At 39.1% G+C, this 111,985-nt stretch overlaps 2 protein-coding genes across 3 annotated transcripts; one reads left to right on the top strand and one right to left on the bottom strand.

The window, feature by feature from the left end:
• Positions 1–286: 286 nt before the first annotated feature.
• RMDN1 (regulator of microtubule dynamics 1) lies at positions 287–32,447 on the bottom strand. The gene is made up of 10 exons (XM_016185660.2): positions 32,238–32,447; positions 28,335–28,452; positions 16,374–16,470; positions 14,124–14,283; positions 11,776–11,865; positions 7,300–7,355; positions 5,312–5,399; positions 3,424–3,454; positions 866–999; positions 287–414 (listed from the first exon to the last, which is right to left on the bottom strand). Exons 1-10 carry the CDS (start codon positions 32,364–32,366, stop codon positions 364–366), a joined length of 954 nt encoding a protein of 317 aa, XP_016041146.1. The 5' UTR covers positions 32,367–32,447; the 3' UTR covers positions 287–363.
• A 10,571-nt stretch (positions 32,448–43,018) lies between these two features.
• Positions 43,019–111,568, top strand: CPNE3 (copine 3). Of its 2 annotated transcripts, none has more exons than XM_016185662.2 (16): positions 43,019–43,118; positions 69,701–69,840; positions 70,062–70,241; positions 72,362–72,436; positions 74,084–74,155; positions 81,442–81,525; positions 81,767–81,856; positions 89,279–89,377; positions 93,526–93,612; positions 95,046–95,105; positions 95,946–96,079; positions 98,788–98,842; positions 99,582–99,633; positions 101,227–101,360; positions 104,947–105,183; positions 108,286–111,568. In XM_016185662.2, exons 2-16 carry the CDS (start codon positions 69,709–69,711, stop codon positions 108,394–108,396), a joined length of 1,602 nt encoding a protein of 533 aa, XP_016041148.1. In that variant the 5' UTR covers positions 43,019–43,118; positions 69,701–69,708; the 3' UTR covers positions 108,397–111,568. The 2 variants fall into 2 exon arrangements, with proteins under 2 accessions (XP_016041148.1, XP_007517412.1); XM_007517350.3 differs by lacking the exon at positions 43,019–43,118 and adding an exon at positions 60,604–60,742.
• Positions 111,569–111,985: the final 417 nt, after the last annotated feature.

The following is a 111,985-nucleotide window of genomic DNA, read 5'->3' as shown; positions in this document are numbered from 1 at the left end:
GTAGAACTTGGACTGGCAGTTTATCGCACCAAAGCAAAGAACTCTGGGGAAGGAGTGCAAAAACGGGGCCGGGGGCCGGGGACCAGGGGCTTTCAGGATGATGGAGCTAATTTGGGACTCACAGCATTTTGCAGCTATCTTAGTGAGATATAAAACTGTACTGATGTGCCAGTAACTGTACTGTAAAACCATTATTAACCTCCCAATAAGAAACTTAGAATTTTGTATATTTAGTTTGGTAAATGGTCACAACATTTCAAGTACTGAGAAAACAGACATAAAACAGTTGTGGTTTGTATATAATCTTTATAATTTGATTATAAGATAGTAGTAGGTATTTCATGTGCTTCGTGTCAGAAATTCTCAATTCTTGTTACTGAAACCTGTCAGTAACTGAGCAGCTTCTGTCTGTATCTAAAATGGAAAAACACGTGTTATAAATAAACAGGATAGCATAAGAGGTCAGCTTCTGAAATTTAAGTTCAAAAAGTAGATTGTGATCTCAAAGAAATTCCAAATATCAGGATTGCAATCAGAGTAAAATTTCTTAAAACTGGTAACAGTCAGAGAACTCTGCCATATTTGCACATATCCTTTTGCTTTACTGATCTAGAAACATTTGACTTGCTCTACATAGCTAACAGTAATAATTCAGTATTACAACATTTACAGTATTCAGAACATCTACTTGATGGTCATTAGACATCTGCTATACAGAAAGTAATACTAATAATTCAATGAGTTCACATTTGAAAAGAATACTATTTCCAACAATGTACATTTAGACAATTATATTTTTAAAGTTCTTACTTTGCTATTATTTAATAGTGCCTTCAGGAAACCTACTTGACTAACAGTTTTTTACCTGTTTATCCTCCTCTGTGTGTGCTGGGTAGTCCTTAGCTTTCATTAACCAGAAAGCAGCAAGTTTTTTGTTATTTAACTTCAAATACGTTTTTCCTAAGAGAAGTAAGTTTTTGCTGTAGAAGTTTGGATCCACTGTACATAAGAAACAAAAACAAAGTTATCTCATGAAATAAATCTCTCATTTTTTTTAAGGTTTAATTTTTTTTGGTCTTCAATAATAAATCTGTGTGGTTGATAAACGATTTAGGCAACAAAAATTCTCTTGTTCACCTAAAAAAAAAATGGTGGTGGCCGTGGGGGAATGAATCTGAAGTATGTCTATGTCCACTCAAAAGCTTGCGTATTAATTTATTTAAAAGGATACATTTAGGAGAGTTTGGGGCCACTCCTATAAGCTGCTTCTTGAAAAAACGAATGCCATGAAATTCTTCTTCACAAACGACAGTAATTACCATATAATAAAAACTGGTCTGGTTCGAAAACTAGAGTTTACATTTAATGTTTCTAATCCTGAATAGCCAATGGCCAATGTGTCAAAGCCTCTTTTCAAAATGATGTAATCATGTCAAATAAAGAATCATGCTAGGGGCCAGGCGGTGGCTCACCTGGTTAAGTGCGCACATTACAGTGCACAAGGACCCAGGTTCAAGGCCCTGGTCCCTACCTGCAGGGGGAAAGCTTCACAATTGGTGAAGCAGGGCTGCTCTCCCTATCTCCCCCTCCTCTCTCGATTTCTGGCTGTCTCTATCCAATAAAAAAAAAAAAAAAAGAATCATGCTAGAATTGCTTTATATTCAGTAGTGATCAAAGCCTGGAAAGTGACACAATGGATAACATGCTGGCCTTAAAAGCACAAGTCCTCAGTTTGATCTCTGGTTCTTGCTTTCCCAACAATAAATCATAAAAAATATATAAATTCAAGGGGAGCTTGGTGGTAGCACAGCGGGTTAAGTGCACATGGCGCAAAGCGCAAGGGCCAGCAAAATGATCCCAGTTCAAGCCCCCAGCTCCCCACCTGCAGGGGGTCACTTCATGAGCAGTGAAGCAGGTCTGCAGGTGTCTTTCTTTCCCCTTTGTCTTCCCCTCCTCTCTCGATTTCTCTCTGTCCTATCCAACAACAACAGCTATGACAACAATAACAGCAATAACTACAACAAATGCAACAAAGGCAACAAAAATGGAAAAAATGGCCTCCAGGAGCAGTGGATTCATAGTGCGGGCACCGAGCCCCGGCGATACATACATACATACATACATACATACATACATACATATATTCAGAAGGGGAAACACAAAGTAGAACTTGGACTGGGTTTGGTGCATTTCACCAAAGTAAAGGACTCAGAGGGGTATGGGGAGTGTGCTTCAAGGTGCTGGTGCATGATGGTGGAGGAGGACCTAGACTAGGGGTTGAGTGTTTTGCAGAAAACTGAGAAATTTTTACATAGGCAATAACAGCTGGATTTACTGCAAACCAATAACCCCCCAAATAAAATTTTATTTAAATTCAGAACTATCCTCTTTGTTACTCAAATGATCTTTGCCCAAATTTTATTTATTGAAGAAACCTTAGGAATAGGCCTACCCTACAGCCAAGCAGTTCCTCTCCTAGGGATTTACCCACATGAGACAGAAACACCTATCAGAAGAGATCTGTGTATACCTATGTTCATAGCAGCAGTTTATAAATGACAGAAACTGGAAGCAACCCAGGTGTCCAACATCAGATGAGTGGTTAAAAACATTGTGATATATTTAAAAGTATACGAATGAAAATTGTGATATATATATTACTCAGCTGTTTAAAATGATGAGGTTGGGAGTCAGGCGGTAGCACTGGGGTTAAGCGCACGTGGCATGAAGCAAAATGCAAGGACCAGCATAAGGATCCCAGTTCGAGCTCCCAGCTCCCCACCTGCAGGGGAGTAGCTTCACAGGCAGTGAAGCAGGTCTGCAGGTGTCTATTTTTTCTCCCCATCTCTGTCTTCCCCTCTTCTATTTCTCTCTGTCCTAACAAAGTTGATATCAATAACAACAATAACTACAACAACAATAAAACAACAAGGGCAACGAAAGGGAAAATAAATACATATAAAATTTTTTTTTTTAAATCAAAAACAAAAAATGATGAGGTTGTCTCCTTTGCATCCTATTGGATAAAACTCGAGAACATCACATTGAGTGAGATAAGCCACAAAGAGAAGGACAAATACCAAATGATCTCACTCATTAGCAGGACTTAATGAAGTAGGGACAGGGAGGGAAGAGCACAAAGTGAAACATGGACTGAACATGGTGTATTGCACCAAAGCAAAGGATTCTGAGGGAGGGGGAGAAAGGATCAGAAGAAAACTCTGGGGAACCTATCATATAGTGAAACTGTATACCTATGTCAATGATTGCACTGTAAAGCATTAACCCCCTCAAAAAAATTGTTTCTGAATGTCTAGTGCAAACTGGGTGAAGTACACTAGAGAAACTAGTGTTTTAATAATTGTTATTATAAAATGCATTCACATTTTTAGTATGTGGTATGTAAAATTAAAAATGTATTACCTTGTTCTGCCTTGTAAAAGTAGCCTAAGGCCTGTTTAAAAAAAAAATCAAGACATAATGAAAATTGTTAAAAACAATCACTATTTTTTATTTATTTTAAATATTTTGTTTATTAATTAATTAATTTATGAGAAACATAGGAGGAGAGAGAAAGAGCCAGAGATCACTCTGGTACATGTGCTGCCGGGGACTGAACTCAGGACCTCGTGCTTGAGAGTCCGATGCTTTATCCACTGCGCCACCTCCCGGACCACAAAACAATCAGTATTTAAAAAAAAAAAATTTTTTTTCCTCAGAATTTAAATCAAGAAATTTAAACAATTTAATGATGAATTTCAGCAGTGGGTTAGCCTAGCTAAAATGGACATAAATACTACCAAATAATCACAGAACAAGACCGCTTCTGGTAAAAACATGTTTGTTATATTTACAACTTGTACCAAACTGGTATCCTATACTGAGAAATAAAAACTATATCATGTGGAACTCAACTATTTTGCTTTTTCACATCATAATATCAATGATTATGCCTAGGAAAAATGGGATAAAATTAAAAGCTGAATTTACATTTTGAACATAGGTTATACCAGTAAATTTGTAAAAGTTTTTTACTATTGAACTTTCTGCATAAAATGTTATTGTGAGTCTGAAACTCTAATTCTTTGTCCCACTTAGTGTTCTCCTAATGCAATGATACTTGATTTCTTAAAAATATTAATATTCTTTGTTTTTTTAATATTTTGTATTTATTATTGGATAGAGACAGAGAGAAATTGAGAGGAGAGAGGAGAGAGGAGATAGGGAGAGAGACACCTGCAGCCCTGCTTCACCACTGGTGAAGCTTTCCCCCTGGGTGAGGACCAGGGGTTTGAACCTGCGTCCTTGGACACTGTAATGTGATCACTTAACCAGGTGCATCACCGCCTGGCCCCAAAATAGTAGTGTGTTTTATCTTTGTTCTTAGAATGTACTGTTTTTAGTAGCAATAAGTATTTTACAACTGTGAAAAACCAAAACCCAGAAACCCCTATCAAATTTTATTTTCAGTGGGAAAAGCAAAAGACCTTGAACATATAGGGACTCTGAGGTGGCATACAGATTAACATGTATAAGGACCCAGGTTCAAGTCCTTGGTCCCCACCCGCCGAGGGGAACCTTGATGAGTAGTGGAATAATGCTGTCCATGTCTCCCTCCTCCCCTGTCTCTTCTTCATTCTCCTCTTCCTTCTCTCTCTTCCTCCTTACCCTCCCACATTTCAGTCCCTAGAAAGATGGGGGTGGGGAGGAGGGTGAATGAATGGCTACTGGGGGTGGCAGAGTCATTCAAGCACCAAGTCCTAAGTCCCAGAGATAATTTTGGGGTGGAAGGAAACCAGTGTTATAAAACAATGTTAAGTCAATAAGAACTTAATAAATTTAAATTAAGAAGACGTTGATCAAAAGGGGAAAAAAAAGTAAAAAATATGAGAGAAGAAACACGATTTTTCCAAACTCACTAAGAGCATAACAATTACTGTTCTTTCACAGATGTGAATATTTATTTTCCAGGTAAATGAGTACTACTGTGCAGAATGTATGCTTCAAATATCCTAACTGGTGCTGTATTTCTTGTTCTATATTCTAACATTTATATAGCATAGATTTCAAACAGAAAAGCATAGTAGATTTTTAGCCTTTTGGACTACTTTAGTTGACACTTACCTCGAGAAAAAAAAATCCCTCACCAGTCATGGATAATAAATATTATACCTTGTGAAAAAGACAATTGCACTGGATCATTAGAAAACTGCTGAAATCCCTCACTGTTCAGAACTGCAGATGGGTGGACAATGTAGGTGGCACTGCAGTTTAGAAATCAGTACTACCTTAACAAAGGACATCATACTACCTCCTCATAGGTGGAACTAGGAGGAGTTGCAAACAGCACTTTAGCAATTCTTCTTTGATACCAAGGCATTTCAGCAAACGTGTAACACCTATAGAGAAATAAAACAGCATTTATGCATTCAAACTGGGCCTTTTTTTCTCAAGCTAAACCTCTTAGCAGATATAAAGCAGATACAAATGAGGTCTTCAACCTTTACATGTGTCAGCTATTTGTATTTAATTAGGTAATATCAAATAGGTTTGCTCAATTATATGCTCAAATAATATGCTCAATTATCTAAACTGACATCAGGTCGAGTCATCAAGCAGGGTGTATTTTGTGATTAAATATAAATAGCAAAAGCAATTACAATACAGTATTTAACATTATGTATTATATGTACTAGCAAAATTATGCAAATCGGGTTTTATAAAAATGGAAAGGCGGTAACAGTCAAGATTATACTGTTACATTTTACATACTATGAAGATGCGAGGATCTTAAGAGTATCCTAGAGTAATCCAATCTTATATGGCCTAATAAATAAAGTCGCTCTTGACAAAGGGAATCTAAGGTCTAGCAAAACATTTTAAGAGCCCTGAGACAGTTGACCTGGGAGAGCACCTGTTTTCCTGTGCACACAACCCACATCCCTAGTACAGCTCATGGGAGGGTTATGCCATTGACGGCTCTCTGAACAAGTCTGGCCTAGTCCAAAAAGAGAAAGCAAACCAAAAAAATTAGGGGGGTGGGGCAGAGGGGAGGGGATGAAGGGAGAGTGGCGGGGCCTTGCCAGGACTTCACCACTCTACATTGACTTTTTCAGGTAAGAAAGAGCACCAAAGTCTCTCCCAGTCTGGTGGAGGCCAGGCTCATACCCAAGTCATATGCATGGACAGGCCAGCATCTTCCCAGATGAGCTATAATGCCAGTACCCAAAAGAGTCTTAATGTCACTTTAGTCTTAGTACATGTTTCTCAATCACATGAATAAAAATGTTTAACGGGAGGCCTTGGTAGCGCAGCGGGTTAAGCGCACATGACGCAAAGCTCAAGGACCGGCTTAAGGATCCCGGTTTGAGCCCCCAGCTCCACACCTGCAGGGAGTCACTTCACAGGTGGTGATGCAGGTCTGCAGGTGTGTATCTTTCTCTCCCCCACTCTGTCTTCCCCATCTCTCTCCATTTCTCTCTGTCCTATCCAACGACGACATCAATAACAACAACAATAATAATAAACAACGATAAAGCAACAAGGACAATAAAAGGGAATAAACAAATGTTTAATGTTGGTCACAAGTTTAGTCTTTTCTAATTACACATGCATAACTGATAATTTAATGGATTAAATACTCTTGATTCTGAGAAATAACATTTTAATTTTACATTTGAATTTTTAAAAAATATGTATTACCTTGTTTTATTGTTGTAGTTATTATTGTTGTTGGTATTGATGTCATCATTGTTGGATAGGACAGAGAAAAAATGGAGAGAGGAGGGGAAGACAGAGAGGGGGAGAGAAAGATAGACACCTGCAGACCTGCTTCACCGCTTGTGAAGTGACTCCCCTGCAGGTGGGGAGCCGGGGGCTCGAACCAGGATCCTTACATTGGTCCTTGCACTTTGACATCTGAATTTTATTCTCTTCTTTCTTCAGTTGCTACCAGAGTTATCACTGGGGCTCAGCTCCTGCATGACAAATCCACCACTCCTGGTGGCCAATTTTCCTATTTTTACCCCCTTTCTATTAGGGTAGAGAGAAATTGAGAGGGGAGGAGGAGACAGAGAATGAGACAGATACTTGCTGACCCCTCATGAAGTTTCCCCCCTGCACATGAGGAACGGAAGTTCAAACCTGTTCTTCGAGTATGGTACTATGTATGGTCAAACAGGTGTATCTCCACCTAGCCTCTGTACCTAACTTCTTTATGTAATAAAGGTTTTTATGCACACTGCAATTTAAGTTCATATTAAATACCACTGAAATATTTATTTAAAATTTTTTTCTTACCAAATACCCATAAGGTGAATTGAGGTAGCATCTTTTGGATTCAGTTCAATTGCTTTCTAACAAGAAATAAGAACAATCATGTTTATTTCACAAACACCTGTAATTACTATGTTTGTTAAAAGCCTATTTTAAAAATTACAACATTTCATTTTTTTCACTGCAAGTCTTTTACGATAACATCAGTTTCGTTTCCCTTTTAAAAATGTGGTTAATTTCAGCATACTAAAAGTAATTTGTACTAAGTTTACTATAAGTATTCTATAAGGTTTAGAAACTAAAAAACAAGATTAATCAAGATGAGGAAAACCTTAAAATGTGTAAATTAATTTTTAAAAGTATTAATCTATAGTTTTCAATGCTTCTTTAAAGGAAAAACGTATGGTTCAGGTTACATTACTGATTAAGGACCTGAGTTCAAGCCTCAATCCCCACCTGCAGGGGGAAGGTTTCATGAGCAGTGACGCACTGCAGTATGTATCTCTCTGTCTCTTACTCTCTTTTCTCTTTAAGTTTATTTATTTGATAGAGAGAGAGAGGAAATGAGAAGAGAGGTGGAGATAGAGAGAGGGAATCTGTCTTACTCTCTATCAAAAAGAAAAAATATGGGGTAGGGGTAGATAGCATAGTGGTTATGCAAAGAGACTCTCACAACTGAGGCTCCAAAGTCCCAGGTTCAGTCCCCTGCACCACCATAAACCAGAGTTGAGCAGTGCTCTGGAGAACAGTGGGGAAAAAAATATATATGGCCCACCAGGAACAATGGAGTTGGCGTGCACTGAGCCTCACTGATAAACATGTACGCAGAAAAAAAAAAGGAGGAGGGGAGGGAGAATGAATAGTTTACTATTTACTCACAGGCAAAATTGGAAAACAAGATCAGAAGAGAAAACACAAGTAGAACCTGAACTGGAATTGGCATGTTGCACCAAAGTAAAAGACTCTGGGGTAGGTGTGTGTGTGTTTGGGGGGTGGGGGGTAATACAGATCCAAAAAGGATGACAGAGGACTGAGTGGGGGTTGTATTGTTATATAGAAAACTGGGAAGTGTTATACATGTACAAACTATTGAATTTACTGTCAAATGTAAAACATTAATTCCCCAATAAAGAAATTAAAAAAATAAAATAAATGTCTTCTGTATGCACATTTGGTTAATATACTTCATATGCAATTACTACTATAAGAAAAAAAAACCCTGGTGAGGCAGTGGCACACAGTTATACACAACATTTTAGAGCAAAAGGACCCAGGTTCAAGCTCCTGGCCCCACCTGCAGGGGGAACCTTCATAAAAGGGTGAAACACTGCTGCAAGTGCCTCTCTCTCTCTCTCTCTCCATATATATATATCCCCCTTCCCTCTCAATTTCTGTCTTTATCCAAAATAAATAAATAAAATGTAAAAAAGAAAAAACTAGCCCAGGATACACTAGTAAATTATGAGTGATATAAAATATGTTGGTGGTCTCCCTAATTTCTATTCACCATGTAAATTAATGTGAAGCATGAATCACAGGTTAACTTTAAAGCAACTACCCCTCATTTTATTATCTATTATTTTGTTGTAAATTAACACTATTTTGTTGTAAACCTCACAGATAAATGCTAATCCTGTTAAGTTTTTTTAGATGTGTTCATTTTCAGAAGAGGCAGACCAGATAGCACTGTTCAGCTCTGGCATATGTTATTGTCAGGAACTGAACCTGGGACCTCTGGGCCTCAGGCATGCAAGTCTGGTGTACCAATGTTTCATTATCCCAGGCCCTTTTTTTTTTTTTTTTAATTGAGGCTTCAATTTCCAGGGTAAGGAGAGTACATGCTTCATCATGCACAAGGCCCCAGGTTCAAGCTCCCCAAGTCACCACATGGGAGCACTTAAACAAAGGAGGGGGCTTCACAAGAGGCAGAGCAGCATTAGTGTCTCTCCTCTCAGTCCTCTCTAGATAGAAAAAAAAAAAAGAGGAAGAAAAAGTTTACTGGGAACAGTAATCACACATGTGTGATGCCTCAACAAAGCCCTGTGAGCAAGAAAAAAAGGAGAAATTTTCTGGTACAGAGCTAGTAGCATTTTACATCACTATACAGATGAGAAAGAAAATAACTGATCACATACAGTGGATGCTTTGCGATATTAACATTTTCTTATGGGACAGGTTGAGAGGACTATCATATGGAAACTTTTTTTTTATTTTTGGTGTAATCCTTCCAGCCAGTGATTTGCGTTCAAAAACAATTCAAAGAGGGGAGCTGGGCGGTAGCATAGCGGCTTAAGCGCACATGGCGTAAAGCACAAGGGCCAGCTTAAGGATCCCAGTTGAGCCCCCAGCTTCCCACCTACAGCTGTGAAGCAGGTCTGCAGGTGTCGTTCTCCCCACCTCTCGATTTCTCTGTCCTATCCAACAACAACAGCTATGACAATAACAACTACAACAAGGGGGCAACAAAATGGGAAAAATGACCTGCAGGAACAGTGGATTTGTAGCCCACAGGCACTGAGCCCCAACGATAACCCTGGAGGCAAAAAAAAAAAAAAAAAATTCAAAGAGAACAACTGCTTATGACTTCAAGAATAGTAATGGAATTTGAAATGATAGCACAATCCTTTAAATTATATAAAAACTAAGGTTTTTTTGTTTTTTTTTTGTTTTGTTTTGTTTTGTTTTTGCCTACAGGGTTATCACTAGGGCTCGGTATCAGCACTACAAATCCACTGGTCCTGGATGCCATTTTTCCCATTTTGTTGCCCTTGTTGCGGTTGTTGTTATGGCTGTTGTTACTGCTACATAGGACAGACAGAAATCAAGAGAGGAGGGGAAGGCAGAGAGGGGGAGAGAAAGACACCTACAGGCCTGCTTCACCACTTGCGAAGCGACCCCCTGCAGGTGGGGAACTGGGGGCTCCAACAGATCCTTACATAGGTCCTTGTGCTTTGCGCCATGTGTGCTTAACCCACTATGCTACCGCCCAGCCCCTAAGTATTGTTTTTAATATACAGATTTGAAAACTTACACAATACATTGAGTTTTAAGATACAAAAATCCATAACCTTCCCTTTAAGTATGCATTAGTGTAGTGCAGGTGATTTTTTTCACATTGGAAGTCATTTGTCATGTATTTCTAAATGTTGAGTCACAGAATAAATAGGCAGTTTTCTAATACCACAAAGAAATTGTTGTACTTCATTTTAATGGAAGATACCATAAATGTTATATTTTATGTATCATTACTGTAGGGGAAAAAATGAGAAATATATCACTGACTAATACAAGTTGCCTTAACAGGAATTTAGAAAAGATAATTTTTGCACAGAAAAACAAGTCATAACTTTTCTGACAACCTAATACTCACCTGGCTATTATGCTGCTTTTCTCTGTGCACATGCCAGTTTTGAGCTAGCCCTTACTGCACTGAAGAAAGGAAGCTTCCGTGCTGAGCTCTCTTTCACACACACTCTCTCTCTCTGCCTTCTCTATCTCTATCTAAAATAACAATAATAATAAATTTAGAAAAAGGATGAGGGAGCCAAAGTCATGGAAATCCTCTCTACCTGTTGAACTATTTCCCCAACCACCCAAAGATGTTAAAATGAGGAAAATGTATAAAACTGAAATATCTGTATACACAAATACAAAAACACATAAATATTACTGGTGACTGAAGAAGTCAAATTTCTTTTTTATTATTATTATTTTTATATTTATTTATTCCCTTTTGTTGCCCTTGTTTTATTGTTGTAGTTTATTGTTATTGATGTCACTGTTGTTGGATAGGACAAAGAGAAATGGAGAGAGGAGGGGAAGACAGAGAGGGGGAGAGAAAGATAGACACCTGCAGACCTGCTTCACCGCTTGTGAAGCGACTCCCCTGCAGGTGGAGAGCCGGGGGCTCGAACCAGGATCTTTATTCAGGTTCCTGAGCTTTGCGCCAGTGCGCTTAACCTGCTGCGCTACCACCCGGCTCCCAGATGTCTTTTTTTTTTTTAATATTTATTTATTTATTTTCCCTTTTGTTACCCCTGTTGTTTAATATTGTTGTGGCTACTGATGTGATTGTTGTTGGATAGGACAGAGAGAAATGGAGAGAGGAGGGGAAGACAGAGAGGGGGAGAGAAAGATAGACACCTGCAGACCTGCTTCACCGCTTGTGAAGCGACTCCCCTGAGGTGGGGAGCAGGGGCTCGAACCAGGATCCTTATGCTGGTCCTTGCACTTTGAGCCACGTGGGCTTAACCCGCTGCCCGCCCGACTCCCTGAAGTTAGATTTCTTAGCCCCTAGAGTTCAATGTTTGTTTTCAATACTTAATGTTATAAATTGGGGAAATGCAGTCATCTGGAAGTCCATGGCCACTCCAAGCAGAATACAAACACCACTGCACTAAGTCAATCAACAGAATTTTGAGAAATAAAATGTCACTGATTTAAGCACTTAGCTTTAGGTATTTTGCTATTTAGAAAAATGTTTTTAAAATTCATCAGTACCTCAAAATGTTCCTTGATCACGTAGGCATTTGCAATTTTAGCCTTGATGCCTTCATAATCTCCAATGTCACTAATACAGATTGCATACCACTAGGAAAAAAAAAGGTATAGGAATATTATCCTGAATTCTATAGTCCACTGAATAATACAGGTAAGCTGAGTCGTCGTCGTCTTCTTTTTTAATTTCTACCAGTTATTGCTGGGGCTCAGTGCCTGCACTAACAATGTACTTCCCCCCCCCCCTTTCTATTTTATTTGATAACACAAAGAGAAATTGAGAAGGAAGGGGGATATAGAGAGGCAGAGAAAATGATACACTTGCAGACCCACTGCACCGATTGTGAATCAGCTCCCAAGCAGGTGGGGAGTGGAGGCTAAAACCCAGTCCCTTGTGCCATAGTCCTCCCCCCCTTTTTAAAGATTTATTTATTTTGCAAGGGAAAGGGGGGAAGAGGGAGAACACAAACCAGAGTAAAATGTGATGCTGGAGATCAAACTTGGGACCTCAAGCTTTTAAGTTCAAAACTCTACGACTATACCACCTTCCTGATTCCTGACTACATAACTACTATTCTTTTTTATTTATTTATTTTTTTGCTTCCAGGGTTATTGCTGGGACTCGGTGCCTGCACTATGAATCCACTGCTCCTGGAGGCCATTTTTCCCATTTTGTTGATCTTTTTGTTACCCTTGTTGTTGTCATTATTATTGTTGTCACTGCTGTTATTGTTGTTGGATAGGACAGAGAGAAATCAAGAGAGGACAAGAGACATAGAGGGGGAAAGAAAGACAGAAACCTGTAGACCTGCTTCACCACTGAAGCGAGCCCCCTGCAGGTGGGAAGCCAGGGGCTCAAACCAGAATTTTTCTGCTGGTCCTTGCGTTTCACGCCTTGTGCACTTAATCTGTTGCGCTACTGCTGGACCAACCATAACTGCTATTCTATGTCACTGCCAATCAATAAAAATATCAGACAAAGAAACAGTTAATAAATGTACTGGAAAATATACAGAAAAATTGACAGTCATCAATGAACTCAAGGTATTACAGGTCATGGGGAACTACTATACACAATCGAGTAGTGAGTCTCTATGAAAAGTTATTAATACAATGGAAAGAATGATTATGCTGATGGTATGAGCAAGAATTCAGAAAAATTTGCAGTAAACATCAGTTTATCTTCTCTTCTAAGAGCAACTTCTCTCCTACCACATCTACATTACTATAGTAGAAAAGGCTATACTTTTCAACTTTAGCCTTAACCATAAGTGAGTAAGTTATCCCATAACCATAAGTGAATAGACATAAGCTGACATAATCTGATTTTCTTCCCTAAGAACTGAATCCAAAATATCCAGGTGTTCTGAAAAGTTAACAAATGAAGATAAGGAGGAAATAAAAGTCTACAGTGACAAAGATTTTAAAGTAACATCCAAAAGGATGGTAAAGTCTCAGAAGAATTGAGTTTGTTTTATCTGAGGCCTTAAATGGGTCTTGCTCCTTTGGGTTCTGCTTAATACACCAGTTTCTTTAATAAGCTCCCTATTTTTCTATGAGTTTATTTCTGTGGGGTTTTAATAATTATAAGAAAAAATGTTAGCAGAACATGTATCTAAATCTTCAACAAAAACTTCAGTATTTTGCTTGCTCTCAAAGTAAAGTATTGACTTTGACACACACACACACACACACACACACACACACACACACACACACACACACACACCCCTCTATACACTATATTTATTTAACTCCACTGACAGTTACCCAGTTGACCAAATCCAGTAAACTACTAGCAGAGTCTGGCAAGTTTGTTATCTTAGCACTCTATCTTTCTCCCACACTATTAGGGCTCCGGCAGGGGAGGGAAGCCACAACATTTAAAGTAAACATCTTTGGAGACAAAATCTGGTTGTCTCAATAACTATTGAGAATAATCCAACATGATAAAGGGATATCATAATCCAAAATACTAACACTAAATCCAAAATACCAATATGGGGCCAGTCTCCCCATATTGTCCACTGAACCACATGGAAAATTCACAAATGGGTTGAATACCATGTGAAAAACTCTAGTAGGTCTCAGTTTTCAAGTACTATATTCCTAGCTCCAAACAAAACAGAAATTATGTGAAAAACAAAGCAAAAAGCAAGTGCTTATACTACTTGGAGTAAAAATGCAGTTAACTAATGAAACTACTAACAGTAAATGTTCAAAAACTGCAAAGAAAAAACTTCTTTTGAAATAATGACATAAAAATAAATTGCTTCCTTATTTTAAATATAGGTAAGTCTAGATCCATGCACTTCTCAGTACATAGTATCAACTTACTTTCAACACCTCACCTTATGAGCGGCAAAACTTGATTCATTTTTTTCTAGTGCTCTTTTTGCATACTCTAGGGCTTCATATACCAATAGCTTTTTCTGTTCTTCTGAGGTTCCAAACAGTTGAGCTTTATCACGTGAAGCCCGTGCCAAACGCCAGAGTAACTCTGCATCTTCACTAATTTAAAATAAATATAGAACAACCTGTTTACATCACACTTTAAAATTGTTAACGGTCATACCACTAATGAATGCATACGGTCTTTTGTGGCAGGTAGTACACAGCAAGTTACATGACAGCAGAAGCCATTACTCATAGTTGAATTTTTTTTTTACATTAGATCTTTATTAAAATTTCCCACAAAATACTCAATATTGACTTACCTATAATAAGTATCTAAAATACTTGCCTTACAAAATTTACCACATAACTAAGGTTCGACCTCATCAGCACTGTGCCTCAAAAAATTTACTAACTGATCCACATGGTACCATAAAATAAACTTTACAAGACTCATGCTCTGCATACCTAGATCCCAAAATCATTCATTGCATAAAGAGGTATATAAACCTGCTAGAAAAATAAGTAATTAAATATAATCTCAAAATAAATCCTATGTCTGAATGTGTCCTAAAACTGACCACATAGTGTATTTCAAGCAAGGTCATTAAACTCTTTGAAGAGCTGCCGCTGAAACAGTAACATGCAAAATAAGAAATGGCTAATAAAACAGTAACAAATTAATTAGAAATAGTTGCTGTCTTTGTATCTACTGTATCTATTTATTAGTGAGAGAGAAGGAACAAGAAAGCAGTGTCACTGTGCCAGAGACTGAACTTAGAACCTCAAGCTTGAGAGCCCAATGCTTTATTGGCTGTGCCACTTCCCTGGATGCAACTTTAAATTTTGCTTATTAATATTTCCCTTTATGCTTACTATTGTAAATATTTAATAACAAAGAGTATTCAAGTAAAATTTCCAAACTGAAGATAGCAATAGTATATTTGCAATTCAATGGCTATAGAGTCCTTTTTTTATAGTATGGTATAGATTTTGTATTTTTTAAAATTTATTTATTGGGGGATGTTTTACATTTGACAGTAAATACAAAAGTTTGTACATGCATAACATTTCTCAGCTTTTCACATAACAATACAACCCCCACTAGGCCCTCTGTCATCCTTTTTGGACGTGTACCCCACCTACCCCAGAGTCTTTTACTTTGGTGCAATACACCAACTCCAATTCAGGTTCTACTTGTGTTTTCTCTTCTGATTTTGTTTTTCAACTTCTAGAGTACTTTTCTTATGGGTTTAGTTTTTGAGTTATTATTGAGATTACTGCAAAAATACCAAAGCAAGCTACTTCAAGCTACTGAGGGAAGAACCCAAAAAAAAAAAAAAAGCTTTTTTTTTTTTTTTCTCCAGATGAATCTTACAGATATTTGGTCTTTGAGTGAAAACTAGTCCTAAGGATTCAAGAGTGATACCTTAAACTGTCTGAATATTTTTAAGTTTAGGAAATGAGGTTGATTAGTAATCCAGAAATTGGTTTATACCCTTAGCTTTTTTTTTTTTTTTTTCTATCATCTCCATGCTTTCACCACTCCAGGCAAATTTTTTTAGACAGAGACACAGAGAAAGGGGAAAAGCTACCAAAGCACCAAAAGTTCCTCCAATATGATGGAAGCCAGGTTCGAATCTGGGTTGAGTTTTACCAGCCATTATCTGATTTATTTGATAGGCTGACTCTCCCTTTACGAATTTCATCCTCCCAACAAATGAATGCACACTGATAATCTAGTACTACAAATAATTTTATAAGAGAAATATTTTTAACTTCTCCTTAAAAATTGAGTTCCTACAATGATACACAGATAAGCACTTGGCATCATACAATCATCCTAACTCACTTAAATATTATGCCAAAAAAGATTTACTTACAAAAGGAATGAGAATTATGGGCTGTACATGAGATAAAGATATGTTCCACAACTAGCTTACAGCTGATCCAAAGCAAAATAATAAAATGGAAAAATTATTTCAATGTTCCACTAAAATTAGAATCATCCTTTCTAAATTAATGAGACACATATAGCACTTTTCAAGTCATTTACAATTTAAAAGTGTAATAAAACTTAAAACTCTAAAAACACATTAAAGTAAAATCTAAAACACAAACCTGAAAATATTTTACACATCAAAAAATTACTTAAATAATATAATTTGGAGAATCCCACAAATTCAGGTCCATTATATTCTGCCCACCTTTCCTTATACTGGGTTAGCAATTGATAAAGCTTTTCTGTTTCTCCACTTTCATATAAGTAGTCAGCTTGTTCAAGGATTTCTTCAACTCGTAAGACTAAAAAAGAAAAAAGACACAATAAAGGAGGTCTTTCCAAGCCAGAAGACAATCCTAATTAATATAAATACTTAATGACATGAGAAAAATGAATCAGGTTCAGAAATTACCTCTACAGAAAGATTAGAAATTAAAAAAAAAAACTTATCTATAACAGAAAACTGTCATAGAAAGGGACTTATTTACGGAAACCATAGTAAAATACAAAAACCGGAAAACTGAGAGTCTGGCAGTAGTGCAGTGGGTTAAGTGCACATGGCCAAAGCACAAGAACTGGCATAAGGATCCCGGTTCGAGCCCCCAGCTCCCCACCTCAGGGGAGTCACTTCACAAGCGGTGAAGCAGGTCCACAGGTGTCTGTCTTCCCTTCTCTGTCTTCCCCTGCTCTCTCCTTTTCCTATCCAACAATGACAACATCAATAACAACAGGGCAACAAAAGGGAAAATAAATAAATAAATGGGAGTAGGGCTGCAGTGCAGCGGGCTAAGCGCAGGTGGCGCAAAGCACAAGGACCGGCATAAGGATCCCGGTTCGAACCCCGGCTCCCCACCTGCAGGGGACTCGCTTCACAGGCGGTGAAGCAGGTCTGCAGGTGTCTTCCTCTCTGTCTTCCCCTCCCTCTCTCCATTTCTCTCTGTCCTATCCAACAACGACAACAACTTAAAAACTACAACAATAAAACAACAAGGGCAACAAAAGGGAATAAATAAATAAAATAAATATATAAAAATAAATAAATATAAAAAGTATTTTTTAAAAAAACCTTAGTTCTGGTACTGACTAAATATGACACATCTTTAAAAAAAAAAAACTCTAGAGGAGGGAAAACGAATGTCCTGGTATATATATGATGATGAGAAAGGACATAAATTGGGGGTAAGAGTATTTTGCAGTTACACCTCCTATGGGAAGATAAAAAAATTATACTCATGTGTCAATAACTGCACTGTAATCAAGCATTAACCCCCCCAATAAAATCAAATTAAAAAATTAAAAAAGAAATTTCCTTGCGGAATCCATAGTATACATGCCTTCCTTACATAGCTGTTGTTGTAATCATCCATTAACATCCCGAATAAAGTAAATAAAGTTAAATTAAAAAGTCATTTACTTGAGGAATGCATAGTACACACACCCTCCATACATAGTTGTCCCTGCTGTCTAGTTATTACAGATAATGATATATCTACCTACCACAATAAAATTATTAATTGGTATAGATGGAACTATATTGTTCTCTTTATACCAGATTCTTTTTACAATCTAACTCATATAGACACAGAAAAGAAAACTTGTACGAAACTTACCTACACTGAGAGTTTGAAACTTAACTTCTCGGTGCTATACTCCAACCTACTTGCTAACTAGTTTAGACATCACTACAAAATACACAAACCTTACATGTAATGCTCTAATAAAAGCTGTCACTTGGAAAAAAAAATAAGTATGAACTTCAGTAAATAAGGGTATTGTATTACTTTGCCCTACATATAAGCCAACAATTCAATAGGTTATAGTCAGCATTATTTATCTTGGTATACTCTAATTAACCAGTGTATTTGAAGTGTTTTTTTTTTCTTTTTTTAGTTAGAAAAATTATCTAGCAAAAATATCAAAGATGAGACATACATTTGTGACATACCATATGCAGCAAAATGTTTTCTATGTTCACACTGTTAATGACTCTAGCAATGAAATTGTAAAATTAAAAAATCCTACTGCAATCTGGTTAGATATTAACAATTTAGTAATATTTACATGGCTGATTAATTTTCATAAGTTGTCTTCCACTTTATTCTATTTTATAGTTTTCATTGGTGATATATTCTCCAAATCTATTATTAACAAATCAAATTAACAACCTAAACATTCTTAATAAGTAGCATTCACAGTATTTTATTTATTTAGAGATAGAGTGAAGTTGAGAGGAAAAGGGGACTGAGAGAGAGAGACCTGCAGTACTGCTTCATTGCTCCTAAAGCTTTCCATCCCTAGGTGGAGGCTGTGGACTTAAAACCTGGTCCTTGCGCTTTGCAAGCCGTGTGCTCAAATGGGTGCAACACTACCCACCCCTCATTCTCAGAATCCTAGGCCAACATTTGTGGTAGGAAATAAAATGGCCACAAACATTCACATTTTACTCCCAGGATCATGAGAAAATGTTTGGTTACATGACAGTGAGGAATTAGGCTAGTAGGTGGAATTAGGGTTTCTAACCAGCTAAGCTTAAGAAGGTAACTTAGGTAGCTGTGTCCAATATAACCTTAAATGCCCTTAACAGAGGAAGAAGAAATCAAAAGAAAGAAGTCATGTTAAGTGAAGTGAAGTCAGAAACAGAAGGATGAATATGGGATGATCTCACTCACAAAATCAGAAGAGCAAACACAAGTAGAACCTGAACTGGAATTGGCATATCACACCAAAGTAAAATACTCTGGGGTGGGTGAGAGGGAAAATACAGGTCCAAAAAGGATGACAGAGGACCTAGTGGCGGTTGTATTATTATGTGGAAAACTTAGAAATCTTTTGCATGTACACACTATTATATTTACTGTCAAATGTAAAACATTAATCCCCCAATAAAGAAATTTAAAGAAAAAATAGAAAGAAAAAAAAAAGGTCAAGAGGAGGTATGGTAATGGAAACAAGAACCAAGCGAAATTACTGCTGGCTTTGAACTTAGAGGAAATGGATCTTCCTCCAAAAAATGAGAAGTCTCTAGAAGATGGGGAAGGGGATACAAAAAGGAAAATGACCCAACCTGGAGCTTCCCAAAAGGAGCCAACTCCTTCATTTTAGCCCCAAAGGACCTACCTCAGATTTTTTAACTACAGCACTGTTAGATAATAAATTATTGTCTTAAGTCATTAAGTATGTGAAGATTTATTACAGCAGTGAAAAAAATGAATAAAAAGTTAAATGTAGTTTGTTCTGGTACATTTTAATGTGCACATGGTAAGTATAAGCAACAAAAGTTAAACTTCAATCAATTCATTAATTATTCCCCAACTCTTAGAGAAGGAGGACTAAGAAAGGTTTCCATTCTTAACATTATCTAGGAATTCTACATATTATCATGCTAATCAGTAAAATTTACTGAATAAAAACTTGGTATTCTTTTTAACTTCTCAAATCACTTTTCTCCAATTTATTATACAATACAGTACCATGAGCTATAATATTCAAGCTTCAAATGTGTATTTTTATCCTAAATAGAAATTTCTAAGATCCTATCGCGTGCAATTTATATAAAAAAGATGCACTTACTCTGATACTACAGACTCACATAGGCACTAGGATAGGAGCATGCAGAGCACTCTTACATCAGTTAATCAGTTGTGTGTTTTAACTTGTTTACTGTTCTGTACTTTTCCTGAAAACATTTAAAAATAAGCTATGTTACTGACATAGACTATGGCTTATAAAATGGACTAAATATTTAAAGCAAATGGTTTCTCAAGTTAAATAATGAATAATTATCCCAAGATGATCTGAGATACTCACTTATCTATAATTGTGCCATAAAATAGTGAATTTAACTATATCTAAAAAATATAGCTGTAAGATAACAATTCTTAGAATTTGTCTCCCAAAATGTCAATGACACACTGCACATTTAAGTTAGTAAACTGATTTTATTTTTCTTGCTCAGTATACACTTAGCTATGTGAGTGATAGTTGGATAAGAAATATTCTACTTCAGTAATAAAATAGATCCATTTTTGAGGTTTCTCAAAAAAAAATAAAATAAAATAACAACAAGGGCAACAAAAGGGAAAATAAATAAAATATTTAAAAATAAATAAAAAATAAAAGTGAAAATTAGCATCAAGATTGTCTAGATAGCATTAAGAATTTTTTAGATGCTAAAAGGCCCTAAATAACAGCTACCTCATCAAAACTGGTCAATGCTTTCACATCAGTAATATTGTGACCTAGCAATACTACTAATCTATAAAATGCTCTGAAAGGAATATACATCTATTGCAGTGTAAATCTCAGTTCCTTAGATTCATCAATAAAAGCACATAAACAAACAGCTGAATATATGAATAGCCTCTGCTTATTTTTAGAAGATTTTTAAAATAGTAAATAATCAGTTCTGGTGGTGTAAGGGATTGAACCTGGGAGCTATGGGGTTACGGGTATGAAAGTTTGATTGGCTACCACTGCATTCTTTCTTTGGCCCTATGAAGAATGTACCTTGAGCCCTTAGAATTACATTTCTTTTAAGCATTTTACAGTAAACTTGCACACAACAGTAGGATACACAGACTGGCATTACCTTACAGTGCTTTAAGCTTTGGCCTATTTAAGGAGATATAAACACTTAGAGCTAGAATGGTTCAACTACTGAGAGATGTGTATTGAGCACTACCGCCTAAGAAATAGACATCACGAGACTTTCATGCTTGAGTTACTGGATTCGATTTCTAATATTGCACATATCAAAGTGGTTGTTGTCTCTTTCACTCTGTCTCATGGAATTTTCTCATATGTAACACATAAATTGAAACTTAAAAAATATATATATTGCTTAATACTGGAGCTAGGTGGTGGCACACCCAATAGAGCACACACATTACAGTGTGCAAGGACTCAGATTAGTCTCTGGTCCCCACCTGCAGGGGGAAGCTTCATGAGCAGTGAAATGGTGTTGCAGGTGTCTCTCTCTCCCTCCTTCCCTCTTTATCTCATCCTTCCCTCTCAACTTCTCTGTCTTGATTCTAAATAAATTTTAAAAATACTTTTTAAAAAAAGTCTCACAGGAGCCAGGCAGTGGTGCACTGCATTAAGCAAACATGGTATGAAATTTAAAGATAGGCGCAGGAATCAGGATTTGAGTTCCTGGCTCACTGCCTATGGGGGGGGGGGGGTCACTTCACAGGTGGTAAAGCAGGTCTGCAGGTGTCTTTCTCTCCCCCTCTCCATCTTCCCCTCCTCTCTCAGTTTCTCTCTGTCCTATCCAACAACAACAGCAGCAGTAACAACAATGGAAATAGATGGCCGCCAGAGCAGTGAATTCGTGGTGCAGGCACTGAGCCCCAGTGATAATTCTGGAGGCAAAAAAAAAAGAAAGAAAAAAAATTCTTACTATTCTATCTAAATGAAATCTCAGAGTATTTCCTAGACACTATTAGACAACTCACCTCACACTTTACCATGTGTGAGGACCTGGATTTAAACCTCTGGCCCAACATGGGAGAATCACACAGACGGGAAAGCTTCACAAGTGGTGCACCAGTGATGTCATCTCTCCTTGCCTTCTCTCTCTTCCTCTCCCCACTGTTCTCTGCCTCCGTTCCTATCTGGTTGAAGGGGGAAAGGAAAAGCCTCATTTTGGGGATCAATAGGAATCACAGAGGCACACCCCAGCAAATAACTAAATATATTCTTATTTTCTATAAGTGTCTTCAGAGTATGACTTAATCCCACAAATGGAAGAGGAATACAAAAATTAAATGAGTTCAATGAGTATAAAGCAAATGTAAAGAGAATCAAGCAGAAATTCTGACAGATGGAATTATTTGAAGAATAATCCCAAGGAAATGTGAACAATAGAAACAAAAAGTAAGCATAGCAAAAGGGGCATATGGCGATATAAAACTCGTAAGGACTAAGAAAATCTTGTTTTTATAGAAACATGGATCCTTGTCATATAGCTTCTATTTTATTAATAGTCCTTTAGCCAATGACTGTAGCCTACAACCTCACAAACATTATGTATACAGGTTAAATAATGACATCCTGTTCTCTAACTTAAATTTTTTTTATCTCCTTTTTAATATTTATTTATCTGACAGGACAGAGAAATATTGAGGGGGAAAGGAGAGAGATGGAGAGAAAGAAACATCTGCTACATTGTTCCCCTGCTCCTGAACCTTACCTCCTATAGGCTGGGACTGGGGGCTTGAACCTGGGTACCACTCAACCAGGTACACCACTGGCACCCAGCCCTCATTAACTTTTAAAGAGCTCAAATTGTGGTTGACAATACTTATTCTAAAAAATAAGAATTTTCATTAAAATCTATAATGAAACAATTAGGTTTTTTTTATTTATACCTGGGAATATTAAAATGTTCTTTTCAAGGTCGAATCAATGTTTTATTCAATGTTAGGACTAAAATTTAACATTCATGATTATTTTAAGTACATGGTTTTATTGTTCTGTTTTTCCACTATAGAAGATTGTAACTTTTTTTAATTTTTTTTTATTTAAGAAAGGAGACATTAACAAAACCATAGAATAAGAGGGGTACAATTCCGCACAATTCCCATAACCCGATCTCCATATCCCATCCCCTCCCCTGATAGCCTTCCCATTCTCTCTCTCTCTGGGAGTATGGATCCAGGGTCGTTGTGGGTTGAGATTATAACTTTTTAGACCTGTAGCTGTTTGATTTTATGTTGGATATCAGGGATCAAACTAAAGGCCACATGTAATGTATGTGCTCTACCACTTAGTAACATCCCTGATACCTATCATCACATAAACACAGGCAGGAAGAGACCTGATAAAATGGAACACTTAACATAAAGTTGTTTTAAAGAATTTCTGTGGCATACCTTCTTTCAGACCAAATGGCTATCATACACACAAATACACACACACACACACACACACACAATCATACACACAAAAACTTGGGCTCAAAGCAACTACTGATACAAAGAAAGTATCAAAAAGATTTCCCATGCAGTCACTTGGGAATTGTAAAATATAGCAGCCAGCATCTGAATGTTATAATGGATTTAAAAGCTAAAAGTCTGAAAAGAGTTTTTATCATTCCTTTACCTTTTTCCAACTTTTATAAATTCAAAAAAGTTTACTCAAAAGTTTGACATAAACAATTCTCTAACTACCACCTCTCTTCTTCATTAGTTTCAGAATGGTAGCACTCCACAACTTAAGTTTGAGCCTACTTCTGAATTTCCCAGTGTTTCTCCGCACTTTCTTCAAGTGAGCATTCTCAAGGGTCAGTTTTAGTTTTATAAAGCCTGAAATAATATTGTTTTCTCCCAAGCTAGAAGGAACACTTAGAAATGCTTTATTATATGGATGCTCTTATGCTAGAATTTGAACGCACTCTCCAAAGATCATTCAAAATGCTTCCCATTAAATCAGATAGACCAGTGGCCCATTAAAGTATAACCTTGCATTTCTAACTATCGATTAGCCATGTGAAATTACTTCTTTGTAGAAGTTTCCTTTACTCAGAATCTTTATCTTTACTATACATAGCAAATTCAGGCCCTTGAGAGGACACCAGCAACATGAACTCCATTCAACATAAGTATACTTGAATCCCACACTATCTAAGATATATATCCATGGCAACTCTCTGAGTGGATGCCAGGTCTTTGTCCAATATAATTACATCAGTATAAGGCTATATTCCTTCCTGTGGGTCTCAAAGGCCTAGCACTTAAAAATATTTGCAGGAAATATATACCTGAAAGCAGGATTACACTAGAGTTTGCAGTGAGTATCTCCCTAACACTTCCTCTCCACTATTCCAATCTTGGGATCCATGATTGCTCAACAAATTGTTTGGCTTTGTATGTTAACTCTCTTTTCAATCACCAGGTTCCAGATGCCACCAGGATGCTGGCTAGGCTTCCCTGGATTGAAGACCCCACCAATGTGTCCTGGAGCTCAGCTTCCCCAGAGACACACCTTACTAGGGAAAGAGAGAGGCAGACTGGGAGTATGGACCGACCAGTCAACGCCCATGTTCAGCGGGGAAGCAATTACAGAAGCCAGACCCTCTACCTTCTGCAACCCTCAACGACCCTGGGTCCATGCTCCCAGAGGGCTAGAGAATGGGAAGGCTATCATGGGAGAGGGTGGGTTATGGGGATTGGGTGGTGGGAATTGTGTGGAGTTGTACCCCTCCTACCTTATGCTTTTGTTCACTAATCCTTTCTTAAATTAAAAATTTAAATAAAAAAAAAAATATATATTTGCAGGGAGGAAGTCCAGCGGTAGCACAGCGAGTTAAGCGCATGTGGCGCAAAGCACAAGGACCATCATAAGGATCCCAGTTCGAGCCCAGAGCTTCCCACCTGCAGGGGAGTCACTTCACAGGCGGTGAAGCAGGTCTGCAGGTGTCTTTTTCTCCCGTCTTCCCCTCCTCTCTCCATTTCTCTCTGTCCTATCCAACAACAGCGACATCAAAAACAATAATAACAACTACAACAACAATAAAAACAAGGGCAACAAAAAGGAAATAAATATTTTTAAAAATCTTTTAAATATATATATTTGCAGGGAATTGAGTGGCGGGCACATCCAGTTGAGCATACATATTACAATGCATAGGGACAAAGTTTCAAAGGTGGTAAAGCAATGCTGCAGATGTCTCTCCTTCTCCCTATTTCTCTTGATTTCTCTGTCTCTATCAAATAAATAAATAATAAAAAACATGTAGTGAATATGCAATGACTTTGTATGATATCAAAACACTTATGGGGGGGGCCACGTGGTGGCACACCTGGTTGAGCACACATGTTACAGTGCACAAGGACACAGGTTCGAGCCCCTGGCCCCCACCTGCAGGCAGAAAGCTACACAAGTGGTGAAGCAGTGCTGCAGGTGTCTCTCTGTCTCTCTCCCTCTCTATTACCCCCTTCCCTCTCAATTTCTGACTATCTCTATCCAGCAAATAAAGATTAAAATATATATATTAAAAAACACTTATGGGAAGAATAGACTATGCTCATTAAAACTAAAAAGTGCCATAATTCACTACTCTGGGAAGCATTACATCTTTGCGAATATTTCTCTCTCTCTTTTTTTTTTTTAATATTTATTTATTCCCTTTTGTTGCCCTTGTTTCTTTATTGTTGCAGTTACTGTTGTCGTTGTTGTTGGACAGGACAGAGAGAAATGGAGAAGAGGAGGAGACAGAGAGGGAGAGAGAAAGACAGTTGCAGACCTGCTTCACTGCTTGTGAAGCAACTGCCCTGCAGGTGGGGAGCCGGGGACTTGAACCGGGATCCTTATGCCTGTCCTTGCGCTTTGAGCCACCTGCACTTAACCCACTGTGCTACTGACCCGACTCCCTTTGCGAACATTTCTATTATGATCTAAGTATGATTTTTAAAAGAGATTAAGATTGTCTGGAACAAAGAACAGCTTATCAGGTAGGGTGCCCACCCTTTCATCGAAGTATCATAGCACCACATGGCAGTGCTGTTGTATAGGAGACAGTTCTAGTGCTGTAGGTGTCTTTTTCTCCTTACCTCTCTATTTTTCTCTGGAGGCAAGGAAGGAAGGAATGCAGGCAGAATGGGAGGAAGTCAGGGATAGAGGAAAGGAGGGAGGAAGGGAAGAAGGCAAGAACAAAGAACTTCTTTTTAAAAATTAACTTAAGGCTGAGGAAAAAGCACAGATTTTCATCCCTGAAGCGCACGTGGTCCCAGGTTCAATCTCAGAGACTATACCACAAGCCAGAGGTGAGCAGTGCTATAGTATTTATAACATCAATTAAAAATAGAAAGAACAGGGAGTCAGGCGGTAGCACCAAGGGTTAAGCGCACGGGGCACAAAGCTGAAGGACCCGCAGAAGGATCCAGGTCTGAGCCTCCAGCTCCCCACCAGCAAGGGAGCCGATTCACAGGCGGTGAAGCAGGTCTGCAGGTGTCTCTCTTTCTCTCCCCTCTCTGTCTTCCCCTCCTCTCTCCATTTCTCTCAGTCCTACCCAGCAACGACTACATCAATAACAACAACTACTACAACAAGAAAACAAGAGCAACAAAAGGGAATAAATAAATATTTTTTTAAATAGAAATAACTTGGACAGGAGTTGGTGTTCTGCACGAAAGTAAAAGATAAAAGACTCTAGGGTTGGGGTTCGGGTTCTGGAACATGACAGTGGAAGAGGCCCTAGATGGAGGGTTACAGTGTTCATGGAAAACTGGGAGATGTTACACATGTACAGACTACTATATTTTACTATTGATTGTAAACCGTTAATCCCCCAATAAATAAAAAATTTAAAAAACAGAAATAAATAGAATTTAATATAAAGTATTTACATACCCTTAGTTACTTTACAGGGTTTCCTTGAGAATTAGAGTTAGGCTGAGTCTAGGGTTTTTGTTGGTTTTTATTCTATGCAGGGCACTGCTCAGCTCTGGCTTAGGTAGTGTTGGGGATTGAACCTGAGACACAAAGGTTTGAAAGCCTTTTTTTGCATAAGCATTATGCTAGTGGTTTGTTGTGAAATTCATGATATATTTTTCTATGTTTTACTATGTAAAAATTCATCATGACTCCCTATAACTCAGTATCTTCCCAGTTCTGGTTTTTTCCCTCTCTAAATTTAGGGGTTTTACAAAGCTCAACAGGCCAAGTACTTGCCAAAACGTCACTGAATCAGTGATAAAACCAAGTCTACCCTGTCTTTAGCAAAACTGGTATTTTATAGTAAAAAGAAAAAACAGCAATTCTCAGATATCTACTTTAATTCTAAAAATAAGAACAGTCAAGGATAAACCAATGAATAGTTTTTATCTCACACTTTTAATTCTGCATAAACCTGAACTTAAATAAAAAAAATCTACTCAATATCTTCGCCTTCTTTTCCTCTAAGAAGTGGGGGTTATGAAAGATTTTTTTAAAAAAAAATCTAGCCTATAAATCCAAGAGTTAATTCTCTAATTCGCTTTCCATCTGCATATACAAGTGATTTAACTTAATTTGTTTTTTAAAATGTCAAATTTCATTTGAAAAAAAATGTCAAATTTCACTTCGGTTTACTAATCTGTATTATGCCAATAAGACAATGGATGGATTTTTTTTTTCTACATTTCAAGTGGCTACTTGATATTTAACACTAGATTGTATTCTGTTTGTAAATAAAATATTACTATGTCAAAGTACTTGACCTTTCTAATTACATCAAGGAGAACAGAATGCCTTGGTATTAAGAAAACAAAAGAATCACTGTTATTATTATAAAGCGATAACTAGCAATTTGTTTTCCTACAAAAATCCAGAGTGGTCAGGGAGGTGGCTTAATAGAGTACACACTTTGTGTGCATGAGGCCCCTGAGCCCATACCCTGCATTGCCTATGACTGAATAGTGCTTTCATGTCTCTGTTTCTAGCTGGGGTGGGGGTTGGGGGTACAGAGAATAACTAGATTTTTGTAGGACCTAAATATGATCTCTATGGTGTGTGTGTGTGTGTGTGTGTGTGTGTGTGTGTGTGTGTGTGTGTGTGTGTTTCAACTACACAATCCCTTCACCCTTTAAAAATGGGTGGTGGGGGAGTCGGGCGGTAGCACAGTGGGTTAAGCGCAGGTGGCGCAAAGTGCCAAGGACCGGCGTAAGGATCCAGTTCGAGCCCCCGGCTCCCCACCTGTAGGGGAGTCGCTTCACAGGTGGTGAAGCAGGTTTGCAGGTGTCTTTCTCTCTCCCTCTCTGTCTTCCCCTCCTCTCTCCATTTCTCTCTGTCTTATCCAACAATGACATCAACAACAACAACAATAAGAACTACAATAGCAATGAAAAACAAGGGCAACAAAAAGGGAAAATAAATAAATATTAAAAAAAAATTAAAAAAAAAAAGGGTGGTGGAGGGACGCAAAAATTTTTTGGTCATGAATCTATAAAATAGTAGGTATTAATAAACAGAGTTTTTCTTAAAGGGGTATTGGGTGCAAGGGATTGCTAGATCTACATATAAGACAAGTAAAGGAAAGCAGGAAAAATATATTTATATATATTTATATGTGTATAAATATATATATATTTATATATAGTGGTGTTATCAACGTTTCATTATCTATTTAAAGGAACTAAGTTAATAACCAAAAAATGAGAAGTACTCTGGAAGCTTAGTTTCCGCTTACCTTTGGCAGCAGCATGAACTACGGCTGCTTGAGAAATGACTTGGTAAGTTTCAAAACCCAAATAAGACAAGGCTGAGAATAAAAGGCTTCTTTTGAAAGCACTTTGGTTTCCCATCACCTATAAAAACAATTATCATCATTTGCAAATGTAGAAAATTTGAAGAAACTGCAACCCCAAACAAACATTTTATCAATTTTCTCTCACTACAAAGCAGTCACTTATAAGACTATTGAAAAGCTTAAATTTACTTTACCAAAACCATTTCATATATTATGGAAAACATATGTTATTGGAGAGGACATCCTGTTAAGAGTACTTTTACTGTGGCTCAGAAGGTGATGGGGGTAGGGGCAGGAGGTGGTGCACCTGGTTAAGAGCACACATTACAATGCAGAAGGACCTAGGTTCAAGCCCTCTGGTCTCCACCTGCAGGGAGAAAGCTTCATGAGTGGTGAAGCAGGGCTGCAGGTTTCTCTCTGTCTCCCTCTTTATCTCCCACTTCCCTCTCAATTTCTCTCTGTCTCTGTCAAATAATAAATAAATGGTTTAAAAAAAAAAGTGATGCAGTATATAAAGCACTTCTTATAGTAAATTAATAAAGTGATTGTTTACAAGTTGGTTTTTTTTTTTTTTTTACCAGTTTGGTTAATGTGATGCAGTTCTCTGCTCATCTCTGGTAAATAAAAATCAGATTTTCGAACTCAAAAACTATCAGCTGAACCAAGAAGTCATTGACACCTTCAACACAATAGCAACTAGTGAGACTGAGACTGAATGGTGTCTCACCACTATGGAGTCTCCCCTTGTATCTTTAATACCAAGAACAATTACCTTCAAGTAATCAAAAAAAAAAAAAAAGAAGAAGCTCTTCAAATAGAACTTTTCTTCAACATTAATTACACAACATCAGGGCTAGAAGTAATTAAAAAACACAAGTGCATCACTAACTGGAAAGGAATGTTGTCACCAGTAAATCCCGGTTTGCCTCTGCATGCCATATCTACCTCTTAAATGTTACATTTCCACAGTCCAAGAAGTGGCGCAGCAATGTCTCAAGCTCCATTTGACATAATTTGGCTCTCTCTGTCGTTAAATATTCTTTAAAAATGGTATACTTCCGGGGCCGGGTGATGGTGCACCTGGTTCAGTGCACGTTACAATGCACAGAACTTGGGTTCAAGTCCCTGGTCCCCGTGTGCAAAGGGAAAGCTTTGCAAGTGGTAAAGTAGTGCTGCAGGTGTTTACCTTTTTTAAAATTTTTTTCTTTATTTCCTTTTGTTGCCCTTGCTGTTTTTATTGTTGTAGTTATTATTGATGGTGTTGTTGTTGTTGGACAGGACAGAGAGAAATGGAGAGAGGAGAGGAAGACAGAGAGGGGGAGAGAAAGACAGACACCTGCAGACCTGCTTCACCGCTGTGAAGCTACTCCCCTGCAGGTGGGGAGCCGGGGGGCTTGAACCCGGATCCTTACGCTTAGCGCCACTTGCGCTTAACCCGCTGCGCTACCGCCCGACTCCCAGGTCTTTCTCTTTCTCTTTCTCTCTGTCTCCCCCAGCTCTCTCAATTTCTGGTTGTCTCTATCCAATAAATAAAGATAATAAAAAAATTTTATTTTAAGAATTTAAAATGATATACTTCCATAATAATATACCTTCTTTTTTAATATAAATATATCTTCTTTTTTTAATATTTATTTATTTACTTATTCCCTTGCGTTGCCCTTGTTATTTTATTATTGTAGTTATAACTGTTGTTGTTGCTGTTGGATAGGACAGAGAAAAACTGAGAGAGGAGGGGAAGACAGAGGGGGAGAGAAAGACACCTGCAGAACTGCTTCACCATTTGTGAAGCGACTCCCCTGCAGGTGGGGAGCCGGGGGATCGAACGGAATCCTTACACCGGTCCTTGCGCTTTGCACCACCTGCGCTTAACCCGCTGCACAACCGCCCGATTCCCGATAGTATACCTTCTTACTTACTAAATGCTTTCAACTACCGTGGCAAAATTTACAACTGTATGCTACAAGGCTCCTGAGTCAGTAACTCTAGCCCAAACCTGAGAAGGTAAACAGCAGATCTGTCAAAGAATGTGTCTTTGCCACATGCCAACTTGGCTTTCTCTCATCACACATACCTTATTTAGTCCAGAGTATGATTTATTTCCCCCTTTAACCTCCAAATATCATTTTATAACCCCAGCCTGGGTTACGAAATAACATTACCATATATACTGCTGTTCTAGCCAGAAATCTGAGAATCCTTCACAACTCCTTCAATTCTCAATGCAAGACTATTCTTTAGGCCTACTACCTTTACATCCATAAGGCCCTTTCAATGAGGTGCTTAGAGATCCTAGGTCCTGGCACTATCATACACCAGAACTGAGCAGGTGCTCCTTAAAAAAAAAAAAAAAAAAAAGCCTTTGGATACATTCATTTATTTTCATTTTCATGACCATTACTAAAATTCAAACTGTATTTCTCACCTGTGCTACAGAAATAATCTCTTATCTGCTCTCTAGCATTCACTCTAGTGTATCCATTCTTGACACTGACTATTTTAGTGCAAACTGATTAAATAACTTCCCCATTTAAAATTATGTTGTTGCTTTCCAGTGCCTTTAAGAATAAAGCCACCATCCAGGCTCCAAACATTTTATTTATTTTAATGAGAGATACACAGAGAGAGACCAGAGCATTGCTCAGGTCTGGCTTATAGAGGTATTGGAGTTTGAACCTGGGACCTCAGAGTTTAAGCGTCTTGCATAACCATTAAGCTGTTTCCCCAGCCACAAACTATTTTTAAATATGAAATGTTGACATCTATAGCAGCTTGGATGGACTTGGAGGCAATTATGTAAAAAGAAATAAATCAGAAGATTTATCAAATTATTTCACTCATGGGGGATATAAAGAAACAAAGGGAGCCAGGCGGTGGCGCACCTGGTTAAGTGTACACATTAGAAGTGCTCAAGGATCGGGGTTCAAGGCCCTGGTCCCCACCTGCAGGGAAAGCTTCATGAGTGGTGAAGCTGCAGGTGTCTCTCTTGTCTCTCTCTACCTCCCCCTCACATCTCGATTTCTCTCTATCTAATAAATAAATAAATCTTAACTTTTTTATTATCTTTATTTACTTACTGGATAGAGACAGCCAGAAATCAAGAGGGAAGGGGGGAACAGAGAGGAAGAGAGACAAACACCCTTAGCACTGCTTCACCACCTGTGAAAATAAATAAATCTTTAAAGATTCTACAAGGTCACCAAAAGGTGGGGGCAAAGGGTGGAGGGAGTCAATGGGCAGATTAACCTCCCCACCCTGCAAATAGTGTTGTAAACCCTTACCTCTCTACTTAAAGAGTGTATTACAGAGATAAAAACACCTCGTTCAGATGCACCAATACCCACCCACACCCCATAAGCTTCCCTACAAAGAGAAAAGAGGATGCATTGAAAAAACGAGTAGAAATGCCAGCGCTAGGACTAGAGTCCAGCATCCTGACACCCTTCCTTCAAATCATGCAAATAACACAATCTCAGGAGGAGACGAAGGAACAATCACAAATCATACAAAATCCCCGCGTCCGAGTCGTGGGAATTTTAAACACACACACCACTGACAAAGCAACCATCTCCGGCAAAGCCCAGACTAAAATAAATGTTTGACATTGGTCATAAAAGTTTTCACTCAAGAAGGACAAGCGGGAGACCGTCCTTTTGGGTAAGGGCGATCCCCCTTCTGACCCCGGTTTGCAGAAAGAAAAGGATTCTTGAGGAAAGGAAAGCACCCATCCTGGAACCCCGGGACCCGAGTTCCTTCCTCCCTCGAAAGATGCCCTAAAGGAAGCGGAGAGCGCACACACGCCGCCAAGTAGAAGGGGAAGGAGAACCAGGAGGGCCACAGTACCTGACAGCCGCCGCGTAGCCGGGGATAGCACTGCCAGCTGCTGTTAGTCGACCGTCGAGGAATCCCACACGCTCGCGCCGCGCTTAGTCCCCAAAAGGGAAAGCGCCCGAGACGCGCGGGAAGCGCCATGACAGTCCACTAATTCGGGCTCTGACCTCTCACCCCATGGGGCGCCAAAGGCAAGGGCGCACTACTACTTCCGGTCCCACGCACTTACCTCCTCCAAGTCTTCCGGTTCCACTGGTTCCCGGAACCGTAAATACCGGGATGGCTTAGCATTCAACTTCCGGTCCACGTCTGCTCTGGGAAAACTAATTCCCTAAAGTGTTGTTTCTTGGTTCCTGGTCTTGTCTTATCTTGTCTGGGGCGTTGTTTGAGTTTTGCAGAAGGATCTATCACCAGAAAAGAATATGATATAGTGGTCTGAGAGGTAGGACAGTGGTTAACACAAGACTTTCATATCTGTGTCTTCTAGATCCCAGGTTCAATCCCTATAAACCAGAACTGAGCAGTGCTCTGGTTAAAAACGAAAGATATGGGGGTCCGGCGCTAGCGCAGCTGGTTAAGCGCATATGGCGCGAAGCGCAAGGACCGACTTAAGGATCCGGGTTCGAGCCCCCGGCTCTCCACCTGCAGTGGAGTCGCTTCACAGGCGGTGAAGCAGGTCTGCAGGTGTCTTTCTCTCCCCATCTCTGTCTTCCCCTCCTCTCTCCACTTTCTCTCTTTCCTATCTAACAACGACCACATCAGTAACAACAAAAGGGAAAAACAAAACAAAAGAAAAGAAAAAAAACGAAGGATAATAGAACATAGACCCACCAAAAAGACAACAGACCCACAGGTTTATGTTTGTGCTCAGGGGAAAACAAAAAACAAAAAACTTTTTGTTGCATATAATTCTTGTTGCCTTCACAGGGAGAATCTTATGTTGTTCCTTTTTGGAAGTACATGTTTGAAAAAGTTAAATTCTTCCACAAAAGAAAAGGACGAAGGTGGAAGAAGTGACTGGGAATTGGAAGAAGTATTTTCTAGGGGAAGAATATAAACCAGAGATGAACAAAAGGCCAAGCTGGTCTAAGTAAGAAAGACTATGGAGTGCAACACCAGGTGAAATAATTCAGTTGGTGGACCACAGGGATACTCTTCAAGCCCCAGCTGAAGTGGTACTCTTGTTTCTCTCATACATATAAAATAAATAAATAAATAAATAAATAAATAGGTAGGCACAGGATGTCTTGGCAGGAAGTTGATGCTGTTCAGAAAGAAAAAAATCTAGTTTCTCCTCAAAATATTCATTAATTAGTAGTTCTCCTTGGATGGAAGTATTTTAGAGGGAATGTTTATGCTACTAGATGCCATGAAATGGAGTTTCTAATGTCAGCCAGTGTGAAATTTTAAATATATATAGATATATACATATATATTTTTTAATTAGATCCTGGCGGGGAGGTGGCTCAGGGTAGAGCACAGGTTTTACATGCATGAAGTTTCAATTTCCATCCCTTGGACAGCGCATGCCCAGAGCTAGGTAGTGCTCTGGTTTGTCTCTTTATCATTAAATAAATGAATAAACCCTTTTTGTTGTTATCATGGAGACTTAACCATTCTGAATGTACTTTTTCAGATAGAGACAGATAGTGGTGCGGGTGGTGTGGAATTATACTTCTATTATCTTGTTCTTCTTCTTCTAGCGTTTGCCCTTCTTCCGTAGCCAGTCAACAGCGTCAGGTTGAGCCTGATGTAAAGTTACCTTGTAAGTCAACAATATAAATAAATATAAAAAGCAAAACAAAAACGAGAGACACAGAGATAGAATAAGAGGGGCAGATACCACAGCACTGAACCCCCTCCAGTGCACCAGGGACAGAGCTCAGATATGAGTTCTACACACAACCTGGGCAAAATTAATTTTTAATATTTTTTTAAAAACTCAAGATCATGAGACCAGGTGTGGTGTACCTGTTAGAATACACAATTTCATGGACAAGACCCAGGGTTCAAACCTCCAGTCCTCACCTAGGGTAAGGCTTCATGAGCTGTAGATGTCTCTCTTTGTCTCTCTCCCCCTCTATTTCTGTCTCTTTCAGGGGGAAATAAAAAAAAAGAAAAGAAAGGGGACAGGTGACGGTGCAACTGGTTGAGTGCACATGTTACAATGCACAAGGTCCCCACCTGCAGGGGGAAAGCTTCATGAGCGGTGAAGTAGGGCTGCAGGTGTTTCTCTGTCTCTTCCTCGCTATCCTATAGAAAAAAGAAAAAAAGAAACAAGTTACAGAGCTAAAGAGACTAAGGAAACATGAAGATAATATGACACATTAAAATGATTTAATCTTGATTTGAGAAAAATAGTTCCTACAAAGGATAGCACTGGGGAAAGAAGCAAAATTTGTATTAATGTAGTAATGTTTTGTAAACCCCAATTTCCTGAACTTGATACTTATACTCGGAATAAATAAGAGAATATTTTTGTTCAAGAGGTGTGGAGTTATGACATCAGTAATTCAATCTAAAACAGTCTACCAAAGAGTATACTAGGAACATAATATGCTTATTATATGTAACATGAAAAAAATACTAGAACACATGTGACAAAAAGTTAACAATGATTGAATCTGGATGAAACACACATGGGAATTCCTATAACTTTGTTAAGGATTTCATTTTTTTTTAATTATTTGTCATTTATATATTTGTTGATTTTGCTATCAAGGTTATCATTGGGGCTAGGTGCCTACATGATGACTCTACAATATCCAGTGGCCATTTTATTTTCCTTTAAATTTTTTTATTATCTTTATTTATTATTATTATTGCATAGAGACAGCCAGAAATTGAGAGGGGGAGGGGAGAGAGATAAAAAGACACCAGCAGGGGCCAGGCAGTGGTGCACTTGGTTAAGCGCTCACATCATAGTGTTCAAGGACCCAGGTTCAAGCCCCTGCTCCCTACCTACAGAGAGAAAGCTTCACAAGTGGTGGAGCAGGGCTATAGGTGTCTGTCTCTCTATCTCCCTATCTTCATCTCCCCTCTTAATTTCTCTCTGTCTCTATGCAGTAATAAATAAAAACATTAAGAAAAAGATATCAGCAGCACTGCTTCACAGCTTGTGAAGTGTCCTCCCCTGTAGGTGAGGACCAGGGCTTGAACTCTCCAGGGTCCTAGAACACTGTAACCTGTGAGCTCAAGCAGCTGAGCCACTGCCCAACCCCAAGTCTGTAATCGCTCTCGCTCTTGCTCGCCTCCAGTCACTGGGGCTCACTGCCTGCACTATGATTCCACTGCATCTAGTGCAGACCTGCAGACCTGCTTCACCTCTTGTGAAGCGTTTCTGCTGCAGGTAGCAAGCTGGGGCTCGAGCCTGGAACCCTGCGAGTATCTGCGCATAGTACTGAGTATATTTAACATAGTACTATGTGTGCCACCGTCTGCCCCCCTAATATTTTTCTCTCTACTCTAGGCATATTATCTCTTTAATATACATATATGCCAATGAATCCAAAACCTCTGTTGGAATTCCTTCCCATTTTACTATTTTGACATCATTTCCCAATTCTTGCCCAACACCACTACTATTTCTGCATGTCTCTGTCAAATAAATCAATAAATAAAATAAAAAGAACAGAAAAAAGAGCTTGTATTTGTTTCTTTATGTAACTGGTTGTGCTAAAGGATATTGTATGATTTAGCCTTCTTCTGAGGTTAAATCATAAAAATCATTGATTTTCTTTTTTTTATTATTTTTTATTTATAAAAAGAAAACATTGACAAAACCATAGGATAAGAGAGGCACAACTTCACACAATTCCTACCACCAGAACTCTGTATCCCATTCCCTTCCCCTGATAACTTTCCTATTCTTTACCCCTCTGGGAGTATAGACCCAAGGTCATTGTGGGATGCAGAAGGTTGAAGGTTTGGCTTCTGTAATTGCTTCCCTGCTGAACATGGGTGTTGACAGGTCGATCCATACTCCCAGCTTGTCTCTCTCTTTCCCTAGTGGGGAAGGGCTCTGGGAAAGCAGAGCTCCAAGGCACATTGGTGGGGTTGTCTGTCCAGGGAAGGCTGGTTGGCATCCTGCTAGCATCTGGAACCTGGTGGTTGACAATAGAGTTTTAATATACAAAGCCAAACAAATTGTTGAACAATCATGGACCTAAATGCTGGAATAGTGCAGATGAAGAGTTGGGGGGGTCCACCATTTTGTAGATAGCTAGTAGGTATATTTTTGTTACATTCCAAAAGGCCTGTGGCTATACTAGTGTTTTTTTTTTTGTTTGTTTGTTTTTTTTTTTTTTGCCTGAGCCTGAAATCTGATATGCAGGTAGATCCTAATTATTGTCTGGGGAGATGATGTCATGGTTGGCAGAAGGACCTGAAAGCTGGATCAGGGAAGAGAGTAGCTCCCAAATATGGGATAGGTGTATAAATATGATTAATTGTAAGCATTGATTTTTCTTTCTCAGGTATTTTGTTTTGTTTTTTACCAGAGTGGCTCAGCTCTAGCTTATGGTGGTGAAGGGTATTGAACCTGAGACTTTGGAGTCTCAGGCATGAGTCTCTTTGCATAACCATTATGCTATCTACCTCTGCCCCTGTCTCAATTTCTTGAATTGTTCACCATGTGAGAAAGTCACAAATCATGCCATAGGATACTCAAGCAACTTTATAAAGAGAGCCACATGCAGAGACACTAAGGTCCCCCAACAACAGAGTGCCACTGTGAGAGGTAACTAAATCATCTTGAAAGTGGGTCCTCCAGCCCTGTAAGACCGCTGTACTCCTACTTAGTACCTGACCGGAACATCTTGAGACATGATGAGCCAGGACATTCCAAATAAGTCACTCCTAAATTCTTGAACAACAGAAGTCATGAGAAATAACAATTGACATTTTCTGTTTTCAGATACTAAATTTGGTATAATCTCATACAGAATAGTAAATCATTAATGAAGTACCCAAACACAGAGTAGGGAATTGGAATGCAGAGTTTCAGTGTTCGAATTTTGGTGTATTTCAGAATATAAATGAGTTTCAAAGCTGGGAGGCTAAATGAAACAAAAATTTCTAAGTGGTCTTTAAGTCCAGGAACTTAATCCTAAAGTGCTGCAATATTTTAAAACTGGAAATGTGGGAGTCGGGTGGTAGCACAGTGGGTTAAGCACAGGTGGCACAAAGTGCAAGGACTGGTGGAAGGATCCTGGTTTGAGACACCAGCTCCCCACCTGCATGGAAGTCGATTCACAGGCGGTGAAGCAGGTCTGCAGGTGTCTACCTTTCTCTCTCCCGCTCTGTCTTCCCCTCCTGTCTCCATTTCTCTCTGTCCTGTCCACAAGGACGACATCAATAACAACAATAACTACAACAACAATGAAAAACAACAGGGGCAACAAAAGGGAAAATAAATAAATGAATAAGTATAACAAAAAACTGGTAATGTGTGAATTAATAAGCAAAAGAAATAAGAAAAAATCCAGTGAGGTGGAAGTACACCTTGAAGAATATTTTTGAAACATTTAAATCCATTTAAATTTGTACCAAGTGTTAAGTCCCATTCCTATTTCATTTTTATTTCTAGCATGTTTTATGCCTAGTATATAAATTTAAATACATGTTGAATAAGTGGAATAAGAACAAAACTAGAATAGAATTTAGATTCTAAGGGAGAGTAAATTAAGTACACTGAATAGCTGTGGCGCTATGTACAGCAGATCCTAGAATAATGAAATTCCCTTCCACAAAGTTCAATTACAGTGTTGATGAGGGAGAAAAAAGGATTACTGGCAGGGGCCACTGTGTCTGCAGGGTGACCTCACACCAATTCGTTATATATGCCTCTAGGCTCCTAGCTAAATTGTTAACTGTAATCAAATGTAATAAAGACATCTGGCCCTCCCTCTAAACATTTATTTTCATGTCCCCATGTTCCAACACTCCTTTTTAAATATTTATTTTATTTATTTATTATAGAGACAGACATTTAGAGGAGAGGAGGAGATAAAGAGTGAAGGAGGGGCGGGGTCGAGCAGTAGTATACTGGGTTAAGCACACATAGTACCAGCACTAGGACCCACACAAGGATCCAGGTTGAGCTCCCTACAGTTGGGTAGCTTCACAAGTGGTGAAGCAGGTGTCTGTCTTTCTCTTCCCCTCTTCTCTCAATTTCTCTCTGTCCTAACTAATAAAAAATGAAAGAAAAAAAATGGCCTCCAGGAGCAGTGGATTCATTGTGCAGGCACCAAGCCCCAGCAATATCCCAGGTGGCAAGAAAAGAGAAGAAGAGAGAGAGAGAAGGAGGAAGAGAGAGAAGGAGGAAGAGAGAGAAAGAGAGAGAGAGAGAGAGAGACCTTTAAATCTGCTTCATCAGGTGACGCTTTCTCCCTGCATGTAGGGACTAGGGACTGGAACCTGGGTCCTTGCTCAAATCTAGTGTGTGTGTTTAAGCACAGATGCCACTGCCTGCACCCTCCGATACTCTTTTCATTTTTTAATGCCTAGCCTTTTGCTGTCAGGAGACTGTTTTTAGAAGTGCTAATTTCACCATTCTTCTACAATAAGTTTTTCCCTTTCAGAAATTTCAATCACTGTTGTCTCACCCCTCAAATAAATGAGTAATATGACTGGGTTACTGGCTAACAGTTCTCCCCATGTCAGTATCCTTGTGCTCTGGTTTACTTCCCTGACCCAAAGATACACACATAGGTTTAAGTCATTCCACTTTAGTGTGGACATGGGTGTGAGTGTGTCACATGGAATGGCACTTCATTTATGGCTGAGCTTTGTCTTGCCCCTTAAGCAGCTGAGATAGTCTCCAGCCACCTGAGACCCTGAACTGGAAAAGCAGATTGGGAGAATGACTGAATTAATGCAAATTATTGTTTAATACTAAACAGTGCTATTTAGACGTTTGCTGTTTTGTGATTAGAAATATTTATAGTGGGGCCAGGTGGCTCATATTACTGGCAAGGATGCAAGTTCGAGCCCCTGGTCCCCACCTGCAGTGGGAAATCTTCATGTATGGTGAAGCAGGGTTACAAGTGCCTCCCTGTCTCTTTCCTTCTCTATTTCCCACCCCCTCTCAATTTCTCTCTGTCTCTATTCAATAACAAAAAACCAATTAAAAAAAGAAATGGGGGTGGGAATGGGAGTGGGGCGGTAGTGCAGCAGATTAAGTACACATGGTGCAAAGCACAAAGACTGGCTTAAGGATCCCTGTTTGAGCCCTTGGCTCTCTACCTGCGGGTGGGGGGGGGGTCGAGTTACAAGCAGTGGAACAGGACTGCAGGTGTCTATCTTTCTCTCCCCCTCTCTGTTTCCCTTTCTCTCTCCATTTCTCTCTGTACTATCCAACATCAATGGCAACAATTACAAGGGCAACAAAATGGGAAAAAAATGGCCTCCAGGAGGAGTGGATTCGTTGTGCAGGCACTGAGCCCCAACAATAACCCTGAAGGCTATATATATATATATATATATATATACCTACTTTTGTTTACATCAATTATTCTATGACATAATTGGATTAATTATATCTTGTTTCTCTTAACTTTCCACTTTCCAAGAATGTACTGAAGATATTGAATGAAGAGTTCCTGTATTTAAATGAGAGCTTACTTATTAAGTACTGAAAGTATAAAACATTCTCTTGGCCCCTTTCACTCTATTTTAGTAGAAATGAAAGTCATGAAAGTTAGTTATGAATACTTAGTTTTTGGTAAATACAAAACTCATAATTAGTGGTGCCTGAACAATTCACGTGGATGAACAGACCTAATTTTTTAAAATTTCTTTATTGGAGGATTAATGTTTTACGGTTGACAGTAAATACAATAGTTTGTACATGCATAACATTTCTCAGTTTTCCACAAACAATACAAGCCTCACTAGGTCCTCTGTCATTCTGTTCCAGGACCTGAACCCTTTCCCCACACCCCAGAGAATTTTACTTTGGTGCAATATACCAACTCCAGTCCAAGTTCTGTTTAGTGTTTTCTCTTCTGATCTTGCTTTTCAACTTCTGTCTGTGAGCAAGATCATCCCATATTCATCCTTCTGTTTCTGACTTATTTTATTTAACATGATTTCTTCAAGCTCCATCCAAGATGGACTGAAAACGGTGAAATCACCATTTTGTAATATTTACTTATTTTCCCTTTTGTTGCCCTTGTTTTATTGTTGTAGTTATTATTGTTGTTCTTGATATTGTCATTGTTGGATAGGACAGAGAGAAGGGGGGAAAGGAGGGGAAAACAGAGAGGGAGAGAGAATGACAAGATACCTGCAGACCTGCTTCACCACTTGTGAAGCAACTTCCCTGCAGGTGGGGATCCAGGGATTGGAACCGGGATCCTTAGGAGGGTCCTTTAGCTTTGTGCCACCTGCGTTTAACTCGCTGTGCTACTGCCCGACTCCCAAAATCACCATTTATTTTAAAGATTTTATTTATTAATGAGTAAGATAGGAGGAGAGAGAACCAGACATCACTCTGGCACATGTGCTTCCGGGGATTGAACTCAGGACCTTATGCTTGAGAGTCCAAAGCCTTATCACTGTGCCACCTCCTGGACCACCCCAAATCACCATTTTAAATAGCTGAGTAGTATTCCACTGTGTATTCCACAACTTGTGTATTCCACAACTTGCGGGAGTCGGGCTGTAGTGCAGCGGGTTAAGCGCAGGTGGCGCAAGGCACAAGGACCGGCATAAGGATCCCGGTTTGAACCCCGGCTCCCCACCTGCAGGGGAGTCGCTTCACAGGCGGTGAAGCAGGTCTGTAGGTGTCTATGTTTCTCTCCTCCTCTCTGTCTTCCCCTCTTCTCTCCATTTCTCTCTGTCCTATCCAACAACGACAACAACAATAATAGCTACAACAACAACAACAACAAAAAAAAACAAGGGCAACAAAAGGGAATAAATAAATAAAATAAATATTAAAAAAAATTTTTTTTAAATATACCACAACTTGCTCAGCTACTCATCTGTTGTTGGACACTTGGATTGTTTCCAGGTTTTGGCTATTATGAATTGTGTTGCTATGAACATAGGTGTACATATATCTTTTTGGATGGGTATGTTTGACTCCTTAAAATATATCCCTAGGGGAGAGTCGGGAGGTAGCGCAGTGGGTTAAGTGCAGGTGGCGCGAAGCAGAAGGGCCGGCTTGGCTTAAGAATTTCTGTTTGAGCCCTTGGCTCCCCACCTGCAGGGAAGTTGCTTCACAGGCAGTGAAGCAGGTCTGCAGGTGTCTTTCTCCCCCTCTTTGTCTTCCCCTTCTCTTGACATTTCTCTCTGTCCTATCTAACAATGACAACATCAATAGCTACAACAATAATAACTGCAACAATAAAAAACAAGGGCAACAGAAGGGAGAACAAATAAATAAATATAAAAAATTTAAAAAATATATATCCCTAAGAGAGGAATTACTGGGTTATAAGGAAGGTCTATTTCTAGCCGTATGAGAGTTCTCCAGACTGCTCTTCATAGGGGTTGGACTAATTTACGTTTGGTAGCCTTCACTCTTTCTGCCTCCCTGTCTTAAAAATAAGTAAAAGAGGATAGAAGATAGCTGGTAGCAAGGAAAGAAAAGAAAAAATGATTTTGATTTTACTTGATTGTAAACATGACAACACGAGCCATCACTATTTTATTCCTCCAGAGCCTGAAGTAACCAAAGCAGCCTATATAGTGCCAAATATACTCTAGGTGTTTAATAATATTAGGATAGAGAGATGGATGGTGGGTAGATGGATGTATGACTAGACACATGACCCTGGGAATTTTCATTTTGAAAGTAAGCGAAATTGGGCTAGGCGATGGTATACCTGGTGGAGTGCACACATTATCATGCATAAGGACCTGTGTTTGAGCCCCTGGCCCCCATCTGCAGGGAGGAAATTTTGCTAGTGGTGAAGCAGTGCTGCAGGTGTCTCTCTCTCTATCTTTCCTTATTTTTCAATTTTTTTTCTGTTTCTATTCAAATAAACAAAACATTAATTAAAAGAAAGCATGCTAATTAAGAGAGGCTAGAAGTTAGTTGTTTCACTACTTTCATGCTCAGTCCAGAGAGTCATAGGAATTTTTTCACACATTTTAATTCATTTCCATTTAGTCATTTTTTTAAAAATATATTTTTATTTATTATTAGATAGGGGCAGAGAAATCGAGAAGGAGGAGATAGAGAGAGACAGACACCTGCAGCCCTGCTTCATTCACCACTCCTGAAGCTTTCCCCCGAAGGTGGGGGGGGGGGGAAGGGGGGCTTGATCCCAGGTCCTTGGGCACTGTAGTGTGTGCTTAACCAGGTGCGCCAGCGCCTGATCCCTAATTTTTACTTATTTTAGCGCATGGGGCTTTCGAAAGACAAATGATCCCATGAGCAGCATTGTAGTATCAACCAACAGCCAGGGAACAGAAATCATATTAAACGAGATAAGCCAGAAAGAGAAGAATGAATATGGGATGATCACACTCACAAACAGAAGTAGAAAAATAACTACAGAAGGGAAAACACAAAGCAGAACTTGGACTGGAGCTGGTGTATTGCACCAAAGTAAAAGATCTTGGGATGGGAGGGAGTGTTCAGGTCCTGGAACATGATGGCAGAGGAGGACCTGGAGGAGGTGGTGGTGATGGTGGTGGTGGGCGATTAGACTGTTAAGTGGGGAGAAAAAAGAAGAAGGAGAAGGAGAAAGGTGTGGGAGTCCCAGACAGGCTGTGGCCATGGTGGGCGGAGCCTCTCCATAGCCCCATCCCTCCAGTACCCGCCCCGCCCCGCCCCGCCCCTCCCAGAACAGCCCCAGGTCCTAGTGAGTCTTTGGCTGTTCCAGCGAGTCCTGCGGACACTGTCCCCCTTTGCCCGACTTCTACCTGCGACAGCAAGATGTGAGTGACTCTCTCCCGGCTTTGGGGCAGGTGTAGTGGAGACCCCGAAAGCCACCGATCTTTTGGAGAGGACAGAGCAGGGCGTGGGGGTGGGGGTAAGGGGTGGTATCCGGGCCCGCAGGCTCTGCGGAGTGGGACCCGCTCGGCCCGCGCGGGAAGGGCTCCCTGTTCCCGCGCAGCCCCAAATCTCTAGGGCCGCGAAGGCTCGCCAGCTTCTCCCAGCGCTGTCCGTGCCCTGGCAAGCCCGGGGGTTAGCCAGCACCTCCGGGAAGAGCAGCAGTTCGGGGCTCAGAGCTGGGCCTCCAGCGCCTGCTAGGCCTGGCACTGGTGCACCTGGGCGGGCAGTGCCCAGGACTCAGCAGCGTCAGGGGCGAAGCTTGGTGAGATGGGGAGGGTTGGGGATGGGCCTGCAGACCCCAGGGGACTTGCCCCGAAATCGCTTAGCAGTGGGGTCTCCGCACCACGCTGTGGGGTGAAGCAACTGTCCAGAGGAAAGGGGCGCACTGCAGAACATCCAAGGGCTCCAGGAAAAGTTGCTAGGTGGGATGGGTAAAGGTAGTTTCCAGAAGGAAGTTGTAAAAAAAAGGTATATCCTGGCAACATCAGAGTTGACTTCTTAGTGGTTTGGGCTTACTGCAGGGCGTGGAAGGAAGTGCAACTACACTTGTTTTGCAGTGCAGGAACTTCTGGGAAACCTAGCAGACAGACTGAATTTGATGATCTTGATGATGACCTACAGTTTTCGCTGGTCCTTAGTGTTTGCTGTCTTTTCATTGCTGCCTCAGTAACAGATAATCAAGTAGAAGGAAGATCTGAATTGGGTATTTGATCACACTGTTCTGGTACTTTGGTTTAATACAACTACAAACTTAAGTGGTATTGCTACACCGTTTCATACTTGTTTCAAACTCAGTTTGAGCAATGTGCCAAATTATACAAGTGGTAAGTGGTAACATTAGAATTGAAACTCAGTTCTGAGTAATTTCAGAGCCCAGGCTTTAATAGTTTAATGTTAAAAACTGATAACTCTTTGGGATAAGACTTGGGTCCAAGTCTGTGCTTTGAGGTTTGCTAGCTGGGTGACTGTGGGCAACTTACTTTACCTCTTAGGTCCTGTTTCTGCACTTGTAAAATGAAAAAAAAAATTATCTAAGTCATAGCATTTTCAACTGAGATTGATTAGTACAATATTTGTAAGATGCTTAGCAGTATGCCTGGCGCTTATTGGTAAGCTATGTTTAGCTACCTCTATCTTGCTGTTGTCATTAATTGAAGTTAGCAAACTCTTAACTTTGAGCACTACCAGCTAGTCACATAAACCTTGTGAAGGCCTGAAGTATAGCTATAAGAAAGTAGGAAAGGATAAGGAAATGGAGAATTAAGAACAGATAACATATATGATAGTAATTGCAGTGACATATTGAATAGATTAATTTCTAGTACTCAAAACCACAATTCTACTTTTGTGAGACTCTTCTTTTTCCGGTTTACTTTACTCAAGGTCAGGAGGACAGAGCTGACCTTTGAGGCCTTGCCCTTACAAGGATTCCTCCACATCTTACTCCCAACCCCCAGGGTATCCCTGGATATTCCAGACCTACCAGATTCTGCCACTCACTGGGGACTTTCTTCTTCACCTTCTCCTTCTCCTTCCCCTTCTCCTTCCCCTTCTCCTTCCCCTTCTCCTTCTTCTTCCTTCTCCACCTCCTGCTTCTCTTCCTCTTTCTACTTTCTTTTTCACTTGTGTTTAGATAGAGGTTTAGAGATATCAAGGAGAGAGAGGAGAGACAAGATTGTTGGTACCTTTTTATGGGGGAAGGGTCTAGAGCCCTGGGGGGTCACATGTGACAGAACATGCACACTACCAAGTAAGCCATCTCTTGGTGCCCTGCAAAAAATTTTAAAAAGTGATTATTTTTGCCTGATCAATTGAAAAAAAAAAGTATCTCATGTTGACTTGAAGGAAAAAAAAAATCACAGGTGTTTTTGGAACTGCACCATATTTGAGGTTCTTTGGATATGAGAGGTGGAGCAGACACCTAGCATTTAGCATTTCACATACTAAAAGGCTCATAACACAAACCTCACAATAAGATGTGAAAGGAATAAAAATTTCCTTTAGGATTTCTTTTAGCTACTAAGAAATAGAGGCAGAGGAGATTACATGTAGGAATGGGAAAAACAAGAAGATTCTTATTTGGTTATTTTTCTTTTTTAAAGATTACTTGATGAATATTCTTTTTTTTTTCCCTCCAGGGTTATTGCTGGGCTCGGTGCCTGCACCATGAATCCACCGCTCCTGGAGGCCATTTTTCCCCCTTTTGTTGCCCTAGTTGCGGTTATCATTGCCATTGTTGACGTTGCTTTGTTGTTGGATAGGACAGAGAGAAATGGAGAGAGGAGGGGAAGACAGAGAGAGAGGGGAGAGAAAGATAGACACCTGCAGACCCGCTTCACCGCCCGTGAGGCGACTCCCCTGCAGGTGGGGAGCCGGGGGCTCGAACCGGGATTCTTACGCCGGTCCCTGCGCTTTGCGCCACGTGCGCTTAAGCCACTGCGCCACCGCCCGACCCCCGAATATTCTAATTTTATCTGTAAAACATAAACATTTTATAGACAGTGACCTTCATTTCCACATACATAGCAGGAAAACTAATTACCACAAGTTTTTAAATATTAAAAATGTTATTGTCATTGTTTAAACCAAAGTACTGCTTAGCTCTGCTTTAGGTAGTGCCAGAAATTGAGTCTAGGGCCTCTCAGCCTTAGGCAAGAAAGTTGTTTTTTCTTTAAAACATTTTTTTATTATCTTTATTTATTTGTTGAACAGAGACAGTCAAATAGAGAAGGATGAGGTGATAGAGAGGGAGAGAGACAGAGACACCTGTTGCACTGCTTCAGCAAGGTGAGGACAAGGGGCTTGAACCCGGCTCTTTGCACATAGTAACGTGCACTCAATCAGGTACACCACCACCCAGCCCCCCAAAAGTTTTTTTTTCCATAGTCGTTATGCTATCTCCCGGGCCCTAAATATTTGTTTAATATGTTCTTTACAATGTTTTTTCTACTGCTCTGAATATTTCTTTTACAGCATATATTCAGATGCTATGTCCCAGCTACTTTCAATTCTTGTATAGATGTAGCCATAGTTTTCCTTTCAATTTCTTTCTTATTTATTTCCCTTTTGTGGTCCTTGTTGTTTTATTGTTGTTGTAGTTATTGTTGTTGGCTTTGTTAGATAGGACAGAGAGAAATAGAGGAGGGGAAGACAGAGAGGGTGAGAGAAAGATAGACACCTGCAGACCTGCTTCACTGCCTGTGAAGTGACTCCCCTGCAGGTGCGCTACCGCCTGACTCCCCTCTTTCTTTTTTCTTTTTTTTTTTTTAGAAATGACACTTTTTAAAGTTTTTTTTTAAATTAATTTTTTAATATTTTATTTTTGAGAGAGATGCAGAGAGAGAGAAATACACACAGAGAGAAACATCAGAACACTACTCAGCTCTGGCTTATGGTGCTGTAGGGGATTGAACATGGGACTTTGGAGCCTCAGGCATGAGAGTCTGTTTGCATAACCATTATGCTATCTCCCCCACCCCTTAAATTAATTTTTTATTATCATCATTATTTATTTATTGGATAGACAGCCAGAAATCCAGAGGGAAGGGGGAGATAGAGAACAAGAGAGACAGACACACCTGTAGACCGGCTTCACCACTGGAATCTTTTCCCCTGCAGGTGGGGACTAGGGGATTAAACCCCATCCTTAATGCATTATAACATGTGCACTCAACTAGGTGTGCCAACCACCCAGCCCCTCCTTTCAATTTCTTTTTGGTACTACTGTTTTTTTTTCCCCCCTACTTTTGCTAGAGTTCATTTTCTAACACTTTGTTTAGTCATTAATTTATTATGCTGGAAGTATGCCTGTCAGCCAAAGTTGGAAGAAAGTTAGTATTAAATATGAAATGTGGCACATGGTGCGAAGCGCAAGGACCGGCATAAGGACCCCAGTTGGAGCGGTGAAGCAGGTCTGCAGGTGTCTGTCTTTCTCTCCCCCTTTGTCTTTCCTTCCTCTCTCCATTTCTCTCTCATATCTAACAACGACTACAACAATAAAACAACAAGGGCAACAAAAGGGAATAAATAAATTAAATAAATATTAAAAAAATGAAATGTGATTAAATAACATTTTGCCCTTCATAGCTTAACAATGAACCTTCAATCACTTCAAAAACATGATCTTTCAGGTGCCTCTTTTAGCAAGAATCAATGCTGATTGAATTGATGTTAGTGGGTTTACAAGGTTTGTGGAGCTTGAATTTAGGCTTTCCTTTGATGTGTCTACTGCCTTCCCCCACAGGCTTCTTCCCGCCCATTACTCTTTGTCCTGTAGGCTTTTATTTATCAAAGAAGAGATTGCAAGTTAGGTTAAAGTCCAAACAGAATATTTAGTGGATAATTCTTTTTTTTTTTTTTTTTTTTTTTGACTCACAACAACCTTTATTCACTCTTGTACAATACCCAGGCCCCGGTCTAACGCGGCGTGCCGCAGGGCACGGCCAGGCGGACGTCCCACCATCTGCACACACTCCCGGGGCAGCTGCTAGTGATGGCCATGGCCCGTAGTCTGCTTAGAGGCTTTCAAAGCTTTACTTTTCTTATCTGCACTCCTGATCTTATAAACAATGAAGCCCATCAAGCCCATTCCTACCCAGATCTCCTGGTAAACCTGGGTGTAGTAGGGCCGCAGGGGGCTCCAAACATTTTTCATAAAGCTTTGCAGCATCTCGACGCCGGACCCGGGCTCAGGCCGCCGTTGCCGCACAGCCGACGACTCGGAAAGGTCACAGTGGATAATTCTTAAAAGTCTGACTGAGGGGGAAGGGAAGACAGCATAATGGTTATGCAAAAACTCTCATGCTTGAGGCTCCCAAGTCCCAGGTTCAGTCCCTGACCCACCATCAACCAGGGTTGAGCAGTGCTCTTGTCTCTCTCTTTCTCTTTGAAATAAAATAATCTTTTTAAAGGTTGCTTGAGAAGAGGATCTAAATTACTACTTAAATATTTTAAGTGGTTGACTTAACAGGTAGAAAACGGCCACCCAGGGTTAGAGGCCACCGAGGGTTTGAGTCCCTGCACTGCGTAGTCTGGAGCAGTGTTCAGGTAACTCTCTGTCTGTGTGTCTTTCTCTATATAAGTAAAACACTTTAGAAGGCAAATGAAGTGACTGGGGAGATACCTCAACTGGCAGAGCATCAGACTTTGATTCCTGAGGTTCTCACTTCTATCCTGAACACCACATGCATCTGAGCTTGTCTCTCTCCTCTCTGCCTTATGTGAACCTCTCATATGTAATTGATAAAATAAATCTTAAAAAAATTGAATAAGATAGTAATTAAAAGTAAGGGATCTGAGGCAGGATATTGTTCAGAAGGGAACACAGGACTTGCATGTTTTAGGCTCCCAGTTTGATCCCCAGCTTCACATATGCTATAGTGGTGCTCTCTGCCTTCTTTCTCTTCTCTCTTTTAATTTCTTTATTGGGGAATTAATGGTTTACAGTCGACAGTAAAATAAAATACAATAGTTTGTACATATGTAACATTTCTCAGTTTTCCACATTACAGCTGAAACCCCACTAAGGTCTTCCTTTGTCTTCCAGGACATGAGCCCTCTCTCTCCCTCACCCCAGAGTCTTTTACTTTACTGCATTACACCATTTCTCTCTCCCTTCTCCCTCTCTCTCTCTCTCTCTCTCTCTCTCGCTCTCTCTCTCTCTCACTCTCTCTCTCTCTCCCTCTCTCCCTCTCTCTCTCTCTGCTTTCATCTCTCTGTCTCTCTCTCTCGCTACTTAAATAAAAGCCCCCAGTTCCCAACTGCAGTGGGAAGCATCATCATCAATGGAGCTGTGCTGCAGATGTCTCTCCTTTATGTCTCTATCTATTTCTCAACCTCAAAAATAAAAAAAAGTTAACAGTGATAGTGGAGTCATGCAGACAGCAAGCTTCAATAATAACTGGTGGGAAAAAAAGGTAAAATATCATTTATGTACATTATTCAAATTCCTAATAAGACAAGCTGATATTCTATATACATTTTGATAAGATTGTAGTAACTATATCTAAGCCAAATATGCTAACTTAAGTGTATTTGAAGTAGCTGGAAGGTTTAGTATTCTTTTGTCAAGGTTGCTTATTTTAATATTTAACAGTTTATCAGAATAAGTCATCATTTTTAAAGACTTAAAAATTAATGTACTGACCAAATTCACAACTCAAAACTAAATGGATAGTATATATAAAAAGTTTTCCTCCCAAAATAAAAAGAAATATTCTAGTGGGGCCAAGTGGTGGCATACCTGGATAAGTGTACCCAGTATAGTGTTCAAGGACCCAGATTCAGACCCCTGGTCCCCACCTGCAGCATGGAAGCTTCTAGAGTGGTGAAGCAGGGCTGGAGGTGTATCTCTGTCTTCCCCCCTTCTCCATTTCTCTCTGTCTTTATCTAATAAATAAAAAAAGAGTTTAAAAAGAAAGACATGTTCTGTATTCATTTTATTAAATCATTGTGCAGTATCCTCTTACGGAGTGAGTGTATTATGTCTTCTTCCTATAAAAGCTGCTAAAGCACTAGTTTGGTTGGAACAGGTCTGTCATTAGGCTACTTGGTTTTCTTTTTTTAAATTTTTTTATATTTATTTATTTATTTCCCCTTTTGTTACTGTTGTTTTTTTATTGTTGTGGTTATGATTGTTGTTGTTATTGATGTACTCCTTGTTGGATAGGACAGAGAGAAATGGAGAGAGGAGGGGAAGACGGAGAGGGGGAGAGAAAGGTAGACACCTGCAGACCTGCTTCACCGCCTGTGAAGTGACTCTGCTGTATACAGGGGGGGATCCTCACAGCCGGTCCTTGCGCTTTGTGCCACGTGTGCTTAACCCACTGCGCTACCGCTGGACTTCCTTATGTTTGTTTTTGTCTTTATCCCTGAAATGTAACTTTGTGAGGGCTGGGATATTTGTTTTGTTCAACATTTTTTAACACCTTAGAATAATGCTTAATTCACAGTAGGTGATCTGTAAATATTTATTGAACAAGTGTTGAGTGAAGTGAATAATACTATTAAATTGTTCTTATATGGGGTATATAAAGAAATTTGTCAGTTAAATAAGCAAACCACCGCAGCTGAAATGTATGTGCTAGCAAGTCGCCCCTAAAGTGATTATTCTTTAAATCAGGAAATCACAAGTATAAACATCTCAACAAATAATCCTTACTCAACAGGCAGACTTTTTAAGTTGAGAGAAAAACAGAAAATAGTGGTGCTTATATTACAGCTTGAGGCTGAAAGAATTTATCACTATTCACCATCAACCAGAGAGGGTCACATAGTGATGGAAAGTGAAATGCCAGTTCTGCCCAGCCAAAAAGAGAAGGACCATATTTTATTTAGAAAGCGTATACTTAAGACTTGGATAATAAGGGCAGTCAGATGGGTGGATTGCTTTGGAGATTCTGGAGGGTGTGAAGTTCTTAAAGTGCTCTCAGTGCTATGAGAACCCCAAGGAACTTTGGTCCCTGGATTGAGATGCTTTCATACCATATTCAGCTTGCCTGTAGCGTAGTTGGCCAACAGCTTTATTGAGTCCTTATAATTTAAAATGTTTTTGTTGAGCATCCTGGAATTTTCTGATTTTTTTTTTTTACTTTATTATTATTATTATTTCCTCCAGGGTTATTGCTGGTGCTCGGTGCCTGCACTACCAATCCACTTCTCCTGGAGGCTATTTTTTCCCTTTTTGTTGCCCTTGTTGTTTATCATTATTGTTGTTGTTGTTGTTGTTATTGCTGTCATTATATTGTTGGATAGGACAGAGAAATGGAGAAAGGAGGGGAAGAAAGAGGGGGAAATAGACACTTGCAGATCTGCTTCACTGCTTGTGAAGCGACCCCCCTGCAGGTGGGGAGCTGGGGGTTCAAACCCGGATCCTTAGGACGTCCTTGCTCTTTGCACCAAGTGTGCTTAACCCACTGTGCTACTGCCCGGCCCCCAATTTTCTGATTTTTATCAATGTAATTTTTGGTAAAAGCTTATTCACTTTGTAGAATACATTTTAGCTAACTTTGTTAAGATCTATGTGTCATAAAGTGAAGCAATACTGACATGTCACTGCTCTTTTATTTATTTTTTTTGGGGGGGAATTAATGGTTTACAATCAACAGTAAAATATAGTCGTTTATACATGTGTAATGTTTCTCAGTTTTCCACATAACAATTCAGCCCCCTCTAGGTTCTCCTCTGCCATCTTGTTCCAGGACCTGAACCCTCCCCACTACCTCAGAGTCTTTTACTTTGGTGCAATATATTTATTTATTTTACCAGAGCACTGCTCAGCTATAGTTTATGGTGGTGCTTGGGATTGAACCTGAGACTTTGGAGCCTCAGTCATGAGAGTCTTTTTGCATAATCATTATGCTATCTACCACCACCCACTCTTTAATTTTGTACCTCACACAGTATACCTATGTTGAGCTATTTATTTGGTAAGCTTACTTTACAATGCATGTAAGTAGCCAAAAGGTTAGAAATGTAATATAACCTGAAATACATGTTTAGTAGACACTTGATCCTGCTATGAATCAGAAAAGATCAATGCAGTGTATTTAATGGTTTCATAGAGAAATTAAAGAGGGAACTAGTAGATTGCTTACTTTGGAGTAATAAAGGCAGATAAAAACTGTACTTTATTTTTAAGGGGTGATGTGTCAACTGTTTAATACTAACACCCACTTCTTCCTTTAATAACATGTCTTGCTTTAAATACAGTTTTTAAATTTATTTTAAATATTTTGTGTATTTTGATAAAGATAAAGAGAAATCAATAGGGAAGGAGAAGGTAGGGAAAAAGAGAGACACCTGCAGCACTGCTTCACCACTAAAGAAGCCTTTTCCCCTATCGGTAGGAACAGGGGCTTTAAACCTGGGTCCTTGTGCGCTATAACATGCACTCAACCAGGTGACCCACTGCCTGACTCCTAATAACACTTTTTAAACAATCCCCATATTCAGTACAATTAAATAAGAAACATAGAACTCTACCTGGAATAAGCCTGAGAAATTATTTAAATTGAGGGTCTACAAAATAGCTCACATGGATAATGTTCCTGTTTTGTTATGAACAACCCAGTTTCAAACCCACACCCACACCCTACCTATGGTGCTGTGGTGTCTTTTCCTTACTTTCTCTCTCTCTCTGTCTCTCTATCTGGGAAATAAAAAAGAAAGAAATTATTTAAATTGATAGACTCAACTTTTAGATTTGACAATTGAAAAAACTGAGGCAGGGGTTGGGCGGTAGCATAGTAGGTTAAGTGCACATGGCGTGAAGTGCAAGAACCGGCTTAAGGATCCGGGCTCAAGCCCCCGGCACTCCTGCGGGGGGGGGGGGGGGGGGCAGGTTTACAGGTGTCTTTCTCTCCCCCTCCCTGTCTTCCTGTCCTTTTGATTTCTTTCTGTCTTATCCAACAACAAAGACAGCAATAACAACAACAATAGTAATCACAACAAGATAAAACAACAAGGGCAACAGAAGGGAAAAAAATAGCCTAGAGGAGCAGTTGATTCGTGGTGCAGGCACCAAGCCCCAGCAATTACCCTGGAGACAAAAGAAAAAAAAGAAAAAAGAAAAAAACTGAGGCACAGAGAAGTTAGACAAGAGGGTTGGGCAGGGGCGCACCAGGTTAAGCACACATAGCTCAGCGCAAGGACCCGCGAAAGGATCCAGGTGCAAGCCCTGGGCTTTCCACCTACAGGGGCGCGCTTCACAAGCGGTGAAGCAGTTCTGCGGGTGTCTTATCTTTCTCCCTCTCTCTACTTCCCCCTCCACCCTCTCTGTTTCTTTCAGTCCTTTCCAATAAAATAAAATAAAATAAAATAAAATAAAATAAAATAAAATAAAGCCACCAGGAGCAGTGGATTTGTAGTGCTGGCACCAAGCCCCAGCCATAACCATGAAGGCAAAAAAAAAAAAAAAAAAAAAAAGGCAATATGCTCACACAACGATATCTGGAACATAAAACTATATGCATGGCTTGTTTTGCTTTCTTGTGATGCAATGACACTGCCTTTAAAAAATTTTTTTTTATTTATTCCTTTTGTTGCCCTTGTTGTTTTATTGTTGTAGTTATTGTTGTTATTGATGTCATCGTTGTTGGATAGGACAGAGAGAAATGGAGAGAAGAGGGGAAGGCAGAGAGGGGGAGAGAAAGACACACTTGCAGACCTGCTTCACCGCCTGTGAAGCGACTCCTTTGCAGGTGGGGAGCCAGGGACTCGAACCATGATCCTTAGGCCCGTCCTCGCGCTTTGCGCCACCTGTGCTTAATCCGCTGTGTTACCTGCTGACTCTGACACTGCCTTTTTCCCCTCCACATTGAAAGGTAAACGAACTTTTCTTTCTTTTTTTTTATTGTATAGAGACAGTCAGAAATTGAGAGGAAGGGGCAGATAGAGAGGGGGAGAGTCAGAGAGATACCAGCAGCACTGCTTCACCACTTGTGAAACTTTTCCCCTGCGGGTGGGGACTGAGGGCTCAAACCTGGGTCCTTGCACATTGTAGCATGTGTGCTCAACTAGGTGTGCCACCACCTCTACCACCCAACCCTGACCTTTTCTTTGTACAGATTCTCTTACGATTCACCTAATTTTTCTATCCCCATTTCTAGCATTCCAGAGTAGGATTAAAAACAAGAAACTTGTGGGCATCACTTTCATACTAAAAACAGGACTACAGGACTGTTTCGGTATAAATTCCTTTAGTGTAAGTATTCTACATTCTACTCCCAGAATCTAGATGTTAAGTCTGGTATATTCTTGAGAATAAATTATGTGGCTGCCCTACAAAATTTCAGCAGTGCCCTCAAGAAGTTCAGAGATGCTGTGACTGTATGTGTGTGTGGAGACTGACTGGAAGAAAATGCTCTTAGCCTTCAGTAATTTGCAATCGAATGTACTATCCTGAAGGGAAACTGCTATGATGTAGGTTCAACTTTCATAAGGGGTCATGATTTTAACTCGTCACATTTTAAGTTAATTTGCTGTGACAGTAACTTCATCATTCAGACTTTTTCATTCAAATTGAGAGACAGTATCAGACATCACAATATCAGAGGAAGTCCCCCATAATCCCCACCTCCTCATGCTAGAGTGGTGCATTGGCTTTCATGGGTGAGAAAGAGCTTCCTCTGGTGCTGTGGTCTGCCTATAGATCTCGGCTGTGCATGTGCCATGTCCTGTGCCCTACTCAGTGTGCTTTTTCTGAAGTCACTTTCTTTATTTCTAAAAGTTTTCTTACTTTTATATGTATGTGCATGTGTGAAAGTGAGAGAAATTGTATCACTGCTCAGTGCTGGCTTATTGGGATACTGGACCTCTGACCTCTAGGGTCTCGGTTATGCTGGCCTTGTGCTCTTCATGTTGAACTATATTTTTAGCCCATCAAGTTACATCTGTAAAAACCCTATTTATGCTTTAGTTACAATTATATTTATAAGTATACCTACATTACTAATAGAAAGATCTTGATAATTCTAGTCTAAATATTCACCATGTTTTTTTTTTCTTTTTTTCTTTCTTTATTGGGAGATTAATAGTTTACAGTCGACAGTAAAATACAATGGTCTGTACACATGTAACATTTCCACATAACAATACAGCCCCCACTAGGTCCTTCTCCACCATCATGTTTCAGGACCTGAACCCTTCCCCCCACCCGAGACTTTTTTTTTTTAATTTCTTTATTGGGGAATTAATGTTTTACGTTCAATAGTAAATACAATAGTTTGTACATGCATAACATTCCTCAGTTTCCCGTATAACAATACAACCCCCATTAGGTCCTCTGTCATCCTTCTTGGACCTGTATTCTCCCCACCCACACACCCCAGAGTCTTTTACTTTGGTGTGATACGCCAGTTCCATTTCAGGTTCTACTTCTGTTTTCTTTTCTGATCTTGTTTTTCAACTTCTGCCTGAGAGTGAGATCATCCCATATTCATCCTTCTGTTTCTGACTTATTTCTTTTTTTTTTTTTTTAAATAATTTATTTCTTTATTGGGGAATTAATGTTTTACATTCAACAGTAAATACAATAGTTTGTACATGCATAACATTCCCCAGATTTCCATTTAACAATACAACCCCCACTATGTCATTCATCATCTTTCATGGACCTGTATTCTCCCCACCCACCCACCCCAGAGTCTTTTACTTTGGTGTAATACTCCAATTCCATTTCAGGTTCGACTTGTGTTTTCTTTTCTAATCTTGTTTTTCAACTTCAGCCTGAGAGTGAGATCATCCCATATTCATCCTTCTGTCTCTGACTTATTTCACATAACATGATGTCTTCAAGCTCCATCCAAGATCGGCTGAAAACGGTGAAGTCACCATTTTTTATAGCTGAGTAGTATTCCATTGTGTATATATACCACAACTTGCTCAGCCACTCATCTGTTGTTGGACACCTGGGTTGCTTCCAGGTTTTGGCTATTACAAATTGTGCTGCCAAGAACATATGTGTACACAGATTTTTTTGGATGGATGTGTTGGGTTCCTTAGGATATATCCCCAGGAGAGGAATTGCAGGATCATAGGGTAGGTCCATTTCTAGCCTTCTGAGAGTTCTCCAGACTGTTCTCCACAGAGGCTGGACCAATTTACATTCCCACCAGCAGTGTAGGAGGGTTCCTTTGACCCCACAACCTCTCCAGCATTTGCTGCTGTTACCTTTTCTGATGTGTGACAGCCTCACAGGAGTGAAGTGGTATCTCATTGTTATCTTTATTTGCATTTCTCTGACAATCAGAGACTTGGAGCATTTTTTCATGTGTTTCTCGGCATTCTGGATCTCTTCTGTGGTGAATATTCTGTCCATGTCCTTTCCCCATTTTTGGATGGGGTTATTTGTTGTCTTGTTGTTGAGTTTGGCAAGCTCTTTATATATGTTGGTTATTAAACTCTTGTCTGATATATGGCATGTAAAGATCTTCTCCCATTCTGTGAGGGGTCTCTTGGTTTGGGTAGTGGTTTCTTTTGCTGTGAAGAAGCTTTTTAATTTGATGTAGTCCCATAGGTTTATATTTGCCTTAGTCTTCTTTGTAATTGAATTCGTTTCATTGAAATGTCTTTAAAATTTATGTGGAAAAGAGTTCTGCCAATATTTTCCTCTAAGTATCTGATAGTTTCTGGTCTAACATCCAAGTCCTTGATCCACTTGGGATTTACTTTTGTATTTGGTGAAATACAGTGCTTCAGTTTCATTCTTCTGCATGTTTCAACCCATTGTTTCCAACACCATTTGTTGAAGAGACTCTGCTTTCCCCATTTAATAGTCTGGGCCCCTTTGTCAAAGATTAGATATCCACAGGTGTGGGGGACCATGTTATTTTTAAATTTTAATTTATTATTATTATTTTCACTTGAACACAGCTCATCTCTGGGTTATGGTGGTACTGAAGTTAGGCATGAAAATCTTTTTGCATAACCAATATGCTATCTCCCCATGCTTCTGACATTATTTTTAAATATCCTATTAATTTATGTCAGGCAGAAATTTATATTTGATAGCCATCAAAAAGACCATAAGGGGATTAATGAAAGAATATTGAGGTTCTACTAACTTAATTGTTGTAGGTGTCAGTGCTCTTTTTAAAAAGTATTTATTTATTCCCTTTTGTTGCCCTTGTTTTATTGTTTTAGTATTATTGATGAAGTTGTTTTTGGATAGGACAGAGAGAAATGGAGAAAGGAGGGGGAGATAGAGAGGGGGAAGAAAGATAGACACCTGCAGACCTGCTTCACTGCTTGTGAAGCCACTCCCCTGCAGGTGGGGAGCCGGGGGCTGGAACCGGGATCCTTACTCGGGTTCTTGTACTTTGCGCCACCTGTACTTAACCCGCTGCGTTACTGCCGGACTCCTTTTTTTTTTTTTTTTTTATTTGTTTTAAAGAGGACATAGTACTATTTTGAACAACATAGTTTGAGAAACACTGCATATGGTGTATACTGCCAAATTGCTAAACCCCATTCCAGCTGTCCTAAGGCTTGATTTCAGTGGAGGTCATGCAGAATGCACTATGGGATCATCGTGAATCATGGTGTTAGAATAAGTTGGAACTTTTGAAAACTTTTAATATTAGCCAGCTTCCTTTTTTTGTAAAGACTTGAAGGATTTGGAGCTATGGGAGTGACTCAGCTGGTAGAAATCTGGGCTTGTTTGTGTGAGGTACTGAGGTCAATCCTTGTTACTACAGGTGCCAGAGTGATGTTTTGATGTATGTATGTAATATACCTATCTTTGTCTTCATCATGCTCCAGGTGGGCTTTTTCAGATGGAGTCAGTTAGACAGAGACATACACAGAGAGGGAAAAAGACCACAGTACCAAAGTCTCCTCCAGTGTAATGGGAGCCGGGTTCAAAGCCAGGTTGTATGCATGGCAGACCAGGTGTGGTATCCAGGTGAATTATTTTGCTGACTCTAAATAAATAAAGGATTTTTAAAAAAGAAACACTAAAGATATTGGTGTGTGGGTACTGATTTCTCCCTCCTAGTCTTTTAAGTTAATTAACTAATTAATTAATTTACTTATTGTGGGAGAGAGAGAAGCAGAGCATTGCTTAGCTCTACCTTTGAGGCTTCAGACGTGCACATTGGTACTCTAACAGGCTAAGCTATCTCCCCAGTTCCCAAATATGAAGTTCTCCTACATAGTTTAGGATTTTTTTTTTTTTTTAAGTTGTCATTGGGTCTTCACTTCCCCAGGGCTTGCTTTTTCAGAAAGAAAGACTGAAAGACACAGAGTGAAAAAGAAAGATAATACAGCACCAAAGGCTCCCCTTCCAGGTGAGCCATCCATCCTGGTAGCTGTTAGGGGATATTTTGTGTTGTTGGTGGTGGCTTTGAGCTGCACCCCCCCCCCCCCAAACCATCAACTACATTCTGCTGGAACTTAAATAAACCCTTCTGAGAGGATTTAGGGAAATTAGAAATTATCTATAGTCATGGATGACTACTTTAGCAATTAATTTTGAATCTATTTCAGAGTTTCTTTTAGTAGCCCAAGAAGCTTTTTATAAACATGGATAAGAAGGATCCTTCATGTCTTAATATTTAATAATAAGCTACTAATACTGAGATAATTGATTAAAATAGTTGAATTGTTAATAAAATAGTTGCTATAATTCATAGAACATCTAATATGTGCTGAGAATACTACAAACCTACAATTGAGAGTTTAATTTTTAAAGTATATATGTATATATTTAAATTTTTTTGTCCTTTTAAATTGTTTTTGTAGTTATTATTGTTGTTGTTGGGTAGGACAGAGAGAAATGGAGAGAGGAGGGGAAGACAGAGAGGGGGAGAGAATGATAGGCACCTGCAGATCTGCTTCATCACCTGTGAGGCGACTTTCCTGCAGGTGGGGAGCCGGGGGCTCGAACCGGTATCCTTACCTGGGTTCTTGCACTTTGCGCCACATGCACTTAACCTGCTGCGCTACCGCCCAACCCCCCTAATTTTTTTTTTTTTTTTGTATTCTCTTATTTATTTGATAGAGACAACCAGACACCCAGAGGGAATGGGGTGATAGGGAGAGAGACAGAGCCCTGCTTCCCCCTGCTTTTCCCCTGGTTGCGATGTTTAATATTTCTAGGGGTTATTATCATTTCAGAGACGAAATAGTTAAAGTAAGAAATTTTCTAGTAAGGGGCCTGGGGAGATAGCATAATGGTTATGCAAAGAGACTTTCATGCCTAAGGCACCAAGGGTCCCAGGTTCAATCCCCAGCATCATCAGAAATCAAAGGTGAACAAGTTCTCAGATGTCTCTCTCTCTTTTAAAAAAAATATTATCTTTTATTTATTTGATAGAGACAGCCAGAAATTGAGAGGAAGGGGAGATAGAGAGGGAGAGAAACAGAGACACTGGCAGCACTGCTACACCACTTGTGAAGCAACCCCTCCTCCCCACAGGTGGGGACCAGGGGCTTGAACCCAGGTCCTTGTGCATTGTAACATGTGTGCTCAACCAGGTGTGCCAACACCCAGCGTCTGTCTCTCTCTTTCTCTTTTTACATTTTTTTGAAATTAATTATTCACTATCTTTATAATTTACTTATTGGATAGAGACCACCAGTAATCAAGAGGGAAGGGGGTGATAGAGAAGGAGAGAGACAGAGAGACACCTGCAACACTGCTTCACCACTTGCCAAGCTTTCTTCCTGCAGGTGGGTACAGGGGGCTTGCACATTGTAACATGTGCACTCAACCAGGTGTGCCACTACCCAGCCCCTGTCTCTCTTTCTCTATCTGTACCTTTCACTCTGTATCTCTCTTATATATCTTAAAATATATAAATAAAATTTAAAAAAGAAAATAAATTTCTAAAATAAAAGAGAGAGAGAAAATTTCTAGTAAGTAAAGTTTTCTATCCTCCTTCTCATTGGAGTGTAAAATACCAGCAATCATTCTGGTTTGTTTTTGCCTCCAGACTCTTGCTGGGGCTTGGTGCTGGCACTCTGAAGCCACTGCTTTTGGAGGCCATTTTTTTCCATTTTATTGGATAGGACAGAGAGAAATTGAAAAGGGAAATGTTCCCCACTTGTGAAATGTTCCTCCTGCAGGTGGGGATCCAGGGGGCTCAATACCTGGGTCCTTGTGCAGGTCCTTGCTACTTAGTACTATGTGTACTTAACTGGGTGTGCCACCGCCGGTGCTCAAGAATAATTCTGTATTTGCACGTGCATTTCTCCGCCGGGCCGTTTATCCTAGCTATATCTCCAATTTTCTATATCCAAGGGACACAAAACATTTATTTCTCATATCACAAAAGATAGCCTATTAGTCTTTCAGAAACTGTATATCCTGTTGTAGATGACTGCATAGAAATGAAATGAAGGGGTGGGGGTAGATAGTATAATGGTTAGGCAAAGAGACTTTCATGCCTGAGGCTCCAGAGTCCTGGGTTCAATCCCCTCCCCCCACCATAAGTCAGAACTGAGCAGTGCACTGGTTAAAAAAAAAAAAAAGAAATGAAAAGAGCATCTTCATGAATGTTGCTATTATAAAAATTCCAGACCTTTATATTTATTAGATTTCCTCCATTTACTATGCAATCACAATGTATTTAAAGTTATTTTCAGGGAAGAGTGCTGCTGCTAAAAGAGGAAATTTGTTTCCTGGTAGCTATGCGGTAATGTGACTGTCAGCAATTCATTAAATAACTGGCATGTTACAGGGGAAAATACTCTTCTGATGTGCTGTGCTCCTTTGCTATAAAACCAGCTTGTTACACATCTATTATCTACATTCCCTGTTCTATTATTCTTACTCTTGGAAATTTGATGACCTTTAAAGTGCTGGTAGTATTTTTATGGAACCTTAGAAATCCTTGCTCATTCTAAATTTACCCACTGGGTAGACCTGGATACTACCAACAAACAATGTACAAGTGTCTGAATGGCCTTCTACAAAAGAAAAAGAAAAAAAAAAAACCAACATGTTCTCTATAAATTCCATGTTGGATATGAAAAACAAGACTTACAGCAATTTCCAGATTTACAGGTTTACATACATTTGTTTTTATTAATGAGGAAATGTATACTCAGAGTGGAAATAACTTATATGTAATCATGCAGATGTAGTATTCACCCCCTGTACACATTATTCCAAATTTGGTATTCTCTCTATATTATAGTAACCTGTTAATATTAATTCAATAGAAATTAAAACAAGGGGTTTAGTGTGGGGTGGACAATATATGAGAAATAATGGAGTGGCATAATAGAAATACATGAAATATGGGATAGAAGCTTCTACCAAACCTTGGAGACAGGTAGTACTAAATTTAAAAAGAAAAAAGCTTTTGAACTTTATTTCCATAAGGCATTATTTAAAAGTATGGATTCATTTACTCATCACAACAACTATGGGGTAGCAACAGCTCTTATTTTATAGATGAGGAAATCAAAAAGAAACAGAGGTAAGGGCTGTTGGCAAAGGTCACTCATGAAATGAGGACTAGGATCTGCATGAGAACTGACTGAGGCAGTCTAATTCCATAGCCTGTGATACGGGGCATTGAAGATGTGACAACACAAGGAAGTTTGCTTCAGGCTAGACATTGTTCATGTAAAATTGGAAAAAGGTAATTGTGTTTTTTTTTTTTTTTGTAACTTTTAAAAAATTTACTTATATCATGGAAATATTGACAATATCATAGGATAAGAGGGGTACAGTTCCACACAATTCCCACCACCAGAACTCTGTTCATTATCCCATCCCTTCCCTTGAAAGCTTTCCTATTCTTCATTGCTCTGGGAGGATGGACCCAGGATCATTATGGGATACAGAAGGTGGAAGGTCTGGCTTCTGTAATTGCTTCTCCACTGAACATGGGCATTGGCAGGTCGATCCATTCTCCCAGCCTGTCTCTCTTTCCCTAGTGGGGCAGGGCTCTGGGGAAGCAGGGCTCCAGGACACATGACACCTGCCCAGGGAAGTCCGGTTGGCATCATTGTAGCATCTGGAACCTGGTGGCTGAAAAAGAGTTAACATATGAAGCAGAATAAATTGTTGACTAATTATGAACCTAAAGCCAAGAATATTGCAGATGAAGATTTGGAGTCTCCATTTTGGAAAAATCTAGTAGGTCTATTTTAGGTATATCCTAAGAAGCCCATGACTTTACAAGTTTTTGCCTGAGTCTGACATCTAGTATGCAGGTGGACTCATGTTATTGTCTGGGGAGATGGTGTCATAGTTGGAAAAAAGACTAGAAAGCTGCATCAGGGAAGAGAGTAGCTCCCAAATATAGGAAAAGTATATGAATAGTGTTAACTGTATGTCCCATCGGTTTGATCTGGGGCCCATATTCAGCACAAGAGCATATGTAACCTCTGCATCCCTGTAGGTCTGAGCTGGCATTCTGTGGTCATGGCTAGGAATATTCCAGGCTGTATTAATTTCAGGATTCATCTTCTTTGGGTAATAGGTAGAGTATGTTGTCCAACCTCCCTTTGGGGAATGGAACATGCCCTACTATTGTTGATCCAAATTGAGAGCAAGGTCCCATGGGGCCCCACAAAGGGGTCCATTATGTTGTTCCTAATGTAGATGACTAGTGACAGTAGAGATAGGGATCTGTTAGAGGTCTAGGCCCATTACATCTGTGTGGGATCCCAGGACTCCCTGAATAGGACCCCAGGTAATGGGGTGGACTGATAGTGACTAAAGAGTCATCATTAAAGTGTGCCAGTCTCTTTCTCTTATTCATCTATTGTAGTCCTTACTTTGTCTGACAAGGTTAGCTTTGGAGTGATTGAGGGATATATAATAGGAGGTATCTAGGTCTATTTTTTTAGGTACTTTATGGTGTTGTTTTGGGTCTTTCTACTTGCTTGCTACATTTATTGACTCACTGCAAACTATTGCGCACCTTTGATTTAAGGTACATGTTTTCCCCTAACTTATGGATACGTATACATATGCCCTATCTCATGGGTCCTTTTTTTGTTTGTTTGTTTGTTTTTATTTTCCCTTTTGTTGCCCTTGTTTTATTGTTGTTGTAGTTATTGTTGTTGGCTTTGTTAGATAGGACAGAGAGAAACAGAGGAGGGGAAGACAGAGAGGGGGAGAGAAAGACACCTGCAGACCTGCTTCACCGCCTGTGAAGTGACTCCCCTACAGGTGGGGAGCCAGGGCTTGAACCAGGATTCTTGCTGGTCCTTGCGCTTTGTGCCATGTGCGCTTAACCTGCTGCACTACCGCCAGACACCCCCTATATCTAGGTTTTGAGTTTTGTTAAGGGGTGTACCATCTGAACTGGATTTAAGGAGTTCTATGAGCTAGAAAAGGTCTCACCAGAGTAATGAAGCTGAAGGGCTGACAATCCACGCCTGAAGTCTGTGGACACAGTCTGAAGTGAAACATGCCAAGGTGGTACTGGTTGCATTGATTGGGTTAGGATAAGCAGATGCTGTATTTGTTGGTATGAACTGAGAGAAACTTTCAGGAAAGTGAGCCCCACTCAAGAGGTTCCAGGACTGTGAGGGATAATGGGCTTTATAGAAAAAGGGGAAGGTTCTTGCTGTCCTAGGGTTTAAGAAGACAATATATAGTTATTGCAATAACAAAATTATTTGTCAATTGAGTTTTAATTTTGAAAATCCCATTGTTAGGATTTGCTGTATCAGACTAGACCTCACCATAATTTATGTCCTTTTAAAAATATTTATTTATTTTTCTTTTTGCTGCCCTTGTTGTTTAACATTGTTGTGGTTATTGATGTTGTCATTGTTGGATAAGACAGGGAAAAATGGAGAGAGGAGGGGAAGATGGAGAAGGGGAGAGAAAAACAGACACCTGCAGACCTGCTTCACCGCCTGTGAAGCGATTCCCCTGCAGGTGGGGAGCCAGGGGCTCGAACCGGGATCCTTAGGCCGGTCCTTGCACTTTGCACCACATGCGCTTAACCCGCTGTGCCACCGCCCAACTCTCAATTCATGTCCTTTTTTAAAAATATTTATTTATTCCTTTTTGTTTCCCTTGTTTTATTGTTGTAGTTATTGATGTAGTTATTGTTGGATAAGACAGAGAGAAATGGAGAGAGATGGGGAAGACAGAGAGGAAGAGAAAGATAGACACCTGCAGACTGGCTTCACCGCCTGTGAAGCGTCTCCCCTGCAGGTGGGGAGCTGGGGGATGGAACCGAGATCCTTACGCTGGTCCTTGTGCTTTGTGCCACCTGCGTTTACCTCACTGCGCTACCGCCCAACTCCCAATTTATGTCCTTTTATGCTATTTACATATAGCTGTATCTTATAAAGTAACACCACCAGTTGTTTCTGTTCTCCCGGGTCTAGCTTTTAGGAGATTTAATATTTCAAAGAACAAGTCATTATTAGAAATGTATTAACAATTTGCGCCCACTGTTAAAATTCAATCTGATTACCAATTTGAAGTTTTAAGTGCTTAGACTGAAGTAGCATATACTCAGAGCTATGGTCTATTCATCAAATAGTTTGAGATATCCGATCCATTTTTCCCCCTCTCATATTAATTAAATAGTGATTTATGAGACTATAAGTTAGTAGGAGTGTATATTAACACCATTCCCACCACCAAAGGTCTTTGTCCCTCCCCCTTCCCCTTCCCACCTTTCCCCCCCAGTGAAGCTGAACACCTACCCTTACCCTCCACCCAGAGATTTTTACTTTGGTGCTGTGCTCCAAACTCAGTCAGATTCTGCTTTGAGTTTCCCTTTCTGTTCTTCTTTCTCAATTTCTGTTGATGAGTGGGATCATCTCATACTCTTCTTTGTCTTTTTGACTTAGCTCACTTAACATAATTCCTTCTAGCTCCATCCAAGATGGATCAGAGAAGGTGGGTTCATTGTTCTTAATAGCTGAGTAGTATTCCATTATGTATACATACCACAGCTTTCTCAGCCATTCAGCTGTTATTGGGCACCTGGTTTGCTTCCAGGTTTTAGCTATTATGAATTGTGCTATGAATATAGGTGTACACATATCTTTTTTGGTTGGGTGTTATGGAGTCCTTAGGATATATCCCTTGGAGAGAAATTACTGGGTCATATGGGAGGTCTATTTCTAACCTTGTGAGAATTCTTCAGACTGCTCTTCATAGAGGTTGGACCAGTTTACATTCCCTCCAGCTGTGTAGGAGGGTTCCTTTGTCCCCACAATTTCTCCAGCATTTTTTTTGTCTTTTTAACCAGAGCACTGTTCAACTCTAGCTTCTGGTGGTGTGGGGGATTGAACCTGAGACTTTGAAGCCTTAGGTGTAAGAATTTTTTTGCATAACCATTATGCTATCCACCCCCACCCAAAGGTAACTGGGTATAAGGATGGGGATAAGAAGTGTAGGTGGGGGAATACTGGATGCTAAGAAGTAAATTAATTCCATGGTCAAGAGGTTACAGAGCCTGAAGGGATGCTCATTGTTCACCAGTGGAAAAAGAGGTGGAAAAGAGATCAGGAATGGAAAAAAAATCTCTGGAAAAGATAGTGAGGATGAGACCTCCTCATGAACTTTGTGGATGTGAATAACTTTAGCCTAATTGGCCCATTGCTTCTGTATTTTGTGGTATCTATTCTCTCCTACTAGTTTCTTTCCTTCTTATATTTTTAACACATTTTCTTTTTCATATATCAAAGTAGAAAGAAATGGTGATTGTACTCACACCATTGTAGTAATTTCTAACACTTCAAAAAAAGAAATAGCCAATCTGTGTTGGATGGTGTGAAGGCTTGATCATTTTGATGCTCAAGTCTGTGTCCTGTGCACTAGACAGTGAAGAGACATTATCATGTTAGAGTGCTATGAGTTCAAGACAACTGTAATTTGAAGAAGTTTGACACAAGTGACTTTTTCAAGTCAGTCATTGTGTCTAGTGAAACTCAGTTTGAGAATTTACAGAATTCCCTTTATCAGTCACTCACTAAGACTTCCAGCCTGGCCCTCTGACATTCTAAACTTGTCCCCTACTTATCCAGTTTGTGTCTTCACTTGCATCTTAACTTCTTTTTTTTTTTTTAAATTTTTTATTTAAGAAAGGATTAGTGAACAAAAACATAAGGTAGGAGGGGTACAACTCCACACAATTCCCACCACCCAATCCCCATAACCCACCCCCTCCCATGGTAGCTTTCCTATTCTCTATCCCTCTGGGAGCATGGACCCAGGGTCGTTGAGGGTTGCAGAAGGTAGAAGGTCTGGCTTCTGTAATTGCTTCCCCGCTGAACATGGGCATTGACTGGTGGGTCCATACCCCCAGTCTGCCTCTCTCTTTCCCTAGTAAGGTGGGTCTCTGGGGAAGCTGAGCTCCAGGACACATTGGTGGGGTCTTCAATCCAGGGAAGCCTAGCCAGCATCCTGGTGGCATCTGGAACCTGGTGATTGAAAAGAGAGTTAACATATGAAGCCAAACAATTTGTTGAGCAATCATGGATCCCAAGCTTGGAATAGTGGAGAGGAAGTGTTAGGGAGGTACTCACTGCAAACTCTAGTGTACTTCTGCTTTCAGGTATATATTTTGTAGCAAACCATAACAAAGGGACTTTTCAAAGTTAACCCAATTAACAAATAATGTGATGATAATATTAACTGTCGATTGTCTTTTTGAACCCTAAGACAGCAGGAACCTCACATCTTCACTATAGAGCCCCTACTTCCCCCAGTACTGGAACCCTTGGATAGAGCCCACTTTCCCGTATGCATCTTAACTTCTTTCCTGCTTCTGTGCTTTCTTCCTGCTTCATTTGTTTAAGTGGAAACTTTAAAATCTCACGCCCAACACTCACCTACATGGTTCTTTGTCTGCTTAAGCATATAAAATGACAAAAAAAAATTTCTGATTTCATAGATAGCTTTACAAAAACCTTGGGTAAAGGATTTAGCAGGCAAACTAGGGATCTGTGAATTGTGTTGCTTATTAAGGAATAATCTGCCCAGGTGGGAAGCAGTATTGTTTTTAAAAAACAATTTCTAGTTTCTACAAAGACTAGCAAACCTACCTCATAATTTTCAGTGTCCTTTACTTTAAGGTATCTTAAATGCTAGTATTGATTTTGAGACACATTGAGAATTGCAAGAATCTGTTAGAATCATTAAAGGGTTTTTGTAAGATCTGAATTGTTTTTTGATCTTGCCGAAGGGTTTTTTAATAGTACTTGTTATTTCATAAATGATTAGGCATTTTGTACTGCACAGAAGTCCTCCATAAATATAATAGGGTGGGGAGAAGACAAGATTTAGTTCACCCAGGAAGCGATTACCGTATACCATACATGAGGCACTGAGTTTGGGTGCTGAAACCCCAGGGGAAGACCACAGCATCAGAGGACGCTCAGTGGAGGGTGGAGCCTTATTGTTATGCCTCTCCTTTTCTCTCTCTCCCTTCTCTCTCTCTTTTCCTTTATGTAAAAGTGTAAAGGTTGCCCATGGAGAAATAGAATCATGCATGCACGAGGGCTTATAATGTGCACACGCAGAAAAAGGAAGTAAATATAACAAAATGATAAATGGATTTGTTACTGTTGTGCTGGAATTCTCAGTGGAGGGCAAAAGAAATTAAATATTCTATATACAAAGGATGTTGCCAGCACTTCTGGGAGAGAAGATTCATTCTTTCCTGATTGATTTCTTTGCCCTGATACTGTGAACTTCCACTTTACTTTAAACCTTGGAGTGTCTTCCAGCTGGGGAGTGCAGCTTCTGTTTCCTCTTCGTTGTAACACTGCAGTATCTTTCTTGTTTTGGGTATAAGGAGAAAACAACTTATCCTCAAGGGTACATGACCTCTGCAGGCCAGCCCCTACATACTCCACTCTGTCTCCAGTCCTTTTATATGTTGTTTGGAGGTTGAGGCAAGGAGGGGTGAACAGAAGTAGAGCTAACTCCAGGATTTCTTTGCAAGTCGTGAGGAAAAATGAGACATGCTTTTTTGCTACATATTTTCTGGGTTTGCTAATCTTGTCTGTACATTAGAATCATCCAACTAGGAGATAGCCTGGTTGTACCCTAAACCAAACAGATTAAATCTGTGTGTGGGGATTTTGGCATCAGTAAACTCCCCATTTGATTGGAATAGGTGGATTGAGAGTCACGGATTGTCAGATGTCTGGCCTCGAGGTGATGGAAGGAGTATCTGAGGTCTTTTATTGCTTTCAAAGGACTCTTTACTGAAATTCTTTGAAAACTGCAAACATTTTCTATTTTAATTTTATTCATGATTTAATATTGATTGACAAAATTACATGTCAACAGGCAGGCGTATAATTCCATACCTTTCTCAGCACCAGAGTTCTGAATCCCCTGTCCCTCCTTTGCAAGCCACAGCAGTTCTGCTAAGGTTGCAGACATGGGTTAACTATCATCTCTACAACTATCTGTCTACATTTGTACATACTTGCCCCCCTTTTCTTCCAGGTCCAGTTCTCTCTTCCCTTCCAAACCACACATAACCCTACTACTACATCTAAATGTCACTCACCATTTCTTCTTCTCTCTGTGGGTCCTTGATGGAGTTAGAGTCAGAGCCCTCTTATCCACTTCCTCCTATCACTTCTCCCCCTCTGGGAGTATGGATCAAAATTGTTTTGGGGGTGCAGAAGATAGGAGCTCTGGCTTCTGTAATTGATTTTCTGGACATGGGCATTGGTAGATGGATCCATACACCCCCAGCCTGTTTCTATCTTTCCTGAATGGGCTAGAGCTCTGGGGAGGATACAATGGTGAGGTTGTCTGCTCAAAGAAGTCAGAATGGAGTCATGGTAATATCTGCAACTTGGTGTCTGGAGGGTGGCAGGACATAAAGTGAGACAAAATGGTTAACGAACAGGAACCAAAAAGTAGGAACAGAAAACTGCCGACATTTTACTCAGGATCTTGTTACATAAATAGTGTTGAACCTTGACTAGCACAGGCTTTATGTGGGGATCTACTTATACTCAAGTTCTTAAAATTTTTCCTTTCTAGTTCCACATTTTTGGGTTTATTCCATCATGATTGTTATTTAACCAAATCTACAGATGTCTATGAAATGGTATATAAAGAAGGTAAACAAAGAGTGATTGTCAATTTCCACTGTCAGGAGGTATTTGCTTTCTGCCCCATAAAGTTGTTTGAGAGTCAACTATACAAATAGAATGGTGCGGGAGTTGGGCGGTAGTGCAGCGGGTTAAGTGCAGGTGGCACAAAGCACAGCGTCTGGCGTAAGGATTCCGGTTCGAGCCCCCAGCTCCCCACCTTCAGGAGAGTCGCTTCACAAGCCATGAAGCAGGTCTGCAGGTGTCTTTCTCTTCTCCTCTCTGTCTTCCCTTCCTCTCTCCATTTCTCTCTCTCCTATCCAACAACGACAACAATAATAACTACAATAAACCAACAGGGGCAACAAAAGGGAATAAATAAATAAATAAATATTAAAAAACAAAATGGAGCTTATAACTCTATTTTGTAGCAGAATGCCATTCTTATCTTGATTGAAGGATGAAGATTGTACTTGGATTTTTCTGAATGGCAAACTTCATGTAAAGAGAAGAAAAAAAATTAATGTCTTATTCATCTTCTGAAAGTTACATTTTATTTGTCCTCATATAGTAAATGTACTTTATCCTGTCAAGAAAAAAGTTGATTGAATAAATATCTGGATACACATAAAAAAAAGTCTGATGCTACTAATTTCAGTCTGTTATCCTATCCTGACAATTTGTCTTAAATATTGCACTATTTTATTGGGAATGCCTATTCTTCTTTTTAAAAATTTACTTATTGGATAGAGACAGAGAAATCAACAGGAAGAGGGAAGTAGAGAGGGAGAAAGAGAGACATTGGCAACACTGCTTCATGGGGTAGGGAGTGGGGAGACCCGGGCCTTGAACCCAAGGCCTTGTGATTACAACACGTGCTATCTACCAGCTGTGCCACTGCACTGTCGGTGGAATGTATGCTATTCTTAGAGGCAACATTTTATTGACTTTCTCCTTTTCTTGATTTTCTCAGCTCAAGAGATGGCTGCCCAGTGTGTCACAAAGGTGGAGCTGAATATTTCCTGTGACAATCTTTTGGATAAGGATGTAGGGTCAAAGTCAGACCCTTTATGTGTGCTGTTTTTGAATACCAGCGGTCAGCAGTGGTACGAGGTAATGTTAAATACTACAGATATAAAAGCAATTACTTTTTTTATTCTGTAAAGAGTTTTCTAATTGTTAAAAATAATAAAACCATTTAATTTGCAAGTGCACTTTTGAGGACAGGTGTGCTCTTTATTGTGAAAATTTTCATACTCATGTAGAAACTTAATATGAAAAGCTCAGTACACCTTTGATCTGAAAAAAAACTTTTGTTTTGGGTGTGGGTATAGGTTGAACGCACAGAAAGGATTAAGAATTGCTTGAGTCCCAAATTTTCGAAGAGATTTATTATTGACTACTATTTTGAAGTGGTTCAGAAATTGAAATTTGGCATTTATGACATCGACAACAAGACTATTGATCTGAGTGATGATGACTTCTTAGGAGAATGTGAATGTACCCTTGGACAAGTAAGTATAAACTGTTCTGCTATATTTTTCCTAAGTGTTAACCAAAGACTGGGTATTTTTTTGGTAAATGAGTAGGTATACTTTTAAAGTTGAAAAGTAGGTAATCACTTTAATGTCCATATATGTATGGTATCTGAACATTATAGAATGTATCTTATTTGTCTTAAGGGAAGGAACTATGCATCTGATCTAAGCCTGTTTGTTGTTGTGTTTGAGTTAGGTATGTTTTACTAAACATTTCTAATTTCTAAGGAGAGATCAAGGTCATATCTGTATAGATTGTAGAAGATTTCAGGAGGAGGAATCATTTTGTTTTCAGTGGGTGACATTTATTGCCCAGCTTTGTTTTCTATGGGTTGATTTTTCCATGTTGACTTGTTTGATGGGTATAGCATTACCTACATCTCAAAGAAAATACAGAACTTTCTTTCTAAAACTTTGATAAATAATATTAAGGAGAAGGGCTGGGTAGTGGTGCTCCTGCTTGAATGCATGTACTACAATGTACAAGGACCCAGGTTCAAGTCACCGGTCCCCACCTGCACGGGGAAAGCTTTGCAAGTGGTTAAGCAGTGCTACAGGTGTCTCTTTGTCTCTCTTCCTCTTATCTCCCCTTTCCTTCTCGATTGCTGGCTGTCTCAAGCCAATAACTAAAGATAATAATAAAAAAAAAAGAAATAAAAATTAATATTAAGGAGAAAAAATATAAATATTTTTTCATGGAAAAATTCGTAGTGTAGCTAACATTGAAGTGAATTTATTAAGTATATTTAAGAATATGTATGACTACTTAACTTGTATTTTACTATTTTAATAAAAATGATATTTTATAGGGGTATTTATTGAAATTACGTGCCAGTTGCAAACATTGAACAGCTTTTTAAAAAAGATTTATTTATATTTATTTATTTTGAATAGAAACAAGAAGTTGAGAAGGAAGGGAAGACAGAGACACCTGCAGCACTGCTTCACTGCTTGTGAAGTTTCCCCCTTGCAGATGTTGGATTAGGGGCTTGAACTTGGGTCCTTGTGCACTATAATGTGTGCATACAACTAGGTGTGCCACCGCCCAGCCCCTAAAGATTTATTTTAATTTATTTATATTTTTTAAATCTTTATTTGTTGGATAGACACAGTCAGAAATTGAGAGTGATAGAGAGGGAGAGAGATAGAGAGACACCTGCAGCCCTGCTTCACCAGTCATGAAGCTTCCCCCTGTAGGTAAGGACCAGGGACTTGAACCTGGCTCCTTGCATACTGTAACATGTATGCTCAATGAGGTTCACCACCACCCAGTCCCTAAGATTTATTTATTTGCACCTATGACAGAATTTCACATGAGATAGGGAGAAAGAGAGAAAAGCCAGAACATCACTCCACTACATGCAGTGCTGATTGGAATCAAATCAGTAGTTTCAGGCATATGAGTCGAATGCCATTTCCACAGCTGCAGTGTTGAACAGTCTTTATTCAGTGTTATGAGGCTCCACCTTTTAGTTATTGACTCAGAGGTTAGTGTGTGTTTTGGGAATCTGACCCTTTTTTACTCTTCAAGGAAGAGGTTACTTTGAAATAGTTGATTAAAAAAAAAAGGCAGGGAGATTTTATCTGCCAGGATTGGCTCCATAGAAATCCTTTCCAGGGAGTGGGGTGGTAGCACAGCAGGTTAAGCACATGTGGCTCAAATTTCAAGGACCAGCATAAGGATCCTGGTTCAAGCCCCCAGCTCCCCACCTGCAGGGGCGTCACTTCACAAGTGGTGAAGTAGGTCTGCAGGTGTATGTCTTTCTCTCTCCCTCTCTGTCTTCCCCTCCTCTCTCCATTTCTCTCTGTCCTATCCAACAATGATGACATCAATAACAACAATAATAACTACAACAATAAAACAACAGGGGCAACAAAAGGGATTAAATAAATAATAAGAAATTATTTTAAAAAAAAGAAATCCTTTCCAGTGGGTTTTATGTATGTAAATTAAAAAAAAAAACTTTAAATCTTTAAAGAGTAGATTTAATTTTTCCATTTCTTAATGACTAAATAAACTTTATAGTAAACTTCTTTTGGAAACATTCAATTAAAAAATTGTAATAGTTCTTTGTATCACTTTCCAATTTTAATAGATTGTTTCCAGTAAGAAGCTAACTCGACCACTGGTGTTTAAAAATGGCAGACCTGCTGGGAAAGGAAGCATTACGGTAACAATTAGACTTTCATCTTTTGCTTCAAAAGAACTTGTGGTCCGGGAGGTGGCACGGTGGTAAAACATTGAATTCTCAAGCATGAGGTCCCAAGTTCAGTCCCCGGCAGCACATGTATCAGAGTGACGTCTGGCTCTTTCTCCTCCTGTTTTTCTCATTAATAAAGAAATAAATTCTGAAAAAAAAAATAAAAAAGAACTTGTCTCAAAGGACATATAGTCTAATAGAGCATACTGACACTGTTTATTATCAGCCATAACAGTTTTTTCAAGTGGATCCTAAATGTTGTCCTCCAGTCATTCTTAATTTATAGTAAACATACATTTATTATGCCAAAGGAAGGGAAATATGTAGTGTTGGGAATCACTTTGAATTTTCAAATTACCCAAAGAGCCTGGAGTATCTTGGTCATTGATTCTATCCAAGGAGAGGTAAATTCCCAATTAGACACTATTTTATAAACTGAATGGATCAGTTTGACTGACTTCACACTAAGCATAGTCCCAAGTCCCTCATTATGACAGAAGCTTTGCATGAGGAATTTTATTCCAGATGGATTTTATAATAGGATGTGGTCTTTGAACCCCTCAACTCTTAACCTTATCTTTCTTGTGGTGGCACTCTGCTGCCCTTCTTCCCACTCAGATTTTCCATCACTGATTACCGGCCCTATGACTTTATCCTATTTGAATACAATGTCTCCATAAAATACCCTATCTTGGGAGTCGGGCGGTAATGCAGCATGTGGTGCAAAGCCCAAAGACCGGAGTAAGGGTTTTGGTTCGAGCCCCTGGCTCCCCACCTGCAGGGGAGTCGCCTCACAAGTGGTGAAGCAGGTGTCTGCAGGTGTCTATCTCTCCCCCTCTCTATCTTCCCCTCCTTTCTCGATTTCTCTCTGTCCTATCCAACAACAATGACATCACTAACAACAACAATAAAACAACAAGTACAACAAAAGAGAATAAATAAATATTTTTTAAAAATCTTATCTTTTTAGTGTTTCTATTTAGGTAGTCATTTCCTAGAACAACGATTTTCTAACTTTAGTTCTTCTTGAGAGTGAAAGTTCACCTAGAGAGCCTTGTCTGAAGGTTGTTGTGATTTTTCAAACACATTTAGAGCACCTGTCTTGCTTCATTTTAAGTTGCCTGAGCACAAGAATATTTTATTTATTGAGAATTTGATTTCTGTGGGGGCAAGGAACAGTGTCAGTTGGGACCATGCTAGTCTCTAATGTATTTTTAAGTAGAGTAAGTTGTCCATCTTATAGGATAAACGATATTGATCTGATATTTCAGTTCCAAATGTTTTCTTGGTGTGGTCTATACATACTTCTGTGTATTTGGAGATTTTAACTAGTGCTATGAAGTCTTCCAGGAATTTCAGCTTTTTATTACAGTAGAGAAGATCCGTATGGGTAACAATTAAGGCATAATGCAGACAACATATTTTGTGAAAATTTTTGCCTATTACTCTCAAAGTGAGTAACTAAAGATCTTTCATTATGGTAACATATAATTAAACATGTAATAATTCATTTATATTAATATATATTTTATGTAATATTATATATTAAATAATTTGTATGCTTTCAAGTATATCAGAATCCCTATATCTTTTAACATTGACCATATCAACTTACAGATTTCAGCTGAAGAAATAAAGGATAACAGAGTGGTCTTGTTTGAAATGGAAGCAAGAAAATTAGATAATAAGGTAGGTTGGTAATTCAGATTTCAACAAGGATGTCATGCTTACCTCACATTGGTTACTTCTGGAGAAAATAATAATAAGTTAATTTTCTGAACTCCATCATTTGAATACTAATTACTTCCAAATTCTGCTTCTCTCTTTTTCTCCATGTGTTTGATTGAATTACCAGATTAAGGAAAAAGGCAAGGAAGTCCATGCTTCATTAATTGCAAATTTTCCTCTTTGCTTCAAACTTCATTATGTTTAATGAAGACTGAATGTCAGGATATAACAAAAAAACAGAAATCTTCAATCAATTTAGTATATAGTGTGCATAAACTAATGTAATCCTTTGAGTAATTTTTGTACTTAGCTCTACAATCTAATATTTGTCAACATTTGCATTTATGTTACCATTTAGTTTGCAAGAACATTAAACTAATGATGGACTTTATTTTGAAAAAATATATATAAGCATATACAACAATAGAATATTATTTTTTAAAAATTCTGTGGCATTTTAGAGGTGGCACAATGAATAAAGTGTTAGACTCTTGGAAATAGAATCCCCAGTTTTATCCCTGGCATGCATGTGCCAGAGATGACCTTTGCTTCTCTCTCTATCCCACCCCCAGTAAATAGGGACAGGGAGGGAGGACACAAAGTGAAATGTGGACTGGGCATGGTGTATTGTATCAAAACAAAAGATTCTGGTGAAGGAGAGGGGGAAGGGTGGGAGAGAATTATGGTGTCCTGGCCCATGAATGTGAAATTGTACTCATATGTCAGTGACTACATTGTAAAGCATTAACCCTGTCAAAAAAAAAAAAACATAAAAAATAAATAAAATGTTTTAAAAAATCTTTTAAAAAAAATGCTATCCCAAATACCTATTTTCAACAATTACAACTCAAGACCAATTTTATTTTGCCTTTGTTTCTCTGCTATCTCTACTTATAGACAGTGTATCATGTCATGAAAATATTTGTCAATATTTAGTGCATCTCTAAAGATGATTTAAAAATATAATAGGTTAATGTGTCTTTTCATTTATTGTCATCTCTTCACTGCTTCAGGTTACATTTTCAGGATAGAGGCAGAGAGACATAGAGAGAGGAGGGGAAAGAGAAAGAGACTATAGTATGGAATCTTTCTTCAAGGTAATGGCAAAACAGCTATCCAAGTGAGCTATTTTGCCGGCCCTTATATGACAAGTCTTTTTCATGTTTATTTTTTTTAATTTTGGATAGAGACAGAGGAGTTGAGAAGGAAGTGGGAGACAGAGATAGAGAGAGAGGGAGAAAGAGAAAGATGGAAGGAAATAAAGTGATCAAGAGACCTAGAGCACTCTCTCACCATTCATAAAGCTTCTCACCTATAGGTAGGGATCGGGGGCTTGAACCCAAGTCCTTGTGCACTGTAATGTGTGCACTCTACTAGGTGAACCATCTAGTCCCCTCTTAAGTCTCCTTTAATCACCGGTTGCTTCTGTTCTTCCTGGTCTAAGCTTTTAGAAGAATCAACATTTCAAAGAACAAGTCATTACTTAAAATGTATTAACAATTTGAGAACATTGTTAAAATTCAGTCTGATTACACGTCTGAAGTCCTTAGTGCTTAGACTGAAGGAACACACACACACACACACACACACACACACACACACACACTCAGCCTATGGTCTGTGTATTAAAAGGTTTGAGACATTCAATCAGTTTTCCCCCTCATATTAATTAAATAGTGATTTATGAGACTACAAGTTAATAGAAATGTACATCAACACTATTGCTACCACCGAAGGACTGTCCACCCCCCTCTCCCCACACACACACAGAAGCTGAACATCTGCTCTCACCCTCCACCCAGAGATTTTTACTTTGGTGCTCTATGGATTTCTTTAAATGTATTCCTTAGCACAGTCCCAAAACTTCTTTTTTTTTTTTTAAATCCCTTTTTTGACTAAGTGTTGATTTATAGAGAAAGGGGAGACTCCCTAGACTTCAAGATTTTCTTTCCTTGTTTTTTAAAGTTATTTTAAAAATATTTATTTATTTTCCCTTTTGTTACCCTTGTTTTATTATTGTAGTTATTATTGTTGTTGTTATTGATGTCGTCGTTGTTAGGTAGAAGAGAGAGAAATAGAGAGAGGAGGGGAAGACAGAGAAGGGGAGAGAAAGATAGACACCTGCAGCCCTGCTCACCTGTGAAGAGATTCCCCTGCAGGTGGGGAGCCGGGGGATTGAACCTGCCTCCTTACGCCTGTCCGCTTAACCCGCTGTGCTACTGCCCTACTTCCTTTTTAAAGTTATTTATCTGTTATGTTAGTGAGAGAGAGATTAGAGAGAGAGAGAGAGAATGCTGGAGTAGTGGTCGGCTCTGCTTTATGGTAGTGTCAGGGACTAAACCTGCACCTGTGAACCTCATACATGAAAGTTTTGCTGCTATTCTCTGTTGGCTACCTCTCACTCCAGGAGTCTTTGGGTGACTTCAGCTATACATCATGACTAATTTTAGTTCTTCTTCCCTACCTACTTTCTCTCTTCCTAAACTACTTATCATGTCTGTGGTATGACGTGTTCCAGACTTAATTTGGCTAATTTCTGTCCCCAACTGGCAGAATAGAGGAAAGTTGAGGCTCTTGTTCGTTGCTGACCACCACTGCTCATTATTTCTAGGTTTGTTCGGTAGACGGGTACAGAAAAGAACTTTTTTTTATAAAGTAAACTATTGTAAATTTGTATAAATATTTGCAATTCAAAGGAGAGTTGTAGGGCTTGGCTTTATTTCTTCCTCTTTTTAGATAGAGACAAAGAAGCAGAGAGAGTGAAAATGACCACAGCACCAAAGCTACCTTCAGTGCTGCTGGGGCCTAAGCTTGAACCTGCGTCACTCATGCTGCAAGGCAGCACACTGATCAAGTGAGCTATTTTTCTGGCCCTGATTTTACTGTTTCAATTCTGAATTTTTACCTCTCTCTCTCTTTCTCACCCCTCCCTTTCTCTCTCTCTCTCTGCCTTCCCTCCCTCTCTCTCTCTTTTGTTATTTATTTTTTTATTTTGTATATATTTCACTAATTGTGACTTCCAAGATTGGAAGATTACAGGGTATAGCTCCACAGCTCACCCACCACCAAAGTTCTATGTCTGCATCCTCCCAAAGATAACCACCATAGTTCTCACAGAGTCTTAGAAACAGTTTGTTGTTTCTTTTTTTCTTTTCTTTTCTTTTTTTTTAATTTTATGAGATTCAGTGCTCTAGATTCCACATATGAGTGAAACCATCTGGTAGTGGATTTTTATTTCTTATTTTGCTAAGCACAATCACCTCCAGTTCCAATCATTTAAAAATATGTTATTTATTTATTTATTATTGGATAGAGACAGAGAAATTGAGAGGGGAGGAGAGATAGAAAGGGAGAGAGGCAGAGAGACACCTGCAGCTATGCTTCACCACTTGTGAAGATTTCTCCCTGTAGGTAGGGACCAGGGGCTTGAACCTGGGTCCTTGCGCACTGTAATGTGAGCTCTTCAGCAAGTGCACCACCTCCTGGCTCCTTATTTTGTCCCACGCAAGGACACAATATTGTCTTTTTTGATGGCAGAGTAGTATTGCATGGAACATACGCAACATAACTTCTTTTATATTTATTTATTTATTTTATTTTATTTTCCTTTTTTTTTTTTTTTTTTTTGCCTCTAGAGTTATCACTGGGGCTCGGTGCCTGCACCACAATTTCACTGTTCCTGCAGGCCATTTTTTCCCACATTTTTGTTGTCCTTGTTGTTGGTATTGTTATTATTGCCATTGATGTTATTGTTGGATAGGACAGAGAGAAATTGAGAGAGGAAGGGAGATGGGGGGGAGAGAAAGATAGACACCTACAGACCTGCTTCACCGCTTGTGAGGTGACCACCCCTCACCCCTGCACGTGGGGAGCCAGGGCTCAAGGCGGTATCCTTACGCCTGTCCTTGCGCTTAGTGCCATGTGCATTTAACCCACTGTGCTACCGTCCAACCCCCATAACATAACTTCTTTAGCCAGTCATCTGTTGATGGGCATTTAGGCTGGTTCCACTATTTGGCTATTGTGAATAATGCAGCTATGAACACAGGGGTGCATTATGTCCCTCAAACTAGTGCCTAAGAGTGGTGTTGCTATATCATTTGGTAGTTCATTTTTATTTGTTGAAGGACTCTCCAGACAATCTTCCAAAGGGGTACCACCAGTTTGTATTCCTACCAGCAGTGTAACAGAGCTCCTTTTTCTTTGCATCTTCACTAATACCTGTAATTTCCTATTTTGTTGATGTAGCTTATTCACACAGGTATAATATAACACTATTTTCTTATACAAAAAGAAACTTTGTTCCTAAAGGATTACGATTATTACTTATCTCTGTTGCCTTACATAAAGTAGCATGCTATAAAATATTTTTACTGAAGGCAGTTTGAACTTTCTCTAATTGTTTTTTATTTTTTATTTTTCTTTTCTCTTTTTTCATTATCTTTATTTATTGGATAGAAACAGCCAGAATTTGAGAGGGAAGGAGGAGATAGAGAGACACCTACAGCCCTGCTTCACCACTTGCAAAGCTTTCCCCCCCTGCAAGTGGGGGTCAGGGGCTTGAACCCAGGTCCTGTCACACTGTAACATGTCACTCAACCAGGTGCGCCACCACCTGGCCCCGTTTTTTATTTTTTCTTTAGGATCATATATTCCACTTGAGTTGGACAGTCAAATTCTTCTGTTTTAAAGAAATAATTCTCATTCAAATTATATTAATATATAGTTTAATTTTGCTCTGGATATTTAAAATAAATTTTAGTTTTTAAAATTTTTCTTATTATTATCTTTATTGGCTAGAGAGAGCCAGAAATTGAGAGGAAATGGGGAGAGAGACAGAGAGACACCTACCTCCCTGCTTCACCACTTGTGAAGCTTTTTCCCTCCAGGTAGGTACTTGGGGCTTGAACCCAGGTCCTTGCACACTGTAATGTGTGCACTTAACCAGGTGCACCACCACCTGGCACTACTTACTTTGTTTTGTAATCATGCAAAAGAGCTACATGATCCCAAATTTAAATATACAAGACAGGATATATTTAAGAAATTTAGCTGTTTTCTGTGCCTCTCCAAGGTCCTCCCCCATGGTGGTTGTTTTTCTTTATCTGTCTGAAGGTGGTATTTTTTTTTTTCATTTGTACTTTGTGGATTCATCTTTGAATTTCTTTAAAAAAAACCTAAAATTTTCTTATGTGTATATATGTATATACTTGTGTACGTATGCATGCATAGAAATATGCGTGTACCTATATATGCTTATATGTAGTATATATAGGTTTATATTCTCCACCTTGAGTCCTTGTGTAAGTGTAATGTATGAACACATTTTTCACTTTCCTCTATGTAGGATTTTTTTACTGAACATATTGGAGGTTTAAGTTAGGGACTTTTAATTCTTATTTTAGTTCTGCTTCTAACAGCTTAATGGACTTGCAAGGTAGATTAGTATTTTGACTTTTAAAGTAGTAGTAATGATATTTTCCCTTTCTCATAGGATTATTTTTCAGGTAAATCAGACAGGGCATGCTAAAATGAATATGGAAAGGCAACTTCTCTGTGCATAATGCTACTGTTAGTTTGTAAAATAAGGCACAGAAAGATCTATTACATTTATTCAGGATTCTTCTTAGAGATTAAAGGTCAAATTTTAATAGTTCTGCACCATATATATATATATATATATATATATATATATATATATATATATATATATATATATATATTAATGAGGAAGATAGGAGGAGAGAAAGAACCAGACATCACTCTGGTACATGTGCTGCCGGGGATTGAACTCAGGACCTCATGCATTAGAATCCAGTGCCGTATCCACTGCATCACCTCCTGGACCACTGTAGTCTATTATTTTGTATTGTACTAAATATGTTACCTGATTAACATTAGACTGTGCTTAGGAGGGAAATAATATTACCCTAGTTGGACATTTAATACGAAGTGGGACTTCAGAACTCAAAGAATCATCAGTTCATGAGTCAGCAAGACAGCTCACCTGGGAGAATTCCTGCTTTGCTATCTGTGAGACTTAGGGTAGAGTCCTGGTCCCCACTATACTGGGGGCACTTTGGTGCTAGAGTGTCTTTATATGTCTCTGTCTCTCTTTTTCTACCTGGAAAATGGGTCCATGGGACTGAGTGGTGGCACACTTGGTTGAGTTCATATGTTACTATATGCAAGTACCTGGATTCAAGCCCCTGGTCTCCACCTGCAGTGTGGAAGCTTCATGAGCAGTGAAGTAGCACTGCAGGTGTCTGTCTTTTTATCTTTCTCTATCCTCCTTTCATCTCAGTTTCTCTGTCTCTATCCAGTAAATGAATAAAGAGATAAATAAAATATTGAAAAATTGGGTCCAGGCCCTGGTGATGACAAAAGCAAAAAGAAAAAAAATATCAATTTAATAATATCTGCATATGTTACTGTTAAATTAACAGGTGTCTTATTTTGACCAGATGATGATGATGATGCTACTAGTAATAATACTACAGGGGCCGGGTGGTGTCGCACAGGGTTAAGTGTACTTAGTACGAAGTGCAAGGACCCATGCAAGGATCCTGGTTCAAGCCCCCTGGCTCTCTCACGTAAAGGGGAGTCATCTCAGAAGTGGTGAAGCAGGTCTGCAGGTGTTTGTCTCTCTCACTCTCTATCTCCCCCTTCCCTCTCAATTTTTTTCTGTCCTATCCCATAAAAATGAAAAATTGCCACCAGGAGCAGTGAATTCGTAGTACTAGCACTGAGCCCCAGTGATAACCCTGGAGGCTAAAATAAATAAATAAAATAATTATAATAATACATGCTATGGAAATGGAAATTTCAAAATGAAGATAAAAAATGAAAAAAAAATCATCTATGAATTTAGTGCCAGAGGTTTTTTTTGTTTGTTTGTTTTTTAATGAAAGAAAGGAGAAGGAGAGAGAACCAGAACATTATTCAGGCTCATGTGGGGATGGAGACTGACCTCATACTTAAGAGTCCAGCACCCCATCCACTGTGCCAACTTCTTGGTTATGATCATTATATTTTAAAACCATCATAAATTTTGAAAAGTGTGAGATATATGATTATCAGTATTTGTCTCAATGTCTTAATAGCTCTTGCTAGACCTAAATAAGTTTGTAATTTTGTGAGGAAGTTGATGGACTTTGTACTTAACTGCTATCAAAAATATGTACCTGTACTATGTATAAATGTGGTTACAAATGGTAATAATCAAATTTTCATCTTTTGAAACATAGGATCTATTTGGAAAGTCAGATCCGTACCTGGAGTTCCACAAACAGACATCTGATGGGAACTGGTTGATGGTTCATCGTACAGAGGTGAATAACTAAATTTGAAAAGTAGGATTGAGGTCTACTTGGGAATAGAGGTCACCTCTTACTGCACCTTGATTTCAGTAATATGCTTCTAGTTATACCATTATTTAGAATAGTATCTGTGAATGAGTGAAGATATGAAGGATGAATAATGAAGAGTATCGCAAGAATCTAGGAAAGGCAAGAGCAAAGTCTTAATAGAGTGATTTTTTTAACTGTCCTTTTTGAATATTCATTTCTATAGGTCGTTAAAAAAAATTTGAATCCTGTTTGGAGGCCATTCAGAATCTCTCTGAACTCTTTGTGCTATGGAGATATGGACAAAACTATTAAGGTAATTTGAAATTATATTTGTGTACATATTATATATATGTGCAAACATAGTCATATCTTTTATGAGATTAATTAGATAGTATTTTCAGAGAGTAAATGACATAGTGGATACTTTTAGGGTTGATTTTTATTTCTGGTTCGTGATACTAAAATTGAGGTGTTGCTGGAAAATAGTCAATTTGAAAGAATGCACATTTTTGATCTGTTGACTTATTGATTAATCAAACACTGAATTTTCTTTTTTAAAATTTTTATTTTTATTTATTTATTTATTTATTTATTTATTATTGGATATGGACAAGGAGAAATTGAGGGGAGGGGAAGATAAAGATGGAGAGAGACAGAGGTACCTACAGCTCTGCTTCACCACTTGTGAAGCTTTCTCCCTGCAATTGAAGACCAGGGCCTTGAACCTGGGTCATTGCACACTGTAGTGTGAGTGCTTAACCAGGTGCACCACCACCTGGCCCCTATTTTCCATTTTTTAAACAGTGTCCAACTGAAACAAACAAAAAAATATTCCTTAGTTCCATAGAAACTTTATACACATTCTTTGCCTTTGATATGCCTTTGAATATAAAAAGAGATATTACTCTTAAAAGCTATGGCTCCTCCTATGTTAGCAGCAGAACAAAGTAGTGAGAGCATTATTTTTTGCTTGACATCAGAACAGGACACAATTTATTGAAAACATCTAAAGGGATTTAATTTTAGAGTGGAGATAAGGAACAGCAGAAACTGTCCAATAGTTTTTTTTAAATGCTTTTCCATATAGTCCTTTATCAAAATCTGTAGTATTTTAAAGACACTCATATTATAGTTACTTTTTTAAAAAAAATTTATTTATAAAAAGGAAATATTGACTAAACTATAGGATAAGAGAGGTACAGCTCCACACAATTCCCACCACCAGAACTCTGTATCTCATACCCTTCCCTGATAGCTTTCCTATTTTTAACCCTCTGGGAATATGGACCCAAGGCCATTGTGGGGTGCAGAAGGTTGAAGGTCTGTCTTCTGTAATTGCTTCCCTGCTGAACATGGTTGTTGACAGGTCGATCCATCCTCCCAGCCTGTCTTTCTCTTTCCCTAGTGTGGAAGGGCTCTGGGGAAGTTGAGCTCCAGGTGGGGTCGTCTGTCCAGGGAAGTTTGGTCGGCTTCATGCTAGCATCTGGAACCTGGTGGTTGACAAGAGAGTTTTAACATACAAAGCCAAACAAATTGTGGACCAATCATGAACCTAAAGACTGGAATAGTGCAGATGAAGAGTTGGGAGGGGGAGGGTCTCTTTTGTAGATAGCTAGTAGGCATATTTTAGTAGCCAAAGGGCCTGTAGCTATACTAGTGTTTTTTTTTCCCCTGAGCCTGAAATCTGATATGCAGGTGGATCCAAGTTATTATCTGGGGAGATGATATCATGGCTGGAAAAGGAACAGAAAGCTAGATAAGGGAAGAGAGTAGCTCCCAAATATGGGAAAAGTGTACAAATATTGTTGATTGTAAATCCCGTCAATTTGATGTGATCTGGGGCCTATATTCATCTTAGGAGCCTATGTGACCTCTGTATCCCTGTAGATCTGAGCTCACATTCTGTAGTCATAAGTAGGAATGTTCCAAGCTGCCCCAATATCAGGACCCATCTTCCTCAGGTGTAGCATAGAGTATATTGTCCATCCTCCCTTGGGAGAATGGAACATTCTCTACCATTGTTGATCCAAGTTGAGGGCAAGGTCCTATGAGGGCAAACAAAGGGGTCAGTTGTGTTGCTTCTGATAGAAATGACTGGTAACAATGGAGAGAGGGATTTGTTCAATATCTAGGTCCATCATGTCTGTTTGGGAATCTCAGGACTCCCCAAATAGGGCCCCAACTGATGGGGTGGCCTAATAGTGACTAAAGAGTCATCATTAAAGTATGCCAGTCTTTTGCCCTTATTCAGCTTTTGTAGTCCTTGCTTTGATGAGGTTAGCTTTGGAGTGAGTGAGTGAGAGAACTGTAATAGGAAGTGGGTGAGGAGGGTATCTAAGTCTAAGTAGACACTATTTCATTATGAAATTTATACTGAATCACTACAGACTATTGTGTATTTTTGCTTTCAGGTATATATTTTGTCCTAATTTATGGATACATGTGAACATATGCTCTATCTTATGGGACCTGGTCTATATCTAGGTTTTGTGACTTTGTTAGGAAGTGAACCTCCTGGAATAGAATTAGAGAATACTATGAAAGGAAAGGTCTCACCCAAGTAATGAGGGTGAAGGGTTGGCATTCCATGCCTGACATTTCTGGACACAGTCTGAAGTGAAGCGTACTGAGGTGGTACTCGTTGCATTGATTAGGTTGAGATCGGTGGATGCAATATCCTTTGGTATGAATTGATGAGCCACACTTTAGAGGTTCCAGGACTGGGGGAAATATAGGCTCTATAGAGGAAGCGGGAGGTTCCTGCTGTCTTAGGGCTTAAGAAGACAATAGATAGTTATTGCTATAGTCACATTATTTGGCAATTGGGTTAATTTTGAAATATCCCTTTGTTAGGATTTGCTTTATCTATAGTTACTTTTTTAAATAAATGTTTCCAGATACTAACATTTTCTTATGTTCAGATGTCCATATATTGAGGGAAGTTGTTTGTTGTGAGGTAGTGTTTGTGTTCATTTTCTCCTGGTAACTACTATGGTAAAAGCACAGGCATAGGATTTAGTCCAGCACAGTTGATAGCTTGACTTAGACTCTTAACCAGTGAAAGAATTTTGAGAAGCTCCTCGAAAGTCTCTATTTACAAAGTAGAGGAAATAATGTCTACATTGTGGGGTGTGTGGGGGGGAACTAAAGTTCAAATTAATGAAACTGGAAATCTTGTAAACTGCTACATAAAGTATAGATTATGTTATTATTGAAAACTGCTTCATTTCTTCAATCCCCCTAAAAGAATTGTTCTCAGTTTGTGGAGATCTTTAAGTCTTGTTAGTAGAGGGTCGTTCAAAAGTCATGATGCATTTTTGCATAGAAAAATGTAGAAACAGATGTCATGACTTTTCAGACAACCTACTATCTATCACATGTGTAATACCCAAGAGTGACTACCTAGGTACAGTGGAAAAGTAGGTTTAAAAATTATTTTATTATTGTATTAAATCTAGAATGCTTGTTTTTTTTTTTATTTTTAATAGTAATTTGAAGGTTCATTAGATTTGAGAAGCAAGGGAAACTAGAAAAAAAGTACTTAAGCATAACTCTTTGATTGTAACATGTTAACAATGAAACAATGTTTTTTAAACCTTTTTTTGCACACATTGGCATGCATAGAAGGTTATCTTACTATAGTAAGTAAACGATTTTCTGAGATTTTTCTGATGTCTTCCATTCTCAAAAGTTTTTAGTTTGTTGTAACTACACATAATTTGACTTGCCTTATCCTCACTGTCTTTATTTCTGTATTTCTTTGCAGTATCTGAAAGTCATATGTCTATGAATCTTGGCATTTGAGAGTTGCTTAGAGGTGTAGTCAAGAGTTACAGAGTAGAGATTAGTCCTGATCATAAATAATGTTTTTTGCTTCAGTGTGATGTGCTATTGTTAATGCTCTAGTATTTGTTGTTATTTTTATACCAAAGGAATCAGAGAAACAATCATGCATGCTGCCACCTTACTTAACATGGGAATGTCTTTGTGAATGTATTGTGTGGTGTGCATTCTTTCATGTATACACACATGTGCATATACATACATATGACATATGTATTTACATATATATGATATATGTATATAGCTACTATGTGTGCATATGTATATATGCATATATTTCATTGTCATAAGTGTTGCTGATACTGTTGTTTAAAACAATATCGTTCATAGTACTTGTTTTTGAAGTTTTTAGGAAACTAAATAACTTTATTATTGTATCTGCACTTATGCCAACTTTACAAATGTCACACCATTTTTTAGCACCAACCGTTTGCTTTTGGGTGGTGGGTGGGAGGGGCAACAGTGGGCTTTTCCTGTATGTGGGTGTATGTTTGAAATATGTGCATATATGTATGTAAGTTTCCAGAAGTTATATTCAAAAATAGTCATGCATTCCCTATTACTTTAGGCAATCTCAACACATGGCCAGTTCTAGAAAATAAATATTTACTAGAAAAATAACCTATTTATTTATGTAAATATATATGGAGAAAGAGAGAGAAAGAGAGAAGAAGAGAGAGAGAGAGACCACAGCACCAAAATGTCCTTTGGTGTGGTGCAGGTTAGTCTCAAACCTGGGTTGTGCACATGGCAAAGCAGCACACTATGCAAGTGAGCTATTTCACTGACCCAAGTCCTGATAAATTCATTTAAATAAAAATTTGTTCTTATTAAAGCTTGATCTTGTCATAGTTATAAATTGAAATTTCTTGAATAAAAAAAACCAAAGTTATTTTTTAACCATGATTTTAAAAATCCAGTTAGAAGTAAACCTATTGAAGTGTTAAGATTGTATCTTTTTAAAAAAATATTTATTTATTCCCTTTTGTTACCCTTGTTGTTTCATTGTTGTAGTTATTATTGTTGTTGTTAACTGATGTTGTCGTTGCTGGATAGGACAGAGAGAAATAGAGAGAGGAGGGGAAGACAGAGAGGGGGAAAGAAAGATAGACACCTGCAGACCTGCTTCACCGCTTGTGAAGCGACCCCCCTGCAGGAGGGGAGCCACAGGCTTGAACCGGGATCCTTACATCGGTCTTTGTGCTTTGCACCACCTGCGCTTAACCCGCTGTGCTAGTCTGACTGCCAAGATTATCTGTATCTTTATCTTTATTTTACTTTCTCTAGAAAAGAGCTATTAAAATAATTAATCTGTATCCCTGTGGCTTCTTTTCCCTGACATTTTGAAGAAGCAGATAAAGGACTCAGTTTTAAAGTAGAATAGTAAATATATAATGCATGAGTCTAACTCTGAACTGGTTGGTGGCTTGCAAAGAATTGCTTGCAAAAAATAACTCTTACCAGCACAGAAAATTTCAATTTTAGACATTTTTGCTATTAACTGATTAACAAAAACTTAGATCCTGAATAATAATGAAAATGTAAGGAATGAAATACTCCCTGTTATGCCAGGTACTCATTTCAGTTCTCATAAAACTGATAAGAAAATAAATTACTTTACCAGGTAAGCATATATAAATCCTAAGCATTTTAGCTTGATGATTAATAAAACTTTGTAAAGGATAACAGCAAAATGGAGGAATGGCACAAAATTAATGCAAGTTGCTTCTTAGTTAGAAACTTTTGGTTTAAATCATAGACTCAAGAAGGACTGGAAAGTATTGGCACAGTTTTACTTAAGTTGGTTATCACACAAGACATAGTATCTTTAGTTTCTCTATACCTCACAAGTCTAAATAAATACTGTGCTCAGTGCACATTATAAATGTTTGCAGAAAGGAAATAATCTGTTTTGAAATTACAAATCACTATTACAAATCACCAGTGATGGGCAGAAACAGCTTAGCTTTTATTAGTTTCTATTACCAAAACTTTCTTTTTCTTTTTTAAAATTATCTTTATTTATCTATTGGGTAGAGATAGCCAGAAATTGAGAGGATCAGAGGAGAGAGAGAGAGAGAGAGACCAACCTGCATCACTGCTTCACCCCTTTTGAAGCTTTCCCCCTGCAGCTAGGGACCAGGGGCTGGAACCCTAGTCCTTGCTCATTGTAACGTGTACGCTGAAGCAGGTGTGCCACCACCTGGCCCCTTACCTTAACTTTCTTATTGCAATGAATATTGAGATAATCCTATAAACATTTACTTTTAAAAAATTATTCACTTTTGTTGCCCTTGTTTTTTTATTGTTGTAGTTAGTATTGTTATTGATGTCATCGTTGTTGGATAGGACAGAGAGAAATGGAGAGAGGAGGGGAAGACAGAGGCGGGGAAGGGAAGACAGACACCTGCAGACCTGCTTCACCGCCTGTGAAGCAACTCCCCTGCAGGTGGGGAGCCAGGGGCTCCAACCGGGATCCTGATGCTGGACCTTGTGCTTTGCACCATGTGCACTTAACCCGTAGCGCTACCGACCAACTCCCATTTTTTTTTGTATCTGTCTTCCAAACATTCAATTTTTTATTAGTGACTTAATAATGATCGACAGAATTGTAGTATAAGAGGACTGCAATTCCATACAGTTCCTACCACCGGAGTTCTGTATCCCATCCCCTCCATTGGAAGGTTCCCTGTTCTTTATCCCTCTAGGAGTATGGACCAAAATTCTTCATGGGGTTTTCGAAAGTGGAAGGTCTGGTGTCTGTAACTGCTTCTCCACTGGACATGAGTGTTGACAGGTTGATCCATACCCCCAGCCTGTCTCTGTTTTTCCCACCTAGGGTAGGGATCTGGTGATGTGGAGTTCCAGGACACATTGGTGAGGTCATCTACCCAGGGAAGTCATATTGGCGTCATGGTAGCACCTGCAACTTGGTGCCTGAAAAGCATTAAGATATAAAGCAGGACAAATTGGTAAACATTTAGTTTTGACTTTATCTGTCAACCTGGCAAAACAGTATTCAAATCAAATAGCCACAGTTCTCTTTTTTGTCTGATTAAAAAAAAAAAAAGCTGCTTTAAGGAAGCTTGTAATGAAAGAGTAGAATTCCATTTGTTTTACATGGAAGCAGTTACTGTAGCTATCCGCAGTAGAACATTATTCTATTGTTCTTTTATTGTAGTTTTCCTTCTTAAAGTAAAAATTATGAGCCTCAGAATACTACACATCTAACTATCAACACACTATATCTAACTGCGAATATTAGTGTAACCTCATAAGATTATAGAAAATGAAATACACTCCTTATTCTAAATCATGGAGAATTTAATAATGCAATTTTTAGCCATCCAAGATACTGATTTCCTCACTTTCTCCACATAATGACTTTTAGCTATTGTATAGTGATAACAAGGTAAGGAAATAGTTGTGAAAGAAAGTGTAATTCCATTTTGAATTAACTTATCAGCACATACAAAGAGAATGATAAAAGAACCAGAAATTGCTTGATGTCAAATTTGAACAGTATTTGTATTTTCCACCTGCCTATACTCTGTCTTAAAATACCATTCCAAGGGCAGATGGAGTTTGAAACCTTTTTCTCCTTGAAGAAGTTCATACCTATTTTTCTAAGGACTGCTCCGAACTCAATTCCCAGTATCACATCAGAACACCAAGCAACTTCATGGATGGTGGAGTCTAGCTTGGGTGTGTCTTCCTCTATCTCTTTCTCTTAAAGATTAATATTGAACTTGGGGGGAGACTCAGTGGGATCGCATATGCACAAAACCCTGGATTCATTCTCCTGCACTATAATTAAAAAAGACTTGTAAGTCCCAGCCCTCTTAATTAAAATCATACTGATTTTTTTATGTTTTTATCATACTAATTTTAGGTTGAGTGTTATGATTATGACAATGATGGATCACATGATCTCATTGGAACATTTCAAACCACCATGACAAAACTGAAAGATGCTTCCAGGAACTCACCTGTAAGTTTCATCATTGTTATTTGGTCATCTATTTATTGTTTTATTTTGGCAGAGCCAAGATGGCGACTTGGAGATAACACATGGCCTTAGCTCTGCAAAGAGGCTGTTTCAAAACTGTGAAGTTCGGGTGAGGGTAGGAATTCTGGGTCACTAGTGGGATAGGGGTGCACTGGGTGGGCAAACAAGAACTAAAGAAGGACCCTATAATGCATATTTGGGCCGGCAAACAAAGGCCAAAAAGGCAAAAAGAAATCAGGGAGATTGGCTAGAAGTTTTCTGTTTTGCTAGTTCCCAACCCCCACACCGGCTACTCCTGGTAGGATTCCTGTGGAGGGAATTTCTTTAGCAAGATTCCTGGATTATCAGGGGTTTCTTTCAAATGTGTATCATTCAAAAGACATTGAACTGAGCTGGAGTTCTGAGTGACAGATTACCTGATCAATCAAGGCCTTGGTCTTGCCTGGTGTGTCATTCCGGTTGTCTTTCAAAAGACATTGAAAGTAGCAGGAACTCTATCTGAGTGATAGACTATCTGACCAGTCAGGGCCTCGGTCTGGCCTGGGGTAAAGTACCTGTGTTTTTGTGTTAATACTTGAGTTTGCCTGATAGTTAGTTACCTCATATTGTTTTATTTTTTCCCTTTGGTGTAGCCAACAGTTTATAGTATTTTTACATTACATAATTCTCTGAACTCTGTGTACTGTATTCATCTGTAGTTGGGTGATCCAAATTCACATTTGGGGTATTAGTTTCTTTTATATTTATAGTTTGGTTTCTTTGGTTTCATATAACATAGATGGTTTCGTTGAAAAGCTTTAGTTTTAAAGTTTTGGCATCTAATTGGTCACAATAATTAATATCTGCAGCATTGGGCGAAGATATGGCTTTGAACTAATTACATTTATGCTATTGTTGAACGGGCTTTTCCATTCTGCTTCTAAATCTTCCCTCTGCCTTGTCCCCACCAAAAGTAAAGATAAAATCATTCTTACAGCACATGAACTCAAGTAACATTAAGCTGTCTTTTAGAGATACTTACTTTGTTAAAATCATTTGTTCAACTTAGTGACATTATTTTACTATCTAAAGTCCTAGCATATTTCTAAGTGTTTCTGAAACTTTTTATTCCTAGTCAATGTGACTAAAAACTATTATAGAGCATTTTGCAAGTTAAACTTATAAATTGCTTCCATTTTGTTTGCCTTTCTAGTTTGAACAAAATTGTATTGTTAATTTTACAGCCTATTTAGAATAATATTTACTGCTTATCAACTACTTAAAGACTGGAATAGTACTCATTAGAATAGCATTTGCTTTTGAAAATGTAAATAAGGGGTTTAAGAAGTAACAGGTTTGGGGGCCGGGCGGTAGCACAGTGGGCTGAGCGCACAGGACGCAAGGACTAGCATAAGGACCTGGGTTTGAGTCCCTGGCTCCCCACTGCAGGGGAGTCGCTTCACAGGCGGTGAAGCAGGTCTGCAGGTGTCTGTCTTTCTCCCTCTCTGTCTTCCCCTCCTCTCTCAACTTCTCTCTGTGCTGTCCAAAAACAACAACAATAATATTAACAACAATAATGATAGACAAGGAGGGCAACAAAAGGGAAAAGGTGGCCTCCAGGAGCAGTGGATTCTTGGTGCAGGCACCGAGCCCCAGCAATAAACCTGGAGGCAAAAAAAAAAAAGTAATAGGTTGGGCAGAGGGTAGATATCATAATGGTTATGCAAAGAGACTCTCATGCTTGTGGCTCCAAAGTCCTAGGTCCAATCACCTGCACCAAGGTAAGCCAGAGCTGAGCAGTGCTCTGGTTAAAAAAAAAAAGAAAAAAAAGTAAGAAGTTATATTTAAATAAGCGGTGCTACTTTGACTAATTATGTAAATTTAAATACTGGTGTTTTTTTATCAAATAAATAAAGCATTTGAGTTAATTGGCTTAAATAATAAGAAATGAGTTTTAAACAAGCATAATGGGACTAGAATTTTCAGTCTACATAATCATGTAGACAGCTACCTGATGGTTTTTCTCATATGTGGAATATAGAGAACTGAAGCACATGAACTTGCAAAAAAAAAACCAAAAAACCAAAAAACAAAAACAAAAACCCAGCCAAGCAAACCTAGAAGTAAATCATTTCAGACTTTGTGAGAACTGTGATGGTTGTTGTTGGGAAGGTGTGTGGGCACAACGGTTTGGTGGTGGGTGTGGTGTCAAGCTGTATCTTGTAAGTTTATAATCATGAAAGTACTACTATTCACAAATTTAAAAAATGACTTAAAAACTCAGTAGGTCATGTAGAGATCTCCAGTTCAATTCCAACTCAAAACAAAATGATATGATTGGTTTATCTAGAAATGTCAGTGTGAAGAACAAAAGGCTTTTCAAATCACATCTTGTGGTTTAAATGCTAGAACTGAGTTGTCTTTGAACTAATAGTTTCTTTTATTATTATTATTATATTTGCTTATTGGATAGAGAGAGCCAATAGGAGAAGATAAAGAGGGAGAGAGAAAGACACCTGCTGCACTACTTCACTCGTAAAAATTTTCTACTGGTTGGGAGTCGGGCTGTAGCGCAGAGGGTTAAGCGCAGGTGGCGCAAAGCACAAGGACTGGCATAAGGATCCCGGTTCGAACCCTGGCTCCCCACCTGCAGGGGAGTCGCTTCACAGGCGGTGAAGCAGGTCTGCAGGTGTCTTTCTCTCCTCTTCTCTGTCTTCCCCTCCTTTCTCCATTTCTCTCTGTCCTATCCAACAATGACGACAACAACAATAATAACTACAACAATAAAACAACAAGGGTAACAAAAGGGAATAAATAAATAAAATTAATATTTAAAAAAAAAAGTCTTAAAAAAATTTTTTTTCCACTGGTAGCCAGGGGCTTGAACCTAAGTCCTTGCTCATTGTAACACTTGAGCTTAACCAGGTGTGCCACCACCTGGCCCCTGAGCTAATAGTCTCTTAATGAGAAATAATAATAAAAATCAACTCTAAATATTCTATTTTTTAAAATATTTTATTTATTTATTTATTTTAATGAGAGAGGTATAAAGAAAGGCACATAGGGAGGGAGAGAGAGAGAGGGAGGGTGGGGGGAGGGAGAGAGAAAGAGAGAGACATTAGAGCACTGCTCAGCTCTGGCTTATGATAGTGCAGGGGGTTGAAGATAGAACCTTGGAGCATCAGGCATGGAAGTCTCTTTGCATAACCATTATGCTGTCTCTCTAGCCCCAAGTATTCTATTTAAAGATTCTTTTTTTTTTTTTTTTTTTTTTTTTAGTTTTTTTTTTTCTCCTCCAGGGTTATTGCTGGGCTCGGTGCCAGCACCATGAATCCACCGCTCCTGGAGGCCATTTTTCCCCTTTTTGTTGCCCTAGTTGTTGCAGCCTCGTTGCGGTTATTATTGCCATTGTTGACGTTGCTTTGTTGTTGGATAGGACAGAGAGAAATGGAGAGAGGAGGGGAAGACATAGAGAGAGGGGAGAGAAAGATAGACACCTGCAGACCTGCTTCACCGCCCGTGAAGCGACTCCCCTGCAGGTGGGGAGCCGGGGGCTCGAACCGGGATTCTTAACGCCGGTCCCTGCGCTTTGCGCCACGTGCGCTTAACCCACTGCGCCACCGCCCGACTCCCTATTTAAAGATTTCTTTTGAAGGTACAACTAATGCAAATTGCTAAAAATTAGAACATTTTGGAAGCAAGCTACCTAGAGGAATTATCTGTATGTGATGGGTGAGTTCAATTGTTTCACTAATTTCAGTTTACTGTTACTTGTTATTTTCTTTTAGAAAAGAATTGACTAGTAACTAACTGTATAATACTTTATGTATCTTGTAAAATTTTCCAAAATTTTACAAACTTGATATGTTCTTTCCTTGTGGCTATACTTTGTCCTCTATTTTGTTTCTTTATATCTGCATATGAGTGAGATCATACAGGGCTGACATGGGTCTCAGAGGTCCCAGGTTTGATTGCTAGCATTACCACATGCCAGGTCTGGGTGGTGCTCTGGTCTGTTTGTCTCTCTCGATAAACAAATAAATGGCTCTTAAAAAACAGCTGCCTCTTGGAAATTTCACTGATACTTTAAGGTCACACTGGTATTTCAGATACTTCTATAAGAATTAACATTTTGTTTTGTCATCCAACAGATTGAATTTGAATGCATAAATGAAAAAAAGAAACAAAAGAAGAAAAGCTACAAGAATTCAGGTGTTATTTCTGTGAAACAATGTGAGGTCAGTTGACCTTGAGCATTTTATAGTGTAATGAGGTCATAGTACTATTCCTAACAGTATAGTCTCTACCAGGCCATCACTTGAATTTAGGCCAGCATCTGGATACACTGAGGAAAAAGAAATAAGGAGGAAATAGTAAAGGAACTTTGCCTCCAAGGTTTGCCTTTTTTTTTTTTTGCCTCCAGGGTTATTGCTGGGGCTCCGTGCCCACAAATCTACCACTCGTGGAGGTTTTTTTTTTCCCCTTTTGTTGCCATTGTTGTTTTATCATTATTGTGATTATTATTATTGTTTTTATTGATGTCATTGTTGTTGGACAGGACAGAGAGAAATCGAGAGAGGAGAGAAAGGCAGAGGGGGAGAGAAAGACACCTGCAGAGCTGCTTTACCGCTTGTGAAGTGACCCCCCTGCAGGTGGGAAGCCGGGGGATTGAACCAGGATCCTTATGCCAGTTCTTGTGCTTGGCACCATGTGCTACCGCCCGACCCCCAGTCTGACATTTTTTTTAAAGCAAAATACAAGTAATATTAGTGTTTTTCATTATTTTGGGAAATGTGAGGCATTGTGATATTTTCCTAGCACATTTGTGGGAAGGACCTGACTCAGTGCATCTACCTTGGTCATAATTTCAAGATGAAATTTTATTTATGTGTGGAGGAGAAAAAAAGTTTTAATCACTAGCAAGCAGCCTCCTTTGCTTTGCCTTTTATTTTAAACACTATGTGTATTACAGTTCTCAAGGTGGTAGGCTTATTACTCCTTTCTTAAAACTTGTATATATACACAATGGAATACTACTCAATTATTATGAGGGCAGAAAGGGGGTGGAGGGCTTTCATCCTGTTACACGATGGTGGAGCTTATCTGAGAATGACAGTGTTTTATAGACACTTGTGTCTATACTCATGTGCCAACAACAGTATTGAAAACGGTTAACCTCCCAATAAAAAACAAGGAAGCAAACAAACAGATTTATATACCAAAGCAAAGGACTCTGAGGAAATAGGGGAAGGGAATAGTGGAGAGGGCACTGGAGTCCTGGTGTGTGATATTGAAAAAGAGCCTAAGTTGTGGGTGAGAGTGTTCTGCAGACACCTATCATGAGCAGGTGATAAATTGTATCCAAGTACCAATAACCATACTGGCATACCCTTAATTCCCTAATAAAATGCTAAAAGGAAAAAGACCTGAAGTGTATTTTATTATTGGACCTTAACAAGTTCTGAACCTTGCTGTAATTATCTTAAAAGTAAAATCTTACTGATTCATAACTTGTAGGACTTGGCACCTTAAATCCAATTGTAGAGGGGTAGTTTCCACATTTTCATTTCATTTTCTGTTCATTTTACCTACTTAAAAACATAGAGTACAGAGCTATTTCTCTCTTGTAGTAAAAGAACTCAGATTTTAACAATCTGCCTTTTGATTTTAGATTACAGTGGAATGTACTTTCCTTGACTATATCATGGGAGGTTGCCAGCTGAATTTTACTGTAAGTAACATAGTGAATGTTTCAGAGTAGGCCATAACATACTACCTTTTCTTTTTTTTTTTTAAATTTTTATTTTATTTTATTTATTCCCTTTTGTCGCCCTTGGTTTTTTTTTTTTTTTATTGTTGTAGTTATTGTTGTTGTTGTTGTTGTTGGATAGGACAGAGAGAAATGGAGAGAGGGAGGGGAAGACAGAGAGGAGGAGAGAAAGATAGACACCTGCAGACCTGCTTCACCGCCTGTGAAGCGACTCCCCTGCAGGTGGGGAGCCTGGGCTCGAACCGGGATCCTTATGCCGGTCTTTGTGCTTTGCACCACCTGCGCTTAGCCCGCTGTACTACAGCCCAACTCCCTACCTTTTCTTTATTTCACTGTATTTTTACTTAATGTATTTTATTTATGTTGTGATGAAATATGCACCTTCTGTTAAGTATGGTCTCCTCAGATAGTTTGTCTAGGTTCTTCATGAGTGTTTTGACTTTGCAGATAACATCTGCTCCTGCTAGAAGCTAACTATGTACAGCCAGTGTTTTTTTTTTTGTTTTTTTTTTTTTTATCCTGCAATAATTTAAAAAAGATTCTTGGCCAAACATAAAAAACTGTGTAATAATTCATAATTTAAAGTATCTTTAAAATAGCATCAGCAAGATAGTTCATGCTGATATTTTGTTAAAATTTTTCTGTAGCCCTATTGGTGGGCCCAAGTATTTGTTAAGAATTGGCAACATCAACCAGGTCTTAGATGAATGTTTGTGTTTCATCTCCTGCAATTTTTCCTGAACATTAAGCACAGGTGTCTTTGTATTCATCTCAGTAATATCTGGGGCTGTTATTGGACAGGTTGGAGTGGACTTTACTGGCTCCAATGGTGACCCAAGGTCTCGTGATTCCCTTCATTACATCAGCCCTAATGGTGTTAATGAGTATTTGACAGCTATCTGGTCTGTGGGACTGGTTGTTCAAGATTATGATGCGTGAGTATGACTAAAATTCTTGTCCTAACTCCCCATAAAATTCAGTTTGTGTTTCACCTGCTGGTACACTGATTTCTATCTATGTGTGTGCATGTGTGCACATGTGTGTGTGTGTGAGAGAAAGAGTTTTATGTTTGATCGCTGAGGACTTAAAAAAATAGAAAATTTTCAAGTTTATTTTTTCAGATTCCTACCTGGACTCAATGACTAAGAAAGAGACAACTAAAGAAAAATTTTCATATGAACACAAAAATCGCTTATTTTTTATAGACAGACAGCTAGTTATAGCAATAATAGTCAGCCCATATCTGTGACCTTAGGAGAACCACTGCAGTTTCCAACGGAGGGGATGGGTACACAGAACTCTGGTGGTAGGAGCAGTGTAGAACTGTGCCCTTGTTATCTTGTAATTTTGTAAGTCAATATTAAATCACTAACAAGATTCTTTTTTTTTTCCTTTTTATTTTGCCTCAGGGTTATTGCTGGTGCTTGGTGCCTGCACTATGAATCCACTGCTCCTGGAGGCCATTTTTTTCCCATTTTGTTGCCCTTGTTGTCATTATTGTTATTGTTGCCATTGATGTTATTGTTGTTGGATAGGACAGAGAGAAATTGAGAGAGGAAGGGAGACAGAGGTGGGGAGAGAAAGATAGACACCTGCAGATCTGCTTCACCACTTGTGAACCGACCTCCCTGCAGGTGGGGAGTTGGGCGCTCGAACTGGGATCCTTACGCCGGTCCTTGTGCTTTTGTGCCGTGTGCGCTTAACCTGCTGCACTACTGCCTGACCCCCCCAACAAAATTCTTATACTTTTAAATAAAGAGGAAATAAAAGTAAGAGACCATCTAGAAGTAGAAGGCAATGGGAAGATTATATATGGTCCTGTCTTTAGAGAGGGAGGTTTCTAGCTTTACTTGTCTAAGTAAGAAGAAACTAATATTAATGAATTAGTTTTTCTATGGAAGGGCAAAATAAGGAAAAAATGAAGCTATAATACTAATACTGGGGCTAGAGGAATAGTTTACTGGCCAGGGTTCATGCCTTGCCATGTATGCATCCAACCCAGGCTTGACCCCCAGCATCACATGGGTGAGCTATGGCACTGAAGACAGCTCTCATGCGTCCTCTCTCTCTCTCTCCCTCCCTCTTCCTCTCTCCTCTCTCTCTCTCTCTCTCTCTCTTCCTGTCTCTGTCTCTCTAATTGAATGTAAAAGCAGCACAGGATCAGTGAAATTGTGTTTGCATGACGTCCCCACCCCCATAATATAATAATTGATGCTCCATACTTGCCAACTATTTTGTGTCAGGGACAACTGGAGGTAGTTTGTTCATAATAGTCATCTAAATAACTTTCATCTGCTCAAAATTCATCTAATACATTCCTCTGTAATAGATAGTTATTGTCTGCGTTATACAGATGAGAAAAGTGTCATATAGGTTAAGAAAACTGTTAAAGGGTACTCAGTTGGAAAATAGGCAGAGATCGAATTGGGGCTGGGCTGTGTGGTTACAGAGGTTGGATCTCATGGCCATACTATGTTTACTTCTAAACACAGAAAATAACTACTTGGGAAGTTTATAGGAAAACCACTGAATTAGTTAAATAAAGAAAAAACACTTTAACGAGTTGCATTGGTTTTCTTTTGTGGTTATCATGAGCTGTCTTTGCTTTATCTTCATATATTATTTTTTAAATATTTATTTATTAGACAAAGAAAGAAAGAGATCAAGAGAGAAGGGGGGGCAGAGGGCAGATAGCATAATGGTTATGCAAACAGACTCTCATGCCTGAGGCTCCAAAGTCCCAGGTTCAATCCCCTACACCACCATAAACCAGAGCTGAACAGTGCTCTGGTTAAAAAAAAGAGAGAGAGAGAAGGGGAGATAGGGGAAGAGAAAATACACATACCTGCAACATTGCTTCACCACTTGTGAAACCTCCTAACTACAGGTTGGGATTAGAGGCTTGAACCTGGATCCTTGTACATTCTAACATGTGTGCTCAACAAGTTGTCCCATTGCCTACGCCTAGCTTCATATTTTCTAAGGTATTAAAGTAAAAAACAAAACCAAACCAAAAGGGTTGCCATGTGTGTGATCCAGGTTACAGCACCTCCCCCATCACATTGATGGATGATGCTTCAGTGTTAGGGTGTCTTGCTCCTTCTTTCTCTGTCTCTTGTTTCTATTTGAAAAAAATGAGCTAAATCAGTAAAGTTCTGAAGATGGCAAGAAGGGTGGTCCAGGAGGTGACACAGTGGATAAAGTACTAGACTCTCAAGCATGAAGTCCCGAGTTCAGCCCCCAGTAGCACATGCACCTGAATGATGTCTGGTTCTTTCTCACTCTCCTCCTATCTTTCTCATTAATAAATAAATAAAATCTAAAAAAAGAAAAGGGGAGGGGGAAGGGGAATAAAGAAAAGGAGGAGAAGGAGAAGACGGAGAAAGAAAGATCATATTTATTGTTAGTGATGATAAAACTCTTTTTTTGTCATTGTCACCATTTTGAGCTGCCTTTTTTTTTTTTTCCAGATAGAGACAGAGACAGGTAGAAAGAGAAACCACTGTCCAGAGGTTTCACTTAGAGCTAGAAGGTTGAGGACTTGAGCCTAGATAGAATGCATGCCTTCTCCAGTGAACTATCTTATTGGCTTACGTTTCTTCAAGAAATGACCTTTCACCCTTTTTTCAAAATTTCTTTTTAGTGATAAGATGTTTCCAGCTTTTGGTTTTGGAGCTCAAATACCTCCACAGTGGCAGGTAAGAACTCTTTGTCTCTGTCTTTCTGTCTGTCTGTCTGCCTGTCTGCCTGCCTGTCTGTCATCTGTCTGTCTGTCTGTCTATCTATCTATTTATCTATCTTTCTTTCTTTCTATGTATCTATCTCCTTCCTTCTTTCCTTTCTTCCCCATTCATACTGCCTTTAATAGAAGGAAACATGGAAGTCAAGAATTTGGTATTTGCTGTATGTTTCTTGAGAATATTCTCAATAGGGTGAAAAGCTTCTCGAAGGAATTTGGACATGGAGCACTTTGGATCAGAATGGAGGGCGGTAATAGAGTATCTGGTGGACCAGACCGTGCACAAGAGAGGACTGGAAACTAGGAGAGGAAGGAGGAGATGCAGGGCTGAGGTGCTGGTCCAGCTGCTGCCTTAGGAGATCCTTCCCTGGGGTGCTCTGGAGTAAAAGTGACCTTGGGGAGTTGTTAAACTAGTCCAAGATTAGTAGTCTTTAATAGTCCTCGCAACCACACCCAGAAACTTGTCCAAAAAAAGATTTGCATGGAGTAAATGTTTGTAGCTGAAATAAGTATAGATGGGCTGAGAACAAAGACTGGTTTGGCAACTTGGGCAAAACAACAACAACAACAACAAAAAACACTTCACTGAAGGACTGACTACCTTGGGACAAGTCACAGCAAGTAGGAAGAATTCTTATCTTGAAAGATTTGCCTCAGAGAAACAGCAAAATAACCTCATCAGCTTTCCTTTTTGACAGGTTTCACATGAATTTCCAATGAATTTTAATCCATCTAATCCCTACTGTAATGGTGAGTTAAAAAGTAAACATGAACATTTTAAACTGAAAGCCTTACTATTCTTACTTGCTCCTCTTCCCCTGGTGTTTTGCTATTCAGATTTCTTCGGTAGGTTCCTTTTTGTGATATTAAAGTGTATGTATGTGGTAAAAGAATTGCCCCAAGTTCACTGTTGGAGTCCTAACAATAATCCTATTATAAGTCACAGTGACACGGAAGTTCTTTTTCTTTAAGGGACTGTATAATACAAGACTTCTCAACATTTGAATTAGATTAATATAAGCAATCATTATTTTCAAATTAATTTGATTTTAAGACTTTAAGATGAATAATACTGCATAAATGTATTTTAAGCTTTCCTCAGTTTACTGTCAATACTACTAATGTAAAACATTAACCCCCCCCCCCAGTAAAGTGGGGGGATTACAGAAATGGGGGGTGATACACCTGGATGAATACACATGTTAGAATGCACAAGGACTCTGGTTCAAGCCTCTGGTCCCCACCTGTAGGACGATAGCTTTCAGTAGTGTGGTACTGCTGCACGTATCTTTGTCTCTCAGTCCTTTTTTTTTTTTTTTTTAATATTTTATTTATTTAAGTGAGAGACCAAAGCACTGCTTAACTCTGGTTAATGGTGGTGCTGGAGATTGAACCTGGGACCTTTGGAGCCTCAGGCCTAGAAGTCTCTTTGCATAACCAAGAGGGTCTTCCCAACCTTCTTGCCTCTGTTTCCCCTTTCCCTCTCAATTTATTTCTTTCTCTACCCAAAATAAATAAATAAATAAATAATCTTTTCGTGATTATGGAGGTGACTCAGTGGTAGAGCACAGAACTTGTATGTGTCATGAAGCCTCAGGTTCAAGTCCCAGTGTTGCTCATGCTGAAGTTCTGGTCTTATCTGTATGACTCTCACTAAACAAACAGCTCTTAAAAAGGAAGAAGAAGAAACAAACAAACAAACAAAATCTTTTGAGGGAGATCTTCTTGATTTCAGCAAATATTATGGGGAATTGCTAAAGAATTTCTGGTATTTTTTTTCACTTTACTTTTGTGAGGTGGGGGGTGGGGTTAATGGCTTTGAATTCTGACACTGATTATTAGGGCCAGATTCAATAGGTGCATATGTAAGTTAAAACTGTGTCAGCAATGGTTTTACTGGAAATATCATTCAACTTTTGCCGGTTTGTGCTATTGTAGTAAATAATCTTGACTAGTATTATATTATGTAATAAAATGTTATTTATATACATAAGTATAAAATAATATTTTTCACCATATTGGTTAACTTAAGTATATACACATGTACCAGAGTTAAGCAGTGCTTTGGTCTCTCACTTAAATAAAATATTTAAAAAAAATAGTAAAAAGGACTGAGAGACAAAGATACGTGCAGCAGTACCACACTACTCTCAAAGCTTTTGTCCTACAGGTGGGGACCAGAGGCTTGAACCAGAGTCCTTGTGCATTCTAACATGTGTATTCATCCAGGTGTACCAACCCCCATTTCTAAATATATATGCATGTACATATGTACATATGTGTATATGTTTAAGTTAACCAATATAGTTTATAAAGTAATAATTTTTTTTTTTTTTGGTCTAGGAATACAGGGTATTATAGAGGCATATCGTGCCTGTCTTCCTCAGATAAAACTCTATGGACCAACTAATTTCTCTCCAATCATAAATCATGTGGCTAGGTTTGCTGCTGCAGCCACACAACAACAAACAGCTTCTGTAAGTGCTCTATTGCGAAGAGACCAGAAGAAAGTAGATAACGGATTGTTCCTGTTGTCATTTTTCTTTTCCTCCAGGGTTATTGCTGTGCTCGGTGCCTGCACCATGAATCCACCGCTCCTGGAGGCCATTTTTCCCCCCCTCTGTTGCCCTTGTAGCCTCGTTGTGGTTATTATTATTGCCATTGTTGATGTTGTTCGTTGTTGGATAGGGCAGAGAGAAATGGAGAGAGGAGGGGAAGACAGAGAGGAGGAGAGAAAGATAGACACCTGCAGACCTGCTTCACCGCCTGTGAAGCGACTCCCCTGCAGGTGGGGAGCGGGGGGCTCGAACCAGGATCCTTATGCCGGTCCCTGCGCTTTGCGCCACATGCGCTTAACCCACTACGCCACCGTCCGACCACCCCCCCCCCCCCAGTTGCCATTTTGACATAGCCATCCTTGGTATTAAAGTAGTATCTGCTGTCATTATATTAGTGATCATTAAAAACAAGATACAGCCGAATAACCATTACATGTATACTTAGAAATTTTCTTAAGGTCTACTTTTATTTATTTATTTATTTGACTCCCGAGTTATCGCAGGGGCTTACCATGAATCCACTGCTCCTGGAGGCCTTTTTTTTTTCTTTTCTTTTTAATCATTTTTGTTACCTTTGTTGTTATTATTGTTGTTGCTGTTGGATAGGACAAAGAGAAATTGAGAGAGAGGGAAGACAGAGAGGGGGAGAGAAAGAGAAAGACACCTGCATATCTACTTGTGAAGTGACCTCCCTGCAGGTGGGGAGCCAGGGTACCAACCGGGATCCTTACACCTGTGGGTGTGCTTTGCGCCATGTGCGCTTAACCCGCTGCACTCCCATCCGCTCCCCCACCTTTTTTTAAAGAGAAGGCTATTATTCACCTTTTTTTCCCCCCTGATTCACCGCCTGTGAAGCGACTCCGCTGCAGGTGGGGAGCCAGGGGCTCGAACCGGGATCCCCTTAACGCCGGTCCTTGTGCTTTGCGCCACCTGGCTTAACCCGCTGTGATACAGCCCGACTTCCTATTATTTATCTTTTAAAGTGACCTAAAAGAAACCATCAGGAGTCTTACCATTTCAGTTGCTGTTACAAAATTCTTGTACTGAAAGATTTGAATTAGAGAACTTTTTTTTTTAATTGCCACCAGAATTATTGCTTAGGCTTGGTGCTGGCACTGCAAATCCACAGCTCCTGGCAGCCATTTCCCCCCATTTTTTTTCTATCTTATTTATTTTTTTTAAAGCTGACCTTTTAAAAAATTTATTATCTTTATTTATTGGATAGACACAGCCAGAAATTGAGAGGAGAAGGGGAGATAGAGAGGGAGAGAGAGAGACAGAGATACCTGCAATACTGCTTCACCACTCAGAAAGCTTTTCCCCTGCAGGTGGGCTGAAACCCTGGTCCTTGCACATTGTAGCATATGTGCTCAAGGAGATGCGCCACCACCCGGCCCCTAATTAAACAACTTTTACCTACTGGATCTTGGCTATCAAATCGTTCTTAGCTTTAGTGTACTCAAAAGTAAGGCAGGGAATTTCCTCTTTAGCTACAACTTGGATGGAACTTGAAGGAATCATGTTAAGTGAAATAAATCAGAAGAGAAATGATTAATACTGGACAGTGTATGATCTCACTCATGGGTGGGACTTTAACAAAAACTGGAGGATACAGAATAGGTAGGTGTGCTGATACCTAGCTATCACAGGGAGATGTGAAATAGTACATCTGTGATAGCTACAGTGTTTTAAACTGATATTCCCCATAAAGTGACCTATTAAAAAAGGAAGGCAGAGGAACTACTTCATACGGTTGTTAAAAAGTCATTTTTTTTTCAAAAAAATATTTATTTTATTTTTGAGAGAGAGATACAGAGAGAAACACCAAAGCACTACTCAGCTCTGGCTTATGGTAGTGCAGGGGATTGAACCTGGGGCTTCAGAGCCTTAGGCATGAGAGTCTCTTTGCATAACTATTATGTTGTCTATCCGTGCCCATTAAAAATTCTTTAATTAGAGATGACAGACAGCATTGGAAGATTCCCTCTTTCATAAACCATGCATGTTTTTATAAAAAAGTATATTTTAGTTTGGTACACAGTTCTACTTTCTTTTTTTTTTTTTTTCTTTTTTCCCTCCAGGGTTATTGCTGGGCTCGGTGCCTGCACCATGAATCCACCGCTCCTGGAGGCCATTTTTCCCCCTTTTTGTTGCCCTAGTTGTTGCAGCCTCGTTTCGGTTATTATTGCCATTGTTGACGTTGCTTTGTTGTTGGATAGGACAGAAAGAAATGGAGAGAGGAGGGGAAGACAGAGAGAGAGGGGAGAGAAAGATAGACACCTGCAGACCTGCTTCACCGCCCGTGAAGCGACTCCCCTGCAGGTGGGGAGCCGGGGGCTCGAACCGGTCCCTGCGCTTTGCGCCATGTGCGCTTAACCCGCTGCGCCACCGCCCGACTCCCACAGTTCTACTTTCATATTTAATTTCCCCTTTCCACCCAGGTCTTTGGCCTGCATAAGGTTGACACTTTTTTTTAAAATATTTATTTATTTATTTCCTTTTAGTCGCCCTTTTTTTTTATTGTTGTTGTAGTTATTATTGTTGATGTCATCATTGTTGGATAGGACAGAGAGAAATGGAGAGAGGAGGGGAAGACAGAGAGGGGGAGAGAAAGATAGACACCAGCAGAACTATTTCACTGCCTGTGAAGTGACTCCTTTGGAGGTGGGGAGCAGGGACTCGAACTGGGATCCTTATGCCAGTCCTTGTGCTTTCTGCCACGTGTGCTTAACCCGCTGCGCTACCGCCCAACTCCCTTTTTTTTTTTTTCTTTTAATTAGATAGAGGATGAGGGAGAGACAGATAAAGGGGAAGAGAGAGACAGAAAAGGAGAAACCCCATAGTACTGCCCCACCCCTGGTGAAGCTTCCCTGTGCAGGTGCTTCCATGTAATGGCCAGAGATCTGAACCCAGATGCCCATGCAGTATATTTAATGCCATGTATATTTAATGCCATGCAGTATATTTAATGCCATGCAGTATATTTAAATGGTTTGGATGGTAGCACATCCAGTTGAGTGCTCTTATAACAATGAGGAAGGACTCAGATTCAAGCCCCCAGACCCCCACCTGCAGGGGAAGTGAAACAATGCTGCAGGTATCTCCCTCCATTTCTGTTTCCCCTTTCCCTCTCAATTTTTGTCTATACCCAGTAAATATATTACTATTTTAAAAACCAAAGTATTTATTTCTAATAAGGGAATTGAAAGCTTTATCTTTGATATTTAGATGCCCTGCTTCCATGTGTTAATGCCAGTCTTCCCCTCTCCCTTTTTTGTGATCTGTTGCACTTTTAGTGAACCTGTGCTTTTTGTATCAGTAAATGTCCTTGTCATCAGAGAATCTTAGAATATTTCATAAAGATGGTATCCTGGGTAGAGATTGGCAAGGCAAATGAGCAAGAAAGAGACTAAATGAGTCATTAAACTAGGGATGTCATTAATCATTGCTTTTATTGTTTGGGAGGTTGACCAGCTCAGTGGAAGTAATTTTCTTTTTTTGGCAGCAATATTTTGTCCTCTTAATCATTACTGATGGTGTGATCACAGACCTTGATGAGACCAGACAAGCTATAGTTAATGCTGCCAAGCTACCTATGTCCATCATCATTGTCGGTGTTGGCGGTGCTGACTTCAGTGCCATGGAGTTTCTGGATGGTGATAATGGAAGTCTTCGCTCTCCAACAGGCGAGGTAGCCATCAGAGATATCGTCCAGTTTGTTCCTTTCAGGCAGTTCCAGAATGTGAGTATAACTCTCCCCTCTTCTTTATGCACACTAAGGTGTTTAAATACAGACCTTTGCCCGTCCACAACTATGTTGTTGAACAGGTGTCCAGGATTAGAGGACATGCGAATTTTCCATTGGAAGAGTGCTGCTTAGACTTGGCAGTTTTGCTTCAGGTTGTGTATTTGGATGCCTCTTATAGTCTATATGATAAATTGTTTCAAAATGGTGTTTTGAATGTTTCCAAATAGATTTTATCTTCTCCAGTGTAACAACAGGAAAACTCTATACAGCTCTGTGATGGATTTACCAACTGGAAGCTGTTTGATGAAAATCTCTCAGGAGATTGTTTTATCCAGTTTACTATAGTGGTAATAACATCTTATAAAACTGTAGTACAAAATCACACCCAGGATATTGACACTGACACAGTCATAGTCCACCCGGACAAGAATTCTTCATACTGCCTCCATCTTCCCCTTACTCCCTGGCAATTACTTATCTGTTCTCTCTTTCTATAGTTATTTTCATTTCAAGAATGTTATGTCAATAGAATCTTAGAATATTTAACCTTTTTGATTGAGTTGTTTTTTCTTTTTAATTTTTTAACCAGAGCACTGTTCAGCTCTGGTTTATGGTTGTGCAGGGGATTGAACCTGGGACTTTGGAGCCTCAGGCATGAGAGTCTGTTTGCATAACCATTATGCTATCTACCCTCCACTGGATTTACTTCTAATTCACTCAACATCATTATCTGAGAGTCACTTAAGTTGCTGCATGAATTCTTTTTTAATTGTTAGAAAGTATGCCGTCAGGGGCCGGGCAGTAGCACAGCAGGTTAAGTGCACATGGTACAAAAACACAAGGACCGCCATAAGGATCCTGGTTCAAGCCCCTGGCTCCCCCCTGCAGGGGGGGGTCACTTCACAAGCAGTGAAGTAGGTCTGCAGATGTCTATCTTTCTCTCCCCCCTCTGTCTTCCCCTCCTCTCTTGATTTCTCAACAGCAATAACAACAACAGTAATAATAACAAAAGGGAAAAAATAGCTTCCAGGAGCAGTGGATTCATAGTGCAGGCTCCAAGCTCCAGCAATAACCCTAGACACACACACACACACACACACACACACACACACACACACACACAGTATGCCATCAGATGGGTATATCAGTTGTGTTTAACCACTCACCAGTTGAAGAATATCTTCATTTGCTTCCATTTTTTTCTTTATTGCATGTAAAAGTGCTACAAATATATTTAAAAATTTTATATTATCTTTATTTATTGGATAGAGACAGCCAGAAACTGAGAAGGGAAGGAATGATAGAGACACCTGCCACACTGCTTCACCACTTGTAAAGCTTTCCCCTTGCAGGTGGGGACGGGGGGGCTCAAACCGAGGTCCTTGCACATTGCAACATGTGCGTTCAACCAGGTGTGACACCACCTAGCTCCACTATAAATGTTTTTCTACAGGTTTTTGTGTGGATGTAACCCCCCCCCCCCAGGATAAATACTCAGGAAGTACAGTTGCTTATTCCTATTGCTGCATGTAAAATTATTAAAGCAACTGCTGAGCATTTCTAGAGTGGTTATGCCATGTTACATTTCCACCAACAATATATGTTTGGGGGGAGAATGTGTGATTAAAAACTGATGGAGTGAGGTGTGGGTGTGTCTACTTGTAGGAGATAATTTACCCAGTAGAATTTGTCACTTACCATAGATGAGAATTGGGCTTCAAGTCCCTGGCCAACACGTGGAAGTACCACACAAAAGGGAGGCCTCAGGATAGCAGAGTAGGCCTGGGTATGTCACCGCCCCTCTCTGCCTCTCTCTCCCTCTCTCCCTCTCTATCTCTATGTGGAATAAAAGGGGAGAAGAGACTACTGTGAGTAGGATCATGTAGAGTACAAAAACTAACACAAACCAGAAACCAAATGGGCATTGTCAGGACTTTTTACGGTGATGAGGCAATTCTGTATCTTGACTGCAGTGGTGGCGACACAGATCTATACAGAACACAAAGATACAACATACACAAATGAGTATGTATAAAATTGGTGAACTCTGAATAAGTTTTGTAAACTGTACTAATGCCAGTTTCCTGGCCTTGATATTGTGCTATTAGTATTTGTTACTTTGGGACTGTTATTATTATTTTGCCTCCAGGATTATTGTTGGGGCTCGGTGCCTGCACCATAAATTCACTGCTCCTGGAGGCCATTTTTTCCCTTCTGTTACCCTGGTTGTTCTTTTTTTTTTTTTTTTTTATGGTTCTTGTGATTATTATTATCATTGCTATTGATGTTGTTGTTGGATAAGACAGAGAGAAATGGAGAGAGAAGGGGAAGAGAACGACAGATACCTACAGACCTGTTTCACCACCTGTGAAGCGACTCCCCTGCAGGTGGAGAGCCGGGGGCTTGAACTGGGATCCTTAAGGCAGTCCTTGCACTTTGCGCCACGTGCGTTTAATCCGCTGTGCTACTGCCCGACCCCTATTATTATTATTTTTTAAAGATTTTATTTATTAAGGAGAAAGATAGGAGGAGAGAGAGAAAGAACCAGACATCACTCTGGTACATGTACTGCTGGGGATTGAATTCAGGGCTTCATGCTTAAGAGTCTAGTGCCTTAGCCACAGCGCCACCTCCCGGACCACAGGGACATATATTATTATTATTATTATTATTATTATTATTATTATTATCTCGGGAAGAAACTGTGGAAGGTATTTGGTATTTCTTTATATTATGTTTGTGAATTTCTATAAGTCTGTAATTCATTCAGAAGAAGAAGTTAAAAGAAAAATTAATACCAAATGTGCATACTTAAAAGTTAAAAGTACAACAGTAACATGCCAAATGGCAAAATGCTAGCACCAAAACAGCATAATAATGCTGGAGGACAAAGAAAATAATTATTAGTAATACTGTTTGCTTAACTTATTCTGTATTTCATGGACTAGTCCTAATTAATATAAGACAGTAGACCAGAAATTGGGCACTATTTCTTTTTACTGACTGGTAAGGTATTTCCTGTCTCAAATGAAGATGCTAATAAATTTTGGTTATTTTGGTTACTAATTAAGTTACTTTTATTTTGTTCTTCACAAGTCTCCAAAAGAAGCACTTGCTCAGTGTGTCTTGGCGGAGATTCCCCAGCAGGTGGTGGGCTACTTCAACACATACAAACTCCTTCCTCCCAAGAATCCATTGACGAAATGAAAGGATTGGTGGCCGCCTGGAGTAGAATTCTTTTGTGTCATGTGGAGAAGTGAATTCAGCTCTCACCCTAAATCATGAGCCTGTCATTTTATGTACTTCACCCCCAACATATATGATGTAAATTTATTTCTCTAGTGAGTCATATCTATTTAAAGAATTCTTTTTATAACTTGTTTGTTGAGGAAAGTACTAAATTCGTCTTTGCCTGATCAGTTCAGTGATTACTAGTGTTTTATAGTAGTTACAGTGAGGCTGTTTTGAATTTGAAGGTAGTGTAAGAATAGCTGTGTGTGTGTGTGTGTGTGTGCGCGCGCACATGTGTTTTTTTCTTTTTTGGTGTGGCTGTTTATTTTCATATGATGAAGTTTCTGTTTTTGAATGTTTCTTAACATAGAGAATGAAATTTGTTAGACTGATGTGATTCTTAACTTTCTGTACTATATTTACTATAGGGAGTGTAAATTTTACAAGCCATGCCTACACCTGACGATAAGAGCTTCTTAAATTACATAATACTGAATGTGTTTCTATAACTGTATTCAGTGCTTTCTCAATGGAACAAAAGTACCTTCACTTGCCCCTGAGTTTTGTTACAGTTTACGAAACAGCATATATTTGCATAGGACTTCAGAAAAAGTAATGAATGAAGAGGGAAGGCACATATTCAATTCTTTAAATGTACGGTTGTCTCCACCTGATTGATGAAGCAGGTCTGCAGGTACCTATCTTTCTCCCCTCCAGCCCTATCCTCTCTCTTTCCCTCTGTCCTCTCAATTTCTCTTTGTCCTATCTAGTAAAAATAGAAAGAAAAAAAAAGAAAGAAGGAAAAGGAAAAAAAAATCATGGATTACCACTAGAAGTGGTGGATTCTTAGTGCTGGCATCAAGCCTTAGCAATAACCCTGATGGCCAAAAAAAAAGTACAGTCTATAAGTAAAAGGAATGTCATGTCATTAAATTATTTTATTTGTCTTTCTAGATATTTTCTCTTTTTACTGTGGAATAAATACTATAATCATGGTCAATTTCAAATCTTTACATTGACTGTGTGTGACACTCAGGACTCAGGATCTGCATGGATGATAGGCTGTCCAAGAGTCAGCATTATTAGATTTTTTTAAATTAACATTTGTTAAAATGGCTAGGAATGCATTGTTTATGAAAGCCATGAAGACCAAAATACAGAAGATAAAATTCAAGATTCTGTTTTCTTCTCAATAATGAAAGATTTTAATTATTTAAAAAGACTGCTTTTATACTTCTCTTACTCAGGTCCAATCTACTGATTTGTACAAATTCATTTGAATATGTTCTCCTTTTTCTTAAAAAAAAAAAAAGTTTAAGTCTGATTTCTGTATTTCTGAGACTATTATCTATTGATGAAAGTTGTATTTTGACAGTGTACCATTTCCTAACCTACATAGTTCTGTATTAAATAAATATTACCTGTTGTAAAGATCCTTATTCCTAGGTCCTAAAGATAGCTCATCTGGGTAGGTACTTCCTTTGCCATCCACACAGAGTTGGAACAGGACCTCCACTGCACTTGGAAAAGCTTTAGTGTTACGGTGTAATTTTTTTTTTCTCTCTTTACTCTTCTATCTCTGTCTCTTTCTGTCTGTCTGAAAAAGTTAGCTTGGAGTAGTGAAGCCATGGCAATGATAAAAAAAAAAAAATTCTCTCTGCTGAATTCATTAGTATAAAATGGACATGCTTTTTTTTTTTTTTTTTAAGAGCAGAATCTTTTTCTGTAACTGTACCCTAACATATTATCTAGCAAGCATGGCAGAATACATTTATTAAGGAACAGTGTGCCAAGGGCTATGCATATTCACATATGGACCAGTCTTCTTAAACAACATTTAAAATTGCTTGCTTGTCACATATCATTAAGTGTATATATCCAGTGCCATGTTGATATGCTTTTCAATCTTACTGAAATTTGTGCCACACTCCATGTCTCTTACTCTCTGAAATGAAATGTCTGAAGGAAGTGAATTCTTAGCCAGGAATAGCTTTGGCTTCTCAGAAACAATGCATTGCAGAGAGCAGGATGAGAGACCTACCTGCTATCGTCACCTCACCCAGGCAAGCAATCTGACTTAGTCAGCTGATCTCTAAATATTAACCGGAAGGCACTAACCTAGTATTCTATTACTCCACGTATGTCTTATGAGTTGATGTGTCATTTTGACATCAATCAGGAGAGAGAAAAACAGACCATTTCCCATGACCAAATTTCAATTTCTCCTTTATTTGCTTGGGAACAGCAGTAATGTGCTGCTGTGATTTTCAGAATCTTCTTTTATAATAAATGCACGAAATCTTTTTTAAAATTCCTAAACACATATTTTCAATGTACGGTAAGGTAGGCAGAAATGGAGCTTTTCTGTTTGAAGTTAGGGGAAGGTCAAGAACCCCACTCATAGTCTTCTTACTTTCCTTAACCAACCATTCTAACACCTAGTTGCTTGCTCAGAAACTTGGAAGCCACTGTTCATGAGCATTGATTCCCCCCCCCCCATTGGTCAGATAGCAGTATTGACATCACTGTTGATTTCACCTTCCTTCTTATTTTTTCTTCAGTGCCAAGACCTTGAGTCTATTTCACCAATCCTGGTCCATCTCCTCCCCACCCCTTCAGAGACAGAAACAAGAGTGGGAGAGATACCACAATATAATCAGAGCTTCTGGTACTGTGGTACTCACAGATGGTGCTGGGACTAGAAATAAAGTCAAATACTTGGTAAAGCATGAACCCTACTGGGTGAGCTATCCTGTGGCCCCTGGTGTTCATGACTTCACATTCTTGTTTTTACTAGAATTGTTTCCTTAAAAGAATTGTTTTCCATTCTTGAGCAGGTTTATCAGTAGATAACTATGATACATTAAGAGTTGTGAATCTAGCAAATTAGGCTACTTGTATCCGTTTGCACTTTTGAATAATAACGTGTACAATTTCTAGATTATTGTTTTATAAAACTCTTAGAATTTTAACACTTTGCCTCATGACATTGATTTAATATTGTTTTATAGTAATACAGCTGTTTCCTGTTGTACCACCATTCATTCAAGTGCTAAAGTTCTTAAAATTAATTTGAAGAAGAAAATAATCAAGTTAACTTTCATGTTGTATGTAATCAGACATAATAAAAATATATGTTGGACTGACAGTGCCCTGAATATAGTATTTCTCACATCTGACTTGAAAAAAATTATATGCCAACTGGTATGATCTTATTACCTTCTAGTTATAATTGAACTTTTGAGATCATGAAAATTTAAGGTCAGATTAGAAATTTATAACTGTTCTCTTTGGTAGTCCCTGAGGGAAGCTTTCTGGAGTAAATTCAGGACCTTATTACTGTCAGTGTTATATTTTGACATATTGGGTTGTTGGAACAGTCATAATGTATTTTTCTATGCAAAAATGCATCATGACTTTTTCAATAACATAGTATTTCCCTTTTGCAAATTTTGTGGAACACAGTTTTTACTAAAGTCTCTCCTGATTTCTTTTATATATTCAATTAAAATCACACTTGATAGTAAGTGTATACTTTATTATATTAATATATTAATTGATGTTA

This window comes from Erinaceus europaeus, chromosome 1 (genome assembly GCF_950295315.1).
Source record: "Erinaceus europaeus chromosome 1, mEriEur2.1, whole genome shotgun sequence".
In the NCBI taxonomy this organism is placed as follows: domain Eukaryota; kingdom Metazoa; phylum Chordata; class Mammalia; order Eulipotyphla; family Erinaceidae; genus Erinaceus; species Erinaceus europaeus.
Note: the sequence above shows the minus strand (reverse complement) of the source record. Positions and strands in the feature narration are given on the sequence as shown.

What these genes read in the sequence shown, in the direction of transcription:
- RMDN1 (XM_016185660.2), bottom strand. Translation starts at nt 32,366, where the DNA reads ATGGCGCTTCCCGCGCGTCTCGGGCGCTTTCCCTTTTGGGGACTAAGC. An exon ending in AGTTCATGCTGCTGCCAAAG is followed by an intron (nt 16,471 to 28,334) that starts GTAAGCGGAAAC and finishes TTTCTTTTTTAG; the next exon opens with TCTTACGAGTTGAAGAAATC. An exon ending in TGATCAAGGAACATTTTGAG is followed by an intron (nt 7,356 to 11,775) that starts GTACTGATGAAT and finishes ATTTCTTGTTAG; the next exon opens with AAAGCAATTGAACTGAATCC.
- CPNE3 (XM_016185662.2), top strand. Translation starts at nt 69,709, where the DNA reads ATGGCTGCCCAGTGTGTCACAAAGGTGGAGCTGAATATTTCCTGTGAC. An exon ending in ATATGGACAAAACTATTAAG is followed by an intron (nt 81,857 to 89,278) that starts GTAATTTGAAAT and finishes TACTAATTTTAG; the next exon opens with GTTGAGTGTTATGATTATGA. An exon ending in ATGCTTCCAGGAACTCACCT is followed by an intron (nt 89,378 to 93,525) that starts GTAAGTTTCATC and finishes GTCATCCAACAG; the next exon opens with ATTGAATTTGAATGCATAAA.